Below are 104,861 nucleotides of genomic sequence, written 5' to 3'. Positions count from 1 at the left end.
TACATTTGTGTGGTTTATACCATTGAAACCATGAATGATTAACCAAGTTTCACCAGATTTTATGTGTCATCCTGTACGATTAAACTAAAACTCAAGGATATCTGTTTCCTGGGGAGAAACATAACAATGCAGTGCTCTTATTGTGCTGAACCTTAACCAAAACACCTTTAAAACACGCCTTTAAAGAGTTTAAGCATGCAGAAGGTATTGAGAAAGTATGCTTAAGCATGCAGGTTGAGCATACCTTCTTAATACCTATGTGCTATGATGTGTGTCTGTATGTATGTATGCATGTCTGTCTGTCTGTATGTATGTATGTATGTATGTATGTATGTATGTATGTATGTATGTATGTATGTATGTATGTATGTATGTATGTATGTATGTATGTATGTATAGTTTTGGTTGGGTGCATGATGTGAATTTAAGGACTCTGTGACACTTTATGATCTGTTACTTTGCACAATTTCAAAGATATATTTAAGAAAATTCACACATTTTCTTGGCAGCTGCCAAAAACGATCTGGATGTCTTGATATGATATGATTCTGTGTCAAAAGCAAGCAGATAACAAAACTCCCATGTGCAAAACCACTATAAATAGGGGAAAGGAAATAAACCACAAAGCAAAGGAGTAATTTTCTGTTGAGTGGGGCAGTCACGTGTGACTTATTGCTGCAACCCCGGTGAGTCCCACTCACCGCAGCTTATCTGGAAGTTGAAGATGTAGAAATCCCAGTTACCCATGGCGTTTTTATGCATGACGGGTAATAAAGGAGAATGTATTTCATGAAAAAATGCATCACCTGAAATATGGCCTCTCATGGTTGTCTGTCCCTCCTCGAGAATTTAAAGTGATGTGCAAGAATTTTAAGCCCCTTCCAGATTTCTTCTGTTTGGCTATTTTGCCATGCTTAAATGTTTCAGATCAAACAAAGACAACCTGAGGCAACAATAAAAAAGGTAGCTTTCAAATGATGAATTTGTTATTACAGGAACAAAATTATCAAAAGCACCCTGGCCCCATGAGAAAAAGTCAGAGTTATAATGTACACATATTTACACGTTTAAACACTTCTTATATTGTTTCCTTACCAGTTAATTCCCCGCAGTATTCAGAGTCACAAATCAGCTGCAGTTTATTATTGCTCACATCAAATGCTGTACATCGGTATAATGGTTAAATATTGTAGAGTACACATATGATGAGTGGAGAAAAAAGCACTTGCACTTGGATTTAAACCTTTCAGTGAGCACAAGATGGCAGCAGAAGCCTTTAAGAGGATAGGCACTGTTTTTTCTGACTCTAATAAATGCTGCTCTGTGCTCTTCTTATAATAAGAATCTATGATGTATGAATATGCCTACTCAGTACTTAGGTTTGACCATATTGTTTGATCTATGAGTAATCTAAGAAGTTGATAGAATAACAGATTTCTACAATCATTCTGTTGGAAGATTGAGTTTTTAAATTTCTAAAAAATAGATAAATGAAATTCTTGTCAGAGAAGGGGTTCTGTTGTTAAATCTGTCAAGAATCTAATTACATTCATCAGTTTGCATTAAATGAGGACAATTGGTACCCAGTACATTCAGTCATTAAAAAAAACGAGGGTAAAAATATATTAATCAAATGTGCAGACGTTTCTGTGCGAAAATGTTGAATTAATCTTTTAATGTTTTAAACAAAAATGGTTGTCTAGGTTTTCAGTGGTGAAGAAGTTTAAAGGATGGGTCAGCGGTTTGCAACATTGTCCCCCCACCAGATGTCAGTGTATTCCTTACTATGACCCTTGAAATTTGCATGTCAGGACTTTTATTTATTTATTTATTTACTTTGCAGCAGTCAGGTTGTGCTTGTTTTCTTGCTCTGTCTCCTCTCTACCCCTCCCCTCCCCGATTCCTTTCCTGTACAGGAAAAAGTACTTTATTTTAGCACCGGCCTCTAACCAGTGCTTGACACGATGTAAATCTGGGCTCAGTCAGCAGGTGCAGACATGATAGTTGTGTCTAAAACTGGGTCCATAAGTAATAAAGAGGCAGTATTTCTATTTGTTGCTTAAACATGTAATGTTCTGACTTAAAGAAGGCATTAGTGTGGCAAGCTGTTAACTCTGGTTTTTAGAAACTGCTCTTGTTTTTAAAATCTACAATGAAACAGTTTTGAAATGTTGGCTACAAATTTTGATCTACCTGGTGGTCAGGTTTGAACAGTGGCTGGGTGTTACACCCCCACCCCTGCCCCCGCCCTCAGCCAGCAGGGAAGCATCACCATCTTTGCTCCACCACTTATCACAGATACACAAAGAAATTAGTTTTAGTTGGGGATCTCAACTGGGACTGGCTCTCACCTGTGTCTGGTGATTTTAAAGCTCATTGTTTATCTCTTGACTTCACCCAGCTTGTTGAATGCCCTACCGGTTCAAACCCTGAATGTCCCTGCACATCTACTTTTATTGATCTCCTAATTTCAAAAATGCCTCATAAATATTCTGCATTGGGAGTGTTTGTGTAATGATTGGAGACAGAGGACCCAGAATTCAGCCAGACAAGATCCGATAGTGTTAAGAAACAGTTTGAGACGTAAACTGCAGCAGGTCGAGGGTGAACCACCAGTGCCTAAGACAGGAACCACTTCTCACAATCCGGAAACAAGCAGGGAGGGTGAGTGGATGCTCCTGTTGTTGGGAGAGGTCGCTAGTGAAGCCCAATGTGGTCCAGAGTCAGATCAGGGCAGCTTGAAGGATCCTACATCTGGGACTGACAGGAAATAGGTGGTCGAAAAACAGGCATAGGGTCAGAACCGTGGTAGCAGAATCAGGCAGGAGCGGGAATAACCAGAGTCTGACTGACTGACTGACTGACTGACTGACTGACTGACTGACTGACTTCAGGAACGCTGAATAAAACTCACCAGTGGCTCATAATAATCTGGCCCCATAGTGACTGGTCTGAGAGCTGGTTATATAGTGAGAGGTGCAGGTGGATCTGGTGAAGGCTGATGAGAACGGGGCGAAACTCTACAGGTGTGTCAAATGGTGAATCAGACCAGCACTAGTGCCAAGATCATGACACTTTGCAAATAATCTGTGTTGTTTGCGCTATATATATATATATATATATATATATATATATATATATATATATATATATATATACTGTATAATATTCAGAGATTAGAATATTATTTGCACAAAGCCTGAAATCATGCAGAAAAAGCACCTAAAGTGTTTTAGTGAGCAGGCGTTGTCTTTTTTGTGATTTATTCCATTTTAATTGGGACCATATTTTATTAATATATGATTTGGATCTGGCATGTAAAACTTTAATGACAGTTTAAGCTATTTATTTGATGAGCATGCTCCTATTTGCGAGTTCAGGGTGGAGGTATGGCATAGTCATTGGTGTTATTCTGAATTAGCCAGTCTGTGGCACCAAAGGAACCAGCTTTGGGCCTTTGCAAGGAAAACGAGCCCCGCGACTGACTGATTACACTTTCAATAACTCTGAAGTCATTGTACTGCTCACATTGTTGATTCTACACAAGTGAGACACCGAGAGGAGATACTTAATTGTTTTAATGAACATTTTATAGCTAGTTCCTCATTGTTTGGCAAATTATTCACCGGGACATTACCTACTCAACGCACATTTATCAAACAGGAACCAAATAAATGCATATTTTTTCCTTTTACTTCCTTTTCTGTATGTGATGTTTGAAAGACACTTGATCCCAGAAAATCAGCAGACTCAGAACAATATCTCTTTATTATTTAGGCCTAGTTGTAGATTTAATAGCAAAACCAGTATTTCATGTTTTTAGTCTTGTAATTCAACATAGTATTCGTTTCTTATGATAGAAGAACTTAGAGACTATCTACACAATATTAGTCTTGATCTTTGGAAAACTGCTGAAGTTTGACCTCTGTTGAAAAGTGGTGACCCTTCAGTTCTGAATAACTATTGGCCAAAACATTCAGTTTTAGCCAAAATATTAGCAATATTGGTAAATGACCAACGGAAGTATTATTTGTGCTCTAATAATATACTTAAATTGTGTGTTTTAGAAAGAAGCACTTGTGTCTCAATTAAACTAACTACAAATAAAGGTTTAATAACAATAAAGATAACCAACAAAAGCAGGCGGCTGCACACACTTCCCAAAGAATTACTAGTCTTGTTCTACAAAAATGCAAAAATTATTCTTCTTGAGCCCTAATGTGGGCCACTATATAATTTGTCAGTGCAGTACTGTATAGTTGCACAGTAGAATATATTTTGATAGCACAAAATAGACTGCAAAACATTGAAACTGTATATTTGACGTCAGATAACTGTTGGAAATCAAAGGGAAATGGAGGCGTTAGGGGAAGGAAATGACATGGCTAGTGACAAAGAATGGAGACTTGAAGAAATGGCTATTACAGAAAGTTCAGATAGTAGTGATAAAACAACAAAGGTAACAGAAGAGTGAGACAACAATCAGTGACAAATGTAAAAAAAAAAAAAATCAGAACTAAAAGAAACTTTGAAAGCCCATCAGGGTGCCAAGAGCAGCTACTATTGAGCCTTACTTCTAATCTAAGTGAGGCGTTGACTTCCTTTAAAAGGTATTGGTAGTTTACAACTTAAGCGTTACATTCCAAATACATAATGCCAATATCTGGTGGCCCACTATCGAGGTGGCTGTCATAAATTAGGAAATTATTTACACAGGAGACATTGAACAGCTGCAGCCGGGCACACAATAATGCCTTTCCAATTTCCAAGTTGGTACATCCTCAAAAGTCTGTCTGGGACATAAGAAAACAGTTCCTCAAACAGGACAAGGAAGCAAAGGACAACCACCACCCATGCACCAACATAGCAGACAACTAATTCAGACGTACGGAGACACATGCCCCTTCTTCCCCTGCCTCTGCAGAGACAAACAGTAGCAGGTCCTCCTGCTTCCCGTCCCTCTGTCCGGTCCCCAAGGTGTCAGCCGTCGCTATCTTAGGTTTATCCATCCACCACAGCCCCCGCTGTCAGAGTGCCTTCATCTGTTTGCTTTGCTTTTCCAAGAAGGAATGAACACAGAACCTGATGCCATGGGATGAACAATGCCTCTAGTTTGGAGATGATGATTTTGTTTTAATGAAAGGGTGCAAACTCCTTTGATTTAACAACTTTAATGCAACATTGTAGTGTCACCGAAAATGTGATCCAGCAGAAAATGCTGATGGAACCCAGACTATGCATGTATACATATTCCTGTGAATATTTAGCATTATTTTACATACCAATCGTCCACGCTGTGCAGCAACTGTAAGCAATAGACCTGTTTTGCAATCATGGATAATTCATGATGTGCACAGACACTGCAAATGAACATCCTCTGTAGGCAATATGAAGCTGGGAAACGAAATTTCATGGCTTTAAGTCACTTTCTTAAAGCCATGAAGCTGGTGTTTGATTGCCTGTCAATGCTCAAAGTAAGGAAATGCAGGCACTTGTGAAGATGATATCCACTACATGCGCTAAAATTCATCCTGGTCTAGTTTCACTCAGACAGCTTCACCAGATCTGTGGGAAACAAAATAAGGAGGACCGTGTGTGACGTGCCAGACACAAAAGTTACAGCATTCCCTTTAGGTCATTCAGACCACATATTCAAACGTCTAACATACATGAACGGATGTTTCCATCTTGCTTTTTTAATGAAGATATGCTTCCTTAGCTAAATTATGCTGAGCATGCTGAAAAATCCCCTGTTATGAACTTCACAACTCACAGACTGTTCAGCTGTCTGTGTAGCTTTGAGGGCACCTTGAACGCAAACATACGCATATCCCCCTCACCACAAGGGTGATTAAAGGGGAGTTTGGCATGGGATATCCCAAGATTATACAGTGCAACCCCCTGAAAACAAGTTTACTTTCTTCTACCAGGCGGTTTGTGTCAGGACACGTTTCCTCAATAAAAATATTAGAAATTAAGATAAATTGTTCTAACCCTCTCAATCACAGTCCGCCAAAATATGTATGTCCATCAGTCAGAAATCACAGTTATTTTCACCATAATGCATAGATTCATTCTATATTGCAACACTGCTACAAACATTACATAGTATTGTGAAATAATGATAAAACTAACAAAATATTGACAATAAACACAGTTTACCTGGGAGAACCGCCTGTTTGAGAAGATAGTTAAAATGATTTAGAAGTGAGGTTTTTTTTTATTCTTTTGAAAAATGAATGAAAACATTTTTTAAAGGCAAACAGCTTCATTTTTGACTTGAGGAAAGATCTCACGGTGTGTTGGCCATCCAAGAGCATTCTGCTGAGCCCGAATCCCCATTTGGCATCATGAGCTGTCCATACTGACTGACTAGAAGTGCTGGCAGAAACCGCGTCACCACCTACTTGCTTGCATTAAACAAGTAATCAGGGTGTCTACTCATTATTGGGCCTGGATGATGTGGATCTGCTGGGCTCTAACAGCCATGACCTTCTGCTGGCACTAGAGTAGTTCGGAGCCGAGTAGGAAGCAATGAGAGTCCGTTCCTCCAAGTCTAAAATGCATTTAGGATGCAGCAGTCTGTCGCTGAACGAGCTCTCCAGCGCCGCAGACACTTCATGCATGGGGTGGGAGACACTATCCAACCGTGATGTTATCTTTGCCAGAGTCCTTTTGTCTCCCACCGCCTACCCCCAGTTAAGGGGGCATCCTAAAAGAGCTGGCCTTCCTGATGAGCTTATCTAACCGTTTCCTCTCAGCCGTAGATGCTGCGCCAACAAACTACAGCATAGAAGATGGCTGATGACGCCACAGAGTCAAAAAAGAAATGTCTGTCTGCTATAATGTGGATGCTGCTTCTGTCTGCTCTGGTCAGGACAGAGCTGAGCCGTAAAGCAGAGCTTTCAATTTACTGGTTTGGTTCCGTTCTGACCATCACCTATGGGCAAGGGAAACAGATCATGACCAAAACAATGAGATTAAAGCTAAAATAGGCTGAAATTAGATTCTTATGTGGGGTGGCTGGATTCAGCCTTAAAGATACAGCCTGATAGGGAAGATGTATCATCTGGGGAGAGAGTAGGACTGAAGGTATGGGCATCTGATCAGGACGCTCTCTTTTCCTTTGCCCAGACGTCCCGACAAATCCCGTTATCCCCTCAACCCAATGTTGGATAAAAGTAAGACGATGGATGGATGGATGGATGGATGGATGGATGGATGGAATAAAGCACCGTTTTGAAAGGTAGACTGACTGCGTGAACATGTATAATCTTCTGTTCCTTCTATTGAGAAACATACAATGCATATTTAGCACACGCAGGAAGGCGTTTTGCTCTCACCATAGTTTTGCTTGACACTTGAATGACCTTGGTGCCTTTTTGAAACAGTTTTAACACACATTAGTAGAAAAGAACATGATCTAGAAGAATGTCATTAAGGACACAGCAAGGCAAGTTTACTTGTATAGTTTCAGTACAAGGACAACGCAAAGTGTTTTACATGATACAAATATAGGAAAGCAAGTTAAAAATAAGTGGTTGGAATAAAATGTAGGAAAATTCAAACAAAATAAAACATAGGAAGATGGAAATTATAGAATGATTATTATAGAATGAACAGCTGGACTACAAACTTAAACTAATGATATTGTTTTTTCACACTTCTGAACTGAGTGGCACAATCCTGTGCCACTAAGCTGTAGTGCTGATATTGGCTGCTTTTCTTAAAATATATATGTTCTATCTCTACGAAATTTAAACTTTTACTTTGTTTTACGTCTGCTAAAGATGTGTTCAAAAGCCACAAAATAAATGAAGGCTTTTTAGCCAAGATGCCACATTTTCCACTTCTCTCTAACAGTAACTTGCGGAGATTTCTAGAATTTTGTTAAATAAATAAAGTGCATTGCCGCATAAAAATATAAAGAGGGAATAGCAGACAGGAAAATAATGTTGAGATGAAGTAAGTTTATAGAACTATGAACATAAACAGATTCGCTGTCAGTCCAAGCTATTCTTGTGAAAAATGAACTTCCAGAACTTCCAAAGAGAGTTTTGTCAGACTCAGAGCTCCAAGGCAGCAACCAAGAGAAGTTTAATCTCTAAAATCAGAGGGAAGATGAGATTAAATTCCAATTTTTAAAAGTCGACTAAAATATCTTTTTGACACGCTGCGCAACAAGAAGGCTCGTCGAATCAATGGTCGGCCCGTTGTTGACTTTAAGATGAGTGATAATAACAGTGGTTTTCTCTCTGCTTCAACAATGGCTGATCATCCACAGGTAATTAAAAGTCACTGTCAAACGTGAGTGTCTGTGTAAGGAAACCAGGCCAGAGAGGTTGAAACAGCTCTCATTGGGGGCAAAAGGGGCAATCAAATTACTGTCCGTTCTACTGATCTCATTTCCACGGTGGGGGCCGCGTGACAGAGAAGCAGCTTCAGTGGGTAATGGTTTCTGGCAACAATGGACCCTTAGTCCTGTTCAATGAAGCTGCAACATCCCTCCGGGGAATCATTTGCAGTTAGAGCTATGGCTCCTCATGTCCTGAAGTAATTTCATGAAAAAAAAAAAACTTCCTATTAACCTCAACCACTGTTCACTTATGCATAAAGATATATTCCTGCTTGTCTTCCCATAGATCGAAACAAGGTCCTCATGGTAGAGCATGGGTTGGCCAAAAGTGAAGAGCTCAGACATAAATGAAGCCACAAATAAACTGAGGAGATGTGTTGCATTATGATGATCGTCATGGGGCAGGACAGATGCCTATAATTGGAGGGTTCCAGGCAGACGTAGATTGGCATGTAAATGGAAGGTGGAGGGGGTGCAGCAGTTTTTTGGGAATTAGTGGAGAAGAGGCTCCTCCTGGGAAAGGACTTACTTTGAAGTGTGCACTGGGACTGGGTGCAGAAGCAAATCCCTGCAACCCCTCCTCCACTCTTCGTCTTGGAGGCTTTTCTCCGTTGCCCGTTTGCTCATTAGGTTTTCATGGGCTCATCCCAGAGTCCTGAATCAAATCTTTGGACCCAGGAGAGACAGACTGCAGGGGAATAGGAATGAAGCCGAGATACTCGTGTATTTCCAGGACAGCTGTCAACATGGATTTCTGAGGCAGATATCAAAAGCAGACGTCTGACACGTTATGAATAGGCTTCTGCTATCGTTTGTCACACCGAGGTGCTACGCAGGGGACATAAAAACTTAAATACGAGCTTAATTACCAGCCGTTTCTGGTGAAACAAATGATAAATCTTTGTCAAAGTTTTTCAACCATTAATAAAAACCTATATTACTCAATCCAAAAAATTCAATAAAATATGGAATTCTGGATATATCAAATTAAATTTTGAATCAATATATTCTGACTTTCATCCCGTGTATTTAGAGTTTCATCAAATGTATTCAGACTCAGAGTTATGACAATTTATGCATTTAATAATTGGCAAAGTTATATACATACTGTAAATCTATCTATCCTGTACAAAACAAAGGTAGGCAGCAATCAGAATATTTACTACATTTGGTCCATAAGGTGATAGGGATGATTGATTTGAACACTTTGGGATAAAAAATGTTTTTAAGTCTGTTGGTTTTGGTCTTTAAAACCTCTTGCTAAATGGGAGAGGAGAAAAAAGCATGGGTCCAGGGTGAGTGGTGAGACCTCAGAGAAGCTGCCAAGAGGCCCACAGCAGCATTAAAGGAGCAGCAGGGAAGTCCTGGTTGAGTAGAACACAAGACAGCAATCTCCCATATTCATATGTGCTGGCTACAAGCTAAGATGGGACTCTTAGTATTCAGTCTGTTGGAGAGTTGCTATTAGTTCAGGTTTTGCTAGCGTGGAGGTAATTTGGTGAGTTTCATCAACAGAAGGAAAGATGGTTAGGAGAGGATGGAGCCAGCCAAGTAACATATTTACGATTAATTCGATTTGCTCATCAAGAACTATCTTTTTCACTTTATTTACAGGTGAGGTGAACTAGGCTCAGTGCTGCTGGGAGTGCCGTCAACCCCTTATCACACGCAGCTGAAAATATAGCTCATGTGAAAACCTCCCTGATGGAGGAGTGGACAATCACTAATAAAGTGACATGTATGGTCACTGACGGTGCTCCTAATCTGGTTGCATGTGTGATGGCTGAAGCTTCGGTGTCACGTTCTCACTACGCATGTAATGCAGCTGATGGTGAAGAAGCACCCTGTGCTCCCTGGCATCTGGGCCAAAGCAAGAAAGCTGGTTAGCTACTTTAGCTAACCATCCATCCATCCATCCATCCATCCATCCATTTTCTAACACGTCTATCCCTCATGGGGTCGCGAGGGGTGCTGGTGCCTGTCTCCAGCTGTCAATAGGCGAGAGGCGGGGTACACCCTGGACAGGTCGCCAGTCTATCGCAGCCAATTTATGATAAAGCCAATAATTTTTCTACATTCCTACTGCCGTGATTGAGAGGTCTATTCATCTTTCTTTAAAGGCGAAGTTTACACAAGTACACCTTCATCTGGGCCTAGAACAACTGAAGCTGATGCAAGAGGTGGAGACCGGACGGACCAGCACATATTTGATGTTGCAACGTTTGTTAAAGTTAAGGGAACCAGTTGGCACAGCATTATCTGGTCTACAAACTGATATCTTTTTATTAATATCAGAGCTTAACATTGTTGGAGGGGGGCTTTCTTTGCTGCTCCATTTTATGACGCCGCTGTTGAGATGTCTGCTGAGGAAAATGTTTCTCCCTCTAAAGTGGTTCCCCTCATGAAACTGTTGGAGCACCGCCTTCAGGAGACGACAAAGGCAGCATCTGCTTTAGAAGTTGGAGACCACCTCATCAGGCAGCTACGAGAAAAGCTTCGGATTTGGCAGTCCATGAGCATCCTATCCTGAGCTACCCTACTACTACTACTTTATTTATAAAGCACTTTAAAACAACAGCAGCTATGACAAAATGCTTTACAGACAATAATCAATAAACATTTAAAATGGAAAAAAAATAACAAAAAATTACAATAGAATTATACGAAGGAATAAAACCAAGTGTCTCAATATGTGTTAAAAGCTTAAGGCGAGTTTTAAAAGTTGACTTTTAAAGGGGCAAAGTGTTCCATAACTTTGAAGCGCCAACGCTAAAAGCTCTGCCTCCCTGGCTCTCGGTACCCTCCTCAACCCTAGAGTCAAAGTCTTACACACACACACACACACACACACATATATATATATATATATATATATATATATATACACACACATATATATATGTGTTTATATATACACACATATATATATGTGTATATATACACACACACACACACACACACACACACATATATATATATATATATATATATATATATATATATATATATATATATATATATACACATATATATATATATGTGTGTGTATATATATATACACACATATATATATATATATATATATATATATATATATATATATATATATATATATATATAGATAGATAGATAGATAGATAGATAGATATAGATATAGATATATATACATATATATATATATATATATATATATATATCACAGGAAATTTCCCTGGCTTCCTCCTTTTATGATATCACTGGAGGTAATCTATTATTTTTCATTTTGGGATCAGTTAATTTTGTTAAAACACTTTCTAACGTTATCTGCCGTTTTCTCTTTGGTAGCAAACTGTGGCATCGAATGGAAGCAAGAAAAACTCATTGTAACCGCGAATGCCATGGTTGAAGTTCAAAGCCCAATGTTAGCGGAATGGATAATCCACTGGAGAATGGAAGAGGCAAAAACTACTGTACCCCAATTTACATAAACTAGGAGGCACTAGCAGAGTGTTCCCAGGGCACTAGCGTCTATAGTGCCCTGGGAACGGGTGTTTTTAATGGCTGGCAAAGTACTGTAAAAATAAAGAAATTGCTTAAAGCCAAAACTTTTTATTTATTTATTTCTGAATAAAATCTTTCATTTTTGAACATCATCTCTGAAGGATAAAAATACAAAGTGTCACAGGTTTTATTGTTGACTGTGCTTATTCACTCAAAGTTTTGAGAAATGAACCCTTTACTAACTTTAGGGTTAAAGGATAGGCATATTTAGCGGGGGTTGCTTTAGGGGTTGTAGAGGCTTCACCTAGACCCTTCTCGTCTTGTACACATGCAGACTCTTATGGAGTCCGTCAGTTTCCCACATTGTTCAGCTGAAAGTTCGGGTCCTCTGTCTGTTTCATTTATAGATATGTTACTTTAACAAAAGAAAAAAGATGCACTCGCATTGAAACATGGTATGATTTGGGTTTTTTCTTCTTTTGCATAGTGAAACTGAAGGTAATTACGAAACCTTTTAAATACTGGTGCATGTTGACCTTAAACCTTCAGACTTCTGCTGAATACCGGAAGATTTCAGCATGACACTAATCTAAGGCATAGACCCAAAACAAACAAAACTATGGCTTCACCAGAACAAGAGGTTTTAGAATGATTCAGCCACAGCCCAGACCTGAATATAACAGAAAGTCTGAGGGCTTTGCAGAGGAAACTCTCTCGAAGCCTGACAGATCTAGATATTGCAACTACATTTTAGTTTTGTACATTTCCCCCAGCGTGTTCCAGGCTGTAAGTCACTTAAAAAAACGATGGAAACATTTCTGAAATGTAGCTCAGTCTCATATTTTAAATCACAAAAATAATTTTTACAGGGTTGTGTAGGGTTTTTATACCCACTGTATACAAACTAGAGTGCTTCTTAAGTCTATCCTTATGAGTGGAATAATGACCTTGAACTAATTACTGTCATGTTTTATTTCGTCATGCTTTTTCACCCACGTTTCATATTTATTTTTTGAACTGATTGTTTTTCTGCATCTTTACACAGCCCTGCATTTAGTTCAAATCACATCAAACAAATGACAAAGAGGGAATCAGTAAAATCTTTGAAAATATGCTGATCAGATGTCTGGCATTCTTTAGCCGTATCTGTCTGTAAGTCACTGGCTTTGTTTACTGTAATATCCAACAAAGGTAAAGTAAGGAGATAACATACACTATGAGACAAAATGTCGTCGTGTGTATATGATTGTGGGGTAACGTTCGATTGCCAATTTAAATCCAAATACAGGTTGATTTACACATACGTAAATAATGGGTTCAGTTATCCATATATTTGGTACATTTGGAAACAAATGTTTTTGAATCAAAGTATTTTACTTTAAATCCAGCACATTTATCTGGATACATTTTATTATAGTTGTTCTTTATCAGACGATCAAGTAACAACTTTTAAACAGTTTGTTGTAGCTATTATTTCCTCAGTATCAAATAAAAACACAGCAGAGGTCAGCCATCCAATTTTAAACCTTCCATAAATTGACGTTCTCCTACTTAATGTTACTTCTTCACTGCGTGTTACATCTGCCCCCTTGAAAAAAAAGGATAATTATTCATAGGCTGGATCCCTGGTTCAATTCAGTTTCGTACTTTTAGGCATAATGCTAGGAAATTGGAGAGACAATGCAGCTCTACATGTCAACAGGACTCCTACTTAAACTGGAAAATAGTCCACCTTATGGCAAGCTAAAACTGTGTATTTTCATCATTAATAGAAGAGAATAGGAATACAGGGACCAAACTTACACAGAGTCATAGTTCTGTTGAGCTGGGTGGATTCCATGACATTTAGGGGATTCTTTTTAAATAAAATTGATTATACTCAATTTTTTAAATAAAATTGATTATATTAAAAATACATTCACCAGTGAAGCAGCTGTAGAACCTGATCTGTTTTTGGACTGTTTTGATCCAGTGGAGCTTTCTGAGCTATCTAAAATATTAGCTTCATCTAAACCTACAACTTGTATGTTAGACCCAATCCCAACAAAAATAAAAAAAGAAGTCGTGTCCCAATATGATACTGGTATCGGTATCACACCCGATACAGCATCAAGTACTCATACTGGTATTTGTAAAAGCAACCCGATCCTCTGAACTGATACTAATTTTGTGCTTGATTTTCGTCCTGGGCTGAGCTGCAACTCCAAGATGGCACTCCATACCACATGGTGGCGCTATACAACAAGAGGTTGTTTTGCTGACTCTCCAAAAGAAAAAAGGAGAGAAGATAACTGAAGCTCTAATTGAATGCATCACCCTTGATGATCAATCGTTTTCAGTGGTTAATGATGTTAAGTTTTTTGTGATCTATAAGTACTAATTTATTAAGTACTCAGTATCAGTACTTGGAATCAGCAAGTATTTGTACTCGGTCTGGAAAAAGCTGGTATCGGGACACCCCTAAAAAAGCATTTCCTTTGATCACTGCTCCCATTCTTGATATAATTAATCTATCCTTAGTAAACGTATATGTACCACATGCTTTTAACGTAGCTGTAATCAAACCTCAAGAAAACTTATTTTTATCAAGATGACTTAATATAATATAGACCTATATCTAATCTTTGCTTTTTTATCTAAAATTCTTGAGAAAATGTTGCTAAATAAGTATGTGAGCATTTCCAAAGCAGTGACCTGTTTGAAGAGTCAGGCTTCAGAGTTCATCATAGCATTGAAAACAGCTCTTGTGAAAGTCACTAATGATATTCTCGGGGCCTCAGATAATGATCCAATATTCTCTTAGAGAGGCTTGAATATGCTGTAGGAATCAAGAGAACAGCAAAAGGCTAATGTGGTCAGAACCATCTAGAGCTTAACCCTCTCAAGGTTGTGGAGATGACTGTGGATTTCCAGAGAAAATCCCCCATCATGCTTTCTGTCACCATCCTCAACAACACTATCTGCTGTGGATCACTTCATGTTCCTAGGAACCACCCATTCCTGGAACCTGAGATGATCCTCACCCACAGTCACTGTCCAGAAGAAGGCCCACCAGAGGCCGCTCATCCTGCGACATTCAAAAGTTTTCTACAGGGACTGCTGGTCATCTTCTACACTGCGATTGTTAAGTCTGTTTTGTGCTCATCCATTTCTATGTGGTTTGGCTCTACAAAATAGGACATGTCCAAACTGCACTGAACAATTAGGTCTATAGAGAGGATCATGGGGCTAATCTTCCCTCCATCCAGGACTTATATAGGTCTAGAGGAAAAGGTCAGCTAAGATCTCTGCAGACCGCACACATCCTGGACATAACTGTCCTACAAACGGTACTACAGAGCACTATTAGCTAAAACCTGTCACGTTTGTGTCAAGAAAAGGACTCACTTGCGTTGCATAAACAGAAAACAGGTTGTTTCAATTGAAAAGAAAATTACGAAATCAGGAACACAGGAAACAGGGAAAACACAGCGCGACGGAAGGATCCTGTGGAGAGCAAAGAGAACCGGTGAGTAGCTAAACACTGAGACAAGGGAGGAAAATGACAGGAAAACCAGAAGAGCTAATCAGAGGGAATGAGTTGCAGCTGAGGCAGAGAGAAAGCAAAGCAGTCAGAGGAAATGACAAATGAGTAAGAAGAGCAGGAATGAAAATAAACTTTTATGGTATCTGACAATCTAATATGAAGAAAATATCACAAAGGGAATCAATGGATAAAACAACACCATACTACCAAAAATAGATCTAAATAAGGTAAGACCTAATAACAAGATGATGAAAATGAAAACAGATGAAAATCAAAACATACACACACCCGTACATTGTAACAAAACCAGCTGCCACAGAAATAGTTTCTTCCCCCAGGCTGTCTCTCTGATGAACACAATTAATCCACACAGCCCGAGTAGCCAGCTATGCTGCTGTGGAACAAAACGGGTGTATTTGCACTCTAACAACTCACAACCTCGTTTCAAAGAAAGGAACATTGTTATCTTTGACCAGGACATGTTATTTTTATCCTATATTAAACAGGTTTACAGGGTTTCCTTTTTACACCACCAGAATATTGTCAACATTTGAAATATCCGCACTATATTTTTACTTAATCTCATTTTAATTCGTCCACCTGTGCCAAGAAACACAGACTGTTACTAAGTCAGCTAAGCTTTCGCTTGATGTATGAGCTGTTCATACTTTGATTTGTCTGTTGAACTTGATACCAACTTGTCAGATTTATTGAACCAGTGACATATTCTGTCCCCTTGAGTAAATACTTTAGACACTTATTGCAATTTCAGCTGTAAGCTTTAAGAGTAGTGTATGTCTTTACCAGGTTTGCTCATCTAGAGACACTTTTTTTTTAACCCATTCTTCTTTGCAAAACAGCTCAAACTCAGATTGAATAGAGAGCATCTTTGAAGTGCATTTTTAAATTGAATTTAACTCTGGAGATGGAATAGGCCATTCTAACAGCTTAACATACTTTGAACAAGCCTAGGGGTGCCTGAGTCCATTTTCTGAAGCTGCAATCCTGCAAGGTTAGCTTTTTGTTTTGCAACTTAACCCTCTTTTAAACGACCGTTTAAACAATGTTCTCCCTGACCTGTCTGCTATGTTTCCTGTTCTTTGTGATTCTGTTTGTTCATTATTGCTGGAATTACGCTGAGGTTCAATTTCTTTATTTACTAATGAGAAGATTACTGAAGGAAATTGGTTGCACTGGATTTGTTTTGGAGGTTGAAATAAAATAAATAAAATAAAAGGTTGAAAAGTGTTGAAAATCAGTTGCCATCCCCTTCACAATAATGCATTGTGCATTATTGCACAATGCACTTTGTGTCGGTCTATCATATAGAATACCAATGAAGTACATGGGAAAAATCTAAGGGGTGCTTGACATGAACTTCAAGGAACTGTAGCCTGAGTCTGAACTGTCAAGCTTTTCTGTCATGGTATGGTTTCTTAGGAAGGACCCAAATACAGAGCAGTGAAGCGATCAGGTTTTAATAGAATATACATGACTTAGAATGAAGAACAGGGAGATCGGGACATGAAGTTAACGCTATCCAGAGCAGCGCAACGGGGAGCGTGAATTCATGAAGGCAGAGCTATGGAGGGGAAGCGGTTGGCGAACTGAACCAACAAAGAGAACCAGTGAGCTTAAGCAGCAGGTGAAACATGCGAGTGGCATGAGCTTGATATGCAGGCACAGATGGGCTGAATGAGCTTGATTGTGGTGAAAACAGAAATATAGTTGAACTGGGAATCAAGAGAAAGAGATAAACAGGACTTATTCTAAAAGAACAAAGAGCAAAACACTGAACTAGTAGACTAAGCGCAAATGAAGGCAGGGGTTGTGAGCACGACCCCTATACGGAGGCCTTGGTCCGAGACACGGCTGACCCGGGTTCGATTCTGGCCTTAAGTCTTCCCCCCCTCTCTCAAAGCCCCCTTTCCTGTCAGCCTACTATGTGAAAAATGAGCCATTGGTGCCGTAAAAACCCAGAAAAAAATGAATATGGCAAAAGCTGAAGAACAAAAGAGGAAACATTAAAAGACATGCCTAAAAAAAAAAAATCTCAATAATTGTGCCAGGTCTAAAACACAACATTGAGCATGTTCTCCTTTCTGATTGACTTTATCTGAGGGTTTTCCTCCCTCTAAACCAGTTTATTGGGTTTTGCGGCGTTAGAGCTCTGTCACACACAAATCCCAGCAAAGAGACTATACGCTGCCACTGTTTTGCAGCCTGTTTTGTCTCTGGCGGACAGGAAACCTTGTCACTTTTACTTCTGCGACTTGTCAACGCGTTCGGAACTGATGTGATGCGAGATGATGTTTGCCAGGCTTCTAACAAGATTCAATCGCTCCATCTCTGCCAACCTGCCTGGTGCCTGCTTGTCCCTCATCCCCAGCATTCCAGGCTGTTCTTCACAGACGCGACAGAGCGGTTTTCTAGCCTGTCCGAAAGCTGTCGGACTTCTCTGCAGAGCGGGTAACAATACATTTTCTCCTCTGACAATGCTTTAGCTGTTGTCTGAAATTAGGTTGAATATCTGTGTCAGCTTTTAAAGGAAAATGTGTAGCTGAGCTGCTCGGTTTTGCGAGCGCAACTGTGGTCACAAACCATTGGATTCAGCTCAGCGGGCCCCTGACCTGTCAGCCGCTAAGTTGGTGGGACACTGTGGATATTGACATTGCATCAGAACACAGTTACACGGAGACGAGGACTGATTGTAAGGCACGGTTAGCAGATGGGAAGAGGGGAGCGTGATGAATTCCTAGATAAGTGTTTTATATGATCGGAGTAAATGTTTGTGTTTGGTTACAGTGACAGAAGTGGTCTCAACTGAGAGAGCTTTTCTTAGTAAAACAGGAATCTGGTTACAGACTCTGGCCTTGTGCGTCTCACTGTGTCCTCACAGAGAATACAAGAAACAAAGGAGAACATTCAGGATCAAACTATGATGAGTCTGCAAGACTATTGTCCATACAGATGGAGCCAAGTTCAACGAACACACAAGTAGAACATCAATAGATTTCAGTCGCACCTGAGCAGACTTTGTAAAATCTTTTTATGTTTATTTTTCATGTCTTTAATACTGTGTCTCACATCTGTTTGTTCATTTGTTGTTTTGCTTCTCTTGTTTTCCAGTTTGGTTTCTTCCGTTCTTTTTTTGTGGCTCTTTGTGGTCATGTTGTGCCCCTCTAGGGTCATTTTGCTCAGGTTGTATTTGTTTTAGAATTGCCTTTATAAATATACTATGCTACCATCTGTTTGAATCCGAATGTAGATTTTTAGAGAGCAGGGCGTAGAAGGTCAAAGGGCTCTGAGCAGCCCCGGGTTCAAAATCCAATATGGACTCCGTACAACAAGTTGAAAGTTACAAGGAAAAACGTTTTATTCACACCTCTAGCCATTTGTGTCTCCTTGAACCAATGGTACATCTAGCAAAAGTCCAACCACTATTTGCGAACATGCTCCTTTAGTGTTGGAGCTCATTAAAAGTGGGGAAAGAAACTTTGCTTTTGGCTTGTTTTGCTGCTAGCAAACAGCGCCACAGCATGGATCCCAGTTCCAGCTTGCAAAGAAAATTTAACAACAGTAGCTCCCACATTTTTCCTGAATAATACTGTATTTTAAACCTACACCTACAACAACTGAGAGACAATGTTGGAAATCGACTGAACATTAAAGAAGAAATGTACAGCGTTGTCATAATGCCTAAAAAAAACTAAAGCACTTTACAAAATTATTTTGTTTCTTAATTTAAACATTTCCGACATTTCCTCCACTAACTATTTAATTTATTTCCACAGTTGACTTCAATTAAAAAAGGGTAATATAGCATTGATAAGCTATATTGAACTACATCAAAATAATTAAAATCAGTCAGTCCCATAAATATCTCATCAATCTAATATCTACAGTAAAATCGGCCTGAATGCAGAATACCTTATCTAGTGAAGGAGCTTATTACACACAGAAAAAAGTAACATTTTACATACTTTCAGAAATGTGATTAATTCACAATCTCCAGCGGTCATGGGGGGCGGGGGTGGACCCTAAAAACGTCCCTGGTCCATCAGAGGTGTTCAGTGATTATATTAAACGTTATTGACTAAGCTCTAATGTCTAGGGATTTTATTTAGTGAAAGAAGAAACTGCAGCTTGAGGTGAAGGTTGTACCATGACAAGATGACACCTTTGCATTAAGTCCGATGGGGAAGTTTCCTCTCTACCAAATGTTCACCAGTCAGCTGTTAGTGTTTGTGGAGATGACTGAACAACAGCTACAAAGTGGAAGGCCCCCATGTCATCACAGAGCGGGGTCAGTGGATGCTGAGGCACTGAGTGCGTGCAGGTCGCCGGCTTTCTGCAGAGTCAGTAGCTACAGGCCTGGTGTGGCCCTCAGATTATCTCAAGAACTGTCCTCAGAGAGCTTCAGGGAATGGGTTTCCATTGACACTATGGTGCACCCAAGCCTTACATTACCACATTGCAATGCAAAATATCCAATGGGAATCCAATGGATGAGTCTTGTTTTAGCAGTTGCTAGGAGATGGGGACCTGCCTACCTGAGTTGAGATTATTGTGAGGCACTTGTCTTTAGGAGCTGGGCTCAGCCCCTTAGTTCCAGTGATTCGAACTTCTCAGTGTTTCAGTATCCAAAACATTTTGGACAGTATAATGCAAACAAATTTGTGGGAACAGTTTGCAGATTGACTGTTACTGTTTCATTATTTCCCAGAACAACCAAAGAGGTTACAAGAGACAATGATGAGCAAGTTTGCTGTGGAAGAACTTAACTGGCCTGCACAGAGTCCTGAGTCAGTCCAACATCAGCGTCTGACCTCACACATACGGCTCTGCTAGAACGGTCAGAAATCCCCACAAGTACACTCCAAAACTCATGGACAGCATTCCCAGAAAACTTAAAACGTACAAATACAAAGGGTGGGCCGATTTAGTATTAAACCATGTGGATTAAGCATGGGATAGGAACAACATCTCCATGTCGACACGATGCCACAGTGTGGATCAGTGCGGACAGGTTGGCACGGGCGGTGGAATAAACAGTGTTGGTACCAACGAACAAAAAAATGAAAGGTCGAGCAGCTTTAGTCCTCAGTTTCCGTGTCCTTTTTATTTTCAATTCAAAAACACCAAAATATGCAAGTGCAGTCAAAAACTGCATTGAGGTTAAGCAGTCATGGTTAGCCTAGTAGCAGAGAGCAGCAGAACAGCAGGTGGCACTCCAAACCCAACACTCACTTTGAATCAATAAGTTGGCTTTTTAAAGGGGCCACACCCAACAAGGTAAAACCACTTAAAACCACTAGGGGGTGGCTTTTAAAACTTTTTTAAAATAGACAAAATCCTAAACAAACACAATTACTATAAATAATTCTCCAAACAATTCTAAAACCATCAAACAACTCCCCCCGCCTTGTTCACTCTTTGTCCGGTTTCAAATGGGTGTCTGGCCTCTGGAGAATCCTTTGTCAGACACTTGGACACAAGAAGAAGGTTAGAAAAAAAACAAACACAAATACACCACACTAAAACCCTTTAAAAACATACACTACATACAAACATTTAAAAGATATTACCAAAATCACATTTATAATTCTTATTTCTACAGGCCGGAGCCCTGGTGATGTGCACATTAGTAAATAACTTCAAAGTGCAGCGTGCTATCAAAAGTGCTATGTGCACGTTCCAGCGTCTCAGGTAAGGCACATGCGTCTACTTATCCAGTAATGAACCGGGTCTTTGTTACACTCCATCATGGGAGGAGATCTACCACATAATGTCTACCCAGATTTTGCTGTGTGCCCCTGCCCAGAGCCTTCAGTGTATGTCAGCACCAAGGCGTGTTTATTTTATAATAAACCTTTTCAAATGTGACAGGGTGTCAGGCATCGTTGGCGCATTAAAATCAGAGGCTTCTCCAGATACGCTGGAAGACGGACCACTACAGGAGGTCCTTCCTGCCCACAGCCACCAGCATCCACACCTGAAGAAACCTGCATAATGTGAGTTACAACATCCTATCGTTTCCCTTCGGGATCAATGAAGTATTTTTGAATGAAGTTGAATGGATTCATATATCCGTCCAATCGAATGAGTGAATACTCTTGGCAATGTGGTGTAGCTGATCCAGATAAATGAGAAATTCAGCTTTAATGTTAGCAACATCTCAAAAATATTAATTGCAGTGCAACGCAGACACATCCCTCCTCAACAAGCGTGCCTAAACTGACAATAGCTTATTTTCTCTCTCGTCTACATTTTTCAACGTGGGCCTTTATCTCCTTTTCACTGCCGCTGCATTTTCCATTTCCGTTTTTTGCACGTCGTATTTGTTCAATGGCATCTGGCTGCAGAAAGATTTGCATTTGATTACCTGGAAATCACTGATTGCCGCTGATAATTAGCTGTTGAATCTTGCCGTGTGATTTAAGGGCCTCGGCTTTCTCACCGTGCCAAGTGAAGGAACGGTGTTCAATCCAGCCCGAGTCCCTCGGAGTCCTCGCATTGACAAAGCTGCTGGAGAGAAAACATTTTTCATCATGAAATATGCATGGTGTGTTCAGCAGAAAATATGTCAACGCCGTCCCACCCTGATTTGCTTCCTATGATCCGTCTTGTATGAAAAATGGATGTGTAGGTCTGCCTGAGAACCTCGGTGCAGCCAGCCAAACTTCTGTTTGATTAGGCAGAAATCAAAGCAAGGGTTCTCCACAAGGACTGTTTCATCTTCATTGAGATGCACTTTGTTTCCCAGATCGTGCATGATGTTAAATATAAAGTGTGTGGGGGGGGGGGGGGAGGGGGGTTGTCTCCAGCATGAGCAGCCCTTCCTTTCCTCTGTGTCACTATGAGGGTAAAGTAAGAAAAAGATACAAAATAATGATTCCCATTCTCTATTGATCCTGAAAAAAAATATAAATTAATAATTACACTACATATTTCAACTGAACAGCGGTTTGTTGATTTATGAAGAGGAAAAAAAATGTTTTTATAACCAGAAAGCTCTAGGATTTTTAGGAAGTCAATCATTTCAGCGGACACTGACGGACAACTGGAAACGAGCAAGCTGCTCGGAAACAATGATCAAACATCGGCTGGTCTTAGACCGCAAAAGCTCATGTGACGTATTACTGGTGTTATTTACAGCGATGATTAGGTGTGAGGCAAATGTGGTGCACTTGCAGTCTCTGACCTTGGAGTGGCGCTGTGAGCTACTGAGCTATCTCTGTGCATCATCTCCTCCAATGATCAGCAGGCCCTGCCAGCAAAACAGAAGAGCATGACAAGACATCCCACTAGACAGAATGAGGCCCTCCACACACACACACACACACACACACACACACACACACACACACACACACACACACACACACACACACACACACACACACGCACACACACACACACACACACATAGAATATTTACATTGGGCGGACAGCAGAGCCGATTGTTCAGAAACGACCAGGGCATCAGAACATCATTAGAACACAGATGCAGTTTCTGCAGTATGTGTCCTCTCACACAACTTTATATAAGACACCTTGATGCCCTCACCCAACAGAAGCAGCTCTGACTTGAATGAAGCTGACTGTGCCTGCGGTAGAATGGCAAGGGAGTGTCTGCAGATAAGAACTAAAGTGGGCCTTTCATATACTTCCCCGAGTGAATAATGCAGACAGAAGGTGGGAAGATTGAAGGACTTGATGATGGATGTGGAAAGCGAAGGCATGAGGAGGGAACTGTTCTGTCTATATTGAGGCCTTGATCTACAGTACGGCAACCTGACGGACAAACCCAAAAAAAAAACCCAAAATGGTAAATTCAAATACATACACTATAGCTGGATACAGCTATGTGTCTGTGAAGAAAATACACAACTGAACTGTGACAAAAACATATCAGCAGAACATCCTGCAGGATCGTTCAGTTATTTTATCACGCTGCTGTGTGACCTTTTGACAAGCTTTGCAATATTGAGTCATTAGCTCAAGAGTTCTTTACACCATTCGTATCCAGTGACATTTCGTGGGTTCACAGGTTGTCACATGTGGCCCTTTGGAGAAAGCAATCGACAGCTTCAGCATTTCTCTGTGGATCCACGCTGACATACAGAGCTGTGTGTGTGTGTGTGTGTGTGTGTGTGTGTGTGTGTGTGTGTGTGTCTCTCCCTGGCACACCCCTTAGAAGAGCTGTGTACACAACTCTGCAAATTCACACAAGGTGGAAAGGTCATCTGGATCCAGCTTACTCATATACTCTACTCATGATGGGAGCAGGAGGAAGGCAGCGGGTCTTCTTCGCACCTTTACCCCCAGATGTCATGGAGGGGGCAGCGCATCATTGCCATGGAAACCTGATTCCGGCTATATTTGATTCGAAATGCGATCGGTGGAAAATGGCTCGGCTATATCCCATTCACTGGCTTTTGCCTCTTCGGGTGACAGGATTTTTAAAGTCGGAAGATAACCAGGAGCAGGTGGGTCATTGATTTGCATCTAGCTTAGAATGCGGCTAGGAGGATGGGTCTCCATGTGCTTAAAAACAGCAGCGCTACAACATCAGGTTGCTCAAGTGCGAGTCACCAGAATTGACAAAGACACCTGGATAGGTGTTGAAACATTTAAAGAAAAACTGAGCGAAAGTCCGGTTGCTGCTAATTTAAGCCTGTTTGCTGCAGGAGCAGATTGTAATTGACACTTTTAGCTCCAACGCTTGGTGATAATTGAACTGGGAAACTGTGAGCTCCATTTTTACATTTTATCCTTTCCTTTCCATATGGAGTGCATCTTGGTCTACGGTAGAGTGCGCCAGTAAAGATGCAAAGGACATCGTTGGATGATTTGTTTAAAAGCGATAGGACTGCAGAGAAGAGGGCTGTGTGTAAGTTGTTTTTAAAAATAAGCCATGTGCAAAACATTTGGTGATGTGCAAGCATGAAAAAGACTTTCTGCAGCTTATCTGCGCATAGCAGAGGAGAGAATCATCGATTTTCAAGTTAAAAGTAAATCTAAGGCCTTGCCTCTTAAATGTCTGGTCCCACGTTGGAGTTCCTTTACCAATCCAGCTGCTGTCTTCTGCTTATTCAGGATCAGGTTGTGGGAACAAAAGATCCAGAAGGTGAGGGCAAGACATTCTTCTCCCCAGAGACACTGTGCGGCTCGTTCTAGGAGATCCTAAGATGTTCTCAGGACAGAGGAGATACATTGGTGTTGTTTGTCTGCCCTGGGTTTTTGTAAAAAAGGGAAACCCAAAGCATCTACATCAGATGCATAAACCACCTCATCTGTCTCCTTCTGATGTGGAAAAACGGGGATTGTATTCAGAGCTCCCCCTGGATGGCAGAGCTCTTTACTCCATCAGTAAGAGTCCACCGGATGGAGGAATTTTGGATCTTGTTCTTTCAGTCGTGCTCTTTATCTCATAACTAGTGGTTCAGACAGGCCAATAAACTGAGATCTTTGTCTTTTGACTAGACTATTTCTTCTCCTCGACACCCCAGAGCAGTTCTCTCCACCGTGACTAATGAACAAAACGCCAAGATACTTTAATTCCCCAACTTGAGGCAAAGACTGACCCCTGACTCAGCAGGAGTATTCCACCTTTTTCCAAGAACCATGGCTTCAGACCTCCCGCCAGCTTCATACTCAGCTGTGAACTACTCCAGTGCAAGTTGAACATCAACGGCTGAAGAAGCCAACAGAAACACATCGAGCGCGAAAGGCAAGGATGAGACCCCGACCTTCCCAAACCAGTAACACCTCCTGTCACAACTAGACCATTAACATCCTTTCCATGAGCACTGATCATCACAAGGAGCAGCCCTGATGGAGACCAACCTGCACTGGCAACTAGATCCTATGTTAGGAATAAGGACACAGCTCTCACTTTAGTAACACATGAAGCAGATTGCACCTAAAAGCCACCCTGCATCTTGTACTATGCCTGCCACAATCTGCCTTGGGGGAACTAGACAACCAAACATCCATAAGCCCCCTTACCAGTCCACTCTTGGTCCTCTTAAATCCGAGGTTGCACAGTTAGTCAGAACCTCCTGTCCAACAACCCATTTGTTACACGTGTAAGATAAATTACAGTCGCTCTGCGATATTACCTTTGGTTGTTGCTACAACTAATGTGCAACCATAGGGTTTACAGTAAAATTACTGACTAAATGCTGACTATTTTAATTGTGTAAAATTGCTGATATGATAAAATAATCTTCCAAACAGCAAAAGGGAAGTAACACAGTAATGCATTACAGCCAGTGCTTGAAGTGATTGCAAATGACATAATTTCCAACAGTTTGAGCGACAACCCCCCCCCCCAACTCTCTCGCACAACAAAAAAAACTCAAGTTATTGTAGCTAATACAGCTGCCTGCGATATGAACCAGTGTGTCTAGACGCCCATTACCTGCCTGCCTCTAAAACAGAAGAATCAATACCAGCTCAGCGAGTCATTATGGCCCAATTACTAGTTGTAGGTGATTCAGTGCCACATCTCTGAGGATACCTGCAAAACGCCACACCAGCAGACCTTGTATCAAAGAATTGTAGATTTGTAGTGTTGCATCCATGCTTGCATGTGGTTGGATTTACTTTTCTAGGCTACAGCACTCTGACATTTAAGACAAAAAGGTAACTAAGCCGTGTGTGTGTGTGTGTGTGTGTGTGTGTGTGTGTGTGTGTGTGTGTGTGTGTGTGTATTCAGGTTTGTGATAACGTTGCTCTGCTGGGCATGTACGCAAAAGCTGGAATAGACCAGAAATACCTTTATTGTCCCACAATGGGGACATTTGGGTGTCACAGTGGCAAAAACAACTAGATAGAGGACACCAGACTTGCGTACAAGATTAGTTAATATATATAAAAAAGCTCAATTTAAAGTTAAACTGTACTGCAGAAGAGAGACTTATGGGGTCTCTCATAATCTCATAACATTAAGCATGTTGTAAACACTTATTGGATGTGTTGGGAACAGCAGAGGTTGTAAAGTATGACAGTATCTGGGAGGAAGGACCTGTGGAAGCGCTCCTTAGAGCATCTGGGATGCAGCAGTCTGTCACTGAAAGAGCTCTCCATCTCTGCAACAACTCCATGCATGGGGTGGGAAACATTGTCCATCAGTGATGTTATTTTTCAGTCAGTCTTTCTGTCTCCCACCACATGCACTGGGTCCAGGGGGCATCCCAGAACAGATCTGGCCCTACTAATGAGTTGATCCAGCCGTTTCCTTTCAGCTACAAATAAACCCTGCTCCAACAAACCACACCCTAGAAGATGGCTGATGCCACCAAAGTCAAAGAAGGTCTTCAGAAGTGTCCCCCACACTCCAAAAGACATCAGCCTCCACAACAGGCAGAGTCTGCTATGACCCTTCCTGTAAAGAGCATCTGTGTTGTGACTCCAATCCAGTTTATTGTTAAGATGAACACCCATGTCCTTAGAGTCCACTATCTCTGCATCAGTTCCCTGGATGTTCACCTGTGTCAGTGAGGTGGCTCTGTGCCTGGGAACGTCCACCACCAGCTTCTTTTGTTTCCCCTGCATTTAACCTGAGATGGTTCTGCTGGCACCAGTCTACAAAGCTTTCTATCCAGGCCAACTATGGCAGAGTCATCAGAGAACCTCTGAAGGTGACAGCCTGGGGAGCTGATGGAGAAGTCTTCAGTGTAGAGGGTGAACTGTTCAGAATGAGGGATTGCTGCAAAGCCATGGACAATGCAGACGACCGTCCACTGTGGCTCTACACTCTCTCAGGTGGAGTGAATGCTGCTTGTTAAGACTCAATGCAATCTGCTGGGTTTCCTTATATAGGCAACTTTTTGACCAATCTGTCTGCATGATTTGATTGAATTTGACTTTGTAAAGTGCCTTGATATGACATGTGTTGTGAATCGGTGCTATATAGATAAAATTGAATTGACTCAGCCATTGGTCATTTTTGTTACGTGTTGCTTTACTTCATAATTTCAAGTCTACCAACATTTCCAATCTTTACCTATTATAATTACCTAGTCCATCTGTTTTATCATTTTAAAGACCTCAACAACCTCTAAAATGACCTAGTTTTAGACAGAACAAGACCTTCTGCCTCCATCCGGATCCCTCATTTTAATGACCTTTTCCTTCAGGATGAGACCGTCGGTCTATTTTCTTCCAACTCTCTTTTATGTGGGCAAGAGAAACAAGGAGTTGTTTTTTTTTTGTTGTTTTTTTTGTTTTTTTGCTTTGAGTCGTAGAAAACAGTCATATTCTATCCTTTTGAAGGAAATACAAAATGTCACAAGCTGGAAGGATTGCTGTCCATAAAGCTTTCATAAATGTCACAACAACCAAAACAGCCAATAGCAATTAGGTGCTTCTTGAAAAGGCCAATTCTTCACAGCAGAAGCCCTGCCTAATGACGCACAGCGGGAGAGAAACAGTTGAGCTGATCTTCATGTCAGAGTTGAACTTTTGATCAAAAGTCTGTTGCATTTTTTATGCTGTTCAACGAAACAATGACCCTAGTATGCACACCCCCAAATAGGTCAAAGGCATTTAGGTCTTTATACATGGTTTACGTCAAAAAAGTGTTTTTGTTTTGTTAATTTTTTTTTTTTTTGTCAAGTACAAATTCCAATCCCATAAAAACTTTGTTGGCAGAGCCGAAAAGATGTGTGCGAGTAAGAATGCCTCTGAAAAATCTGTCTGGAGAGGAACAGGTGAACACTATGAGTTCTTTTTCATGCCAACACTGAAGCATCCCGATACAATAAATATGTGGAGCAGCCTCCCATGCATCAGGAAAATTCAGCTGAAAGTGCTGCCCTGAATGAAAACAGGAGTCAGAATATACAGAGAAAATCTGGCAATGATCTACATGACGGCGCGGCACATTTTAAGGCAAACATTACGGGAAAAGTTGCAGAAAGATCGTAAAATTGACATTTAGGCACCACTGCCATGAAATGAAGGAAGGAAGAAATAAAACAGCAAAAACCACCCACCATCAGTCAGGGTTTGGACCAGAACATCATATTCCTTGTGCCAGCTACAGGGGATGTTGCTCCTTATTTTACACGGGGACTGAAGGTAAGCAATTAAAGTTTACATCTTCACCAGCCACTAAATTCATATAAAACTTTGATAACAGTTTTTTTTTTTCCAGGTCTTCCCTGAGTTCAGCTCCATTCATGTGATTCGCTGGATTAGCATGATGATACCATCACCGCGTATCACCATGGATGGGTTCTTACAAAACATTGAGAATGAGCCCAAAATAATAAAACTTTGTTCTCATCTGGCCAGAGTACCTTCTCCCGTCACCTATTAACCCAACGTGGCTTTCAAAACAGCAGAATTTGGCTTTCTTGGCAAAAATAGGCGCACAAAAGAAGTGTAATTAGCAGTTCCTACAAATAACAGGAGTCCACTTCTTTATGATAGGCTGATATAAGATGAAAACTCATGTGTTGTCTGAAAGTTCTAATTTTACAATCACCTTCTGATTAAAGTCCTCAATATATCATTACAGTCTAGCTATTTAGTAATTGAAGTAATAATTGGTGCATTTTGAACAGGGTTTAAAAATGCTTATTATGTAAAAAAGAAATCCCTTATGACTAAACTTAGGGTGCAGTTCTAAAGCTGGTTTTTCCAAATAGTTTGGAAATGTGTCAGGAACTTAATGAAACCCATAAGGTAAGTTAGAGTGAATTAGAAAGAGAAGATAAAAAATAAGCAACACTAAATCCCACCAGATGAGATGCTAGGTGAGCTACCTCTGCTTCAGGCTGGCCCAAAGGGCTAGCTGGGATCAAACGCCTGGCCTCAGGCTACTGGTCGTCTGAGGCAAACAAGCAGCTTGCGAAGTTATGAAGTCATGCAGGCGAGTGGTTCTGTGCTGCAGCTCGGCTCCACCAAATGGTGCATTAATAATAATGCTGAAAGCAGCAAATTTTGGTTTGCTCACTCGGATGCAAGATTTAGCTTTTCCTTCCTTTGTGTCCTGCTTCAGACGTTACTAACATCTAACATGGGCGAGCGTTTTGCTGAAAAGAAATCTGCTCTGGAAGCTCTCACTCCTTCTTTGAATGAGGAGATGGACCACTAGATGTGCACAGTTCTAAGGTTATCATATTCAGTGATGCTCCAAAGTTTTTGTACCAAGTACCACCCTGCTTACAGTCCGTTAGCACTGCAGGTTTGTTTTAAGGCCGTCGTTTAATTACGCTCCACATTAATTTAGAAGTTTCAATTTGGAAAAAAAAAACTGGAAGGTCCCTTTATGACAGAATCATTTTCAAGCAGGAATGTCGGGAGTTTCTTAACAAACACAAACCTCAAACCTCAAAATTCAGATGGGGTTTTCTGAAGTAACAGCAGTCTATTTGCATTAAATTCTGTCATTAAACATGTTTATTTTCCCTGTTTGAATTCATGAGATGGGAAGACGTAAACGGTAAAAAGACTGAATTATTATAACACGTTTCAGCTCATGCTGACCCCTCAAAGAGCTTTACACAAATTCAAACAATCACGCTAACACATGCATTTGTACACTGCAGATCCACAGGCAACTCGGGGTTAAGTGCCTTGCCCAGGGGCACATGGATATGTGCCAGAGGGAGGTTGGAATAAAATCCACAACCTTCTGATTGCCAGACAACTAAACTACCCACTGAGCCACAGTCACCTTAAAATACAGTGTGAGCTCTGCTAGCAGAGGTTAGCTCGTCACTGAGCCCCAGTAAGAAGCAAATCTCTCTGTTTTACCACTTCTGGCTGGAAAATGCAGAAGCTTGACACCAGCTCTCGTTCTTGGGTTACAGCTGGCCTCTCTGGTATAAACCTGATGTTCTCCCCATATTCTCCGCTGCACTTCTCCTTGAGGTGGTCACTCTTGATCCCGCTTGTTTGAGCAAATCGTCGTTTTGGTCGCGACTAACTCGCTCTACATGCAGGATAATTTACTGTGAAAACAGCCGACGACGAAACCGCTGAGTAACGCCTCGGTGAAGTGTTACAGAGCCGCCTACATAGCCTGCCAGAGCGTTTCTATTTCAGGAAAGGGCACCCTTGTTTCAGAAAGCCTGTATCAAGCTATATTTTGGCAAGGCATGTGTAATCCTTTCAAACCTGAAAGGATTAACTTGAATTAAATGATTCATTTTTTGTTAAACAATCCATTTTAACTGTATAGTACTTTGACATGACAGAGATTAAAGAGTTCTGAAATAAAATCAGACAAGTTATCCCATTTATCCACTTGAAAGCAGCTCTTCATCTTCAAAATCTGGTCATCGTTAGGCTTCAGTGTGGTTTTCCTATTTAATGTAATGACCTCACACTAGATTCTGCTGCAGCCTTATCAAGTAGGGAGCTTTCTGTGCTCAGATAATAGGTATTTTTCTTTTCTTTTTCCCCCCCTCCGGTCAAACTAAGTGAGAAATGTCCCTGATATCTATGACCAGGTTAATAAGTGAAACACTAATTAATACCTGCGGAGCTTAAACACAGTAGCCATGTCTCACATCCACCCTGCCTCTGGATTATTAAATGCCATTTATTCAATTCAATTCAATTCAATTCAATTCAATTCAATTCACCTCCTTAAACCCACAAATCCTGTTTTCAATAGAAATAAAAAAATAATATTTCCTTCAAACGCAGTAGGATCTGGAAAGTTTCAACAAAAATGTATTATGAAAACTCATTCTCTCAATCGTGTCTAAGCTTTTTGTATTTTATTGCTACCCCATGCAACAGCGTAATGTAATCCCTCTGTGAGATTTATGATAAAGAAAGAGAATTGAGGGAATTAATATATTAAAGTTAATTTATATGCCTTTGTTCACAGCAGAATTTTCACCTTGGGGCGTCTATTACCTTTAAATTGCATTAAAGTGTGAGGGGCAGTTAATTAATGTGCTTTAACTGGGCCCAGTCTGTTATCTCAATGTTAGGAAGCTAATGTTTCGCCAGGTAATTAACTCTTAGGGGGATTTTCCTCCTCAGCGCACCGCAGGATGTGCCCGGTACCAGGCTTTAGTTTATCTGCACAAGTTCAATTCTCCGTGTATTTTATTAGCCTGGTTTATTAACAGTAAGCGGTTCCAGTGAAAGCTTTACTGCTGTTCTGTAAAGAATTGGCCTGCCTGACTGACCGGTCTGTGAACTGAACTGAGAGAGACGTTGAATCCCACATGGAGCTGCAGCCATAATGTGATACAAGATAAGCAAACGAATCGCAGAGTATTTAAATCACAAAAAAGGCAAACGACAAATTAAAGGTCCAATGGGAAGCATGTCGAGACGTGCATTTGTACAAACTAGAAATGCACCAAGAAATCGACCAAAGTAGGACGATTTTCAGCTTGATGAGCAGAAGGTAAAAAAAAAAAAATCAAATATTTTTTCTGTCAGTAAATGCATCATAGGGCTATCACGTCCACAATAACCTTCACTGAGTATAAAAAGATCCCAGCATCAGTGAGGTGTTTGAAATAGGGCCACTGACATATGAGAAACGTTATTTTCTACAGAGGCAGTTTGGCTTCTGCTTTCAGGTTGTGTTCAGGGAAGGACGGGAGAGAAATCAGAACTGCTGAACGGATGAGTTATGACGAAGGTAAGGTATGCGGGTAAGAGGAGTTGAATACCGCTTCCTGTTCTCAGGGAAGGAAGGAGGTGAAGGAGGGAGTCCAGGTGTGAGTAGTTGGGTGTGGCACTGAAAGATGGCGTGGAGCTGCTTGTACTTTAGGATACCTCGAAGCAGGAAGTACAGAGCAGGAAGCAGGAAGTACAGAGCAGGAAGCAGGAAGTACAGAGGACAACCATGGAAACAGGAAGAACCCAGGTCCATAGGGATGTTCCTTCTGATCCCAACGCTCTGAAGCTTACTTGAACCTGTCGCTGACAGGGAGTAATTAAAAAGATGTATTGGATAAACTCTTTGGTGTAAACTGGAAGCAGCCGGGTGTGCTCGCTGTAGACACCGGCAAAGGAAATAGGTTAGTGGCTGTGATCGACACAATGAGAAAGGAGGAACTCAGAAGAAAAGCCACTGTCCTTGGTTCTGATTGGTTGTTCCCGAGGTTCGGTTCGGATCCAGAAGCCGACAGTCATGGAAAGGACGACATGGCGGGTGAGATCCTGAGTGGAACGGTCAGCTTTGGGTTCAGCTCTAGTGACACAGGCTGAGACTTGGGGACAATCCGTGATCCGGGCGAGGTTCATACACGAGGGAGCAGAGAAATACGAATGCGAGCGTCAGGCAGTTGGTCCAGATAGATGAAGCCGAAAAAGATAGCCGACAAAGGCAAGACAAGAAAGGAGAATCCAGAAACGAGAACTTGGTTTGAAGCAAGCCAAGGCAGGTAAGGAAGAACGCTGGATATTTGCTCAAGGCTTTCAAAAGTCTGCCGACAGGTGTCAGTGAAGTTCCAATACCTGAGTAAAAGCAGGTGTAGGCAATCAGGCGTAATTGTGCCTCAGCAGGGATATGAGGTGCAACGAATGCCCTAATTAAGCAGAGGAGAGTGACAGACAGCTGACCAGATTCATAACTGAAGCACCAGGTCACAGCGTGCTTCCAGTTGGAGATTTCTTTTCCTCACAACCAGGCTTCATGCACACCAGGAAAGTGTTTGGTCTGGACTTTAATTTTTTTGCGGTTGGTGCAGTTTACTTTCACATTGGACTTTTTGCAAGTCAACTATAAGTTATAGATAAAGCCACACATGCGAAAAAACGCTGCTCCTATTGGACAGAAATTACTAGGGTGGGATGTAATACAACCCAGAATTGGGTGAAAACAACCTTAGAAATATCATGTACAGCACTTCGCTTTTTGCATATTTGTGATGATATTACAGCTGATAAATCATTGTGAGTGGCAGGAGCAGCTCATTTAATGCAGGTTTCCAGACATTTCATTTCTAATATTGGAACGGTGTTGCAGAATGCATCGTTAGTTCAAGGAGTCCCACAGCATGCTAGCAGCAGCAACAGATGCTGGCAGGTATGATTTGAGTGCTACATTAATGCTGCTGTAGCTTGTTAGGTCCAAAGAAACATATGTTTTCTGTAGCTGAATCAGACTGGGCCCGGTTCAAATTCACAACAGAAGTGAACCACACCAGAGTCAGTTTGGAAGTATATCAAGACCACCTTAGAAAGTGATTCTGTGCAGTTGTTTTGTCCAGTCCAGGTTTCGCTCGAGTGCATTCACACCTCCACAAAAGGCTCAGACCAAGGGGAGAATCGAACTCTGGTCGTTTAAAGCGGACAGGTGTGACTCCACCTCACTGATCTCTATTTATTCTCTAGATATCCGATTGGCCATTGGTAGTACACGTTCCTATGAGGTCACCGGCCGCCATATTGATATTCCCTTGTTACGACCAGTCGGAATGTAAACAATACGTGCGCTACAGCGTCAAACAACAATGATTTTTTCATTTTCAAGGGGGCTTAAGACTTTTAAAATAAAGATAAATTCATCAGTTGGACTCAAGCTATATTACACTTGATTGGCAAGGCCCATATCTTTAGATCTATGACTTGAATAGGGCTAGAAAGGCTAAACCTTATACTGGCATGTAATTAAATCAGGATTCAGTATTACATTAAAAAAAAATAATAATAATAATTATATATATATCTATATCTATCTATCTATCTATCTATCTATCTATCTATCTATCTATCTATCTATCTATCTATCTATCTATCTAGATAGATAGATAGATAGATAGATAGATAGATAGATAGATAGATAGATAGATAGATAGATAGATAGATAGATAGTGTGTGTGTGTGTGTGTGCCTGTTACCATTATACAATATACCATATATGACATTAAACATATTATATGACCGGCATGTGCAGTGTCGGACACATACAGCGACACACACTTGCTGTTTCACAGCATCAGTAGATTACTGTAATTTATGGTAAAAAATAGGCACATTGCATATTCAGTATGAAGTCTATAAATCATTTAATATAACATATTATAAAAATCCATCACAACAAAATGAGTGTGTTAAAGAAGCATAATAACACTGTACTTACATATTTAGACTATTACACACACACACACACACACACACACACACACACACACACACACACACACACACACACTATCTGATGATGTGCTAATTGATGATGTACATGTAATATACATGTACTGATTACATTTTTATGGTAATTACATATTACATATAATTTCAAGATTTTACATCAAGATTGAATTACAAGTACATGTCTGTTAATGCTATAGTATTTTTCTACTTACAAATTGTGCATGCATGATGCCATATACCTTTATGCTGTGTCTGTGCATTAGCCTTTAAATCTGACATAGATTTACAATAGAGCTAAATTAATGAACCAATTTAATCACTCCACAAATTCATATTTTACTTTCTGCTCATAGTAACAAGAAATGCACTATTATACTTCAATGTCCAAAAATTCACATGGAAACTCCCAATAATAAGAGGGTACTCATGGGTAATATATGTTCTCATTGTAGAAAATGCAAATACTATTACAAGATTCACATACTGCCAAACACACTGAAGTGCACATGTATATCTATACATTTCATACACAGCGTGTGTATGCACACACACAGACACATTTCTGCCTTTAATAATAATGCAAGTAACTACACACGTCAGCATGTTTATGGCGCTCCTCCGTGAGAGGAGGGAGCATCAAGATGGCAGCAAATGACTTCAGGTTTTCGGCCAATCGGATATCCAGAGAATATCCAGAGAATAGAGATCAGTGCTCCACCCTAAATGAGCAGACCAGGAGAGTTGTAAATGTATTTAAGACAGAAGAAACAGAACTCTTTGTCTCTCTGCCAATGTTTTAGGAGATTGCTTTTTATTTTAACCCAGAGAACATGATTTCAGTGTGTGCATTCAGTAACAGAGCAGCTCTCCCATACGAGGCACAGATACATCTCACACATATCTTCAGCCAATTTCTAGATTTATAAGGAATTTGACATCAACCAAATTAATGCAACTATCATTCTGAGTACTATCTTAGTGGCAACAAACAGGGAGCTTGATGAGGCACTTGTGGATTTTGTAGCAAAAGACCTTCTGCTTGTGGTGTCTGACCTTGCTTTGTGCCTTGGTGACTAAACTGGACCCTGCATAAGTTCCTTTGTAACGAGACAGTGCCCTGGACAAACCCCAACCCTCTCCAAAACCATCAAAATGCATGAAATCCTTTAAATCTCAAGGGGTAGGATCAAATTCTCGGCAGTCCCACACAAAATACATAAAATAATCCCACCATTCTTAACAGCATGCAAAGGACAGCAGTTCCCCATGGATCACACATGCATAAAACAATAGAGTCCCTTTGCAAGGAAGAAATGAAAGATTAGATTTTTTTCTTGTGTTTGTGTGCTCCCCCTTTCAATTGCTGCCCTGGGTGACTGCCCATATAGCCCACATAAAGACTTGTCTCTGTTGCCATAGATTGTAAAATAAATAAAATTGATTTGAAATCCTTTATAGGAGAAGGAAAAAATATAGATACATATAAAAAGAAGTTACATTTCTGCTTTATTTAAGCCACGGTCCCGGGAGGTGTCACTGTGGGGCACAGTGTAGTAAGCTTTGAGTAGAGAACCAGTTTTGAAAAAGGGGTTGATAGCTTCATAAATCCTTGGAAGGTAACTACAGTCATAGAAGTCAGCCTGGGAAGCACCAGAGACATAAGGGGTAAGTGTCTCATAAGGTAACGGAGTTCATGAGAGGAGGCTCGATTGTACCAGTATAGTTGATTTTCAGGTGAAGAATTGTCCTCAGACAGATCCATATATCATATAAGACATCGGCCTATTGAGGAGCCTATGGCTGGGCGTGAGTGCTGCAATTTGCTCGGGTACGTCGACTGGCGGAAACCTGCAACTCAACGAAAGTGCACAGGCACACGCTCACATCCTTATTCAATGTGCACAGTGAGGACATGTCTAGACTACCATAGACTTCCATTCATCTTCAAGCCTTTCTATGGCCCAACGCTGACCCTGTCACTAACCTAAACCTAATTGACACCTTAGTCCCTAACCTAACCCCTAGCCCAGAAAAAAAAATGGGGAGCTTTTTTCAGTCCTCACTTTACATCGAAGTCCTGGATGAACTTTTCTGGTGACAAAAACAACCAAACAAACAAAGTGGTACATTTTCCTGAAAGAAAAACATCTAATTCTAATTAAGATGAACACATAATTCACATCCTCCCAGTGATTATTTCCCAGATAAAATGAGTTACCCCAGGGTGTCTGCTTAGAAACACAAGACTTAGCTCACTTCAGCGCAGCAGATCCAGAAGACCTGTTTTCCCTCAAAGAGCCTTGAATCCTCAGTTCATCAGGCAGCAATTAAAATTTACAGCACCACCCACCTATGACATATTGAAGTGCATTAAAAAGTCTTTAAAAAGTAATTACATTTAACAAGTTACCCTACTTTGCTAAACATGTAGTTGCAATACTATTACCTTTTAAATGGCATAATTTGCAAGTGTAGCTGTTTTCCTTCTTACAGGAACGCACCCGACGCTGATGATGACCAATCTCACCCTTTATTCTCTCAGAAGATCGTCCCTCTCTGTGTGGACGGTCTTCTGCAGTTCACTGAGCAGGGATGAAACTTGGCAGTGATGTCAGCCTGTCACACGTGGGGTCAAAGACCGAAAGGTGACAGGAGGAAGACAAAAGACGGGTCTCACATGGCCTGTGTGGTTGTCAAAATGTGGCACTTTTTGTGGAGAAGAGCACATTAGCTGAGGCATGAAAGATAGATGAGGCGGCACGGATGTGTCATACACCTAGAGAAGACTTCATTCACTTTTCAAACTTTGTAGTACAGAAATGATCAGTCATGAAGAAGGTTTTAAATTTTATATGATTAACTTTTTTTTTTTTTATTACAACTCTTCCTATAAATTGGTAGCACTGTAGCCTTGCAGCAAAAAGGTCCTGGGTTCAAACCCCGACCAGGGGTCTTTCTACATAGTTTGGATGTTCTCCCACTGCTTGGGTGGGTTCTCTCTGGCTTCTCTGGCTTCCTCCCACAGTCCAAAAACATGACTGCACTGCAAAAGGCAACTAAAAGTGAGTAAAATGTTCTTGAAATTAGTCTGTTTGCCCTTGATTTGAACAGGTAAATGAGATCTGCCAATGGAATTAGTATTTTGACAGCTAGAATAAGATAATTAGATATACTGCACTCGAAATAGGAAGATGGAGATGAGTTGTTCCTATTTTAAGTGCAAACATCTTATTCCATTGGCAGATAATTTAAACGTGCCTGCTCAAATCAAGGACAAACACTCGTTTCAAGAATATTTTTACCTACTTTTAGTTTCCTTTTTGCAGTGTTTTAGGTTAATTAGTCTCTCCAACTTGCCCTTAGCTGGTGTGTGTGTGTGTGTGTGCGTGTGTGTGTGTGTGTGTGTGTGTGTGTGTGTGTGTGTGTGTGTGTGTGTGTGTGTGTGCGTGTGTGTGCGTGTGTGTGCGTGTGTGTGTGCGCAAACAAGCGGGTGTAAATGATAGATGGATGGATGGATGTTTGGATATAGCATGCTCCTATGTCATAACTGAGCATATAACGAGTGGATAGCATCAGGTACCTGAACACAGTGAGTGTTTATACTTACTGTTAAAATGTTTCCCTAATTAAAAGCGGTGGCAGCCCCACCAGGACGTGGGCAATCCCATTTGCTAAGAGAGTGTGCGCGTCCTGAGATGCCTTGCGAGAGCAATTCGTCTTATAACTTTTCCTGGATCGTTTTCAGCCTCCCCAGTCTCAGGTCTGTTGCAGCTTCTAACAGGTTTCCTTCCAGCATTGCCCTGGATTTAGCTCCATCCATCTTCCCAACGACTCTGATCAGCTTCCCTGTCCCTGCTGAAGAAATGCACACCAGAGCACCTTGCTGTGCCCTCCGCACATGGCTTGTGGCAGACTGCAAATTGCACTGCTTGTGGCTTTCCTTTTTCAGCTTTTATTTCCATAAAGGCTGAATTTGTAGAGTGCACACCGGATACTCTGTCTGTCAAAAGTTTCTCCCACTTCAACTGTGCATCCCTGGAGGCCCTTCAGAGTTGCCATGAGCTTCTCAGCTGGTTCTATCTTGGCCTGGTCGGTCAGTGCAGACGAAGGGCCATGGCAGATTTGCTGTTGTCTCAGAGGACAGATCGTGTCTTGAACAGTGCTGTGTTGGATGGTCAAAGCTTGGGAAATTGTTTTATAAATTAACCCTGCTTTAAAGTTTTTCCCTGACCTGTTCGCTCTATTCCTTGGTATACATGATGCTGCATGCTGCTTGCTTCCTTAATGTCTTGTAACAAAGCTCTGAGGCCTTCACAGAGCAGCTGGATGCTTTACAGGTAGAGCTTGGTTCAAGGGCCTCTTCCTGCAGTCACCTTACTGTGCCAGCATCCAGGGTCAGATTATCAGTACATTATAGATTCCAAGGACAACCAACGTGTGATGAATGATTGGCACAGACTAGTGATCCTCCACAAGGAGCTTCATCCGGCCTCATATTTCTGCCTTCCTAACCTGGCAGCAGTGATGATCTGCCATTTCCAGGGTCAGGATCCGTGTGTTCAGCACAGAGAGGCCTACGGTTCACATGGTATGTTGGTGCCTGATGACCGTGTGCAAAATCACCTTTTTCCAAAAGTAAAGGCTCAGATGAACATTTGCCATTTTAAAAAACCCAAAATTAATATCTGCATGTCTAAAAAAAGCCCAAAATTATTCATCAAAGAGTTTATTTCTGATAGAAAAAGAAGACAGGCATGTGTCAAAAGATAACAAAACAATGTACAGAAAACATTTTTTATTTACATATATTTTAAAGTAAAAAGACATTTCAGAAATAGCAGTGGGAAAATGTACAGTTAGAATAAACATGTTGGTAAAATTTAAAAATAACTTTGAAGTTAAAACAGCCAGGAGTATGAAAGATTTTCAGCTTCTTTGCACATTTAACTATACTTGGCCAAAATACAGTCTGCTGGCAATGTTTCTCCCTGACCTGGCCACACATGGCCACAAAACCACCAAGTTAACCATTATTCACCACAGTTTCACTCAGCTCCAGTAGGAGGCACTATGACGAGTCAACGAGGTCAACGATTGGGATGCCAAAAAACATCAACAAGTTTAATTTCACAATTTGTTTTACAGATAGCGGTCATTGCCTTTAGAGAGAAAAAAAAAGTTCCCATTTCAGTTTTTTACTTGCATAAACGTGTCAACTGCAGCCTGGTGGAAGTTAAAAGAAAGCAGCTTGGTTTTGTCTCAAAGAAAAAACGATTTAATCAGGAAATACCTCCAGGAGCAGCCCTGTGTTCAGCCTTTTGCTGACCCAGACATGGCATGTGCTGCTCCCATCGCGGTCTCTGATGTGGCAGCAGCGGAGGAATAAATAACAGGCCCGTCCTCACAGGACATGTGTGATTAGGTTCGATAAGATTTATCTGTGGGGCCTCTTACAACAGATGGGGTTTCAGCTGGTCGCAACGACGTCTCCCGACTGGCACATGAGGTCTTTCTATGTGCTGAGTGGTCCCTTCCAAGGCTGCTTCCACAGGGGAACATGAGGCACAGCTGACAGACAGATGCTACAGGGTTGTTGGAGGAGGCTGAAAACATTTGCCCCCTCTGTGACTCTCTCAGCGAGTGATGTACTCACATGGAGCTCCATGCAAAATAAACTGAGTCAGTTTATCTAGCTCAAATCTCTATTTACTCCCAGTTTATGCAGTATTGCATGGTCCCTTGAGTTCTATTGTCCAGAACTTCCTGTCCGTTTAGATCTCTGGCTTCTCCAGAAAACTGACGGGGGCAAAAAAAAAAAAAAAAGCAAAGCCTAAAATAATCTGTGCAGGAAGGAAAACGAGGTTTGGGATTAATCACAGCTTCCTTCCTGACGGCATTTATCTGTGTGTGAATCTCCCTGACCAAGATCATTTTATTTACACTTTTTTTTTTAAACTATTGTCTAAATGATTACAGATGCTGGTCATGTAATTAACATAAACAAGTTAATTTTTGTTAGTTCTTTTAATGTTGATAACTGACAACTAATGAAAATTCCCAAACTCACTATCTTAGAAAATTAGGATATTATGTAATACTAATACAAAAAAAAAGGATTTCCAGAAATGTTGGCCAGCTGAAAGTATGAACATGAAAAGTATCAGCATGTACAGCACTCAGTACGTCGGGGATCCTAAAACCTCCTGGTAGGAGGCTGTGGTGACCTTTGACCTCAGAAAACACAGTGGACCAACACCAGCAGATGACATGGCACCCCAAACCATCACTGACTGGAAACTTTCCACTGGACCTCAAGCAACGTGGATTCTGTGCCTCTCCTCTCCTCCTCCAGACTCTGGGACCTTGATTTCTAGAAGAAATTCTAAATTTACTTTCATCAGAGAACAGAACTGTGGACCACTCAGCAGCATCCAGTCCTTTTAGTCTTTAGTCCAGGTGAGACACTTCTGACGCTGTCTCTGGTTCAACAGTGGCCTGACTCAAGGAATGCTGCAGCTGAAACCAGGTCTGGTGGTTCTGAAGCTCTGACTCCAGCTGTAGTCCACTCTGTGAATCTCTCCACATTTTTTATTGGGTTTTGTTTCACAGTCCTCTCCAGGGTGCGGTCATCCTTGTTTCTTGGACACTTTTCTACCACATCTTTTCCTTCCCTTCACCTCTCTATTAATGTGCTTGACACAGAGCTCTGTGAACAGCCAGCCTCTTTATCAGTGACATTCTGTGTCTTTCCTTCCTGGTGAAGGTGTCAGTGGTTGTCCTTTGGACAACTGTCAGGTCAGCAGTCTTCCCCATGATTGTGTCGCCTACAGAACTAGACAGAGACCATTTAAAGGCCTTTCAGGTGTTTTGAGTTAATTAGCTGATTAGAGGGTGGAACCAGGTGTCTTCAATATTGGACCTTTTCACAATATTCTACTTTTCTGATATATTGAATTTGATATACTGAATTAGTTGTCAGTATATAGAATTAACATTAAAATGAATAAACCTTTGAAATATATCACTATGTGTGTAAGGAATGAATATAATATATGTTTCACTTTTTCAATGGAATTACTGAAAAACAAAATCCACGTTTTATGATATTCTAATGATATGACCAGCACCTGTACATGGGTGTTGTGTTTAGTTGTGTAACTGTAACTGAAAACTTCATAGGGATCTGTTGAAGGAAATCTATTCGGATTTATTCAGTGAACTGTAGTCGCATGCAGTTCTATTCCTTTCCCTCGAATATTTTCCTGTTATGGCCAGAAACATGAGTTTTATTGCGAGTTTATGGGACAGACAAACACAAGCAAGTAATTGGGAGGTAGAAGTTTAACAAGGAAATATCTAAAAACTAAGGAAAGTGTTTGTATTTCACCCCTTTTGGATACTAGTGTAACCAAAAGCCTTCAGTAATCACTTATTTAGGAAGTAAGGATCCCCCTGAGCTGTGATAGGATCAGCAACCAACCCTCACCCCCACCCTGCAGCGATAAGCGGGTACAGACAATGGAGTCCCTCCTAAGTCAGTTAATTTCAGCATAAATCCAGCCGTCCTGTGAAGGTCTCAGAGGTTTGTTAGAGAACCTTAGAGAACAGGCGTCGCTATAAAGACCAAGGAACCCAGCAGACAGGTCAGGGAGGAAGATGTGAGGAAGTTTAAAGTTGGGTGGGATGGCACTTCAAAAGTCATGGCGGTTCCCGTAAACTGCCAGGCCAAGCAACGGGAGCTTCAATCAGAGAAAAGCCCAAGAGGCCTGTGGTAACTTTGGAGGAGCTGCAGAGATCATCAGCTTTGGTAAGAGAATCTGTTGAGAGTACACCAATTATTTGTGTACTCCACTGAGCTCTATTATACACTGGAGTGCTGATTTTGCCGAAAAACTGAAGTCACTGGCCGCCATCTTGCTACTCCCTACTCTCACAGAATCCCATAGGATTTGGTTGCAACAACAAGCAGTTTTCTGGCTTTGTAAAAACGTTTCACAGGTAATTCTACAGTCAGTGGATGTACTAACACTATCAACTACTAGGAAATTAGGTGCTGAAATATTTTACATGTTATTCATATTAAATATATATATATATGTATATATAAGTATGTGTATATGTATATATGTATATATATGTATACACATATGTAAATATATGTTTTTGTATATTGTTATTTATATATTTAAAATGTTAAACATATATATTTAAATGAATAATATGCTAAATGTTTCAGCACATGACTTTTTCAGTACTTGATAGTTTTAGAATATAACATAAAAGTATATGGCATTTGACATTTTAAAAGTCTTAAGCCCCCCCTGAACATGAGAAAATCATCGTTATTCGATGCTGTAGCGCACATATTCCCTAGTTACTGGGGGGAAATAGGGAGTACCAATATGGCGGCTGGTGACTCCCCAAATCTGTCCTTTGTGACAAAGTGAAAGCCATAAAAAAAAAAGTCCTGTTTAAAGTTTGCCGCAAGCATGCTGAGGTTGGGGACACCAACATGTCGCAGAAGGTGCTCTGGTGACCAAGCCCAGTTTTGTAGCCTGTATGCAAAATGCTATATGTGGAATAAAAAAACTGCTCACTGTGCGTCCTGAGCCAGTATCTGTCTCATCAAAAATGTCGTTATGAATGGAGCAAATTACAGGACAGTCCTGGGAGAGAACCTGCTAGAGGCTGTAAAGGACTTGAGACTGGGGTGGAGGTTCAGCTCCTAGCCAGACGACACTGAGCATCACATCCAATCCTATTTATGAGGTTGAGTGGCTCAAAGCCCAGTTTAGTTCAGAATCTGTGGCAAAAACTTCTGTTCGGAGATGCTCTCCATCCAGTCTGAAGGAGGTTAAGATGTTTTGCACATAACTGGTGGAAAGTTTCCGTCTGTCACGGTGCAAAGCTGGTAGAGACAGACATGACACAAAAGACTTGCAACAGCAGAGAAAAGCGGTTCTACAAAGAGCAGCTCTTTAATTGTTAAAACATTTTGGAAACTATGTGTCATTTCCTGTCACGTCCCATTTTATGCAATAGTAAAATGCACACAGCAGTTGGTGGTTTGATATGAAACGGTGTGGGAGTTACCAAGACTCCTGCAAGGGACCGTAGCATACTTGTGACGTCAGCCCTTCTTAGGTTTTCTTTGATCGGTTTTCTTGTCCCTTTTCCCAGTCTCTTTGTTTCCCACGCATACTTCCTACCGCGAAAGAAGCAGAAACTAATAAAAAAATAAAATAAATAAAAGACACACAGATCCTCTCAAAAAACTAATTTAATCAGAACAAAAAGTTGATTCATTAACAAGTTTATAAAACAGTGATTTAGTTACATAAATAAATTGATCAGTGTATCAAATCTTCATATTCATGAGCATGTTGACATGGTCGTACAATCATTTACCTGACGCAATAAATAAAAAAGGAGCGATAGCCGTCTCTACACGAAGGCGCTACAAACAGACGACACCAGGAACAGGATGAGATGAGCTTTTTAAAGCACACAGCACTGAGCCAGTCCAGCTACAAAAAAAAAAAAAAAAAATCAAAGAGGCTGTAACACAAGTCCGTCGGCGGAGGAAAACAGTTTGGTACTTCCAACTCCCATTTGGTTCATTTAAAGCATTAAGACAAGGCAAGAGAGAGAAGGCTGGTCCTGTGAGTGAATACTAGAAAGAGACAGAAGCAGATCAGGTCGCAGAGGCGGAGAGATGAAAGTCGGGGGAACGTGGAACAGTCGAGGGCCGCTGCAGAGAGCAGCTTTGTGCCCTGCACAGAGTGGAGGCGGGAGAGGAAGAGGCGTGGACGTTACAGAGGGGCCGGGGCGTGCCGAGGAGACGCCCCCTGCAGCTCGGTCCGTGCCCGCAGGGCGCCGCGTCGCCCTCCTGGCGCAACGCAAGGCCAACGTTTACAAGTCCTACTGATATGTTTCTCTTTTTTTTTATTATTATTCAAAAACCCAAAGTACTGCAGCTTCAAGTATTGTGCCTTACATAGAATATTCTGTCATAAATTAGCTAACGTACACGTTTCGTCCCCCCCCCCCCATAATCAGACATATGCTTTCATATATACAGGACACACACAATGCTTTTGTTCTCTTCTTCTGTCTGCTTTTGGAGAGAAATCCCTGAGATTGTAGTTTGACAGCTTCCACGTGAGTGAGCGTTGACACTTCTCTGCGTTCCCGGCAGGAGCGGCCTGAACGCGGGGGGACATCGGGGAAGCCTGGCGAAACGGCGGCCAAATGAACTCTGACGCTGCTCTCGCTCATTTCAGCTTCGCCAGATGAACTCGGAGGGTGTAGGGTGGGGGGGTTAAAGGAGTAAAGCTGGATTGAGTTTTTTTTTTTTTTTGAAAAACAAAAAACAAGAGGTAATCGTCATTTTCAGATGGAGTCACTCCATTTGGTTTAAAGCCAGCTGTCTTCTCTTTGAGGCCGTGGGCGTTAGATGGGGTGGGGGGGGGGGGGAGCTGGAGGCGTTTCAGCAGCTGGACGACAACACTCTCCTTTTCATACACATAAAAGGTAAAGAAAGGAACATCCAGGTACCGACACCTCCTTTAAACCTTCAGGTCCTTATACATCCAGACCAGGGATCAGATGCAGAAACATCGTGTGTAATAAAGCCATGTCTACACCTTTTCACACACTTTTAAGGAGGAGAAAAAAACCCTAGCCCAGACATGTTTGAAATATGACTGACATCAAATCTAAGCAGTCCAGTTAGTCAGCATCTCATCTGAGTTAAAACTTAGAAGCCGATTTGTTCAAAGATCTTCGTTTGGATGCTTTTAAAGCTTCTACGTACATGGAGAAAGTAAGACATCTGTTGCTGTTTACACCAGGAGGTGCTGATTTGCACATGACAGAGGGAATGTAGTGTCTTAGCCAAATATTTTATTGCAGCAGTCCTATCGATGGACTGTCACTGCCCTCTATACCCAAAAAGGGGCTCAAATTGTCAGTGGAAACGGTAATTGATTTCATCAATATCAGGCAATAATATCACAACTAAATGTTTTCCTGATATTATGCTGCCATAGCAGGAAGGCTAAAGAAATAGCTCCAGGCGATAATATATAAAAAATAATAAATGCTATAATATTAAATAATAATAAAAACTGGTCCACAATAGAATGTCCCCTTGTGTCGAAAATTTGTTAGAGGTGATCAGATGGTGGAAAACATGCTAAACTCTTAGTTTAGGCTAAAACTGGGGAGGATTAACCGGAAATTAACCAAATTCTAAAATGTTAAGAGTGGTCTGCCTGTAATGCCCATAACAAGGATGTCCATTGACATCCAGCAACTGAGTCGATACTGCATCTAGGCATAAACACCTGATGCCATCAGCAGTTGACTTTACCGATTTCGGCACTGTAGACATTGTTAATGCATACAGTTGACGGGACGGGGGGAAAAAAAATCCACAAGCGCCCGAGTGAATGTGTGCAAGGAGATGATGGCAGGAGAACTAGCAATCACACCGTTTGTCTCTCAGAAGCTCCAGGATCAGGACCAGGCGGGTGTGCTTGGCTTCACGGCACTGTCTTCACCAGTGCAACGCCGTACTAGGGCCCACCATCTTGGGGCTGATGCGACCAGGAGCTGGCTATGACCGGAATGATCAGAAGTTTTATGGAGTGTCTATTTCTGTGTGGCAGCAACATGAAGCTCATTACCGTGAGGGCAATATTCTGACAAACAGTGCTAGGAATCACAGGGAACCTCATATTATATGCAGAAATTGACCCACAACACCACTTAGTACCCACGGTACACTGGAATAACATCATGTGATGTGTATGTTTCCTCTCAATGACTCTTTAATGAGTTTAACACTCCCACAAGGTGCTATAAAGTAACTATACTGGGGAATTGCGATGCAATTTATTATTTTTCACTCCCCTGGAAGGTGGAAGGTATTTCTTTTTCCAACTCCCTATCAACACACAGTTTCATGCATCTGCCCCCTGGTGTTGGTTTAAGGTTGTCTTTGAATCAGGATTCATGTCTCGCCTTCATCACTTTCGGCCTTTCCAACGCTAGAATGTCTCTGCTCATGCTCAGTACATTTCAACATTGCAGTCTTGTTTTTTGTTTTTTTTGTTGTTGGGTTTTTTTGGCCTTAGGACCTTGTTCCTCATGTTAGAGCCATTAGTCCTGAATCCCAACGGTAAGATTCCCACGAACTTTCTCTTCGGAGTCCGAGAACACGCTGAAGTCTGTTGGCTCAACCGAATCGCTCTCGGACAAGCATCATCAGCTTCTTCTTGCCCTTGTAGATCTGTTTCAAGTTGTCTATGAACTGCGTGAACTGGATGTGTCCGTCGTGCGCCATCAGGAACGTCTCCCTGGCCTTGCTGAGGAACTCGATGAACTCGCTGTAGTGGCGCGGGCTGATGTGCGTCAGCCGAGAGTGCGTCGTGTTGATGTACGCCCCGATGGTGGCGTCCAGCAGCTGCCGGAGCGGAGCCTTGTCCAGAGACATGGGCTTCACGGAGTTCCTGCGGCTGTGCAGGGCCACCATGCCCGGCGTCGTCAGCGTGCACCGCCGCAAGATGTCCGACAAGACGGTGGCGCACTTGACGCTCTTCACCACCAGGGGGATCACGGCCGCGAGCTCGTTCTTCCCCAGCGAGTGGCTGAGGGCGCACGCCCAGAGCACGTCGTTGATGGCCGGGTGCGTGTCTTGGTTGTAACTGAGGTTAAGGTGCGTCATGGCTAGAGTTGCTAGTTTGTACGCCCTCATGGGATAGCCGCGGTGCTCCATGTAGCGCGCTATTGTAAACAGCTGGGTGTAGTTCATTCCCGTGGCGGCTGCATCCAGTACAATCTGGTAGGCCGTCTCGAAGGCAATGTGGTCCTTCTCGCATAGCGTCAGGGCGGACAGGGCGCAGTTTTGGGGGTCCTTCATGGCACACTGCAGCGCCAGGGTGCGGGCGGAGTTGGCCAGCTTTTCCTGCTGGTTGCAGTCCAGATGCAGGCGGACAATGGTGCTGTTGGACATGATGGTGGTGGCCACCACGCTGGTGGCTTCGGTCGGGGTGAAGAGCGTGAACCAGTTCTGCATGATGTTGTCGAGAGCAAACACGCCTACGGACAGAGGGAAAGAAATGTTAGCGCCGAGCTTTCTTTTTTCATGCAGCTGGATTTGAATAGATTTATTTAGCAGATTTAACAGGTAGAGACTGAAGAGCCATTACTATTCAAGAATGTTATAGCACAACGTTTGGGGAAAAAACAAAGAACTTGTGATTTTTGTGAGAATAATACAAAACAAATGGATAATTTGATCAGTGTAGTTCTTGATTACATGTTCTTCGTTTTTTCATCTGCCTGATTTACTAAATCAATAAAGATTATTGCCACACAATTAAGGTATTGGTGAAGTACTTTTTTACTTTGTTAGAAACAGACAGATTTTATCTTGTCAAAAAGTCAACCGTGTTTGTTACCATCCCTCATGGTGTTCCTCAAAGCATATGCTCTGTTACTTTTCTTTTTTAATTTTCCGAAGGCTTCTTTAAAAATGGGAATGAATGAGTTCAAGGCGGAGCAGCAGAGAGCACCTTTGGCTCACTGATGAAATGTCCTTATTTCAAATCTCAGCCAGGGCCTTTCTGTATGAAGATTATTATGTTCACCACAAGCATGGATTCATTTTCTCCAGGTACTCCAGCTTTCTCCCACAGTCCAACAGCATGTATGTCTAAACAAAGGGAGATTCTTACTCAGTTTTTAATTCAAGTGTGTGTGGACATACTATAGCTAATACAAAACGTTGTCTTTTATTGTATTCTGTTGTACATGCTGATTAAGTTTCAGTAAATCTTAAAGGTGTAGTGGAGTATCTTCTCTTATCTGTTGGTTGCCCCACATGTCAATCATTGTGATGCACTCATCTAATGCCAGTGTGCGTGCTCGTTCCTTGCTAGTTTCCGCTTGCTGGCTAGGCATGCACACTTTTAATGTTTATGTATCCGGTTAGCTTAGCGGTTAGCTTCAGCGTTAGCCATTCATTGTAGCTCTGCTGCTCTCACCGTGTACTTTGAAAATGTCTAAGCGTCGCAAGAAGCAAACTGTCTTAAAAGGTAATGAGAAGAAGAAGAAGGCATCAGTGGAACGAAATAAGACCACAGTGGATTTGGGAGATTTTTTCCACATGATCCTCGTGAGGAGCAGAATAGCAGGTAGGATAATCTTATTCAAAAAGGGACTTGACTCTTGCCTACATTTCCAGAAAAATCATCCACCATACATTTAAAGGCACACTAACTAATTTTTCCATGGCGCTCCCCCTACAGGATATTTTGAAGATAACAGTCATAAATACTGGCTCCCCTCCGTCTCTGCACCCCACCAGCTACAGCAGACCGTTACGTTGAAAGCAGCTAGCAAGACGGAAAAATAGAGAGAAATGTGTGCATGCGGATGGATATAGACCGGATAGAGACCAGCGTAATGTAGCGTGGGTGAGTCTAGTTTTATATTTAGGGGAGGGAGGGGGACAAGGAAGAGGTGAGAGAGAGCGAGATGTGAACGAATAACGGCCGGAGTCACCGGCTTGCTGTCCGTAGCGCAGCGGGTCTATTTATAGCTCTGGAACTAGTTGCTTAGTTTGTTGATCCAAATAAGAGACGTCACGGTTAAAACAAGCTCAATAAACCGCAACCTGTAACTCACGAAATTTACCAGAAACAATCAAGCAAGACGTCGCTTATATTAAGCAGTCTATTGATGCCAATGGCCTTATACTGGGCTGCCGTAAAGCTGTTCGTCTTACTACAAAAACAAGAACAGAGCCACAAGACCGCCTCCGGGTCGGATCACAGAAAGCAGTAAGTGTGGTTTTTCAGCCAGAGACACTAGGGGGAGATGAGAGACCCCTCAATCATCTCAAACACTTACAGATTACCATCACAAAGACTTAGAAGAGGATATATTATGGTAAAAAATGTTGCTTAGTTGGGCTTTAAGACATCTTTTCATGTTTTGACAGCCACAAAAATATCCAATGCAGTGTCTATTTTTATTTTCCTTTTTCAAAATCCACTTGGACCTATAATTGTCCTTGGCCTCCCCCTTTTCCTTATTGAAAGATGCGATATAACAAACTTTTGAAAAATAGAATTATAGATGATGTTGTTGGTTCCCAAAAGCAATCGCACTGAACTGAGATTTAGAACAAACCAGAGCGAGCATCGGGTGAAACAAAAAATGGTGAGCAAGTTTTGACGCAATGCCGCCACTTTAACACAAGAAAACATTCATCACACAGACGTAACGGATGCTTTAATATAGTAAAAGACATAGCTGGAAACATTAGCAGAAGCACAACAAAGAAACATTTTTGTTATTCCAAAATTGCCCGAGTCTAATTAATGTAAAAAAAAACAAAAAAAAAAAAGGCTTGTGTTTTGTGAAAAAGAAAGGTCACTTAAATTAGTTTCCCAATGGATTTTTACCTTCCAGTAATGTGATTTTCTGTCTCTAATTTTCCGACCTTTGACGTGGCTCCGCTCTGTATCCCCAACTGGAATGTTCTGAATGCATCCATTCAAAGGGCCCCAGTCCAAACAGGGACTCCTTGTCACTCCCCTTACGTTCACATGAAATCATTTGGGAGGAGGGTTTCCCTCTGGACACAACTTCCTGCCCGCTTCAGGGAATTCCAGCAGGATCCGAGTCCAAACAAAGACCCACTTAATCAGGCAACAGCCGACAACTTTCCATAATTACCGCCCTGCCGGTCGTCTCTTGCCCTTTCCGAGAGCCCGTGCAAACTTGACTTCTAATGTGGCCGAAGGTCTGGCCTGCTGGTTCTTGAGAGCGCCTCATATCACAAAGCGTGTGCGGACACGAACAGCTTGAATTATTTCTTACTGGCTGTTTGCTTTTCACATCCCTCTGCAGCCAAAGGGCACGGTACGCTAGTTTGAGTTTGTCTTTCCAACGGTTTCCACCAAAATCAAACAGCAGCTGCGGCAATGCTCATATGACAAGTCAAAATAAAGCAGAAGTGATCCTACCCGTGTCAACAACCGGGTATGTGGCGAAATTATAGCTCACGACTTGGTACTAGGCATGTCAATTAAGTCCTTCTTACGATTTTATCACACATGACAGCAAAACATCAAAATGTTGTGGAGTCTAGTTTAAAGCCAGATAGTTTTTCAACCACAAAACAAACAATATAAAATTATGTATATTCTTTCAGTGCAAAACATCTGCTGTCAGTGGATTATTTTATTAAACAAATCAATAACCGCTGTCTCTTGTCCTGCAGGGTTTTATCCACAGCATTTAACTTCAGCAGCAACTCTGGGCTGAGACACATGAGAGAAAGTGTCTGTGTAGCATTAGCTCTAAGCGACTTTTTAGGGCCAAACAACATGTTGTTGTGACAAAGCTAACGGTAGACCACACTTTTAGCTCCTTCCCTTCACTGTTGCCATCTTTTATACAACCACTGTACAGCTTGCTAATACTAATGTATCTGTGTGACATAGTTGTTTGAAGAAAGGGGAGAGATGGGACACCCCCAGATCAACAATGCTGGTCAGAACAGGAGCAGAAATCATGTCCACTTGAATGCTGCCAGGTTTTGTTTTTTTTTTGTCCACTGTGCTGGAACATAGGCAGAATGAACATTGCACAGAAAGAGCGCTTCTAAAAGCATCTGTCCACAAAATGCAGTTCAAAGTTTTCAGCTGATCCAAAATGCTGCAGCAAGAGTTCTGATGAAAATCAACAAGATGGATCATATTTCTCCAATTTTAGCTTCCCTTCATTGGCTTCCTGTTAAATCAAGAATAGAATTTCAAATTCTTCTTCTAACGTATAAAGCCCTTAATAATCAAGCTCCATCATATATCAGAGCTCTGATTACCCCGTATGTTCCTAACAGAGCACTTCGCTCTCAGACTGCAGGTCTGCTGGTGGTTCCTAGAGTCTCTAAAAGTAGAATGGGAGGCAGATCCTTTAGCTATCAGGCTCCTCTCCTGTGGAACCAACTCCCAGTTTTGGTCCGTGAGGCAGACACCCTATCTACTTTTAAGACTAATGTTAAAACTTTTCTTTTTGACAAAGCTTATAGTTAGAGTGGCTCATGTTACCCTGAGCTACCTCAATAGTTACTACTGTCTACTGTCCTCTAGTAGACTTAGGCTGCAAAGCCATGGACAATGCAGACGACTGTCCACTGTGGCTCTACGCTCTTTCAGGAGAAGTGAATGCTGCTTGTTAAGACTTTATGCAATCTACTGGGTTTCCTTAGATACGACATTTTTGACCAATCTGTCTGTATGATTTGATTGAATTTGACTTTGTAAAGTGCCTTGAGATGTGTTGTGAATTGGCGCTATATAAGTAAAATTTAATTGAATCTGTAGGGTGCCGGCTTGTTTGATCTCCAAGCTACTGCTCTTAAACAACATTTCTCCTATACCTTAGATAAATCGTCACGTTAATGTTCATCTTATCAACTCACATTGAAGTTGGAGACTTTGGTATAACTACTTTCATTTTGAACTGGCATCTTAATAAGCATTCATGCATGAGTTCAGTTTCCATGCATAGCGTAATTGCTCTTCAGCACCTTGTACTCTATTTATTTATTTCCTTTCATGCCTTTTTATACATTTTCTGACGTAAAATTCATAACTCTTTATTTAGTAAATAAGGTGCTCTAAATCTTTTCAATGTGTTATTTTTCAACGTTTTTTTTATGTGACTCCTCACTCCATGATCATTTGACAAAAATGTGAGGAGCTTGATTGCTTCAGAAACAGTAACTCTGCAGGGTGGACCTCCTCCCTTCTGAACGGTGGCGTCCTCCTTTAAGGACGGACTTCTTTTCCTGGCTGAGACCAAACTCACCAACTTCAGTAGCACACGTGACGAGCCAGCGCACCATCTCCCTCCTCCGCCAGTTCAGCGTGGACAGGGTCAGTCTCATCACCTGCGGGACACAAGAGGTCAGCGGAGTCCGCGCGGCGTCTGACCGCGTGTGTTTTACCGTCCGGCCGTCGTTTACCTGGAGGCCCAGCTCCAGGGAGACCTTGAGCAGCGTGAGGTCCGGCAGGCTGTCCATCAGAGTGGCGATTTTGAAGGCGTCCTGAGCCAGCTTGAAGATGTGAGAGGATGAGTGGATGTTCTTCTGGATGGATTCTAACACCGTGTGGAGCTTGCAGGGGTCGCCTGATGACGCGGCACACAAAACAGGAACAGAGCGGGTGTGTTAGAGCACTTTGAATCTTCTCGTTACCGAAAAGTGCCACGGAAATAAACGCACTTTGACTTTGACGGCACGTAGCAAAACATTTTTTTTTCTCACAAACAGCTTTCGGCAAACTTAATTTGTCCGTTTTCAAAGGTTTCCTAACACCACCATCAGCTGCATCTTCACGCCTACATTCTGACGCGCAGGCCTGGTTTTCCTGTCGCCGGTGTGTGAAGAGTTGAATCGTGGCTGAACGGCAACATGTCGTCGCAGTCTTTGCACCCAAAACTTTCCGCTGACTAATAATGGAGAGGTTCTTGTTGTGAAGCAGCTAAAAGCAACTCTGTAATTTCACCATTTGAGTTAGAAAGTTACCAGCATGAAAAGGAAGAGGAGACACTCTAGACACAGTAGCTGGTCACCGTGGGAGCAGCGTCAGCTAGCGAGGACATGTTGTTAATTCACCATAAAACTTTACACATTATGTCCACCAACGTTTGGGGGTTTTATCGTGACCTTGTGTGGCAAACCAACACAAAGTGGTGGATAATTGCACATCTAGAAATCTGTGAACATCAACTTTCAAATCTTGCCAAAGACTCTAAGTTGGATTAATGCCGGGGCTTTGACTGGGCCATTCCAACATGTGAATACGCTGCGATTTAAACCATTTCATGTCGGCTCTAGATGAGTGCTTATGGTTTTTGTCCCGCTGGAAGGTGAGGTGCACCCTGGGTTTCTGGGGTTGACCTGTATTTTGCTCCATCTAGCTTCCCTTCCCTGCTGAGGAAATACGTCCACGCTTAAAGCACACCGCGTTTTGCACGTAGACAAGCGGACAATTCTGGCCCTCTTCGACCAGAGCACCTTCCTCCACATGGACGCTGTGTCCCCCGCATGGCTTGTGACAAACAAACAGGACTTCTTACTGCTTTCTTTTTGCCTCTCCTCCACAATAGAATGAATATTAAGTTTTGAAGGAAGGTGTCATGTTGACAGGTTTGTCCTGTCAACGGTTGTCCCATCAACAGATTCTTCCACCTGAGCTGTGGCTCTCCGCAGCTCCTCCAGAGTTAGCATGGATGACCCGGCTGCTTTTCTGATAGAAGTTCTCTCTGCCCAGCCTGATTGTTTAGGTGGGCGGCCATGATGGACTGAACAGAGCCCTGTGAGATGTTCAAAGCTTGCCGTACGGGTATATAACCTAACCCTGCTTTACCCGTCTTCTGTGCTCCTTGGTCTTCATGATGCGTTCTGCTCTCCAATGCTCTCTAGCTAACTTCTAATGCCTTCAGAGAATAGCTGGATTTATACGGAGGTTAAATTACACTAACTGTTTACTAACTGGGTGGCTTCTCGAGGCCGTTGGTAGCTCTGGGTTCATGCAATCCAACCCAACATTATTTATAAAGCACTAAATTACCGAAGGGATCAAAGTACAGAAAAAAAAAACATTTAAACCAGGGGTCTTCAACAGGGGGTCCGCGACCCCTAGGGGGTCCGCGGAGGTACTGCATGGGGGTCGCGAAAAATTTTGGTTGATTAGACATTTTTTTATACCCCCCCCCCCCCTGCAATTTTGTTCCACTAATTGAAATGTCTTTAAATACACATTAACATGAATTCAACACACTGTAGTAAACAGATAAACCACCCTGGCCACCCTACTCACTGTGCCTCGCACATGTTTAAAATAAAAACATGAATATATGAACCTGTGTATTATTTGAGTATTTTAGTATTGAATGCACAATAACAAGGTAGATTTACACGTGGCACTATAGGACCAGTTTGATATAACACAATTTATACAATATATATATAATTAGGGGGTCCCCGCTCCATCTCGCCATCAGTTTGGGGGTCCTTGGCCTGGAAAACGTTGAAGACCAATGATTTAAACCATTAAAAATGCTATAGTAAGGAAACAAACATAAAATACAGAAATGGAATATAATTAAAATACATTAGCGGCCAGTCAACAAAGTACTCATAAAATAAGCAGAAGCTAACATCAGCTTGTCACATGGTGTCAAAGGCGAAGAAATGAGTTTTAAGACGAGATTTAAAATCAGACAGTGATGTAGCCTGTCCACATCATAACTACATGATAGTTTTGGTTGGTGACTGAAGATGCCGTGCGTACCTTTAGCAGCGGTGAGCATGGTGGAGGCCAGCTCACACTGCTGGCTCTCTATGTGGCTCAGCGTGAACCAGCGAGGGTAGCGGTTGGGCACCACCGACACTATGTGCTGGGGCCGAGACAAGTCGGCAGAGGGGGCCGCGGACTCGAGGACCGGCAACCTGAGAACAGAGGAAAACCTTATTAGTTCCTTCTCAGATCGACACTCGCAAAAACACTCAGTTTCTTCGCTCGCAGCAACATTTTATGGAAGGAAAGAAGCTATCAGGGCGCAATGTTTCCTTCAAAAGGATCAATCGATAGCTTTCCTTTGTGCATCCGCGCACCTGAGCTCAGGTGGATCTTAGCCTCAGGCTGCGAACGCTGAAAAACGGATGGGTTTAAAAATAACAACTCGATTTCTCTCCGCCCCCAAATCGCAGCGCAGCTCCATCCAGCTCAAGCTGCTGGAGTTCAATAAGGCTCCCTTTTTTTTTTTGTGTGTGTGTACTCCAGAAAACAAAACATCAGTGCAGTTTAATATAGGCCAGAGAAGCGGTCAGGGAGAACACCAACGGCGTTTATTCATTATTCACACGCTTTTGTAAAAGTGCTTCTCTGCAGTGTTCAATTATTCAGTGAATATTCCAGCAAAAGGAGGTTTTGTCATTAAACAATGTCTCGGGCAGCTTGTGGATCAGCCTCCACGCCCGCGTCAGAGCCGAGAAGACTTACAGGAGGGAGTGGGAGCCCAGGCTTCTTCCTGTCGTCACATGTAGGGCTTGTCACAAGTTTGTGTGCACTCATCATCGTTTTAGGCTTTTAGTGATGCAATTCAGGATTTTTTTTTTTCCACCCAGGGTGGAGCGATAAGACAACGATTAACTTCAATGGCTCTTAGAAACAAGAGTGGGAGGGGGGACTATGCTGAATGTATGGTGGATTTTTCCCTGAACCAAACAGGATCTACGTTATTCATACATTTTGACATTTATCCCTGCAGACGTTGCACTTCAGCCACATTGGTTTTCTGGAATAACTCCGTCCACTCCTCCTATCAGAAATGGTGCTGGTCATTTAAAATGGCTGGTTTCCTGGCAAGGACCCAGGCCTCGTTTCCACCGTTGGTCTGGAGCCGAGAAACGACGCTCGGCAGCACTGTCAGCAGGGGGCAGTACAGGCAACACTGGCAAAGTACGCTCCAGGAAGTCCCAATTTATGATTGTGAGGTTGAAGTGGAAACTCTTGACTTGGAAAGTGAGAGGCCGTAAGGTGGGGGTCAAACTGGAGGGGCGGAAACCACAGGTTCAGTTGAACTGGTGGAAAATGGTTTGAATTAAATGGTGATGAAGATGACGAACTGCAAGAAGAGTTGCCAGAAGAAATGGTGAGAAATGAGTATGACAGAAAGTCCAGCGAGCGGTATGTCTATTACAGTGGGGGATCAGTGGGCAGGGGGGTTTCTACCCCGTTCTTCCATCAGTGGGTATAACATGAGGCTGAATCAGTTCTGTAAATGAAAGAACGTGTGGAAATTCAAAGCAACTAAGACAGTCAACTGTGAACGTAGACTGCCACCTACGCAGCATAGCATTATCATTCCAGACCAAATTACAATGAATGACCCCACAAGACATTTTATTCCAATGGCTTGTTTGACAGTGGTGCAAATTGCACAATATATTGCAAGTTAATTGTTTCACCACTTCACAGCACCCAACCTCATTATTGCGAATAAAGCGTCTTGGACTGCTATATCTATATTTTAGCTAATTCTAGTACCTGGCATTCAATAAATGCATGTTGTTGAGATGTAAATAATGAATATCGTTTCGGTTTTTACTCCAGCTGCATGACTATCTGACTGCAGTCAAACGGAGGAAGAAATATGCTTGTTAAGTTCTGTTAAGTATCTGGTTCTGTCAGCGTGACACTTACCAGCACCACCTTATGTCACGCTTTACTGAAACTGTCCAGCATTAAGTAAAAAGTTGCTGACGGAACAAACAGACAGGATTCCCTTTTAATGCGTTTATAATACCATGGCCTTTAAAACGGCATCTGTTGACGCCACTGAATATTTCAGAAATAAATTCTGTCAGAGCTAAGATGGTACAATGAAGTACAGCCAATAACAAAATCCTGGTCTGTGCTTCTCTAAATATGTTGGGTTTGGGAGTGATAACAGATCTTTGAATACTAATTAATATTCGTCTAAACAACATTTTGAGAAGAAGGCCACCCATTACGACCTCTGAGCTGCTCAAGTTCAACCCGACACCTTCGTTTGATTCCTCCCTGAGACTTTGAACTGATCGTCGGCGTCGTCACTCACCTCATGGCCCTCAGTGCAATTCTGTACGCCAGCTCGGCGTCGTGAGGTAGCAGGGAGGTGAAAAGATACTTGGCAAACGTGTGCATGGGGACGCTCTCTCTGTAGAGTATTTCCCCCAGACCGCCGTAAGGACCAGCTGGAAGACACAAGACAAACAGCGTGAGTCAGCCGGGGATCAGCGAGGACTTCTGGGACGAACAACAGCAGAGGACGCCCGGAGACGATGCACGGGCATGCACGCGGTACAGAAATAATAAGGGAATCAGGGCTCAGTTTCACAGCAGGTCATTTCTCAGAAAAGAGGCGATGTCTATTCATGGAGAGAGATACAAATTTGAGGTCGAAGATATTAATAAAGTCAATAGACAGGCCAAAAACAGCAGCATGGTAAGCTTCTTGACTACATTTCTAAAGAACAGGAAGTCGTAGTTTCCAGCAGTTGTTACGTAAATATTGAAAATGAAAGAGGTCATATGTTGGTTGATCCGTTTAACTGCTAGTGATTCCAGATTTTTTTTTTTTTTTTTAAGTTCGGCTTTATTCTCCTGCCTGGTCATTTTTTTATTTTTTTTTTGCATTTTTAAAGCAAGCGCTACATGAAAATAATCATTTAAAATGATGAGCAATCTAAAAACAGCACAATATTATCATTTATAGTCGGTGTTACTCAGAAAAGACAAACAGTCCATTCTCTCCTGCAGTCGAAGACTCGTTTTCTGGGATGTTTATTAATTTGATACAGTTTTTCTGAGAAAGAAAAAGAAAGCGTCTCATAACAAATGCTCATGGTTTATTAGGAGGGCTGCATTTTGGTCTCTCAAAAACAAAAAAAAACATATGAAGAAACTAAAAGCAACTGCACAGTAGTCTATGGCTCAAAGACGGAAGAACGCTGATATCTACCCAGGACTAACGCTGAAAGCTCCTAAAGTTCCCTTGGAAACCTAGAGGAACAAACTGAAAAGTTTGTTCAATTGGATAAAGATGGGAGGAGTATGGTCTGTTTGTACAAGTTCCCCGTTTCCACTTTTCTCTGAAAGGAACGTACCAGCCTGACCTCGGCTTGCAGCTTTGCTGCTGCTGAACATGCAGGACGTTTGGAACGGTGTTCACTGGAGAGGAGGCCAGAGGAGAGCTGTTTGGCCCAGATCCACAGCACCAAGAACTGCGTATCAGCAGCAACGCCTCATACCAACTATAGAGAACGGTGGTGGAGGGGTGATGGTTTGGGCTCCTTCTGAAACCACAAGACCTGGGCAACTTTCACAGTCACTGAGTCAACCATGAACTCATCTGTCAATTAAGATACTTTAACCTGTCTGTCATCACAGGACGAGTCGGCCCAACATTAAAGTGATGTTGAAAAGAAGAGGGGAGCCGAACTTCCTTCATATTAATGTGAAGTGCTGATGAAGTCATGCAGAAAACGACTGTCAAGGTATGCAGAGGTCTGATATCCGGCCACTCTGTCGCTAACCGCCATGTTGGGAGGCAGAATCTCTTTAGAAACGACTAAATTTGACTGCCGAGGAGCATTGATTTTTATTTAAAATTTTATTTTATTTTTTACAAAGCTTAGAATCATTCCGTGTTGTGAGGAAGGATGTTCCGACCAGGCAGGCAGTTCGGCAAACATGGTGTATTAAAACTGTAACACTGTCGGACGCTAGAACCGTCTATTTGTTTTGTGTGTAGGCACTCTCCGTGGTCACCAAGTAATTAACTACGCCGCAGTGAGCTAGCGGAGGCAGCTTGTCCGCGTCGCCTGATGTTTTTCAGTTCTCTAGCTCATACGGGCCGATCCTGACAGCGGCGTTTTGTGGATGTATCGTTCTCTTGGTCAAGAGTATCAAAATACTTTATATTTGTTTGTCTTCAAGCCGGGATGATCGTGGTTGCCTAGCGTTACCTAGCCTAGCATCGCGTTTCCTACCAACATGGCAGTTTAGGGGTGTGGACCACTTCCGTTTCAGACGTGTGGGAACCATGTATCGCTGCTAAAGGCGGCCCTGAAAGCTATTGGATTATGGGTCAATTCATTTTGGATTGATTTGTTTTAACAAAACACTTGTGTGCTTTTGCACGCTCAAGCTTAGATGTAAATAGTTTTGGAACCTGGTAAAGACTACCTGATTTGTAGCATGTCCTGACACATAAAGCCCTATAATTGAAAAGGGGTGCACTTCCTTTTCTTTTCTTTTTTTTTTAACCAACACTGTTTAAGTTAACACAAGCAAGCAACAGTGTGGTTCTTGTTTAACTTCACCTGCCTTTGCACTGTGTTACGACCGGAAACAAGGTCAAGCTTGGGGTCGACACACCGCACTAGTTAGTGGGACTTGTGTTTTTGACCAAAACAGACACTTCCTTTATCACCCATTGTCTAAAAGTAAATAAAATGCCCTCCATTTCAAGCCTTCCCTCAGTAATATACTAGCAGGGACCACCTGTGGGCGTCCCCCTCGTAATCACAGCCAACCAGGGATAACCACGCCTCCTGCATGGGGCTGACCGTCTCCATCATTAGTGGGATTGGGGGCAAAGGAGCCTTGAACCATGACGAGCCACAAGCTTTTTTTAGCCCCTAACTGCACACAGGCAGACGCACAATGTCAGCAGCCGGGCCGACAAAGAAAACAATACTTTCACGTGTGAGTCGAGCGTCGCAAACACTCAGAGCGTAAATGAACGAACATGGGGAGCACTGAGTGCACGCTGTAGCGCACAGAGGCCATTCAGCCCTGCACACGCTGACAGAACACGCCGTTAAAGCACAAAAAGCCGGCGGTTCACACTGGGTGAAAAGAACCAAAGAACATGATAGAAAAGGCTGATAACATGCTCATATGTGTGCAGCACATCATGACTGAGCCTAGATTAGCGTTGCAACTAGAAACTATAGCATTTTCTATTCATTCATCCATCTATTGTCTATACTCGCTTATCCGTGCAGGGTCCAGGGAGGGGGCTGGTGCCCATCTCCAGCGGTCAGTGGGCGAGAGGCGGGACAAACAACCAGGACAGGTCCTCAGTCCATCACATGCGCTCACACACCCTCACACTGATGGGCGACTTGGAGAGACCGATTAACCCAACAGGAAGCCGGTCACATGGGACCAATGCCAGGGTGACACTTCACTTCAGCAGGTCAATGAAGGATTACTCTTACAGTCTTAAACATGCAGAGGTAAATTAAAGGTATTATGTCATAAAAAGTTTCAATTGACAAAAAAAAATGTCTGCACAAAGAGGCCCCTTACATGTTGGTTTATATTTACAGGTCTACTTTCTGCACTTTCCAGGTTTCCATGTCAACAACACGCTCATTGAGGCAAAGTTAACAAAGCAGTTTGCTCCATTTTTGTTTATTTGCAGTTGCAGGGTAGACCATAAAGGGCTCTTTTGCAGCTGTCCTCTCTCTCTACCACGAACATAGCAGGAGGAGAGGTGATCAGACAAAAAGAAAAATACTTGCAAGCAGAAAGCTCCCCGTTCCTACGAAATCTGGGCTCCCCTTTAGAACTAAAAGTAATATCTGTGTCACAAAGTATCCCCCTCAGGAATGGTCTTTCTAAATCCAAAAATGATAGGATTGGTTTTCATGCCCTGCTGTGGATTACAGAAGCCAGTTCTTCAGCATCAACATTAGTACGAGCTTTCAGCAGGCGGTATTTCCCCCCCCCCCCCCCACACAGTCAGGATGACTGACGTTCTGGGCTCTGGTCTGTCAGGACCCAAAGCAATTCCCTCCTTGTTGTAATCTACATACATTTACATACATAAATAGAACCTAAATACATTTAAATGTGGGATCAGTGACAGGATGCAATTTCCTCGAGAGGCACCTGTCAGAATATCTCTTTAAGAACTATAATGCAATAAGATATAAGAACAACAATGGCAGTGTTTTTTTCTAGCTCTCCTGCCCTGATCACTCCTCAACCCTGGATTCTAGAGGCAGAAGGGACGTCAGACATGTAAGAAAACAGCTCCTGTAAAACCCAATGTCTGTAAACAAAGTGAATACAGTCATATTTCTCCAATTTTAGCTTCCCTTCATTGGCTTCCTGTTAAATCAAGAATAGAATTTAAAATTCTTCTTCTAACGTATAAAGCCCTTAATAATCAAGCTCCATCATATATCAGAGCTCTGATTACCCCGTATGTTCCTAACAGAGCACTTAGCTCTCAGACTGCAGGTCTGCTGCTGGTTCCTAGAGTCTCTAAAAGTAGAATGGGAGGCAGATCCTTTAGCTATCAGGCTCCTCTCCTGTGGAACCAACTCCCAGTTTTGGTCCGTGAGGCAGACACCCTGTCTACTTTTAAGACTAATCTTAAAACTTTCCTTTTTGACAAAGCTTATAGTTAGAGTGGCTCATGTTACCCTGAGCTATCTCTATAGTTGTGCTGCTATAGGATTAGGCTGCTGGAGGACATCAGGGTCTAATTTTCTCACTCTACTGAGTTCTCCTACTGTTCTCCAATTATGCATTACGTGTTGTCATTTCTGCTTTTAACTTTTTGTTCTCTCTCTTTTTCTTCATAGTAGGTACACCTGGTCTGGCGTTCTGTTAGCTGTGACATCATCCAGAGAAGACAGATCACCCGCTATTACCATCTAATGTTGAACAGATTACTAGATCAATGTGTGCTTCTGTGCTTTTCGTTTCTCTTGTTGTGTCTCTGCTCTGTCTTCTGTAACCCCAGTCGGTCGAGGCAGATGACCGTTCATACTGAGCCCGGTTCTGCTGGAGGTTTTTCCTTCCTGTTAATGTGGAGTTTTTCTTCCCACTGTCGCTCCATGCTTGCTCAGTATGAGGGATTGCAGCAAAGCCATGGACGATGCAGACGACTCTCCCTGTGGCTCTACGCTTCTCCAGGAGTGAATGCTGCTTGTCGGGACTTTGATGCAATTAACTGGTTTTCCTTATATAGGACATTTGACTTTGTAAAGTGCCTTGAGATAACACGTATCATGAATTGGCGCTATATAAATAAAATTGAATTGAATCGAATTGAATTGAATGATCAAACTGGCTTTAGCATCCTATACATCCCATCCTCAAGTCTGCCGGCAACACCATGTATGGTGCATTCAGTTATTGAAAATTCAGTTGTCAGCCAGCTGGCTGCCACTCTGAGCCACAGAAGGTGGGAAAAAACCACCCGATTCCATTCGCCAGCCTATTTCTAGGGACATCTCTAACTTTCTCTGTAGCACTGTTTAAGAAGCACCTCATTGTTTTTGTGTGGTTTTTGAACTAGATGCTCCTATGCGTTTTATTTTAGCTGAACTGCTCAGGAAATGTCTGCCTTTCCAAAAGCACCCAACACCGAGATCTAAAAACTCAAATAAATGAACCCAAATAAGGTTAGACAGCGAAAAAGACGATTCATGCATCTGCTGAGTATTAGCATGCAGTCCCTGTAAATTATCCCCTAGGTTAGGTGACAGATTAGTCAATGACAGAAATGCAGTTCTAAAAATATAAGTTAGCAATGACAAATTTATTAAACATATTCTCTGAAACAGGAGTTGCAGCTTTTCAACCCTGAAACAAGCAACTAGTCGGACAAACTGACACATGTTGAGTCCATTCTCGTACCACCACTTACTGCTGTTGCAATAATTTAGGAATATTCAGCACATTACTCACTTGACACACACATATGTGTTAAAAGGAAATGAAATGCACAAGGACAGCAGATGCTGCAACTGTTTCACTGACCCTCTAGCAGTAATGTGGCCTGCTTCCGGAGGATCTTCACCAGCGTGTCGTCCAAGTCCACTTCCTGGAGCTTGGCCAGTAGCTGCTCCTCGTTGCGACACACCTTCTCCTGGGCGTAAAGGCCGTCTGGCATCACCCTCTGCTGCCCTAAACCAATCAGAGCCGTCTCCACAGCCAGCGACACGAACGTCTCGCCGTCCTCCAGGAAAGGCAGAGGCGTACAAACGGGATTCTCCGTCCTCCGGCACGAGCCCGAAGAGCCTGACGGGGGAGAGGAGGGAGGAGGGGGAGTGAGAAGGGTGACTTAGCAAAACACAAATGTCCCCTCTGGGATGTGCATTGAGCCGAGTATTGATAAATCTATTGATCCTCTCATTCATTCGCGTGTTCCTTTTTTTCCCCCCGTGCATGTCCTCCTGGGATCAGTAATCATGTGTTTTAGAGGTTTAATGATGTCTAGGCAGACCTCACCGTTCGTCCCGGGGGAGCTGACGGTCCCTGAAGAAAAGGCCCTCTCATAAACACTTGCACAGGCGAAAACAACGGCTTTAATTGAAAAGCTCTACAGTTATGTCCACACAAAAGGACTCCAACAATGGTTTGGATACAGCTGAGTCTTCAACATGTTACAGGTTTTTATTCTAAACTGATTATAGATTTGTTTTTTAACCCATCTACTCAGTAATTAATATGTATGTATGTATGTATGTATGTTATATATATATATATATATATATATATATATATATATATATATATATATATATATATATACACACACACACACACTGGTAAACTGAAGTAACTGGACTGTGAAAAGGCTAAAATCTCAGTATATGAGATCAAGGTCTGAAATCAAAACTCGCCAGATGCCAAATGCGAGTAAACTTTCTGATTGCTGAGTAAATTTCAGAAGCTGCCATGCGGCGAATAAATGTTTGTACCAGATAAGTTGTGTTTTTCTGTCATTTGTGTCGAGGCTTCTTTATGTTCCTCTGCTGCCTGCTCATATGACAACAAACACACACAAACACTCGCACATGTGACAGGAGAACGGCAGCAACTACGTCATGTCCGTTTGCTAACAACTAGCATTTAGCTCAGGCTAATTACGTAGCGGGATTATGCAGAGGTATTTAGCAGGACTCAGTCAGACTTACTTTGGCCAGTAAAAAATATGCTTGGCCGATTGATTTTTACGTCTACTGGCCAACTTGGCCGGTGAATCAGTTCATTTCACACAGTCGAGTTCAGAATCCTGCAATTGAACCATTTCCATGATTCAGGTGTGTTGAAGTGAATACATATCAAAGGCTACGTTCACACTGCACGTCTCAATGCTCAATTCCGATGTTTTGTTTTTTTTTTGCTGAAATCGGAAATATTTTGACGTGGCCGTTCATACTGCTATTAAATGCGTACGCAAATCATACTTCTGCCTGAACGGCTCAAGACCGCAAAGCGGCCCGCAAGCGCAGATTACAGAAGATGTCACACGGCAGCGCACCGTTTACGGAAGTAATGGTGACGGTAATTGTTTCTAGGAGTGTTAAATAAGGTTTTGTTAAAAAAAACAACTCGGTAAAAAAAAAACTGATCTCTCGTTATTAATAGAAAGCTGTGGAGCAAGATGAAGGTAAGAAGACAGCTGTCAACAATGGTCTTTAGTGGAGTGCCAACATCAGACAATATAGCAATATCATGTTTTGCTAATATGGAGCAAAATCCCCTCAAGAATCACTATTCTTGTTAATTGCACTTCTGCTTTTTCAACCCTACTTTTTTCTTCCGCTCCGCTCTCCATTACCATGCTTGGATAAAGCAGTCTGAACAGCCAGCTTAATCATCGATGACTTTTTTTTGGCTTAGGGTGTCAAGTCAGCACTCTTCCCCATGACTCTGTAGACCTCCATGAAAAATCACAGATTTTCTTACGCAATAAGCATGAGCCAGAAAAGAAACTGAGAACCTGACATATTGGTTTTTATTAGCTGTGTGTCTTAGTCATTAAAAAATTACAAAAAATAAATGAATGGACCAGATCCAGATCCAGCCATGTACGCCAACTCCTAATAATATTTAAACTTTTGAATTGAACTGCTAATATACCTAACTTTTCAGTGATATTCTATTTCATTGATGCACCATGTGACCTGGAAGGAAGTGATGAAAAATCCTGATTCTGCCATTATTTTTCCCATCTATGCAGCTCTATCAAATGCAGTCAGTGGGCTTCTCAGCCTCCCAAGTCCTTCACTGTTTTTTTTCTCCACATTTTTCCCTTTCTGAAATTTATTGGAGGATGCTGACAAGTAAGGAAGTAAGTCAGCGAGGGACAAACTCCTTTAAATGCTATTTAGAGGGAAAGCCAACATACAACCATAAATTTGAAGACTTAAGACACTGCATGACCATTCTGACAGCATATCCAAACTATCCAGATCGAGCGTTCAAGGCCTGTAGAGACGTGATGGACTTGAGAGCCCTCTACGAAATGTTCAAAGAATTTAATAAATGAGAGATTTTACGTCTTCTTCCAAAAGCATCCTATGTTTCAATTTGACATGAATAAGAGGGGGGAAAAAAACAACGTTTTACCGTGTGGAGACAGACTCTAAACCGGCCATTAAATCAAAGGGGACCTTGAGTGGAGAGGGGGGGCTTTCTGAATTAATTGTACCTTATACCAGAGAAGCCAGCGGAGGGCTGGTGTGACGTCCTGTCTGGCTGTGGCATGTTGAAATTCGTCTGGCTGAGCCCCCTGCATAATTAATGGCTTTTAATTGGAGTGTTTTTCCTGCCACATTTCTTATTCATGAGCCGTTATTGGAGGATGACTGCAGGCCAATCAGCACGTCTGTGTCATCTCTGCTGATTACGACCCGAGGCCCTGCAGCCCTGACAGCAAAGGCGCATTCGCTGCAGCGCGACGGTGTGCTCTGGATCTGCAGTGAAGGAAAGCAGCTCGAGTCCGCCAACTGTAGATGTAGCCGTTACAGCAACACGGAGGAGTCGTGGACCACATTTCTTGACAGGGCTCTTAAAGAGGCGGAATTTCTTGTCATTTTCTAATTTGTTTTCAGTGCAAATGGACCGAGAAGTCGAACCGATCAGAAAAAAGCTGCCTTTTTTCTGATCGGTTCACATGTCATTCCTACTGTAAGCTCTGATCGCGCTAACCACAACAATCTTCAGAGTGGAAGGTGCTACTGGGGGAAGAATGCTAAACACACATTTGCAGTATCAGCAGGGAAGCACAAAAGGTTCAGACGGCTTTTAGAAGAGAAACTGTACATGCACACAGCAGAGAGTGAGACTTCTGCGTGTGCAGGATTTCGTACTTTGCAGTTTTGGTTGTGTGTGTGTTGTTTTTTTTTTAAAACCACCTGCCACAAGACTTCCAAGACTGGAGGAACTCTTCATTTGCAAACCTCGCTGACGTCTCGTGCTCACTCGGTTTGCCAAACAAGAAGTGCGATCAAATTCTGCCTATTAGATCTAAATAAGCTGGTGAGGAGATATCAACAGTCAAAGATGACATGAGGACTTCCACTGTTTTGCCATCTGGATATAAAGAAAGAAGCATTGAATATCTTTACCGTTAATCTCTGTGGACCTACCTGAGAAGTCGAGGGCGGCGCCATTATCCCTCCCCCGTCCCGTCTCCATGAGGGTGGCGAACAGAGTCCCAATGGGGTCCAGAGGGTGGCCCACCCAGCCCTCCAGGTTGGTGACGGATGTTACGCCTCTGTGGAGCAGCTCTGAGGGAACATGAGCCCAGACAGCTGTGTTATCGCAGCATTACGCCGAGGAAAACACACCGCCTGATCATAATCGTGTATAATCTACGTGTTCTGATTGCTACTCAGTTTGGACAGCTTAGAAAAGTCAGAAGGAGACCAAAGAGTCCAGAGTTGGCGGCGACATAACTGAGACCAGAGAGAGAGGCTGAACATACAAATGATTGAGTTCTAAAAGATCCAGCTGCAGCTTCAGCACCTAGGCACTGGATTTTATTCAGGGGTGTCAGAGTAAAGGAGGCTAAACTACATAATTCACGCCAAACTTACCAGGTTTTTATTTGTGAAAAAATGTACCAGTTTCTTTTACCTTCACAAATAGGCAACTTTTACTTTTTAAGTGGCGTAAAATCACAAATGCAACATTGCAGCTTGCCGAGTATTGAGGTGCTGCTGATAACTCTGTAAATCTTACGTTTTAAAAAACAACAACATTTCTTTCATGTCCTCCAGCTGACCTCCGCTGACGCCAACCAAACACACCAGCAGGACTTTGATTTTCATTCGAGCCGCATGTTTTGCCTCCAACGGGGTCCAGAGAACAACCTTTAGCAATCAAGAGCCGCATGGCTGGAAGGCAAACCGACCTTTTTTATGGCAGCGGAACAGCTCCAGCTGCTTCTGCTGTTGTCTCCGCAGCGTGTTGACGATGGCGATGGCCAGCCTGAGAGCCTCTTTGGGGTAGCCGTGTGACCGCAGGGCGTCCACTCGGGCGCACGCCGTGGGGACGTGTTCTGCAGTCGGTGAGGAGAAGGCATTTTTAGTTTCTGCGTCTTCCTCTTTTAATCTTTACCCCGTTTTAAGGAAGATCCGCGGCTCCCCTCACCGTGCCACAGGGGCCACCCTCTGGAGTCAAAGAGGGAGCTGTCGAGGTTGTCGTGGTAACAGTAGTTGTTGTAGTGGTCCTCGGTGATGATGTGCTGCAGGTGGGGGTCCTGCCAGTGCAGGTCGCAGGCCTCGATGGCTCGCGTGAAGACGGTCCGATGAGGCCGCGTCAGAGAGTCTGCGGAACATGAAATTAGAAAAGGGGTTAAGGGCCTTCAGCCAGAACAGGAACTTTAGTAACGCCCATACAACGTGCCTTTCAAAGTAGATCCTTTATTTAAACCGACTTCATAACACAAGTTTGCAAGAAATTGGCCCTGAAAGTGCCAACAGGAAGCGTTAAGACCCAAACAGCCATAGGTAATAGTGCAGTTTGCTAATATGCATGCAAAGTACATTTCTGCATTTAATGGCCCAGCAGAGTAACTGTGGCAAGACTTACACTGCAAAAAGGGAACTTAAAGTAAGTAAAATTTCCTTAAAATTAGTATATTTTTCCTTGATTTGAGCAGCTAAATAAGACTATTTGCCAATGGAATGAGAATTTCCAGCCCTAAAATAGGATAATTAGATATCCTGCACTTGAATTAAGATGATAGAGATGAATTGTTCTTATTTTAAGTACAAAAATCTTATTCCACTGGCAGATAGAATGATCTACCAGCTCAAATCAAAGAAAAATACGCTAATTTCAAGAGGATTTGACCTACTTTTAGTTCCCTTTTTGCAGTGTAAAAAGTGACTGGTGCTCCTCATTCCTTCCCACTGAGTTTGAGCTATTTAGCAAAAATGGGCAAAACAAGCAACTAGAGTTATACTCCTCAAGACTCGCGTCTGAGCTGTAAATGCACCACAAGCTCTTTCTAGGCAGGGCATGAAACGTTTATTTATATAGTGTCACCTTGGTGGAAACTGAACACAAATGCACATCCTACTTTTTAGTTTCCTTGCTACAAAAAAAAAAAGAAAAATCACGCGTCATTCTTCATCCTCTCCATGCTTAAGCGCCACCATGTGTCAGTCAATCAGATCCGACAAAATACAATGAATTTGTGGTTGTAACGTGGCCAAAAGGGAGAACGTTCAATGGCTTTCTATACCGCCACAACGCGCTGTACCTATGTCCTGTTTGCATTTCAAAGACATTATAGGAACACAGTTGTAAAATGTCAATATGACACAGACTGGATAAGAACATAGGCGGTAATAAAAAAAAAAATAACCCTCTTTTCTTCATACGAACGCAGAGAAAAAAGACTTTCTCTGATTTAGTGGAGGCAAGTGAAATAAGAAAAAGGCAGAGAAAGCGGCAGCACCTCCACTGTGTTATTAGGCTCATTCTATTAGCCACGCTGAAAGGGTAATAAGGCTTGCAGGCACTGAGATTGAAGCAGGGAGACTTGATTAAAAGAGAGGGGGAGGGTGAAGACGGCGTTACTACAGCAGCAGAAGGAAGGGAGGGAGGAGACGCCGCACGAGGGAGCGGGCTGATAAGGCGGCATGTGAGCGAGAGGGTGGAGATAAGACAAAAGGACGGCCACGTCCTCTGCATCCGCTGCACGCGAAGCGTCGCCTCACCTGGATTGCCGGCGGGGCCCTGGGGCAGCGCGTTGGTCAGATTGATCAGCTCGCTGCCGTGGTTGCCGTCCTCCAGGGGACACACGTCCACGCCGTTCCACCTGCGGAGCTGCCGGAGCCACGCGGCCTTCTGCTCGGCTTTGCAGTGAGGGTTCAGCACGATGCACATCCACAGGGCGCCTGCACACACACACACGGCCACAGGTCACACACACACACACACACACACACGCCGCCTGGAGACGCGCCGCCAAACACGCGGCAGACTGCTCTGACGTTTCCTTCCAGCTCCTTCAACGCAGATTCTGCAAAGTTAGGCTGCGCCCTTCCCCGGGAACGCAAACTGCTACAGAATATTTGGTAAATAAAACAACTTATCAGCATAAAGCCAAATAAAAAAAGGCAAAGATAGCGACACAGAGTGGTAAAAAGCAATGTTATCGTATTGATATCAGAGTGACATTGCTGCTTTGGGCTAAAGGTGCATCCTGCAGATATGTGCTGTGTTGCTTTGTCTAATCAATTGCAAAAGAAAGGAAGAGAAAAGATCTGAGTGTGAAATGAGAGAATTATTAACCTCTTTATTCATATAATCATATGAAAGCAATCAATGACACGATAACGTTTACAAAAGACTGATGAGGCTTCGTTGTAAGCAGTGATTGCAAAAGAGCCTAAAGCAGGGGGGGGGGGCAGACATGAATACATTAAGGAATAAATAAAGGATGACGGATGAGAAAAGGAAACAGGTGAGATGAGGCAAGAGGCCAAGAGGATGAAGGGGAAGATGGGGAGACAGCGGCGCTTCGTCCTCTGTGCAGCAAAGACAATTCAGGAGACAAAGGAGCCGACACGGGTGACAAAAAAAAAAAAACAGAGAAAGGGTTTCTAAGAGTCACACAAGGAAGGAGGCGAACTGAGAAGAGCGGCGAGCAATCAGGAGATGACTGGAACCATGTGAAGCGCAATAACGGTGAAGTGTTGAGTTTTTACACAAGCGTTCGCCCACTTTTCTACCAGGAACAGGTGACAGCCTCTGCCACCAGCGCTTCCTGTAAGCCGGGCGGCATGAGGGCTCTCTGGAGGAGAAGCTGCTGTGAAGAGGGTGCTGTCAGTTTCTGTCAAAGACCGATTTTTATTTTTATTTTTTAAACGGACTCCGTTAACCAGGCGGGGGAACTGGTGTAAACCTGTCGGCTGAAGATAACTATTTTCTGGAGCAAAAATGTTCGAGTTTTGCACTCTGTCTTTCTCTTTTGAAAAAAACCTTGTGTACATAAACTTACTTCCCTTATATGTTTAGATTCAAAATGTCCTCATAGAGCAAAGTGGAACCAAAGTAAAATAAAGTTGATTCTGATAACCCATAATAGCTCCAACTTCAAAAATGTAAATGTAATCCTCTATGGTCACTATTGAAATTAGGAGAAAAATCAACTTCATTCAGACTGCTCTGAGTCTCACATGGACTGTCATCAAATCTGGAAACAAACGATAAGAAGATGATGTTTTGTTGCTGAGGACATCCAGAATACTCAGTAACATGACATTTTCAAAATCCATTCAAAAGCTCACTTTCTTCCTGAGATAAAACTCATACAATGTACATGCTAGTTTACATTTCCTACTGAAACCCATCCAGTAAGGAAAGCATGAGTCTGACCCTTCTTATCCAATTAATGCAGCTTGTAATGCATCATCTTGTTAGTTCAGAGGATTACTGCTCCAAGGCCTCAAGGCACACAGAAGAAGCTTATAGAACCTTATGTTTATAAACCATACGAAACATATCATTGCAAGTGTACCTTCAAATGGACATTAGAGCAGTTTTAAAATGGTGCAGGAAAGTAATGGCTTTTTAAGTATCAACCATAGTAAAACACAGATTCACGTGTCCTAATAAATCCATTAGTGATGCTGTATTGCAGAATCATTTTCAAGCAGCTAATTTCCAGCCTCGATATCTGGGCGTGCCTGCATTTCATCACTAGTTGCGCTTTAAATCAACGTTTGTTTTTAAACGTGCATTTTGAAGTATCACATTAGGAGTTGATAGAAACGTCAAAATTCGAATTAATTCTTAATTATTTTACGCTCGCTTGAGGTGGTTTTTCACTTTCCTGAAAAAACAGTAAATGTGCTAAAGGGGAGATGAAGACATTTGTGGAATCAGTTCCGACGTAGCGAACGTTTCCCCTCACATGACTGATCAGCTGTTTCTGCCGCCGCCGTTTTTATGGCTATTCCCATAACGCTCGAAAGCTGGTCTGGAAGCAACGACAGGTACGTTTGGACCGACGAAGAGCCTCGAGTATTTCTCAGTCTCATCCGTAAAGAAACATAAATAAAAACAAAACACGGCATGTTCATTAAAGCCTCGCTCCATTTCTAAACTGTGGTCCGTGCTAATTAGCAACAACTACTCCCTGTTTATTACAGCCAACGTCAATGTATGACGACGTTACGCTGTACGTCTCCTGCTTAATTAGCTACAAACAAATAAATCATGTGCATTCTTTTTTGCGATATTTTTAAAAGTTCACTCAAAATTCGCATGAGAATTGGATGGAAACAGCTAGTGTACCTAGTTCGTCCCACAGCTGCCTGTACTTGTCAGTCATGGTGGTCCCCTGTTGCCTCCACAGCGCCAGCCTGGGGTCACCCATGAACTGCTCCGTGATCAGCGTTAACATGCGAGCTCCGTTGGAGTCCCTCATCATCAGCATCTCTCGCACCTGGAGGGCACACAAGAGTTAGGGTTACCTGTGAGCATATCGTCTGCGTTTTATTCAGAGAAATCCGATTTTGGAAAGAAACAGACTTGAAATCAAAAAGGTATACATGTAAGGAAATGAAGAATCTCCATGGCTTCAGCTAACAGAGGTGAAATCATCAACCTCCAGATAAAAATGTAATTCGGTCGAGTATTGATGTAACGACTGGTTGGGTCACCAAAAAAATTATACCAGATTACAGTCTTATTTAAAAAAGAATAGCCAGTCTACTGTCGTTCAAAAACATACACTAGAATTTGTACATAAGATTAATATTTTGCTGCATTGACTCATCATTAGACTATAGGAGAAAAAAATGTAAGTAATAAAAGAACTAAAATATGTACAATTAAATACAAATATGGACACTTAGTATAAGAAAATAGTTAAATAAGATGAACTCACTGCCTATAAAAAACAAATGTTTAATCCCTAATGAAATTTAACAAAGAAGTACAGAGTATCGTCGTCTGCATAGAAACCTATATTACACTTTAAAGAAAAAGCTAAGAATGACAAAGATACCAGCACACATCCTTGTGGTATCCCTCATTTCTGTAACTCTATCTGACAAATAAACGCAACGACAGCAGCAACACAGAGGGGATGCTCGATACGGTTGGAAGGTTTGTACCTTGCTGAACAGTAAGTTGAGCTGCTTTCCCGAGCCATGGTACCCGCCCTGGGAGAGAAAGAGCTTGACCTGTTCCTGCACTTGCTCCTCATCCAGATGCCAACAGTTCTCGTCATCCACGCTCGCCCCCGCCGTTGGATCTGGAGCTCCTACCGTGAGTGAAGAAAAAAACAAAAAAACAGACAGGAGCTAAGCTTTCTCAAGTGCTTGATCCATTTATTTTTAACATTTGGCAGAGGAAGAAATGATTTCCATTTACCTTAGAAGTCCTAACTCTGACCTGAGAATAACATTACTGCCAACTTAACAAGTTGGAAGGAAGAATGCCAATGGATGTTTTCAGTGACCTGACACACTGCTCTTACTTAGCTGTTCAGGCTGAGAATGAATTGTTCTGCGTTTTATGCATGCAAACACAAAAGGAACATGCTCACAAATAGATCTATACAGTACATCCATGTCTGTGTGACTCAAGTGACATACAAACCATTAGAAGTGCAAAGAAAAAGCTTATTTCTGCAGCTTTCAGTTTGCTTTAAGCACGGGGCAGCTATATTGCATTATGAGATTAGGATTGGTGAAAAACTGGAGGCTTCCCAAGTAGGATTGTTCTTCACCTTTTCAAAAAAAATGCATTTTAGAAATGTGAAATTCTGACTCAAGAGTACAAGTTAAATAAGACGGTTGACCGTTATCTACTAAATTAAACAGAAATCTTAGGAGATGTGAACTATTGACTGGCTTTAAAACTTCTTTAAATAGCCGTTTCTAATGGAGCGGTACACGTGAATGGGCTCCGATCAAGCAGTCCAGAGGCACACTCTGTAGAATGAATGCATTAATGTCTGCTGGGTCAGCTGAAACACTGATCAATAGCATGACTATAACCAGGCCAGAAGAGCAACTTTTGGAACACTTAACAAGCATCCCTTGGGAGAATTAAGCCCTGTAAAAAGGTTCGACCATGATCCGCAGAGAAAGTCAAAGTAGTCTGAATCCTAAACAGAAGTGTGCAGCAGAACAATCAGGAAGCAACAAACTTAAAAGACACTTTCATTTTCAGTCTATAAAGCCATTAGATTCAAGTTGCTAAACAGTTATTGTTGCAAGAACAGTACGACTGAGATACATCATGATGTTATTAACAATTTAGAACAAAAACCCAACCTAATTTATCTGTTTAGAAAATCGTTTTAGGCACAGGGCTTCTGTGACAATTATATAAGATGTTCAGCACATTCTGTCGCTACAGAAAGACAAATGCAGGTTTACTTGTTTAGTTTTCCTTTTTCTTCTCTTAAAATGTCAACCTTCTGCCCCGACTGGTACAAAACAGTACAAATATAAACACATATACCTGCATACACTTTAGGTTGTGTTTGTTCTTGCCTGCACTGTATGCATGCTGAAGTTCAGCTGGTTCTTTAACCTGAAACCGCCTTCCCCCACCCCGCCCACTCACCGTGCACCTGGTTGATCTCGGAGTTCTGCGACAATATTTCATCGGCCAGCTTCTGCGCCGTCGGCAGCACGTCCGTGTGATGCACCGTGATCAGGTACTGAACAAACTTCTGCAGCTGATCTCTGTTCATTTGGAACAACGTCTCTGAGATGGGCAGCCGCAGTTTGACCTGCTCGGGCTTCCGTACTCGGTACAGTGAGAGCGCCACCACGTGGGCGCAGTAAAAGATGTCCTTGTTGCCGCAGCTGCAGGTCACCGATGTGATTTTGCAGCGGTCGAAGCTGACGCTCACGTTGCACAGCAGCTCTGGCTCGGAGGACGTGGCCGGCTCCCGAACCGTCCCGCTGAGGTGAAAACCTGCAGAGAAACCATCAACCATTTAGAAATTAAATAAAGGTTTTTGTCTTTCAGCGGTGGCTGGGACTCAAAAATGCAAACATCCAGATAAGTATAACGGGGCACTGCAGTTAGCCAGTTCTGGTCCCCGGCTGATTTCTTGTTACATCTGTTCCGCTAATTTTTAGCTGGTAAAAAGTTAGTCCGAAACGCAAAATGATCTTTCTAGATGAATGCTACCAGGCTGGGTTGACATGAACACTTTTTGGTATGTATATCATTACTGAGTGAAGAAGACTCAACCTTAGCCATTTTCAGGATCTTTGATTCTTTTCTTTTTTTAAATAAAGTTAAAGGAAGCACAAAATGAAAGATACCAGATAAAGAGGCATTTAAAAGAACATGTGTTATAACAGACTGAAAAATGGCAGTGTAGAAGAGTGTAAACATCACTATATAAAGTATTGCTGCAATGGAGTGGGGTAGTTAATCCTGATCTATTTATTTATTTTTTTTATCTTTGATCTGAAGGTAAAGGTTCAATGCAATATAAAAAGTTAATGAGTTGCCCCAAGTGGTCAAAGTAGTCAGAGAGTATAAGGTGGAAATATTCCAAGCACTTAGCATCCAGAGGTGAGTTAAATCATCTTCAGCATAGACAAAGCGTCTGCATAATGTAGCATGAGAGGGGTATGTTATTAGGCCATTGCGAATTATAAGGCATCTGAGAGACATGGAGCTCCAGGACATTTTTGGAATGGCACTCAAAAATCTGTTGCAACATAATTTAGTTGGGGATCAAGCTAGTTAAGCAACATTGTCAAATACATAAGGATATGGGTCTGGTCGATATTTATTTAAAACTATGCATCCTCCTACTCAACTGAAATGCCAGGCAGATATTCAATAGTGTGATAAGTGTATAATGAATGAACTTCTAAAATAAAATCTGGGGAATTTGTAGAGCCAATCAGATTCAGATTCACCACACACATTGATAATATGTTGTTTCTTTATTCACCGATCATGTCCTCACTCCATGGTTAACCTCCATGTCATTTGCTCAGAGAAGCGTTGGCCAGGTGAAAGGGCGTCACAGAGATGTAGACATTCTCATTTCCTTTTCATTTCCCTTTCACAACACCTCCTATGCTTACCTTCCTCTAATCACCTCCACGCTCCGTTAGCTCTGACAGGATCATTTCACCACAGGCACAAAGTCCTGCTATTAAACCGTCAACCTATGGCCCTCTCCAAACACAACCTATAGCGGTGTTTGTGAAAAACATTTATATGGAGACGGGGTTAAAGTCATTTCTCCAGTCAGGGATATTTTAGTTTCAGACAGGAACATAAAAGCTGATGACAAAAAAAAAGAAAAAGGAAAAAAAGTACTGTAAACATGACCAGGGCACCGGTTTCCATTTCAACCAAGCCACAAGTGGAAATTAGATTGAAACGTGAAGCTTGGAAAGACACAGCAGATGGACATGCGTTGGCAGAGGACAGTAATACAACGAGCACTTTTATAAGCAAAACTGCCCTGGAACAGACAATCTGACAGGGTTAGTGGGTTAACAGGGAGAACAGATGGTCTCAGAGGCTTGGTGATAGCCAAAGTAAGAGTTTATCGTCCACACTCAGTCCGTCCTGTTTCAGGTTCACTGCACGGTGAAAAGGAACAAGTTTGTTCAGCCCAACAGACACACACACACACACACACACACACACACTCAGGCTAAACAGTCGCTTGTTTGGTCGTGAATCACAGGAGCGCGATGTGCTTCTCGCCTCCCGCTGTCATCCGGGCTGAAAAGCGCGTACAGCGGCCAAACGAGAGGCTGATGAGCTACGATGCCAGACTGTGACAGCTGACAGGCGGCTTTATTAGGTGGCTGCCTGAGCCAAAGAAAATGGAAAAAAAATGCGTCAAAGACTCGACCTTCTGTCAAATCAGTCTATGGGGGAGGTTTAAATAACAGGAGTGCTGGTTCTCACCAGCGAGTTCGTATAGAACCTCTGCTGTGGCTACAGTATGTGAAACTAATACAAGCTGCTCTTACAGCATTACTCATGAGAATACTAAACCTCCATATAGAGAGTGTTTATCTATAGATACCTCAGCTTTTTATATCTTGTTTCTGGGAGTAACTTGCTGCACACTCTGCATCTCTAAAACTAATCACCATTTCATAAAAGTCAAGACTTTGGCAATTAGAGCATCTGGGATTTCGAGCAGGTAGGACACTTGATGCTCATAACGTAACAAAAATGACCTCTGCAGTCTAGAAATCTGAACTGTCCCTAGGTTGTAGAACACCACAAAAACTCTCCATAAACTATGTTGCTGTTATAGATACCGTGTTCAGCTGTACATTCACCAAAAAAATAAAAATAAAAAACGTTCTCCTTCTAGACCGGGCGCCACATCCTTATTGCCGTTGTCCTAGAACGGCAGGGTCTCCAAGACGTGGCCTTCCACGCCTAAAGTAACAGGTCAGGAGAGGAAATCATTAATCAGGGAAGCAGCCGAGGAGCTCATGACAACTCTGGATGAGCTGCAGAGATCCAATGCTCAGGTGGGAGAACTCGTCCTATTGGTTGTGCATTCCATAAATTCGATCTCAATTGAAGAGTAGCAAGAAGAAAGACATTGAAAAAAAAAAAAAAACCAATGGGTTCTGTTTGCTCTTTCTCACGAGTCACGCAGACAGGGAACACGGTAACCATACTAACTAAACCAGCTTCTCTGTTCAGAGTTGAAGTAAACATGGATGGGGATAATACAGGGCAGTGGGATTTAGAGACTTCCAGACTGTTCCAAAAGAACAACAATACGGCCCAGTCAAAGTCCGGACTAAACATCCGATCAAGAATCGGAGGCTAAACTTGAAACTTGACGCTCACAGATGCTCGCCATCCTATCTGACTGAACTTGACCTATTTTGCAAAAACGAACACGCAGCAATTTCCGTCTCAAGGCAACAAAGCTGGCAGTGGCATACCCCCCCCCCTCCCCAAAGCACTATAAAAACTGCTTTAATTGCAGCGAAAGGCAGTTCTACAAAATATTGACTCAAGAGGGTTGAATACAAACACTTCTCACATTTTTACTTGTAAGAAATTTGAACACCGTGCATCATCTTCCTCCCACTTGCCAATTTTGCTCCACTTTGTGTTGGTCTATCACATCAGGTCCCACTAAAAGACATCGAATTTTGTGGTTATAATATAAGATTACAAAAGGGGAAGCGTCTAAAGAGCTATGAAACCTTTAGCATGGCGCAACAGGCCTACGCACTGAATTGGACACATCAGTGCAGCAGTGATTAGCTCACCGCTCCTCAGCTAACCCAGTGATAATCATCGTCATGTGTGATCCTATCTATAGTTCTTGCAGAGGGTCACATACTTCCATACGGCAGCTTCTACTATTTGTGACCGCTTCTATTTATGATGCCGTATTTTTGCAAGCGTCAGTCGGCTGATCATTGCAAAATTCTTTCAGGGGTGACTTTATTTATTCTCTGTAATAAATAAAAAAAAGACACACATATGCAAATGTGCTTAAGGACCTGCAGTGGAACATCAGCCGCGAGGTCGGATTTCCACTTGGCTCACATCTCCTGTGCGACGCTCGCCACACAGCTGACACATATCCATCCAGCTGTAAACCCGAGTAGGCGTTTTATCTGCACATGTGGAGCGGCAGCGCAGCAAAGGCGCCGAGCCAGAACCAAACGGAGAGTGGAACCCGCGTAGAAATGGAGAAGAAACACGGTTTCGGTTCTTACAGCTGCTTTTCCTGCCGAGCACACGTACCGGACCGCACTCTACACAACCACCGGGTCCACATCCTGTCTTTGCTGTGCGCGCGCACAGACAAAACACTGCGCCCTCAGCACCGTCGCCCCGCCCCGGTCTTGCCTGGCCCACAGCTGAACCTCTGACGTAACAGAAAAAAAAAAAAAAGAGACAGTGACTCGGGAGGAGGAAGGAGGCCGCTGTGCCACTGGAAAAATCGGTATGCCCTCAGCTGAGTGTGAGTGTGCACATGTAGGAGTGTTAGAACTGGCCCCGAGCCAAAGCCCTGAGCTCAGCATTCTGTAATGCACTTCCTTTCTCTCTGTCTGCTCTTTAGACGCTTGCATAATACAGCTATGTGCTCCGCATAGCAACGAAAGTTAACTCTTCCCACTCCCCCTCTGCGGCCCTGACACCAGACTGGATGTGGAGCTGTGGGGGCAGCTACACCACCTCATCCTTCTGCCCACTCCATGTCGCCTTGTATAACCGGACCGGTTTAAAAGAATAGGCGCGTTGCACAGGCCGACTCTCTGCGTTATTTGCGTATCGTGATGAAACTTTGGAGGGCAGGTATTGCTTCTACTACTTACAGCAGGTGTCCATGCGCCTCCACGCTTTATACGGGTTACATTACTGACCGGTTCTAAAACCAATAGGAGTAGTTTTCTTAAAGGAACAAAAGCAACCAGTATCCTATAATGGAAAGTGACTAAATGTTCTAAAAATGTAAACATAATAGGTTCATCAGTATTGACAGCCTTTTTTTCTATGATGTTCAAAGCCCCTTTGGCAGCCTCAAGTCAACTTTGATATATCTACACACCTAAACACTTTTTTTCTTATTCTACTCTGTAGATCGTGCCGTGCTTTGCCATGTTGGGCGGATAGCATCCGTCTTGTTTGGCTCTTTCCAGAGGCCTTTCCAGAGATGGATCACTCAAGGACATTCACAAGCTGCTTCTGAAGCCGCCCTTTTGTTTTCTGGCCTGTGTGCTTTGGGCCACTGTCCAGTTGGGAGGTGAACGGTCATGGTATCATGAGGTCCCCAACACTCTGCGGCCGGTTTTCCATCAGAATCTCTATATTAGGCCCTTCCATCTTACCGTACACGTAGAATAGTCGCTCATCCTCATAGCATGACGCAGCCACCCTTATGCTTCACAGCACTGAAGCACTACTCAGGTGATGAGCAGTGCCAAACATTATACTTGGAGTTCGGGCTAATAACACCTGTTTTGTCCTCATCATATTAGAAAGTGATGTTCACTTATTAATACAGCTCGTTTTGAGACAGTGCCTCACCCGTCTTTATGACAGGTCAAATAATCAACTTGTCCATTCAACTGTCTAGTACGTTTGCTTTCAGTATGATTTTAACATATTTATGGTAAAAAAACTAAACAAAACAAAAACAAAATCACTGAATTGTTTAATGGGATGACCTGTAAGAAGTGCTTAAAGAAACCCTGTATTTTTAATAATTCATTGTGTGAGTAGCTCCGAGGCTTGTTGCAACTTAAAAAGCCCTGTCATGTTCAGAAACCTGGGTACGATCCCTCCATCTCTAGGTGCGCTGCAGACGTCCAGTTCCAGGTGAAGGCTGCTGTTTCAGGCTCTGTCTGTTGGCGCATGTGAAGCAGCTTAATGTCTTTCCAACTCACTGTTTGAAACTTATCCTGTAAGTGACTGCGATTTATCACTGCACTTTATCCTGTACTGTAATTCACTGCAAGGTATCCTGTAGAGTTACTGCAATCTTTCTGAGCTGTGTGAAAACGAAATTTCGTTCTGTATGCACTCTTTGTATACAAAATGACAATAAAGAAAGTCTAAGTCTAAGTCTAAGAATTTATGCAGCGTCTGTTCAGATACATGGGAGAAGGGCGAGATGGGGCAGTGAAACGCCGATGGTGCCGTGCACACTGCCACCTCTCTTTTTATCACCCATGTGCATGTTAGATTACACATGTACTACACATCCATCCTGTCTAAAATAGATCATGAATGTATGTGAACTTTGCCGCTGTGCAAAGTTCGGTGATACCCAGTTGTTTAAGGTGGATCCCATTTTTGCAAGCCAATATGTGTTGAATTATGTGCAAAGGGGAGCTGGACTGGGGACTGGGGAGAGGACCTCTGACCGGGTTAACTAGGCTTGACCTTGAATTAGCAATTGAGGTAAAATGTCAAGTTTTTAAAAATAATGGTCAGGAATTTTTCAGTTATTTAAATCTTCCTTTAGTCCTTGGCCAATTAGTTATTGATATGTTTATGACATTGTAAAACACAGTATTTAGGTGTAGATGAGTAGAGGGTTTTTAAATTGTTTTGGCCTCGCACTCACAAATCTATGACATTTTAGGACACCAGTAGTCTTTAAAAGAGGTTTCCAGAGGGCAAAGCAATCTTGATATATTCCTTTGGCATTTTTGTGCAAATAACCAATCCAAACCTCTAGAAAACCAAAATGCAACACGGTGTAATTGTCCCTTTTGATTTACCTGGGTATCAGCTCTTCCTAGTTGCAAGACGGAAGCAATGGGATTTGACCTTTGTTTTAATGAGAACTATTAGCAATACAAGCTGATAACAAATTATTCTATGCATTCAAAGCCAAACCAAATGCTCTCCCAGATTAATATGGCACAGTGCTTTGGACACTGTTTAATGGGATGGCCTGTAAGAAGTGCTTAAAGAAACCCTGTATTTTTAACAAAATATTCATTATTCACGGCCGCCATATTGGATGCAAAAGTTGTGGCTGCATGGCAAGCTCCAACGTTCCCAGTTGGACGTTCTACTCCAGGGAACGTTCTTCTTTAATCTCTGACTGGAGAATGGAAAAATCCAACTTCTGAGGATGAAGGTAAGACACCACTAGCTCCATGCAACTGCTGTAGGCTTTCTTCTCCCTTTCTGGTGCATTTATGGGGTGATACTGTCACAGAACGACAAACAGCCCAGGCTTAGTCGCTACTAGTGTTTTGAGGCGTTTTTGAATTGTCTAGCTCCTGAAAAGTGATATAAATAAACATGCATTGCCTTTTAAGAGAGTTATACGAGGATCTTTACAAGTAACATTAGAAGTGACAAAGAGAAAGATTGTTTTGGGAGGCACAATTTACACTGCTCTTTTCCTGTTTAAACACGACATGCAACACAAACACTGTAACTCTGCTCCTGCGTGTTTTACGTCTCATTTGCAGTTATGCCAGAGGCCCCCAAAGCTGGCTGGGCAGGCATTAGAGACAGTTTCTCAGCCAAGCAGTGCTTTGTGTGTTTAAATGTGGGCATTGTGTGTTATTGTTTTGGTGACAATGGGGAAGCTAATCTCTCTCCCATGGAGATACGGAGCTGCCTCTGGGGCTGGAAGAGGGAGCGGTAAACAACCAATCAATAGTGATGCTTGACTAATCACAATCTGACTCAGGCAGCTGGGTTCAGGTAAATTTGGTCAGAAGGAAAATGGAAGTGCATGAGATAATAGCTGGTACGGGTGATTCCAACGTATTTCTGTCCATTGACGAAACTAATGGCTGCAGATATAATGAAGAGAACATGCATGCACTTCTAGTAGCCATAATAGATCTCGATCCTGGATGCTATCTGAGACCTTAAAAGAAACCAATCCCCAGTAGGTAACTGAAAACACTTTCCCAACAACACTGACAATGCACTCTAGGCAATAACACAACTGGCTCTGAAGGAAATACAGCTGATTACGCATCCAGCGTAAACTGGTTCCGAACACCGAGATAATAATAGCGCAAATTGTTTTTTTTTAACCATGTTTCTATCTGGCATGAGCCGGAAGACATCCACATGGTCTGATGAGCTTGAGCAGAAATACCCTTATCCCAGTTTATACAAAAAGCTTGAGCTAAAATATAAAATATAATTCAACTGCTCCCATCTAAAACCTTAAAAGCAACAACGATTCTTGCCGCTGATACAACAACACAACATGAATTCTAACAATTAGAATGATGCTATCAATAACATTTATTTATTTGGAATCCTCACAGTAGATTTCAAGTATTTATTGCTCAGAACAGTACACCTTTTTTGCTTCAGTATCACAAGTCCGTTTGATTTTAGTGTACAATTATTGGGCTACCTGCTTTCTAGAGGTGCCACTTGTAGCTTGCCAACAGCATTTTATAACATCTACTACCATTATATGAGTGAAGGGTAGTTGTTTTTTTTTTGTTTTTGAGCATAAATTTTTCCAAACAACCCAATTTTCTTGTCTTACTAGCAACAGGAGAGTAGTGCGGCTTTATTTCAGCCCGCTGATCAGCAGCAACAGGTGGGGAAGGGGCAAAGCCACATTACTCTATGTCTGATGCAGCTGGAGAAAACTCCTGTCCACTCAGTTTTTTTTGGGCATCACAGTAGAGATTTTACTCCAAGGAACGGTACACTGGAAAATTTGAGCTTCTTAAAATCTGTAACTTTTTAAAACCTTGATTTACCTAGATGGTGGTAACCATGCCCATTTCTACAAACAACAACATAGAAAAAACTGACACTGTTGGCTTCTAGCTCTGCAATGTTAAAAACGTTGCCATGCAATTATCATGTAGTTTTTTTTTTTGTTTTTTTGTTTTTTTTAAAGGGATAAATTCAAGCTAACTAATTTACCTAAGTTCTGCCAATTATAGCCAACTGCAAATTAGCTGTCGACTGTGCACCAGCAGCTAATTCTGGAAATGAAAGGCATTGTTTTTGTTGTTTGTTTCTCATTTCACTCTTTATAAAAATGTATGTAAATGTATATTCTTTGTGTGGCAATTAGGTCTCTGTGCAGGTAGGGGTCAGTGATTACCAAACAGCCAGCTACGCTAGGGAGCCACAGATAATAAGGTGACGGGTTAGGGGGTTGCAGGGAGATGAAGGATTCACCTTGTTGCAGGTTCAAAATGAGGTCAGTGAGGATTTGAGTGAACTGGGTCAATCTGTGTCCTTCTTAAGCAGTCCCCTACAGCTCTGTCCTCAGAGTATGGAACCACTAATCAATGCTCAGCTCAAAGCCTACCAGGCCATGTAATGTTAATGTAGCCTTTCGTTGGCTGAAATGATTTTGGGAGACAGTTATCTCTTCCAGATCCTTCAATCCAATACAGTAGCATCCAAATGCTTCTGTAACAGAACTATGGAAAATAAACTTTGCCCCAGCACTACACAGCTAAAAGATTTCCTCAAAACCTAGCAGGCAGAAATTCTTTAGCTTTGTCTGGGGAAAAAAATAAATAATAAAAAAACAGGAACCCACCTTTACCACACCCTGTGTGGTCAAGAACCAGTGGCGGTTCAAGACCACCTTTACCAGGGGCGCCAGGGTTGAGCCATTGCTTTGTTTCTTGGGGGCACAGAACAAAAGAATGAAACAAAAATAAAAGGGCAATATTGTTTTTTTTTTTTTATATATTAAGTGAGCTACAGAGTCAGAGCCACTAGAACTGCAGGTTGCAGACCCCTGATCTAACAGATAAAAACAGGGATCCTATCACAATATGGCTGAAGCTAACAATGAAACACCTTCATTTTTAAATCATTGTTAAAGTAAAACTGTAAAGGTAAAATATGAAGCTGGTCCAAGGGACCAATCAATCCACCAGGATTTCTTTTTCTGCGTAATGGTGGATGACTGGCGGCAGGTGCGCGCGTGGCCTGTTCGTCAAGCTAATATTAGCTAATGTTAGCTAGCCCATTAAAAATGAACATAAAAGTCTAATTTCAGCGTAACTTTGACATCTTTCAAGGAAATACACTGGCGAGAACCTGGTTTAGTATTGGGCTTTCAGTCTTGGGCCATAAGAGGGGCCAGCAGCAGTTCTACAGGAGCAATGGCCCCCGTCTAGAACCGCCCATACTACACAGTCATAGTCAAAGAGGCTCGTTTGTCAGATTACACGTACCTTTTGAGAAGAGCAACCTTTAGGCAGGTATTAAACAGACTTGTCATGTCATGCGTCATGTTTTAGCTGTAAGTGGATAGTCATCCCAAATAAAGGCTTGGAAACATTGCCCTGCATGTAATTAATTTATATAATGTGTTTCACTTAGTGAACTGAGTTACTAAAATAAATAAACTTTTTAAGAATATTAATTTTTTTTAAATGGGTCTGAAAATGAAGCAGCTCACTGTGTTGTCACTCAGATAAAAATAAAAAACAACAGCTTACAACTCTTATTAGTATTAGTAGTATATTTGTACCATAAATCAGACCAAAATAAAGGTCTAAGAGCCCTCCTGATCATAGGTAGTACAGTATTGTGAATTTGATTTGACTGAAACCAGCAGAAAACCAGCCTGCTCTATGTAATGGGAAGATGCCAGCTTGTCAAATTGCTGAAAAGTTTTAATGTTCAGTACAGCTACAGTCTATTTGCCCTGACTTTGAGGTTGGAAGCGAGGACCTAACGTTGGGCAATTGTTATTGATGCTTGGAGTGACATGACTGGCTTATTTTTTTTTTAATAGGATTATCATTTCATAGGGAGCGAGTGAGGGACTTCATTTTCATTCATGTCACGATACCTGTTCAAAGGTATGTGCCAAGTAGTGCCATAGATTTAGTTTTATTTTTGTTACATTGTTAATAAACTGCTAATTACATACACAAATCTCATCTCCTTTGTGCTTTACATACATACAGTACATACACTTGAACTGCAGATGATTGAGAAACAAATTCATTCTCATAGTCTGTGGACTCCCCTAAGACAGCCCTCGACCACCCCCCAAACAATAAAAGTCCATCTTTGCCACTGGCTCACGGGTTTTAACGTCAGTGTTCCTGTGCTCCAGCGAAAAATAGCAGCCATCCGAGGCTTCAGAGCCGGCTTCCAAAGGGTCAGAGGAGGATTTTCGCCTCACTGTCTTTTCCTATTTAAAAGCATTTGTTTGAGTGCTATCTAGTTCCCAGTGTGCTCAGTGGAAGTCATTTGTTTAGCCTCTGAGGACTATCAGGAAGCCAGCCAGAGCTTCTCCTCTCCAAATGCATTTGTTCCTACTCTGGAGATGGAGTCCGTCTCAGCAGAGTTGCTCACGGAGCTGCAGCCCCGTTGCTAATGAGCCCGAGAGTCCCATGAAAATATGAAATCAAATAAAAGCTTTCAGTCTTCGCTCACACTCTGATCTGACTACTTAACTCTGAATACAGATTTCCATGACATAAGCAATGGATATTCTCTGAATCGTGTACGGTAACAGCAAAGTTTCAGACTGCTCCTCAACTGACTTCAGCTTGTGAAAATTAGGATGGCTACAGAGACAAGAGTAGGTCACGAACCCGTCTAGAATCCAGGCGCAGAAACTTCTGAAGGATAAGCAAGAAGGGGAATAAAACAAACAAAAATAGTACCGTAAATGCAACGCTCTAAATTATTTACATCATGGCTGAATCCAAAATAACCCGGCTTAAACTCGGCGTGCAAACGCTGCTAAAACGAGTGACTGCGTGTGTCTCTGAGTGGATAGAGTTAGCTCAAAGCTAAACAGGGATCTGGAAGAGATTCTTACAGTAGGATCACTTTGAGTAAAAACAACAGGCTCGTGACTTGCCCGCTGCGGCTTCAAAACAATGTCTCTATAACAAGAGTGATACGTAGCGGTCCTTTGGTCTCCACACCAAGACCCTCGATGTTTTCCACAACTGAAAATGTTTCCAAACGGCCAACTTAGTCTATATGTCTGTATAAGGGAAGTGTGATGAGGCGTCTTTAGGCCAGCTGACCAGCAGCGCGAAGCAACAAGCAGGGGAAGAGGCAGCAGTGTGTTGCTGTGTGCTTCACATTCCAACACCTCCAGCGCCTTCTCTTGCATGTCACTATAAGGACATTTAAACTGCAGGACTTCTGCTTCTTTAAGCCTCAGTGTACCTTGGCACGGTAACCGTTCCGTACCTGCCAAGAGTACACATTGAATGTTACCTCACTAGCTTTGGAAATGTGGCGCTTCAACTTATTAAGTAGATCTGTGCCTGCGCCCTGAGATTATGGTTATTTAGTCGGGCCTGTGCACACGGTAAAGTTTTTTTTGTTGTTGGTTAAAACGGGAAAGTTTAGTTGTGTCTCTGCCGTTTGCGTACAACGCAACATCACCGCTTTCTCCGACAACGGCAATATTTCAAAACAAGTTCCAGGGCGGAAGGATTCGGAAACATCCCGGCCTCCGTTGTCGTGTGCAGAGGAGAACGGGTCCTGTCTGTATTGGGAAGCCCTGGCTGGCACAAACACACACAGTACGACTGCAATCAATAGAAATGTATGCGCATGTCCGCATACATTTCCAAAGGTGTGGTTTTAAAATGCTGAAGCAAAAGCTGGAATTCGCCATCTGTCCATATTTTCATTTATATTTGAGCTCAAGCTTTTCAGAAATGTATGTCGTGGTTGCGCCTTTTTGAGCAATGTCGAGTGAACGCGCTGCCTGCTAGTGGTGTGCCAGAGGAATTACACGGTTCCTAGCCTTTCTACTCGTGTGTTGTACACGGAGATCGGTATTAAAACATCATCCTGTAGATATGGTAACAGAAGCAGAAAACTTTGTCTCATTTTCAATGGATCGTTGCCTTAAATTACCGCGAACAAATAATGACGGATTTCGGTGACTCCTGTAGGATAAACATGAGAAACGCAACGATTTTTGCTAATTTGTTTTTTTAGCAGACTCTGGGTTCAGTTAGACGACAGCATCCAAATTCAACTGTTCAAAGCAGCCATTGGGTGCCTTTCATGGCACGTGCGATTAAAAAGTGAAAATTTTTACAGTGTAAACAACTGATCCGTGAATGATGACAGACTCCACAAGTGAACAATACTGTGAGAGGCAGGGTGGCACGGCCATCGACCATTTGGATCAGGAGGTTTTCCATGGACGTAAACCTTAGAGAGATGCTAAAAGGAGACGCTGATACGATGCCTTGCAAAACTATTCACATCCTTGATCTATTTTTTGATTAGGTCAAAAACTTTAATGTATTTTGTTGAGAATTTATGTGATCAACCAAACGAAGGAAGAAAACGGACGGTTGTTATTCCCAACTAACAAGTGTCTATGTGCAATGGCCCCGTGTGTTGTTGTAAGACGTTTCAATCATCCAGACAGGGAGAATCTATTTGATTCTTTCTCTGCCTGCCGATAAGAATCGATAGCGGGGCTCAGAAACATCCTCGGATCAGCCCGGCCAGCGTCCGTCACTGCCGTCAACTTTTACTGCCTCGTGGATGTAAAAGCTGCAAAGACAGTTTTAGCACAATCATCGACGCTTCAGTAAAAAATAAATAAAGTAATAAAAATAGAATGAAATAAATTGAAGGTGTATGTCCTGCAATCACTTCGTCCTGGCAAAGGAACTGTTTAAATAAATCACCAAAACTCAGAGGTTTCACCTAATTTATGCCTATATTAAATATATGGAAACCTCTGACTGCAACGTTGAGTTTTTGTTCAGTGTCTCAACATGTCAGGTTTCCTGTTGGGTGTTTGTTCTAGAAAACAATCCATGCATGTGTTGTCTTGTTCAGTTTTCTTTTTCCTCTAAAAAAAAAAAAAACAAAACAAAAGGACCTTAAGCTACGTGAAGGTGCGGTTTGTGACGTCACGCCTCGTTTGTGCCTTCACACAAACGAGTCTTTATGGCCTTAATGGAGCCGAGCATGTAAAATGACTCTGATGGACACTGGAAGTGCATGACGCCTAGCCTGAAAACGTGCTCGGCTTGTTCTCGTCTGTTAAACTGCCAGTCCTGCGGCGTGCCTGTACGAGAGGAAAGAATGTTTTCCTTCGGTGTCACACCAGGGCGTGTGGTGGCGGCGCTGGGACGGGGGGGGGGGGCTCCTCCTCACCACGGTTCTCGCCGTGTCGTGGCGGGGCGTCGTACCCTCAGCCTCACACTTCTGTTTGGGCCAAACAGACAAACAAGCTTGCTTCGCATTTCTGGGGGCCGCCGTGACCCGACTGGGAGATAAACGCGACTCCCTCATCAGTCAGTAATGATCCGCGCTTCTCTTGTCTCGCATTGTCTATCAGCTCCTGACTGAATACCTGCTAACCATCTCATTTACCACCTGGGGGTCACGTTCCTGTTCAGCAGCCACATGACTCGGCAGCTTGACGCGCGGTTTTCCTGTCCGTCAGAACTCGGACACAGGGCCTCTGTTCAACCTCCCCGACTCCTAAGCCAACATGTTTGAGGATGAATATGTGGGGATTTAAGCAAACAATCCATCTGTGGCGGACAGTAGGTTTATTCACTGAAACACATAAAACCATTTACCTTAAACATGGATGTTATAAAGATGAAGGGGATTGTTTTGGACTTGACAGACAATCTGTGGTACAAAAGGAAGTCTTGTTGGGTCGTTTTTTTCTTTTGATGGAGACGATGACTGGCCAGTTTTTAACTTTTAAATCGCACCATTATGGATACAATGATAAAACGGTGATGGTAAATATATGTATGTTCCCATCTGGAGTCATTAATGACCTCACGGTGAAATGGGGTTTCCTAATTTATTGGATTTGCGTGTGGATGATACGCAACTATTTAATAACAATAATTTTATGACCTCTAACCTATCAGGCTTGCCAAAGCAAATCAACCTTCAAATACTATGTTTTTGGTCCATTTCATTGACAATACCTTTGGCCTTGGTACAGTTACAGTAACATTTAGGGTAATTAGAAATGACAAAGAGAAACGTGTGTTTAATTGGAACTTTGTAGAGCAAAAAAAAAAAAAAAAAAAACTTCTGAATAATTAAAAAACTTCCAGTGGATGAAACCTAAAAACCGTAATGTTGAGCTATCTAGTCCCACCTATCACTTGTAATCAGTGGACGTAAAAGCCACTTGGGTGGGCAGAAAACCAAAGCAGGCTCAGGGACCGACATCCTTAAAAAAAATAAAAAATAAATGAATAAATAAATACATAAAAAAGTCTTACTGAGGAGATCATGCCAATTTAAGCGAGTAAAGTTTATTTTTATATAAGTAAATATTATTAAATTGAAGGACATAAGTTATCCCAGAATTTTGAATTGCAAATCGTAGCACATTTCTTAATTTCTAGCCTAAATATGTGATTTCGGTATCAGACTTTTAAGACCCTTTCAAATGAACCATATAGTTTAGACCAGTGGTCTTGAAATCTGGTCCTCCAGGGCCGCTGTACTGGATCTTTTAAATGTGTCCCTGGTCCAACACACTGAATTACCTCCTCAGTATGCAGTCAGGTTCTCCTGAGTCCTGCTAATGACCAGATTATTTGACTGTATTGAAGCAGAGGAACAAAAGTTGCAGGGCACCGGCACCCGAGGACTGCAATTGAGGACCACTGGTCCAGACATGCAACTAAATTCCACTAAGGTATAACCTACTGACATAATGACAGACAAGGTGTAAATGTGTACTGGTAGAACAGCAGGACTGGCTAAGTCAGGGGTCAGCAACCTTTACAACCCTAGCACTCTGGGATTTGTAAAACACTGACTGATCTTTTTGATTTTCCCAACATGCATTGCTAAAATCTCAATGGATCCCATTCTCCTGAATCCCAAAATTGTATATCGTCTGTCTCTAGAACCTGGTATATCGTTGCATTTCAACTTGCATTCATTTCACAGCTTTGGATCAAGGTTCAGTCCAGTAGTGGGTGATTGCCACGTCCAATATTTAAAGATTATGAACTCTTTAATATCTCCTCCTTTATTCTGAAACTCGGCGTGCCACTTGACACTTTGATCCAATTACCCCTCCCACGACTCCTCCCAGGTTAAACTGCTTTAAAGCACAGTTGATGCGGTTTTTAAAACCACCTGCCGTCATATGTCCTCAGATTACTCATCTTTAGAACCGATAAAAACAATGACTCAACTTGTAGACGCATGCCAGGCATGCCCCGGCTGTGCATACCGGATGAGCTTACAGGGCTTGTGAGAGCTTGTGTCATCCCTGAAGTGTTGCGCGGAGCTACTGAGAACAATTGATCAGTCAGCCTGATTCGACGAACATCGTTAGGGTTTCGGGTTCATCGTCAGCTGAGCCTCGGTAGAAGCTCACAGAGAAACTGTGCCATGTCAAACAGAAAGAAGGATTTAGTTACAGTCACCGCTGAGCCATCAGTACCAAGAAAAGCAGTCCGAGTAAGACTCAGTGTTTGTTTTTGGACTGCGTAATGAAATCCTGAAACATTTAAAAAGAACTTCCCTAAAATGGTGTTAGTTATGAAATCTCATCATTTACCAGAAGATGTTCAGAGTTTAGGTCGGAGAGGCTGAGGCTAAATGAATAGATTCTGGGTTTGTTTTTACAGCAGGACAAGACTGGAGGGTAAAACCATCAGCAGGGCCTCATCAATTGGCTCTTAGTTTGGTGTCATCTGTGCTTCTTTTCTATCCCTTAGACCACGTTTAAGGATCCATCACAAATGTCCTTTCACCTCTTTGCTGATGACATTCAAACTTACAAATTCTAAACCCCAATGCAAGTCAAAAACATCCCTCCAACAGAGTTTTGTGGCGCATATAAAATGCTGGGATTTGATCATTTACCAAGGAGGAGACAACAACCAAGATTGTTAAGAATCTGGGTCCAACCAACAAGATTATCCACTCGTGAAATCAACTCGTAAAAATCAATCGTGATTTTATTTTCACACAGATTATTGTAATTCAGTTTTCATTTGCCTCACTGAAAAAACTCAATCACTTGCAGCTCGTCCAAAGTGCATCTGCATAGCTTTTTGACTATAGGCTGTCAAGCGCTCCCATGTCAGATCTTTCCAGATCTCTTGGCACCGGCTCCCAGTTCATAAAAGCACCCTGGTTATCATTCAGAGTTGGATTTTTATGGCTCTGTGTGGAGCCGGACCTTAAAACGTTTCTGCCCTATGGCCTGTATGTCACCACCGGGACCCAGAGGTCAGCTGATCAGGGCTCGTTCTTCAATCAAGGTTGAAAACTCGCAGCTTGGGAACTGTTTACCTTTTCATCCGTGTTCCTTTGAGTCATTAGACCTTAACCGGATTGTAATTTACATTTTGTATTACCTTAGCTTCAACTTGATGTCTTATCTTTATGCCTTTTATAATCATTTTGCTCATGATTTTTATGTTGCAAGGCCCTACACTGCAAAAACGGAACTAAAAGTAGGTAAAATCCTCTTGAAATAAGTGTATTTTTCTTTGATTTGAGCTGCTAAATCAGACTATTTGCCAATGGAATAAGATTTTTGTACTTAAAATAAAAACAATTCATCTCTATCATCTTATTTCAAGTGCAGTTTAGCTAATTCTCATTCCATTGGCAAGTAATCTTATTTAGCTGCTCAAATCAAGGAAAAATATACAAATTTTAAGAAAATTTTACTTACTTTTAGTTCCCTTTTTGCAGTGTATATCTACTTACAGGCTTTTCAATACAGGCCATAAAATTCATGGACCAAAGCAAGTCTCATATTTCTATTGTTTTTCTGATCCAAATGACGCCGAAACGGAAAAGATAGAAAGTAGAAGTGGTTTTATATTTATACGGCGTAGTTCAGAGGAAACATTTTCGCTGTGCCAGCGACAGTTTGCCCGTAGGTCTCCAAACCAACAATAACACAATCAGGAGCAGCTTTGAAATCTTGTCGTACTCGTCCTCATTCCGACATCCCGGACTGTTGAAGCTTCGAGGCACTCGAGCGTCTGAGTCAGACGTACACAAAACCCCGGGCTGAAGGACGGGCAAAGGCCTGTGGCTACGGTTGGACCAGGAGAACAAGATCATTTGCTTTTTTATTGCAGATATGAACAAAAGTGCTAAGGTGGAGCATGCAAAAGAGGTGGAATAATAAAGGGAAAGCAGACAGGAGATCCCCGATGGTTGCAGATCCCATGAAAGCAGCCGGTGGGTGTACATTATGTGAGAAAACGTCTGGGGCACTTTGTGAATTTGGCTACGCAAACACAGTGGCAACTTCTCTCTCTGCAGGCGGATAAACACTGACAACAGATGGCCGGAGCGTTATCTGCTGGAAGAGCAGGTTCACACGCAGGAAGGAAGCGTGCTGATAGGTGCGTTTGTCTTCTTTACGCCTTCCGCACAAATGTACCGTCCAAACCAGCATAAAGTGGCCGTTCAACAAAAGAAACGCAGGCCCTGTTTTACAGGCGGTTGTGGAAACTACGTGCAGGTTGAGGTAAAAGCCTGCGTTAGTGCAACCCAGGGCTGCTACTGCCAGACAGCATGAAGTCAGCTTCTGTTACAACTATCACCGAGATCAGATCTGAATTTCTGCTCGTGACAGAACCTGCGCTACTGTCGTTCTACTTTTTAAGTCGAGGCTGGGTTTGCCTGGAGTAAACGGGACGTGACGGCCTACTGCTGAAAGTCATCGCTGACGGGATACGTTTGAACTCTGAGTAGAAATGTGAAATGATTGCGGCATCAGATAGAACAAAGCCGACGTAGACATCTACAGATCGAACCAGAACTTAGATGGAAAAATGTACTAGAAGACAGATGGAGCTTAATGTGCAGCAATCCTGAGAAAGAATCCTGATGGGTACAAAGGACCTAAGACATACTCCAAAATCCATGCAGATGTAATTCCAATACAAATGCATAAAGCAGACCACGTAGTATCTTCCTTCCACTTGACAACTATGCACTACTTTGTGTTTGTCCATAAGGTAAAATCCCAACAATCTACATTGAACGGTTTTTTAAAGATACTGTAAACCTGTACAATAATCCAGATAACGTTCAAACGTTGCATAGAAAAAAGAAAAAAAAAGCGTGATTGGATAGATACGGATGCAGGCACAGCATACAGAAATGAAGGGAGCATCGGTCTTTATTAGCAAGCTCTGCAGTAAGCTGGGGTAGCAGCCTCTGATGGATGGCACCTTTAAGTTCCCATTATAAGGCCAGCATTACTCATGAGCAGCATTTGATAAGCATGCAGGCTGGGAGAGGCGCGTCGCCTGCTCTTCAAAGACAAAGGCTCTGCCTTCTCCTTCAGCCTGCATCAGTCGCCACAGGCTCCTTCAGAAGGAACAAAAAACATCAAGAGCAGGAGAAAAAAAAAAGGTACTTTGTTAGAAACACTCAAAGCACGTCATCTGTTATTACCACAAATGCTCTGTTTGCCAAGCTGTGGAGGTCTGGACCCCCTCGCCCCCCCCCCGTTCCCTTGAGGTACTGAGGGCGACAGGCTTTGACTTGCAATGAAGTTGGGTAAAACTCCCCTGACAGCGCCAAGGAGAAGACACCACTGCACAATGCGACGGGCAATAATTCAGTGAATTTTCAGAAATTCAAGGATAAGAGCAGGAAAAGAATTCCAGCTAACCGTAGCTTTTAAACCCTGGTAACTTCAATTTATCCTTATAATGGGCATAATGTTGTATGAGATGCTTACGGTATGAAAACCTTGATTAATAAAAAAAAAAAAGAAAATAAATAAATTATATATATATATATATATATATATATATATATATATATATATATATATATATATATATATATATATATATATATATATATATATATATATATATATATATATCACTGAGCTATATAATACACTGGAGTGCTGATTTTGCTGAAAAACTGAAGTCACTGGCCGCCATCTTGCTACTCCCTACTCTCACAGAATCCCATAGGATTTGGTTGCAACAACAAGCAGTTTTCTGGCTGAGTGAAAACGTTTCACAGGTAATTCTACAGTCAGTGGATGTACTAACACTATCAACTACTAGGAAATTAGGTGCTGAAATATTTTACATGTTATTCATATCAAATATATATATATGTATATATAAGTATGTGTATATGTATATATGTATATATATGTATACACATATGTAAATATATGTTTTTGTATATTGTTATTTATATATTTATAAATGTTAAACATATATATTTAAATGAATAAAATGCAAAATATTTCAGCACATGACTTTCTCAGTACTTGATATTTTTAGAACATAACATAAAAGTATATGGCATTTGACATTTTAAAAGTCTTAAGCCCCCCCTGAACATGAGAAAATCCTCGTTATTCGATGCTGTAGCGCACATATTCCCTAGTTACTGGGGGGAAATAAGGAGTACCAATATGGCGGCTGGTGGCTTCAAAGCGACTCGTTCAAACAGACGGTGATTAGCACTCCAGTGTATTATATAGCTCAGTGATATATATATATATATATATATATATATATATATATATATATATATATAAAGAAAATGTTGTGTTTACACACATTTTACAACTAAAACTATTTTTAAAATAGTTTAAAAAAAACTGAAACTAAACAATTATTCCTACTGTTGCTAAAATAACAAATTTAATATTAAAGTTCTGATTATGTGATCGGTTGCACAGAGGTGAAGTTTGTAGCACTGTTGCCTTGCAGGAAGAAGGCCCTGAGTTCAAACCCTGGTTTCAACCTGGGGGTCTTCCATGTTCTCCCTGTGCATGCGTGGGTTCTCTCCGGGTACTCCAGCTTCCTCCCACAGTCCAAAAACATGTTAGGTCAACTGGTTACTCAAAAATTGCCCTTGGCTGCGTAGTACGTGCATGGTTGTTTGCCCTGCCTATCGTTGTGTTGCCCTAGGGTTTAAATTGGAAAAGCAGAAATGTTAATGTTTTTTTTATTATTATTATTTGGCGTGTGACCGCTAATGTCTTCTGGGAAGAGATTTGCATACCGTCTGTTGGTGCATGCTGGATGTGTGCCGTGATCCGACCAACAAGGCCGTGAAAACGACTGGCCGACATCATGAAGGATGAAAAGTATCTTTCATCGTCCATCTCAAGCAACAGGTGTTGACTTGTTTTCCCCATTTCTTCAGCGACCGCAACCCCCCCCCCCCAAAAAAAAAACCCAACAAGGAATCTTCCTTTGCTTCAAACGTTTAGTTCTCCTCCTGCTCTTCCTTCGTTAATTAGAAAACTGCCATCTCTGGTATCATGGTATTGTTGTGTCGTCTGTCAAATTGGCACAATCTTGTGTGTGATGTATGCTACAATGGGCGGGACTTTCTAGGAGTTCAGCAGCTGAGTTTCTCGTGAAGTATGAATAGTCTGAGCCAAAACAAACTTTGTTCTTCCCACCTCAAGAACAAAAACGAATTTCTCGGTTCTCGCGGACTATGTAACAGGCTTTCAAGCCAGGCTACATGTTCTGGCTGAGATGGCTTCCCATAAGGCAAGGGAAAGTGCCTTAGCCTTCTCTCAGGTGGCCATAAGCAGTACGTAGCAACAGGTACTCTAAGTACTCTATGCCCCATGCAGTTGGGGAAACTGGGTCACAATACGGGACCTTCTCCAGGAGTTTTACTGAAACACATTTTAAACCGAAGGAATGGTATGACAGGAATGTTAGCAGTTATAAAACTATAAAAAAAGGGGTGTGACAAGGTGGCACAGTATTAAAATGCCACAACATTGCTCAACCAAGTGAAGTCTCCCACACACAGCGCCATTTAGTTGCTGTCATCAAGTGACTTTGATGAAAATAAGAAATAAATCCTATGTATGGCGGTGTGTGGCGTAAATTTTAAACATTGAGACTCTTGCTTTAAAGTAAGAAAGGAAGCAGTGCTTGAGTTGCCTTCTTATGTCAACAGAGTCGACTAATAAAGACTTCTTTTCAGGCTAGCTAACAACCGCTAGCTAAAACTAGCGGTGAGAGTGAGATCTCTAAGCATTGCGAGAATACAGCAACTGGCTAACCGTTAGCCGCTAACAAAGCTAAAGTTGGCCCCTGCTTCATAGCTTCTTATATGCGATCAATCAAAAGGTTAATAGACAGTTTTTAATTGAGTCGGATGAGCATTTAATCCAAGTTAATCTTTAAAAGGCTGGTCAAATCTGAACTGGATCGTTCTGCACTGAACAGAGATTCTTTTAAAAACCCTACTTTGGTATTTTTGAAAACTTTATTCTACCGGTGAAACCACAAAAAGGAAAGAATTGGCTATGCTTTTGGACATCAGGAGGAGCTTAGAATGAGTCAAACATGAAAAACTTAATATATGAACTACACTGGATTATACACTGTTTACACATTCTTTAAAACACTATTATTGTGTTTTAAAGTAAATATACATTGTGTTCTCTTGTCAGCTGAGTGTATTGTTACACCTTCCAACTGTATTAAACCTTGGCACGGCAATCAAAATCTTAAATAATTCAGGAAATAGTTACTAATGGTATAAACAGTAATACATTTTAAATACCAAGTTTTTTCAAAAATAATTTTTCGTAAGGGATACTAATCAGTTGACGAGATTTGCTTACTTGAGTTTTTTTTATTATTATTATTTTACAAATGTTTCCACTTATTCAAGCTTCTCCTTTACTTCAACATCAATATATGACGACAATAACATCTTCCAGCCACTCTTGTTTAAAACCTGAAAACATCACCATCACTGGGCAGGAGAAGCAAGACACCTCAATAGAAATTAAATTGTTTTTTTCTCTCCCCAAATAAGAAATCGTGTCAATTAATGGTAGCTGGATTAATTGAGGCGGGCACAGTTGGCAGCACTGTTGCCTTGCAGCAAGAAGGTTTCAAATCCCAGCCTGGGGTCTTTCTGCATGGAGTGTGCATGTTCTCCCTGTACATGCTCGTGTTTTCTCCGGGTACTCCTGCTTCCTCCCACAGTCCAAAAACATCACCGTTAGCTTAATTGGTCTCTCCAAATTGCCCCTAGGTGTGTGTGTGTGTGTGTGTGCATGATTGTCTGTCCTGTGTGTCTCTGTGTTGCCTTGTGATGGACTGGCGACCTGTCCAGGGCGTACCCCGGCACTCGCCCAATGACCACTAGAGATAGGCCACCAAATGACCTTGCAAAGATAAGGCTGGTACAGATAAATGATGGATGGATTATTAATGAGGAACAAAAAGCACCATCATGCGGCATGGTATGCCATGAGAACAGCTTCAAGAACAAATCACGATTTATTGGCCCAATTGAGGGCAACGATAGAAAATGAGCCCCCCCCCCCCCCCTCCATCTGCCGCTCTGCTGCGGCGAACCTCCTCTGCCAGCTGAAGGTTAATGATGGAGGCAAGCGGCAGATAAATGCAGGCCAGAAAGATGCGCATGTATGTGGGAAGACAGGCCAACCACTTAGGGGCCGTTATGAGCTCATTTAAATTGTTACAACTTTCAAAACCATTTTTTAATAAATAAGGCCAAAAGAAAGAAAAAAAAAAGAAGAAATTTGACAAGTTTAAATGTTTGATCACTGGTGCCCAAAAAAATAACAATCTTAAAGACACACCTCATCCATCAGTATCATCGGTAGTCTGGATTTTTATCAACTGCAGCAAAAAATATAGTTAACAAAATGAAAAGCAAACAGCAGTAAGCACGTCAACCAGGACACTTTCATCCAGACGGACACAAAAAGAACTGGAAAAGAACTGGGCAGAACTCCCAAGTTTTCCTGACCAGCAACAAAGCTGCAGATCTACACCCACCATGCGAGTTTTTTTTTTATTATTATTATTATTTTAATTTTATGCAGGTATGCTTGCAGTAATGCAAAACCATTTTTCAAAATGGCAGCTTTCGCCAATAGCCGCTCTCAAAGCACGCGCCTGATGTTACGCCGATAAAAATTGATCTAGCAAAGCGTGGCGAGCCTTGTGCACACACACACACACACACACACACACACACACACACACACACACACACACACACACACACACACACACACACACACACACACACACACATGCACACCATTAACGCTGGCCAACCAGCTGACAGGCTGAGCGAGGTCGTCCCTCGGCACCCTCTCAGAGCTCTCTGCATGATTCAGTAGGCGCACGCCGATTCATCGATTTCTTATAAACTTGCAGATGAGAAGCAGTAATCAGTGCACAAAAAAAAATCCTTAAGCCTTCATGTAGAGCTCAGTGTGTGTGTGTGTGTGTGTGTGTGTGTGTGTTTAAACTGCTCAAGTCAGCACAGTATCTTACAACATTAATCTGAATAACAAATGTTCAACAGAAAGATAAAGTGTTCATATAGAAGTTTGAAATGTACGGAGGAGTGGTGTCGTAAAAGCTGCACCCATCACCATGGTGATCGAAGTGCATTTATAGCACTTATGTGAACTAAACTGAAATATTTTATCCACAACGCTAAAACACCAATGCCGCCCCAGTAGGTGCCCATAACATCTACATCAGGGGTCACCAACATGGTGTCCGCGGGCACCAAGAAGCCCCCCCGAGGGCCACATGTGGCGCCCACGAAGCCTGTTCTAAAAAAAAACAGCACAATCCACCAGTGAGCTGCATCTAAACCTTATTTTATTCTGTTACTCTTCCTGTTTATTCACAGTTGCATTCTTTGAATTTGTAGTTCAAAAGGTCAGTACTGGTAGCCCTTCGTACGACACAACACCAATGAAGGAGCTCTCAGACTGAAGACGGTTGGCGACATGGTGGTGCTTCCTCCATCACGGCATTGGCCTTAAGACGTCGCCCTCACAGAAGTGCTCCGGGCACATTTCACCGGCACGGTGTCGCTTCCAACATCGTACAGAGGACCTACTGGAAAACCAGAGCCTGGCCGAAGCAACGGACCGGGGAGCTCTGTGTTTTCTTGTCTTTCCCGTTTTGAGGAGCAGCCCGGGAACAACCTTGACCTTCTCTAAAGTGCAAACGGCTTTACCGTGACCCGACGGAGGAGCAGCTAGGGGTGGCAAACACATTACGCCGTATGTTTGCTCCCCGCGTATAGAAGCCTGTGTGCTGTCCTGCCCGGGTAAATATAATGTTTACATCTGGCCTTTTTTTTTTTTTTTCCCTACTAAAATAACCATGTTCGTTGCCACTGTCATCACTGCAGCCTATACTTCAGCTCACACCTATAATTCAGATGAAGCTCACAACACACTATACGGCGGTCACGTATGAACTGCGCCCGCAAACGCGTCGGCGGAGACGGCTCCAGGTTGGCAGACGTTCTCATAAACGAGCCGTCGGCTTTTCATGGGAAGCTTGTCTTTATTTCGGCAGGCAGACGCCGTTCATTTGCATACTGTTCTCCAAAAACTCAATGCAAAGTGATGCATTTAATTACGGGGGGGTTGGAGGGTGGGGGAGCTTCAACCTGCTCATGTTTGTTGCAGATAATGTGGCATCTGTAACAAAAACAGGTTTCTAATTTGTGGAAGACTATTCTGTTTTGTGTGTGTGTATACCAAGAATATTTTCAATGTCCAGACCAGTAGAGAGCGTTCTGTTGTACTTCCCTGGATGTAAAGTGAGCATCTAAATGAGCGACAGATGCACCATCAGCTTTCTGTGCGCTTGAGAACTGACACACCGAGACAAAACCCAGATACAGTTGCCCGACGACAACATTAGCGGACATACTTGTTTCCCTGGTCGTCCCATACAGGCTGAACACGGAGCCAACAGGCAATCACGCATTGGATCTCCCATTTCAGCCCAACTGTCTCCCACGGGGCGGAAAATTCAAACGTTTGCATGCATTTTACTATGATTGGTAAATGGGAAGCAAACGATTGGCGGCGGCCTTTAAACGTTTCTACGAACTGCAACGAGGATGGACATTGTAGCCAGGCTGGCGTTAAAATTTGCAAAAAACAAACCTGCACGCTGGTCTCCTGAGACTGAAACGCAACAACCTTAAAAGCTCCACAACTACTCCCACTTTTTTGACCGTTGAGCCGAACTGCCGGCTCCAATCCCCGGGGAGAATCGATCAAATGGTCTCCTCAGCATCCAATCAAGTCCTGGAGTCCTGCTAATGAGCTGCTTTTTTATTCAGGTGTGTTGAAGCAGATTTACCATCTAATAACTGCGGGACAGTGAGACCTGTGGGTGTGAGGACCCCATAGGTTCATGTTCTTTGACCATGGCCTAGTCAAAGTCCGGTTTGAGAGTCTGTGGCAAGACTTGAAGACTTCTGTTCACAGCAGCTCTCTATTCTGTGCATAGTAGGTCTGGCTCAGTCAGATTGGATAAAGAGGCCCAATTTCTGGCTCTAGGTGCGAAATACTGGTAGAGACATTACCCCCCACAAGGGTTCTAATTCACGCTACTTTGTTTGTCTATCAGATAAAATCCTGATTAAACACACGGAGGTCTATGGGTGTAACAAGAAAAGGATCAAGAGGTGTGAATACTTTTACCCGTGACACACACACACACACAGCCACACAATGTAAGGCTCAGAATAAAAGGTGTTGACAGTGCCGCGCCACAGAAACCCGTCGCTCTGAATCCTCTCTGCTTCACTGGTTTCAGATGTTGCCCTGCGATGCTCCAAACACAGGATGTGTCTCTTCGCCGTGACCCTGAACGCAAACCGAATCAGACAAGAGCACGAAAGTCGCTGCTGCTGCTGCTGCTTCTGCTGCTGCTGCGGCAGCGGCTCGCCAGACGAGCACCCTCCTCTGCTGGAGACGGAAGGCCCTCTAAAGTTGAAACGAGCTCCTGATCTGACGTTTTTGATCATTTCTAACTCTGAACCTTTTCAGGACATTATCCTCTGAAGCACAGTTTCTCCTCAGTTATCTGAGCTATGAAACATCTTGACCCCCAAGATTGAAAACAGTCTTATTTTGCTCCAAAGTTCATTTAAAAAGCAATGGATGACTCAGGAGCAGCACGCTTCCTGCTCACAGCTCGATAACAGGGCTGCAGACGGTGATGGCGGCTGTCGCCGGGGGAACGAAGCGGGCCTCGGGTCGGAGAAGCTGCCCCGCCGGCTCCGGCGAGGCAAACACGGCCGGCCGTATCTCGGCGCTGATTAGCAGCGAGCGTTTGTTGTGGGGGGGGGGGCTCGCTGAACGCCTGCGGCGCATGTGTGCCGGTTCATTTCCTCAAGGTCTGCTGTGAGAAAACCTCCCTCCTCCGGTGCGGCCCACACGTGGGGAGATTACATCTTTTATTTATCACTCCCTGGCTCTGTTATTCCAGCACATTCCGGGCCCGAGTCCAATAAGCCAAGAAGCCCTCCCTGTGTTTGTGGACTACTGTTATTCCTCTTTGGAAGACGGATGCGCCGACGCAGGGTCGCCTTTTAACGCACGTTTCTCTGTTTCTGGGAACACGGCGTATCGTGGCCGATCGTTTGCGACGACGATATCGATGTTCCATCATCCGCACGTCCTGCCCGATCACCGCCGGCTCACGCACTGACCTCTGGTGCGGGTGTGGCCGCCGAGGCCGGGGTCAGCAGAGCACGGCTGCAGGTAGAAAATATAGCAGCCTATCATTTGTTGCATCCTAGCGGTCCTTCGTGATGACGGTGCTGGGATTGCAATTCAATATAATCTGGGATCAGGAATGGGTCGGTACCACGGTACGCTGAGCTATGGGCTCAGAGCTGCTTTAGTTTTCAGTCATTCCACGTCTCCTCAGAGTCCTTTAAACGAGAAGCAAGAGAAGGCGCCGGAGTTTAGAGAGTAACTCATCGCCCCGCCCCCGCCGTGTTTGCTGCACGCCGCCGGTCAGCTGGCTGAAAGAAGGCTGCAACGCGCGAAATCAGCCGTTGCGTCACGCTACATCACGTGATACGGGTCCAGCTTGGAATGAATCGATCCGCACATATCACGCATTTAGAGATGTATGAAACTGTGGTTGCATTTAAGAAAACTGTTCATTGTTTAAACAATATTTCCATGTTTTAAATATTACACATAGTCTCATTTCGTGAGCTGGCCGTATGGTTTGCATTTATTTTGGGGGGAGGGGGGGCAATCAGATGATGGATTATCTATAAAACAACATAAAAATAGTTTGTTTGGTCATAAATTATTTAATCAAAACCGTCCTAAGGTCTGTTGACCTCACTTTAGGCTCGGACGGGTTCAGACCGGGTCGGACCGCGACGAAACTCAAAGGCTGTCTGAGTCTGTTGGCATGAAAGACGCACGGATCAAGCTTTTCCAGGCCGATGCCGATATTTCTGCTCCTCAGGTCCGGACCCTCTGGCTCTAACCCGAGGATGGCGGCGCGTTAAACAGAAGAAAAAAAAAAGGGTTCAGACCCGATCAACAGAAAGCGTAGGAAATAAGCAACATCACCACCGATACATTTCTCTAGCCTTCTGACTCTGACCCCAGGGCTGGTCGGGGCATCTCTCTCTTTGAAATCTTTCAACCGGCAGCCAGCCGATCAGCTGCACTCCTGTTATGTCATCAAACCAGATCCACACAAAGCAGCTATTTTTTTTTTCTTCCTCCCCCACTTTCTTTTTAAAGTAGTACTTTATAAAAAAAAAAACAATAGATAAAAAGAGACTCTTGCTTCCTTGCAGAGCTGCGCTGCTATGGGCACCGTGAATGTGTTGGTGAAACACACAACACACGTCTTGCCTGCTTTCTTAGAGGGGGGGGGGGGGGGTACACACAAAGCACCTCTGATTCATGCCACTGAACGCCTGCAGTTGTCAAACACAAGCGCACAGGTGTCTGTTCCTGTTCCACACGCTGTCAGGGAGGTATGAACAAGCAGACATATGATAACCCCCAGGGCTTGGTCTCATCCCCCCCCCCCCCCCCCCCCTCTCACCCTGGTAGGAAGGAGAGGACGTTTACTTGAGCGCTAGAAACATTCCAGGCACTTCCCCAGATCTAATTTTACAACCCAAACAGAGCATATTTGACTTGTCCGCAGTTCAGCGCCGCGGCCCCGCGTCCGCTGACCAAACCGTCCTGCGCTGACGGACGGAGCCACAATGCATTTTTAATTCTCACCGAACAGAACAACTCATTCAAATGTTAATGTGTCATCCGAGACCCGCCCTGCACACTTCCCTTATTACTCAGTAGTTTTACATTTATTGTCTAATGCTGATTTTCACATGTCAGACGGTGATGGGGGTCAGAAATAAAACTACAGCTAACCCTGAAAGCCCACTGGAAGCTTTCGCTATGCGTTGCTTACACGGGTTTGTGTCACGTACGGTAAATCCGAGGTGTTTATTTGAATTGTGGCCAAGTTTCGCAGTGGGCTCTCTGGAGTGGGGGGAAGCTTTGAAGCCACGGCTTGGTTTCGAAGCTTTTCAAATTCCCACCGGCCCTGAACTAAACAGGATTTAAATGCCCCGGCCACACATTCCCATTCATGCGCCCAGCCGGTTTAAAGCCCCTTTGTCTCGTTTTTTTTCTCCCCCCTCTCCTGTCACTTTATCTGTGTGCGTGGATCACCGATCCCCACTACGATCATCCCGTTGTTTCCCCACGGTGCTGATCCAACCCCCCCACACACACACACACACACACACGCACACACTCACCGACTTGCAGTACGTTGTCCACGCAGCCGCTCTCCAGCAGAGCGATGCCCCGTCGGAACGGCAGCCGCGTCTCATCGGCGCTCTCGCCGCCACTTCCGACCTCCTCTCCGCCGCCGCCGCCGCCGCCGGCGTTGAACGACGAGTACATGCAGATTTCCCGTTCGCTCCTCGGGAAGGACCAGTACACGATCCGCCTCTGGACGGGCTCCGGGATCCGCTCGAAGCGCTCCTCCACCCGCTGGAACGGCCACTTCTCCGCCACTCTCCGCGCCGCGATGTCCAGCAGAGACTCCGGGCTCTGGGTCCGGCTCGGCTCGCCCTGGGCGGCCGCCGAGCCGCCGCACAGAGCCCCCGCGGCCCGCTGGCCTTGCCGACATGTCGCGCCGTAGCCCTGTCTACAGCAGAGGCGCTTGGCCGGGGGCGGCTGTACGCGCTCCGCCATCATAGCTCCGCTCTCTCGCAGCACCGGAGGAAGTCAGCGCACCATATGAAGCGGATGGTGGAAAGAAAAGGTTACCCCGGGTTGGATTGTTGGCCGTGCGAAGCCAAATCATCCTTTTATGGAAACATGGGGGCAGGGCTTTTCCGAGCTTGTCAAACCCCTTTGTTGACAATCTGAGCGAAGGCGGGGTCTGTTTGGTTTGTCCTGCGCTGCGAGGAGAGAGAGAGAGGGAGAGAAATTACCTTATTCTTTTGTCTGCAACACCCGGAGATCCGAACGCGAAAAAAAGAAATAAAGCTTTTTAAAAAGCGATTGTCGTTAAAAATGGAGGAGTTTTTTTCAGGCGAAGTTTGAAGCCGGTGGGAAGAGAGAGAGCGCTCTTTGTCTGGCATCGAGCTGGACGCTGAGTGGCTCTGGGCGGTTATCGGCCTGTCAACACTGGAGCCTCGTGGTTTAAGGGGGAGGGGGCAGTGAACGCAGCACCGGCCTGTGACATTTACGCTCCACTGGAATGTGAAACGTTTCAAGAAAATTACGCATCATTATGGGGGAGGTATGGAGGCCCGTTTGTGCCACTGAAAACAAAAGCATGCCACCGAGGATGGCGTAGATAGACTAATATTCATAATCATGACAATAATGCGTTGGTCAAAAGCGAACATAACTAATTCGATTTGCAAGAAGAAAAGGGGAATATGTGTTTCACACATTGTGGCGGAATTTTTTTTTTTAAACTTCAACTTTGATGTCAGCGGCAGGGTACAGCTCACATACAGTGAGGGTACAGTTTGACTTTGAGACCTTCACCAGAATATCTTCACCCTCCTCTGTCTGCCCCGTTCTCGTCTGTTCACTTTTGAATAAAGGTCTTGAAGTCTTTAAAGAGATTTCTTATCTTTGATTTCATGAATTTCATCATATCTTGGTTATACATGGTCTATTCTTTAGAAAGTGCAATAAAATAGTTTCATCTTACATTTGATTTAACACACTTTTTTTTTTTTTTACATCTTTTATGTCATT

General features: G+C 42.7%; 1 protein-coding gene across 1 annotated transcript; it reads right to left on the bottom strand.

Moving 5' to 3' along the window:
• Positions 1 to 43,716: 43,716 nt before the first annotated feature.
• zswim6 (zinc finger, SWIM-type containing 6) lies at positions 43,717 to 104,281 on the bottom strand. Its single transcript, XM_012869657.3, has 14 exons — positions 103,397 to 104,281; positions 73,946 to 74,302; positions 72,484 to 72,632; positions 71,660 to 71,810; positions 69,076 to 69,255; positions 67,499 to 67,675; positions 67,260 to 67,406; positions 66,493 to 66,633; positions 62,873 to 63,133; positions 57,144 to 57,279; positions 54,833 to 54,990; positions 52,501 to 52,664; positions 52,344 to 52,425; positions 43,717 to 47,558 (listed from the first exon to the last, which is right to left on the bottom strand). Exons 1-14 carry the CDS (start codon positions 103,839 to 103,841, stop codon positions 46,696 to 46,698), a joined length of 3,411 nt encoding a protein of 1,136 aa, XP_012725111.2. The 5' UTR covers positions 103,842 to 104,281; the 3' UTR covers positions 43,717 to 46,695.
• Between the last annotated feature and the right edge of the window lie 580 nt (positions 104,282 to 104,861).

The sequence above is a fragment of the Fundulus heteroclitus genome, chromosome 8 (genome assembly GCF_011125445.2).
Source record: "Fundulus heteroclitus isolate FHET01 chromosome 8, MU-UCD_Fhet_4.1, whole genome shotgun sequence".
Classification (NCBI taxonomy): Eukaryota; Metazoa; Chordata; class Actinopteri; order Cyprinodontiformes; family Fundulidae; genus Fundulus; species Fundulus heteroclitus.
The sequence above is the reverse complement of the archived record's forward strand: the minus strand, read 5'-3'. Positions and strand labels throughout refer to the sequence as shown.

What these genes read in the sequence shown, in the direction of transcription:
- zswim6 (XM_012869657.3), bottom strand. Translation starts at nt 103,841, where the DNA reads ATGATGGCGGAGCGCGTACAGCCGCCCCCGGCCAAGCGCCTCTGCTGT. An exon ending in CGAGATCAACCAGGTGCACG is followed by an intron (nt 72,633 to 73,945) that starts GTGAGTGGGCGG and finishes CACTCACGGTAG; the next exon opens with GAGCTCCAGATCCAACGGCG. An exon ending in GTTCCGCTGCCATAAAAAAG is followed by an intron (nt 66,634 to 67,259) that starts GTCGGTTTGCCT and finishes ATGTTCCCTCAG; the next exon opens with AGCTGCTCCACAGAGGCGTA.